This window comes from Phaenicophaeus curvirostris, chromosome 3, assembly GCF_032191515.1.
Source record: "Phaenicophaeus curvirostris isolate KB17595 chromosome 3, BPBGC_Pcur_1.0, whole genome shotgun sequence".
Classification (NCBI taxonomy): domain Eukaryota; kingdom Metazoa; phylum Chordata; class Aves; order Cuculiformes; family Cuculidae; genus Phaenicophaeus; species Phaenicophaeus curvirostris.
Genome location: NC_091394.1, coordinates 75,863,350 through 76,007,528, shown reverse-complemented (window position 1 = coordinate 76,007,528; position 144,179 = coordinate 75,863,350). Strand labels below are relative to the sequence as shown.

At 40.4% G+C, this 144,179-nt stretch overlaps 4 protein-coding genes, 1 long non-coding RNA gene and 1 other non-coding gene across 8 annotated transcripts; 3 read left to right on the top strand and 3 right to left on the bottom strand.

Annotated features, from left to right (window-relative positions):
* Positions 1–3,177: 3,177 nt before the first annotated feature.
* POP1 (POP1 homolog, ribonuclease P/MRP subunit) lies at positions 3,178–27,733 on the bottom strand. The gene is made up of 15 exons (XM_069854412.1): positions 27,559–27,733; positions 24,652–24,834; positions 22,967–23,142; positions 19,568–19,816; positions 18,946–19,033; positions 18,501–18,676; positions 17,637–17,884; positions 17,422–17,515; positions 16,536–16,647; positions 15,437–15,556; positions 9,481–9,596; positions 8,011–8,202; positions 6,974–7,128; positions 5,814–6,158; positions 3,178–5,005 (listed from the first exon to the last, which is right to left on the bottom strand). The coding sequence occupies exons 1-15, from the start codon at positions 27,677–27,679 to the stop codon at positions 4,345–4,347; spliced, it is 3,036 nt and encodes a 1,011-aa protein (XP_069710513.1). The 5' UTR covers positions 27,680–27,733; the 3' UTR covers positions 3,178–4,344.
* A 237-nt stretch (positions 27,734–27,970) lies between these two features.
* On the top strand, positions 27,971–36,825 carry RIDA (reactive intermediate imine deaminase A homolog). The gene is made up of 6 exons (XM_069854411.1): positions 27,971–28,078; positions 32,348–32,453; positions 33,005–33,059; positions 33,869–33,937; positions 35,509–35,564; positions 35,992–36,825. The coding sequence occupies exons 1-6, from the start codon at positions 28,014–28,016 to the stop codon at positions 36,058–36,060; spliced, it is 420 nt and encodes a 139-aa protein (XP_069710512.1). The 5' UTR covers positions 27,971–28,013; the 3' UTR covers positions 36,061–36,825.
* Positions 36,826–42,516: 5,691 nt separating this feature from the next.
* On the bottom strand, positions 42,517–47,857 carry LOC138719291 (uncharacterized). The gene is made up of 3 exons (XR_011337199.1): positions 47,719–47,857; positions 45,632–45,748; positions 42,517–42,678 (listed from the first exon to the last, which is right to left on the bottom strand). It is a non-coding gene; the product is annotated as an uncharacterized lncRNA (long non-coding RNA).
* Positions 47,858–63,671: 15,814 nt separating this feature from the next.
* RPL30 (ribosomal protein L30) lies at positions 63,672–67,626 on the top strand. Its single transcript, XM_069854423.1, has 5 exons — positions 63,672–63,771; positions 63,850–63,900; positions 64,881–65,026; positions 66,146–66,276; positions 67,463–67,626. The coding sequence occupies exons 2-5, from the start codon at positions 63,880–63,882 to the stop codon at positions 67,510–67,512; spliced, it is 348 nt and encodes a 115-aa protein (XP_069710524.1). The 5' UTR covers positions 63,672–63,771; positions 63,850–63,879; the 3' UTR covers positions 67,513–67,626.
* LOC138719475 (small nucleolar RNA SNORA72) lies at positions 67,096–67,230 on the top strand. The gene has a single exon (XR_011337220.1). It is a non-coding gene; the product is annotated as a small nucleolar RNA SNORA72 (small nucleolar RNA).
* Positions 67,627–69,338: 1,712 nt separating the features above from the next.
* Positions 69,339–143,682, bottom strand: MATN2 (matrilin 2). 3 transcript variants are annotated; one of them, XM_069854416.1, is made up of 26 exons: positions 143,616–143,682; positions 133,342–133,509; positions 118,963–119,532; positions 115,219–115,341; positions 110,707–110,829; positions 104,276–104,398; positions 96,547–96,669; positions 92,515–92,637; positions 90,252–90,374; positions 88,926–89,048; positions 88,643–88,765; positions 88,175–88,297; positions 87,637–87,759; positions 85,287–85,409; positions 85,070–85,192; positions 84,857–84,979; positions 84,040–84,162; positions 83,714–83,836; positions 83,450–83,572; positions 83,159–83,281; positions 80,025–80,438; positions 77,389–77,541; positions 73,236–73,307; positions 72,575–72,682; positions 72,244–72,339; positions 69,339–69,497 (listed from the first exon to the last, which is right to left on the bottom strand). In XM_069854416.1, exons 2-26 carry the CDS (start codon positions 133,493–133,495, stop codon positions 69,445–69,447), a joined length of 3,711 nt encoding a protein of 1,236 aa, XP_069710517.1. In that variant the 5' UTR covers positions 133,496–133,509; positions 143,616–143,682; the 3' UTR covers positions 69,339–69,444. The 3 variants fall into 3 exon arrangements, with proteins under 3 accessions (XP_069710517.1, XP_069710518.1, XP_069710519.1); XM_069854417.1 differs by lacking the exon at positions 72,575–72,682; XM_069854418.1 differs by lacking the exons at positions 72,575–72,682; positions 73,236–73,307.
* Between the last annotated feature and the right edge of the window lie 497 nt (positions 143,683–144,179).

Below are 144,179 nucleotides of genomic sequence, written 5' to 3'. Positions count from 1 at the left end.
CCAACCTGGTTATTCTATGATTCTATGATTCTATGTTCTCATGTTCTGGTCTAAGAAACAGAAGGCTGAGAGAAGGACCAACCTGAAACAAACAGTCTTTCTCATTCTGGCTATTTGATCTCCTTGAGATTAAATGAAATATTGAATTACACCATCCTTTCTAGAAATTACAGCAAATCCTCACATATTTGGTTCATGAAATTTGAGCTGCTCTCTTCCTTCAGACTGCTTTTTCATTCTCTGCTTTATTCTCGCTGTGTCCTAGATGTTTTTTTGATTTCTATTTCTTAAGAATTGGGCTGAGCTATGCGAGACTGTCAGATTAGCAGCATTGCTGTAAACCCATAACCAAAAGACAGCTAAAATCTGTCAAGTAAGATGATGCAGGTACATGCTATGCTGGTCCTGGAATGCCTAAAAAAATTAGTTTTTTGAATTATTCTGTGGAGACATTTTTCCTACCATGGAAGAAACTTTATTTATTTAATAGACCCAATGCAACAAATGAAAGCTGTGTTTCATCTTTGCTGCTCTTTTGCCACCCTGCCTTCTTGGCAAACTACCTTGAACTCATCAATTTTATTTTGTCCAGGGACAAGCAGGCTCTCACTTTCAAAGCTGCCACAATTTCAGCCCATCTCCTCTGTTCTTTCCCAGAGTTCTCATTATTCAGAACAAGTTCACGTGCTATTGCAGGGATCTGATGACCAGTGTTCATGAAGAATAGCTCGAGTACAGCTGAGCTGAATTTGCAAGAGGTAAACTATGGGTGCTCTTTAGATTGTTGACTTCTGGGAGAAGTATTTGGAAGCATGAACTTTGGGTGGGGTTTTTCTGCAGGTTGGATTTTTGGAAAATAAAACAATGCTGTTGCTTTTCTGCTTTTCTGTCTTAGCACTTCAGAAACCTGCCTTTGGTAGTTTAATCCCCCGAGCTCTGTTCCTACTACCTACCTCCCATCGACATGTGAATGGATCAGGTTTGACATATCTGGCTTTTCCAGATTTAGAGCACTGAAAGAAAACTGTCATGCTGATTTGACTAATCTCTGTCTGTGTGTGCCGTGATCCCCCAAGGCTTCCACCTCCATCGAGCAGTCTGTCACCCTGCCAATTATTTTCCCAGATTTCTTTCAACAACCCAAGCTGCCTTTCTGCCAGATATCTTCTTCCATCACTTACATACTGCTGTTTAACAAACACAACAACCTGGCCAGCGTCCCACCTCACCTCATTCCACAGAGTAATCACAACCCTCTTCTCCAACTTCATTTTCTGGATTTGCAATGGTAAAGAATGCACATTTCAAAGCCACAAGACCCTTAGCTTGGTAGGTCACTGTGCCTGTCTTAACATAGCAGGCAACTACCAGGTAAATCACAGTTGAGGCTTGGAAAAGACCTTTCACCATGCAAGTCTCAAGTATAGCATTTATCCAGCTGCTCTGAGACAGCCATAGGTAGAGCTACAGGAGCAGCACAGTAGCATTCGAGCTCTTCACAGTGCTATGGATAATGCCAGAATTGGCTTCTGTGCTTCACATCAGCTTCCAAATGCTCCTGCCAAGCAAGGAACAAGAGCTAAGGGTTTGTGCTGGCACCCATTTTAAGAAAGTTATCTGGAGAACATCATGGGAGCTGGAGAGCTTGTGAGACCTTCTCTCACTGAGTGAGAGCTTCTCGAGTTCCTGAAAATGCTCAGGTATCGGAGCCCATAGGAGCTGATCCAGATGCTCTGGGGTGGTTAACCAACAGGCAGTAACTGCAGTAAGATACAGCCTAAGAACAGATGTGTGCTGCAAACTACACCTGATTCAACATGATGAACACAGACATTCTGTCCTGCTGATGCACAGAGAACAGGTTTAACTATCCACAGTTTGATTATCCGGTGTTGACACAGTTTTTATAACTAAGTCACCCTTGAGAAGGTCAGAATCTGGAAATCCCAACCACAGATAAAAATTTCCTTGCAGCTACATAAAGTCACAGTATTTTCCTGACAAACTTTGGCTGAGTGTTTTTGAGCATTTTTAACTTATCAGGCTCACAGTCCATTTTACAAGGAGGAAGAAGTCTTAAAGCATAAATCATTGACTTAAAGGAAAACAACTGTGTAACAATATTACAAGATATACAGAACAGGATGCACTTGGACTCCAGTTTCTGTTCGTTGGCTTCACCGGAGAGAAGGATCATAAATCAGAAATAGAGAATGGAAATCAAAGAAAAGTAACAGGAAGTGTCAAAATGAAAACCTGGCAGAAATTACCAAGAGAAGGAAAAGAAAAAAGACTCCAGATGTCTCTTAAAGAAAAATAAAAACCTGGGAAAGATTCAGTGAACAAAAGATCTACAAGCAGGGGAAAAAAAAAAAAAAGATAGCTTGGGTGGGGGGCCTTATCCTCTTTCTTCATCACATCCAAGCCAAGTGTAGCAAGGAAGATAAGGGAAGCAAAAGGGGGAAAAAAGCCATATAAACATCACCTTTCTTGCTTTCTTCCCATGGAGCACAGCTCTGGAAATTCTGATCCTAGAAATATTTCAGTTGGGCTCACAATTCAAAAGGTTCATTAAATCTAGGCTTATTGCCACGAGAGAACTTGATCAGAGCAGCCAGGCTGTCATGTTTAAGGGATCCTTATTTGCACATACCTACAGGCTGCAGCGCTCAGACACACAGTGTCTGTGAATCCCAGCCCTGCGCAGCACCAAGCTTTTTCCTCTGGAGCCATCTACCGGCTTTCACACAGATGCTTTCTCAGGACCTTTCTGGGATGATGATTGCTTTATCAGGTGCACTGAAGGTGAGCAATACAGAACTATTAGGCATGGCTTCTCATGGAGCTGTAGCCCAAGCTATGCTGGAGACTGCATCTTTCTGTCCCACGTGTTGCCATTAACTTCATCTGGTGCTGGTTCTTAAACTGGTTTTCTGAAGACTTAAAACAAAATACAGCTCCACTTCCCATACTTCCCTCACCATCAGAGATGTTCTCCTCCCTTACCCATGTTTGTGTCATGTTTAATCTGACAATGGCCCTAAATTTTAATAATTGTGAAGGTCAGGTACTCTAAATGCTCCAACAAGCAACTCCAGCCAACATTATTCCATTCATATAAAACTTGTTCAAACAAAACTGTGAATGCGGGAATTAATTTGCAGACTGCTACTTAGATGAACTGATCCACATTTAATTTCTTAAAGAATCAAGCTTAGACAGTAGACTTCCGAATCAAGTACAGATTACACGATCATTTCAGGGTATTTGTACACGATCATTTCAGGGTAGCTTTACCAAGTGGCATATACATATGTATCATGTTGTTACTAAAATACAGTGTTTCATTGCAAACTTGTTTTCAAGCTGCTTAGCTCAAGAATGGCTAGAAGCTTACAGATACCATTAAAAAACCCCAAGAAAATAGCAAACCAATCAACCCACCCTGCCCCAGTCAAATCAAACACCTTTCTCCCCTCACCCTTCCAGCATGCTTTCCAAGTTTTATGGCTATTTGAACAATATTCATAAACCATATTGTAACATGAAGAAACGTTCAATCCTAGGACATTCCATACAAAAATAATCTTACGCTTTAAGGAAAAAAAATACCCTCCTATTATTAACATAAAATATATGCCAACCCACCAACAGCAATTTGCATCTGAAAGGCTTATTATCTTTCAAAACCAGAGTTTTATCTCTCAGATTAGAGAAAGAGACTTAATTGCTTTCCAATTTAAAAGTGACGGTTGCTATAATTCAAGATTATATAGCCAGGCTATATTTTATTTGCATTTCATTTAAACAAAGAGCTTTTCCACCAAAGCAAGCACCTTCTGCTTTCTGTGCTAGGTTTGCCTACTTAGCTCTGTTCCACTGCAGCCACATGTATTCAGACACAAGGAACTGGAAAAGCCACTTGCTATGTACACCAGTCCAGATTGCATGCAGTTACATGTGAAATTTCACTGCAAAGTTAAGACTCCATCTTAACAAAAGATTTCTAAAAGGAAAATAGTGATTTTCTATTTATTGTTATAGCATCCACTGCTCTAAGGTGAAAGTTAAACAATATGCTTCCTTAGAGATAGAGAAGATCATGACAATGGATGTGTTACTGTTAGAAATCCTTAGCAATGCAGACATCAAAGCAATACTATGTCAGTTTATGCACTAGTTATTTTCATTAATAATACTGCAAAGCTTTTTAATTATTTCATAATCCTCAAGACATTGTTGGGGCTCAGAATCACCTCAAAGTTGAGACATATCAGTAAGTCCACAGAAGACAAAACAGACATTCTTTGGTATTTTTGGCATTCTACTGCATTACAATGATACTTAAACCTCAATAGTAAGTCTTGCAAATCTATACTGTAAAGATGCTGGAGTTCTTAACAAAACAAGACCTTTTTTATCTGCTGGCTGATTGTGTAACACATAAAGTAGCCCTGTCAAGCTAACAAAACCCAGTGCTTCTCCACAGCCCACAGCCAATGAAAAATCCCCCCTAGTGACATATCCCAAGAGAGTTCTGGAGCAGTGGGAAGTAACATCTGGGAGAGCATCTGACCAAAGACCAAGAACGACATCTTCACACTCCTCAGTTGTTTCTTTATCTGGAAAGACAGAAGGGTCACTTTCTATAGCCTCTGTGTTATCCTTTTTTCTCTTCTTCTTCTCCTCTTTTAGTTTCTGTACCTTGTGCTTGAATATGTCACGATGTTTGGGTTCCTGAGGACCACAAAAGAGTTTGTCTTTGCTTAGACGCAGCAAGTCGTCTTCTGTTGGGATACAAATCATGGCATGTAATTCAGGGTTCCCCTTTCTCAAAAGAGACAAGTGAACCCACACAAGAGCCCTTGGATATCTCATCAGCATTGGCAAAAAGACATCTTCAGTCATTTCCTTCTGTCCCAGTCGAGAAATAAGACGGATTCGACGATCTTTTCCAGCAGTCGGGTAGCACCAGGCTGATAACTGCATTAGTACTTTTTCATTCCTATTAAAAATTTTTAAAAATGAACATCAAGGATAGTTGTATTAACAAGCAGTAGAACAGAAATCTAGCACCCTGTATATTTTCAAGAGCATAATTTAAAAAAGCCTTAGGGCTTTCTGTAACCTTCCAAGCTGGTATTTGTATCCAAATACAAAAAGAACATGGGTAAGTTGAATTCATGTGTGAGGCTATTTCTTCAGGAGATGCTTCCTGCCAAAACTCCCAAACTTGTTAAATCTTGAATGCTCTAAAACCTTCAGTGACAGTTAATGCAGTCCAGAACTACCAATGTGCTCTTCCCCTGAAAACTACATAAGAATGAAAGACCTGCATTCAGGCACTTTCCAAACACTGTTGCTGCCCTCATGCGTTGATTTGGAATGCAGGGAATTCTCTATTTTCTTTAAAGATCTTATTAAGTAGCACGAGAACCATCTGTGATGATTAGAAAAGAGAATGCAAGCTGATTTACACATCAAGTTTTAAAATCACATGTATAAGCCTCTAAAACCTTCACCCACCTGAAAGGAGAATATGCTAACTTCAAGAATGCACTAAACTCCAGAGTGTTAAATTAAAGACAATTTAAGAAATTTACTTCATCAGGTCACCAGGTTTTCAGGGGAAAAGCAGAGGAGCCTCCATTCAACATCAAGTTCTGATCCATGACATAACTATTAGATCTCCTTGCTATATTTGGATTAATTAATCCTGTCACCTTAATAATCAAGGTTGGTCTTCCTCTCCCCAATTCAGTAATTCCCAACAAACAAACAATGTCTCACAAACATGTATCATTCTGACATACCTGAGAACAATAAAGTCACTTGCTGTCGTAGTTCCATCACTCTCACTGATGTCTTGGGTGCCTGTAGTATCCTCTGTCTTTAGGACACCTTCAGAACTTGTTATTTCCATGGTTGTCTCTACCTCACCAGTCTCAGGGGAAGCTTCTTTGACCATTTCTGGTTTGGGATCACAAAAGCTGTGCCCTTCAGTTGCACAGTGCTCAGGATGTGGGGAAGCAAGATGTACAAATTCTCCTGAAGCTTTCATTCTTCCTTCCCAGTTCTTCGTCAGCTGACCCCAAGGACAGATGAAAGGGGACAGAGTGCCCAGCTTGACATAATTTGCCCTTTTTGCAGGTGGACGTCTAAATGATAAATTAAGTAGGTAATATTTGTTTCCTAGACTCTTATTCAGTCCTTAGCACTTGACAAAGCTAACTCTCTACTTTGTTCTTCTAGTCTAATAATGCTTTCAAAACCAAGTGTTTAGAACAGAAAGTTAACTGTTCATTCTCTCTGGAATCTCACTGAGTAAGAATTAGTTATACTTCTAGACAACACTGTTGTTTTCCTGACCACCATATCCTTTCAGCCATGCTGGATATTTTGTCTCCTGTGACCAACACCACCAGCTCTTCCTCTAAACATCTACTTCCACCCCCTAGCTGGAAGAGGAACCAACACCAGTAGATGCAGAGGACACTCGCAGCTACCCCACAATCATGGTAAAACGTCCATGTTTATTGTAGTGGAAACATAGGCAAACTTCAGAATACCTGGTATTTAAAAAGCGGGCACTGAAATATATCTGTTCATTCACTTTATTTGTCAGTACTCAGTATACAATTTGATATTCTGCCTTTGCCTCTTCTTCTCTCCTCCCTCATTTGCTGCTAAGAGAGACTGAAATAGTTTTGCTTATTTTATTGTTATGCAGCCTTGTTACAGCCACATAACTGAGCATATGTCTGGGAATAGAAGGTTTTAGTTTATTCATATGCGTTGTTTAGTAGAGCTTTTCTGTTAAATAAATCTAGTATTCCTTCCTTTTTTATAATACTAGGATTTAAAATGCTAGTGAAAGACCTTAATAAAGTCAAAGTCTAAATGAACGCAACAGATAATTAAGGGACTATTCATTTTCTTTCATTCTTGCAATTAATTTTGAAGTTAACATTACCGTTTGAATTTTTCAAGAAGACTGGTTTCCAGTTCTTTGGCAAACTGCATACCCGCCTGGCAGTCTGGAAAATCATTTGGCGTATGAGGTGTTCTTTGATATTCAGAATGCTTTAAAGCCTCTTGCAAGCCACCAACTCGTACACCTCGATATATCTGTTATAAAAACCAAAACCCAAAAAGAGCAATGTTTGTACTGCTTCTAGGTTCCTAACTGAAACAAAACATTAACGCTCCAGAAGCTACTGCCTTAGAAAATGGAAAGTCTATCACCTTAGATTTCAAAAACATAAACTTAAGTGGTTTTCACAGTCCTTGATGCTCATTTCAACAAAAATGTTAGTCATGCTCTTTAAATCTAATTCTGAAAACTATCAACAAAACTGAAGAGAATCTCACTGGTTCTGATCTTACATGTTGCCGGGAATGTTTTATTGCTTATAAAGTCACTGTCCAATTTACTTTAAAACTGTACAACAGGTATCACTGCAATTAATCCCTTGCACATTCAAAAGCATAATTTCAGCTGCAGAAAGACATCTGCTATCTAAACATTCAAAGCAGGATACTCCAAACAGCACCAGAGAAATATTCAAGTTTAAGTCAAACTTTGTGTTTCGATCTCTCTCCCAAATCAGAGGCAACCAATTTGTTGACAGAGTGGTGGAGATAGCCAAGCTGGAAACGGATTAGCAGCAGGCACAAAATGATTTCTTTTTACAGACATATGCCCTTAGGAGCACAAAACCAAACCATCAGCTTTCCCTCCTTACTCCTCACTCCGATTTCCTGCTTTAGACTGTCATGTGAGTACAGCTGTACAACAGAAGATACGGAAAGCTAATGTTTATTTTTACAGATTTTAAGAACAAGTCCCTGGCATCAACCAGTTCATACTCCGTCTTTTAAAGTGAGATTTTGATCCTGCATTTGTGAACTGGTTACAGAACGTAAAGTATACTCTCTAAAATCAACTATTTTGAACCAAATTATATAATTTGTCATATTTACTTGAAATTCACAATAGAAGTCACTTACAAAAGGAATCCAGAAAGCCATGCCCCAGCCCTTTGGGAGATAAATATCCCAGCCACTCCCCCATCCTGGTCGATCTTCTCCAGTCATTTTCCCTGGCTGCTGCACCAACAGTATGGGAATTTTAGATTCGCTAGGACCCAAATCAAGGTGTGATCCGGGTACCAGTAACTGAGCTCTCATATTGTTTAAATCCTGAAATGGAGGAGATATATTCCGTAAGTTAGTAACCATTTTCCCCTCTTCCAGATGCCCTTTGACAATACAGAGAGGAGGTAAGCTTATAACAAGGAAAAATACAGTAGCAATATGCTACATATTTGAAGTGACCTTCACTGAGTCATGAAAAATGTTTTACGAAAAAAAACATTAAGAACCCTTTTTCTTCCCCTCTTATTTCCATAGACCTTGATGGAGGGTAAGTACTGAAACTCAGAGCAAAAATGTACAGCATACATGTAGGAGGAAAAATAAGTATTGCAATTCGGTATTTATAGATTCATGCGCAAGACTAGACTGAACAGGTGCTTTCAGACAGTCTGTCAATATGTGGAGCAAATCTGACTACATCTGGGGAGACAGAAAAAACATTTGGTGAAAAAAGCAGTTTCACTTAAAGCACAATGGCACCAAGGCTTTTCAATCACCAGTTGTTTTATTTCATTGCAAAAGCAGACCATCAGACTGCCTCTTTATACGTCCCTCTGCATCAGCTGTGTTATAAGGTAAACATTACGTTTCATGACAGCATGGCCACCACCAGCATAAAAGAAGGCTATGCTGATACCTGATATGTGCTAGTGTAATAGTTACTCTGTTCTGGTTTTTTTTCACACTACGGCAGCCAGTCTGAAAGACCATAAAACTAACTTTCATAAAGAGGCATTTCTGCCATACAAATATTTTCTGGTTTTGATTACAACAGTGCCAAAATTCATCACCTCTTCTGATTAAGTCACCTCTTTACCCATGTATTTTATGGGTTGTTCCTCCATTGCCAACAGAAACCATCAAGAGATTTCAAACCTGTAACAGCACATTTAAAGCTGTCTACAAATCACAGGTATTGCCCAGTCTACTGCAGTCCAGCACCAGTGGGATTTATTTCCTTCCAACTTCTGTGATTTATTTTGTTGGGAGAACTGTCCTGTCTATGACACAGGAGTGAATGGCTAAAGCCACTCTGTGTCACTTCATCCCTTTTATCTGCTTCATGAGTCAAGGTGACGTAGGAAAAGCCAATTCAAATGCTTCTGATAAATAAACCTACAAGTATTTAGTCATTAGTAGAGCCTTCTTTTAACTGAATCATGAGCAAAACACAAAAGCTACAAAATAAATACTTCAGCAGCTGGATACCATGACATTAGAAAACTACTGCTCTTGGATGTATACAAGTTTCAGTAGCCTTGCTTTATGGACTCTATGGTCTATTAGCCATCTTTCTCCATGGCAATCCACCTTCTTAGTTACCTGCTCTGAGATTTTATTTTCAGTGACGTTCTTACAGATGTCCTGGTCCCAGATAAAGCTGTGAGCACAGTCTACAGGTACACCCTCCAGGTACAGCTGCCTAACTTTATCATTATCTACAAAAGAAGAGAATCTTAAAACAAAACTCAAGCAGTTTTTGTCGCTTAAGCATCAAATTACCAAAACCAATCCACTTTCATAAGTACAACAAACAGGCAACTAAGGAAACAGACTATGAAAAGCTTAACAAGCATCACTGCTTCTGGAATACTATCACGTGTTTTTCCAAATAAAAAATATGAAATAAACTGTTAGCTTTTTAGAACTGTTAACCTAGCATTCTCTTATAGACAGGCATTTCTTATTACAAATGACATCACCTTTGGCAACGTAAGTTACATCTTTAGCATGCCACCTTTAATATTCTGGAATGTGACCTTTCAGGCAGAGTGTGAAGCTCAACAGGTTTGGTAGAAATCAGAAAAAGCAACATTACAAAGCCTGAAGTAAGTCTGCCTAAGTAAACATGTAAGAGAAGCAAGGGTGACCTTTGAGAAATGTATACACAGAAATATTTTTGTGGATATGACTAGCATGCAACTACTTATTTAGCACTAGCTTCCCACTCTGGATCTTTTCAAGCTCAGCACCTCAAGGAAGGGACTCTTTTTTGCATCTGTACAGAAGACAAATAACGCATCTAGCTTTAACACTGATCATTGAGATAGTCAATAACCTATCCCTTCTTCAGCTCTGCCATCTAACCAAAGCAGAGAAAATTTATACCTACCTTTAATGATCTACGGATTCAAAGATTTCAGTGTACAGCCACGTAACGCCTGCTAATCCATACTTTAAGTAAAATTATTCTTACCAATAAAGAAATACAGTGAACCTATTCTGTGATTAAACTTACAGGGACTGCTGCCCATTCTGTAATCTCCTAGGTCTTATGTATTAAACGAACATAACGTGTTGGGTTTTCATTTTTAAATCATTTGGTCCTTTCAAAAGAAGATTCAGCTCATTTTTCTAGTTAATGTTCACGAAGACTTTGGGCACAGAAGATATGGATTATTCACTGATATTAACCATACAGTAGGTGCTTCCAAAAATAACTGCAAGAACTAATTATTTTAAATCTATAGTCTTTAGAATGTCCCCATTACTACGAGCTGCACAACCCTTCAAAAGAAATATTAAATGTAGTAGCAATCCTGGACAGTTTCATGGTGTTATTAAGCTGATACTTGCTATGCATTCCTGCTGACGAGTTACATTTATGTAAGAGGAAAAAATACATTCCTTCAAATTAACAGCAATACAAATAAAAAGGAAATCCTTGCCAATTCCCTGCCAGTTAAGCCAGAATAATTCCTTCTCAGAGCAAAAATTAAGGACAGGAAACTGAGCAGGAGCCTAAAAAAAGCTCAATACTCCTAAAGGTAAAGCACGTTCTGACTGGAGATATAGCAGATATCATTGTTTCAAAGACAGAAGAAAAAGACATCAAAAAGCGTGTAGAGTGGTAGAGGGGGATTCCTTACTGATTGTTACAGATAACCAAGGGGGAATGGCACGCAGTTACATGCAAACACAAGGCAAGGGAAGTGACTTTTCCATCTTCTGTACAAAAAGCATTCGTGAACATCAGAATGGCTTTATGTTCAATTATTTAAATATGTTCTAATTCCTTCATCTCTAAAATACTCCCTGTAAGTTTTTGATTTTTTTTTACCACTTCTTTCTATTACCAAAGTTTAGGCAGTCCATCCCTGTCATATTCTTGGAGTTCTTTACAATTCCTGTACGCTATAATAGCACGAGTACTTTTTTCCCACTTCAGAAAGCCCTTTAAAGTCAGTCTCTTTCCATCACCACAGTCCATCCAGTATCCCACTCCCTACCCTAAAACGTCCTTCTCTAACTTGGTACATTTTTTCTCCTTCATCCTCATCGAGCTTGGAGAATTTACTCTCTCTACTAAGTGTACTAGAACTCAAATAATAATACCAAATCCTTACACTTTTTATTTTTTTTATTTTTACACATTTTATTTCTTACCTCTCTCCTGTTTTCTTCAGTCCACATTTTAAGATTGCTGAGGATATAACCCTACTGATGAGTAAGTTGTTGGTGATAGTGGAATTAGGACGTTACAGCTAGCATAGGAAATAGGGAGTTGGATTACTAAGCACACAAAGCTCAGTGACAATCAGGACATTATCTACTTCTGCTGGTGTCAACTGTTGGTGCTTAGACAATACAGGCAGATAGAAGGTTTTGTTCCACTTCAGGCTATTCTGATTTGTGTAGCTGATTATCTTAACAGTCTTACAGGACAGGCTTAAGAGTAACGATTCTTCTATTTGAAATATTTCCTTCCCTCTGCGAGGAAATAGCAGAAAAATCAAAAATATAAGCACTGCTAGGGAGCAGTTTCAGCCATACATACACAGGGGTGCATGGTACCAGGACAACTGGTGCCAGATACCAAAACCTCTGCATGTGGTATGTTTATAGGCAAGGACTCAGGATCTGTGTCTGCAGAAGGGACTTTAGCCCACTTATCTTTCACGATGCATTTTCCTTCTATGCATCTCATTCACTGATATTGTTTATAAGTTCCACCATAATCCATGTTGAACAGTTTCAAAGCAGTGTAATTTGCACTCTCCCATAGAAGCCAGTAAAAGCATATCAAAATGTCCAAAGCATTATTTGAAACGGAGAAAAGAACAGCACTAATTTCCAGTAACGTAAGCACTGTCTGCTTACTGAGGGTCTTGACTTCCAGAAGATATAAACCTGATAAGAAGGCAGGGAAAAGTGACTTATTCAAACTTTTTATCACTCAGCCTGAAGAAATGAGGACAGTTCTTTGATTAAATCCCATCAGCATGTATCTACAGCACTCAGGTTGAACACGTGCATATGGACTAAGGAATGAAAGTAACTGCGAAAGACAGAAATTACCTCTGACTTGTTAGCACGTCACTCACAGGAGTAAAACTACACAGGCATATCACACATTTAACAGCATTTTGAAGAAAACAGGGATATGGACAGATGTGTATCATTTTCACAGACTGCAATCCACAAGCAAAGAAGATGGCTATAACTTACCTAAACTATTCACTCATTTGACAAACAATGCATCTTTAAATCAGAAAAGATGTCCTAAGAAAATCAGTCAGCTTTTATACAACATTAAAGAACAAGAGAGGTTAAAGCACATACAGAACCTACTAACATACACAGTGCCATTTCAATCTTACTAGCGCTAATCCTAACAGTATTTGAATGCCCAGGAAGCAAAAAATGCAAAAAAGTGTGGAATACTGCAAGGGTTCTTTTTTATTGCTCAATCAAAATGACATGCCATAAAGGCAAATGAATGACTACTAACATTTCTTAAATAAAAGTTAGCTCACTGTATTAACACCAAGGCTCAGAAAGTTTATGTAGTTCTAAGGCTCATAAAAAGATTTCTTTTTACAGAAAAAGGCAAATTAATACCACCCAAATGGAATGAGAGATCTTAGAGAAGTCTAACTTTACTGGGGGTGAGTGCTACTGTGGAAATGATGGTAATAGTATTCGTATAGTGATGTATACTATGTGCCATGGTTAAATTCCTTCCTTGTTTGAGTAAATAAATTCCCTTCAAAAAACTGAGGAGAATAGTCTCCATTCCTGGGTCACTTTTGGCAAAAGAACCAGTAGAATGAGAGGGCAGAAATGACTGGAATAACGCTGACAAAACACTAAATCAAATCAGAATAATCATTGGCTTCTCTGCTTAGCACTGAGCCTGAGATATAGCACAGGCTATACCTGTCACATAGCTAACTACAAAACTAGGTTAGGAACAACAGTCTTTGGAAAGTAACAATTGTCTCTTTCCAACTAACACCTGGGAATACTCAATGAGGGAGACAGGAGAGTGGCAGCTGGATGTCAGTCCCGAGTTTCTCAGGTAGATCAACTATAATGCCATAGCATTACTCCACTGCACTTGTACTAGGTAAGTGGGAGATTGTGAATGATCCTGTAAAATTTCCTACACAGCATTAGGAATTCAGTCAGGTGGTAAATGTAGAAATTAGCAGCACTTTCCCTTCTGAAGCACTGGTGCATCCTATTCTCTCCTTAACTGCTTCTTGTAGGAGGGCTGCCCTCTCCTTTTCTATTCCCTTACTAGGATGCTCTTTTGATTTTATACTAGAAGACAACTGTATTGTCTGTCTTCTTTGATCCTTCGGCATAATCAATTTATTTAGAAGTAATGTGCTTGTGTAACACCAAGTTCCTTAGCAGAACCTAACTTGGAAGGTTATCATGCAGTTTACCTTTCCTTGCTAGCTGATCAAGTACCTCCTCCCTCTCCTGAATAAAAGTCAGAGGGGGCAGATGTAGTTTTAAGTTCATAATGAAAAAAACCCCCTCAAAACAACAAAAAAACCCTCAGAAAGCAGCACCAGCTTTTCTGAATGTTAGTGGTTTAGATGACTTTTTGCAAGTGGATAGCCCCATGTAGAAAGATCTTAAGATGAAGTTTCTTGCCAGCCAAAATACATATTTTCTTCCTATTGACTCCCTAACTTATATCATCACCTCTTTATCATGGTCCTCCTTCCTGAGGAACAACCAGCTCTAGCAGTGGAAGAGAAACTACTATGAGACATTTCCAATGCCTAGATGCCTTCTGCTGATCTTGCCTTCTTGAACAGATCTTCACTGACATGACAAGCAGAATGAAAGGGTACAAATACTTCCAATAGTTGCTACATCCTTTACCAGCTCAAACCAGAATCTGTAAACAAGTGCACTATAGTTCACCTTACGTATCAGCAGGAAGGAACCAAAGTAAAGATCATGTATGCTGCAGCATTTCCAACAGAAACATTAATGATGAGAAAGTTAGCTGAGCAGAACTAATTAACAGGAGAAAGACTGTGCTAGATAGAGAGTAGAATAGGAGAACGTAAGAAAATCCAAATAGCAGAGAGCTAAAAGACAGTAACCAAAATAGGTCTTCAACCTGGTTTTAGTGAAAGGTAAGGCTAAATTTTCTAGCGTCTTGCAAACACACCACCAAACAAATGAAGTATATTCAAGTCTCTTGAACCTTCAAATTGTCCTATGTGCTACTGCTTGCTAGCTGGCTATCACGTCATGGTGGTGTTGGGCTGATGGTCAGACTGGATGATCTTGTAGGTATTTTCCAACCTTAATGATTCCATGATTCTGTTTTTCCTATTAGGTGAGGCAGCCTGTGTCCAGTCAACCTACTTGGAAATGCCTACACAGCACTGTACAACAACCCCACTGTACACTGTATATGCTTTTGCATATTTTTCAAGGACATTCAGCCCAATTGAATTTGCACTGAAATGTTGTGCAAGTCAGCACTGAAACGAAAGTTTCATAATTCACACGTGCCTCTTTGTTTTTTTAACAAGAACAGCATCTTGGCCATCTGAAATGCTAATCCTGCAATGTTAGGATTTCTTTTCTTCAATGGAATTGCAAATTTCATCATTCTAGCACCCTAAACCAGAAATAGAAGATATACTCTTGGAGGGAGAAACAGCATCAGGAAGACTAAATGCCAAACAAAAACTAAGTAGCTTTTAGCACCTGGTTGGCCTTGCCAGGATTCGAACCTGGATCATCTGTATGGTCAGACAGAGGCTTCCACTGAGCACAAGACCAGCTTTGGTGCATGTCCCTCCCTCAAAACTGCTGTTCTAAAGCCTATGCAACTTTCAAGCTGTTTCTGTTCTGCCAGGGGCTGTGGAAAGGTAAACGTTCTGAAATGGAAGGCTACAGGAAAATACCAAGAGACAATCAGCAGAATATGACAGTAAATGAAAACAGAAGTGTAGAGAGAAACTGAATCTCTGGAAGTTGGCAGTTCCAGGAGAAGCATAATATAAGCAAGGCATTTTACCTTGGAATTTTTTAAAGTCTGGCATGGCTTTTGTCTTCTTTTTTGGCAAATTGATGCGAGGATCTCCAACAGTGAGGCCCAGTATCGTACCTGGTGGCATTTCTGATGGTGAACTTAAGCCTTTAAAAATACACAGATGAATATTGCCATGAAAACACTGATTAAGTTGTAATAATTTTCTACACTACTATTTTGCGCATTTTTGCCTGCAGGGATGTGACACCACTGTAAGCCAGAGAAACAATCCAGAGTACTCAATTTACCATGTTTTGAAAGCTCATCAAACCTTATATAACCAATATAACCAATAACCAGTATCTCCAATAACCAAAGATAACAATAGCGAGGTAAGACTTAGTTTGCAATTACATTTACGTTTAGCACATAAGTAAGGTCAGTCTTACAACTTACTGACTCAATTCACCCTTTGCATTTGGCACATCTCCTAAAGAACAAATAACCTCAGTTTACATTTGTCTTACAGAGATAGGAAATCAAAAAAATTTATTTTGAAGTTTTACCTCATCCTGCTTAACCTCCTCGACACTGGATAGCTTGAGTATAGTATGAGATCTACCAAATCCAGTTCCTTACCTGCTTCAGTGCTAGAAAGTGAGGAGATGTTAACTTTATGATAGCTTACAAACCAGCCAAATATGCAACTGTTGATTAGAAATAAAAATATATAAAGCAAAGCATAATACTTCCCCTTCGTGTGGGATTTTATCTGTGGAGGTATTGTACAACTTATTGCCTTAATTTCATGCATACAGGGGGAGATAGTGAGAATATACCTCAGACCGTATATCCCATCAGCACTCTCAAATCTAAGTTTGTGAAGATAAAAAACAAGACTGAGTTTACCTATTAAGAGTTTGGACTACACAAAGGATTAAAATTCCCTTAAAACTTAATGCAACATTCATCAAATATTTGACATGTCATGGTATTACCTAAGCACACGCTCAATGGCATCATTCTCTTCATTGAGCAACAAATGAACATTTTCAAACTGAAGTCAACTTATTAGCATGCAAATATAGACCACAAGAGTTTAAGAGTTTCCCCTTCCTCCCACAGCACCCACATGTCGAAATACCTTCTAATAGCTCAAAGATAGCACTTTGACGCTCATGAAGAGATAATTTTGCAGGGTCCTTGCAGTTTTCTACCCACCAGTTATTCAGTTCTGTCTCTGAATCCGCCACCTCCTGGAAAACACCACATCTAATTAAACTCAAGTGGTTATTCAGTATTTCTGTCAATATTAATTCACTCTCAGTTTGCCTTGACCACTAGGGTTACTTTCTTCCTCTTCAAGTTTTAAACCAAAATATTTTTTTCCTCATGCAGTCTATTCCTATAGTCCACCTCAAAATAATCCTCAATAAGCTGCTCAGTTTAACCTGTATTCCAAAAATAAACAAAGAAACCCACAATGCTTCCTAATCCTGTTGTTAATTATTTCTTACAGAAAGCCAGTGATTTCAAGGCCTCATCATGTTTGCTGCAAGACAAAAAGACCCCACTAAAACCACAGTGATGTGATGCACCAAAAGCTTGACAAAATACTAAATCCTGGAGAAGCTGCATATTTGATTGAAAACAGTTTTCTATAGCTTATATGTCTTGTCCTTTAGCTCTATGTGCTCTAGCTCATTGCTTGAGAAACGCGACCTATGGTTTGTCAAAGAAAATATGAATTGTTCTGGATCACGGTGCAATACAGCAGAAACTACACAGACTGCTCAACACAACCACCGCTTCTATTTTCTTCCTACCCCCACTTAGAATCCAGATGGGAGTTTTTCCCAAGATCAGCATTAGTCAAATGGGTCAATATACAGGTTATCAGAGTAGAAATACATTTGTCAGCCTTTATAATAAGTAAAGCTAGATAGTTTATAATTCTAACAAAAAAAAGCTTGAAAATTCCAGAAACCTTATTAAAATTACAGTGATATCCAAACTGCTAATCTCCTTACTGTTTGAAGAGCAGCAGCTTTCAAGGTTTCTGTAAGGATGGAGTGCGATAATGGGCCAATCAGCCGGTATCTGAGAATCTCCATAGTTCTGTCACTGAAACAGAGGAAAATTGCACATAAACATGCAATTATACAACACAACTTTTTTCCCAGCACTGTTAAGCCAAAACTCAGTGGGTTAAGGGTCACAGTTTCTGACACTACTATAAACAAACCTGATTACAATGCCAGTAGCCTGCGAGACCCAAGAGTAAGACTGGCATGGATCCCTAGTGCCATCACCAATTACTTTTTTCACCGGCACAGCTTTTCCTCCTTCTTTATCTTCCTTCTTTCTTTTCTTGCCAAGGTTCAGAACAACATCCATTTGTTCTTCCTCTTGAATTGATGTAACAGGCTCAGGAATACAGATTTCTTCAGGCTCTGAACACTGAAAAATTGCTTGTAACTCTCTCAGTATGTCCTTAAGAAAAATGAAGTTTGGATTAGGATAATAAACAGTGCATTGCAAAGCTTAAGTATAGTTTAAAGAATTATACCCAACTAATTTATTTTCCTATGTGGATTTAAGAGAATAAACTTCATTCTGCTGAAGTCCAGGGCTTGCTATCAAAACTTAAAAACAATACTGTTGCTAAGAATTTATTCTCACCCAAATTAACACAAAAAACTGCTGGTGCATGAAATTTTACTTATTTTTATTTTTTTAAAGTTCACAGCTAAGGATCAGGTTATGATTACCTGTGATAAGACCGAATTTAGCCTGTTGGGGGCGCCAGTGAGAAGGCTGTGAGAAAATCAACTTCATATTGCAAATGCATCCTGAAGCAAGTGACACTAGAAAACTCTTAACAAGCTCAAACACTAAAAAAAACTCACAGGCATGCACTTTCTTTACAAGCTTCAGAAAAACAAGCTGCAGAACATAATATTGTTAGAACAGAAACAGTCTTCCAGCTTTTAATTGCTAAATCCATGTATTACATGCAGCTCTTCTAGACCTTCCAGCAGGTATCTACAGCATTAAAAATGTACAGTGGATAAAGATATCAAGAGTTCAACCGTAAAGAAAAAAATACTTGTTTGACAGCTGGATGCATCCAGATCCATAAATGTCTGTTTTCAGACCCATCCCTGGGTTTCCAAATAAATGTAACGGGACCAAGCATATCCTCAGGATAGCGATCTGCTCGGTAAAGATTCAGGGAACCCTCAAATCTTCCAGACAGACAACAAGCCTCTTCAAATGTTAATCCTAAAGAAGAAGATTATTTGTTTTTCAAAAAGTATCTCATTTAAACAAAATCCAAAAAATTGCAATTCAGTCTGGCTGCTGGGACAGCATCAAAGAAAGATTACCACAATTATTTTATTAATAAGCAACTGAAAACAAGAACATCTAGTCCAAGTAATTTTGATCATGTTTTTCAACCAAAATCACCACTTGGTATCAAGTCTGTTACTACTACTGATATTGGTAGGATATTAGAAAAGGAAAAGTATTTTGAACTACATAATTCTTACCTGTGTCAATGCTACATATTCGAGCAAGTTGCTTCAGAAGCTCATTCTCTTTACCAGTCAACTCCAGGCAACAATAATATGATAAGTCCTGAAATAACAGGACAGTGTTAGAGTGAGAACAACTTTTAAAAGCAAGCCTGGCAATGAAGACCAGAGCTTCACAATTTGCAATGAGAAGTATTTTTTCAATCACTAAAATCTGAGTCAAAGAGAAATAAGTTCTTTTTGAACTTAAAATTGTTAGTTATAGGAGAGCTGTCAGGCAATTCTCACTTGAGGGTCAATCTGCCTCACAAACCAACAGACCAAAAAGAACATGGAAAAATTGAATAGCACCCTGCTCAGGAAGATGATTCAGGATTCCACTGAATCTCTCAGCTCCTGAGAATACTGAAGATGTATTGCAGTCACAGTTAACATAATGACTTTTCTAAAGGTTCATCGTGTTCTCTCTGATATGCGCCACCCTTCGCTGCAATTATGAAATCACTCATTTCATACTTAGTAGTTACTAACAGCTGACACAACAATACTTCAAAGAGACAGAAATGTTCATTATAGCCGAACAGTTGATTATTTCACCTTGGCAAAATAACAAAGAAAATAGATGTAAACATGGTACCTGAAGAAGGCAGTGTTTTGTCATGGCTCGATAACAAGCCCTGTAGCACTTCTCCGTAGGGCTATCTCCTAAACAGTATCCCCATTTCTTTATCATGTGAAATCTCTTTGCATGCCAAACATGAGTTTCCAGCCAAATATTCTTTCTTTGTCTGCGATTAAACTCTGCTACCAAATTTATGTGGCGCCTTCTAGCTTTGCGGCATTTAGTCTTTGATTGTTCTTTTTTCTGATGTACAGCTTTCTCTGCCTGTTTTTAAAAGAGAAGAGACTGAAGTAAATCCGAAAAGGACAAACTTCTGTGGAAGAAAAAGACTGCAATGTAAGTATGCAAGAATCACTAGCATTTACTACATATTAACTACTAGTTAATACTCTATTCTGATTCTAGTTCTTTATATTTCTTGAGGCAAACTAACATTTTGAAACAAGCCAAATCCACACAAGTACATCAAGGTTTGACGGGAACTCATAGGAAAACCAAAATACTCACATTCAGGAACTTTCCACTGAACAGTAAGATCTGCTATTTCCTGTGTGAAGTTTTTGCCCAATGTCAATACACTTACATGAACAAGTAACTGTGATAGTAGGAACAGCCAGAGATTTCAGCTTGTACAGAAGCAGTACAGACTCTCAGACTGCCAGGTAAGACCCTAAGGATTGCACAATCATAGAATAACCATAGACTCATAGAATAACCAGGTTGGAAGAGACCCACCGGATCATCAAGTCCAACCATTCCTATCAAACACTAAACCATTCCCCTTAGCACCTCGTCCACCCGTGCCTTAAACACCTCCAGGGAAGGTCACTCAACCACCTCCCTGCGTAGCCTGTTCCAGTGCCCAATGACCCCTTCTGTGAAAAATTTTTCCTAATGTCCAGCCTAAACCTCCCCTGGCGGAGCTTGAGGCTATTCCCTCTTGTCCTGTCCCCTGTCACTTGAGAGAAGAGGCCAGCACCCTCCTCTCCACAACCTCCTTTCAGGTAGTTGTAGAGAGCAATGAGGTCTCCCCTCAGCCTCCTCTTCTCCAGGCTAAACAACCCCAGCTCCCTCAGCCGTTCCTCATAAGGCCTGTTCTCCAGCCCCTTCACCAGCTTCATTGCTCTTCTCTGGACTCGCTCCAGAGCCTCAGCATCCTTCTTGTGGTGAGGGGCCCAGAACTGAACACAGGATTCGAGGAGCGGTCTCACCAGTGCTGAGTACAGAGGGAGAATAACCTCCCTGGACCTGCTGGTCACACCGTTTCTGATACAAGCCAAGATGCCATTGGCCTTCTTGGCCACCTGGGCACACTGCTGGCTCATGTTCAGTCGCTGTCAACCAACATCCCCAGGTCCCTCTCCTCCAGGCAGCTTTCTAGACAGACTTCTCCCAGTCTGTAGCACTGCATAGGGTTGTTGTGCCCCAAGTGCAGGACCCGGCATTTGGCCTTGTTAAACCTCATGCCATTGGACTCAGCCCAGAGGTCCAGCCTGTTCAGATCCCTTTGCAGAGCCTCCCTACCCTCCAGCAGATCGACACTTCCACCCAGCTTAGTGTCATCCACAATCTTGCTAAGGGCGCACTCGATGCCTTCATCCAGGTCATTGATAAAGACATTGAACAGGGCTGGACCCAGCACTGAGCCCTGGGGAACCCCACTTGTCACTGGCCTCCAGCTGGAGTTAACTCCATTTCCCACCACTCTCTGGGCCCGGCCATCCAACCAGTTTTCCACCCAGGAGAGCGTGCGCCTGTCCAGGCCAGAGGCTGATAGTTTCCGAAGCAGGATGCCGTGAGAAACTGTGTCAAAGGCTTTACTGAAGTCCAGGAAGATACAGCCACAGCCTTTCAATGTGTAGAAAAGAAGAAGAAAGGATTGTAGTGATGCCTTGATCAAATTCTTGATAAATATGCAGTCAAGCTCTGAATTATTATGGGTAAATGCATGGACAGAGAGGAAGGCTTGACTCTCTCAAAGTTTGATTTGTCTTTTTTTGAAGATAAGTGGTAGAAAGAAACAGGGACTATGAGACACAAAAAAACTCTTAGGATGTCCTGTATAAGCTCAATAAGGAATAGCTGACAACAGACCACTGGTTATAAGAACAGCACAGTAATGAGAATGCTAAAAGATCACTGCCAAGAGTACAGAAAACAGTGAGGCAACCCATGACATCAAAATAGAAACGCAAAAAAAACCAAAAAATGCTCCCATCAAACTCATCATTTCATCACAAAGTAGGCAACATCAGAGTAGACAATATAAGCCACTGGATCATTGGTATGTGATGGATTGGTTCAGAAAGAGAATTAAAGAAAAGGGATGTTGTACTGTAGATAAAAACACATGTCTATAAGCTCATGAAGAGATAGTCTCTATAAAATGTTTGGATGAAAATGGTCATGATTAAGGATGGCAGAAGAAAATGCAGCAGAATCAGAACAGTCAGTTTTGAAGAAGCCAAGTTCAAATACTGAAAATTAATAGGAGAACCTTTACAAAAAGGAATAACTCAGGAAATATGACAAACTGCTAGAAAACAGGAAACAAAACACCTTGCACAAACACACAAAGCACACCAAAAAACCCGAGGAAAGTAAACGTAGCAGAAGAAATACAGCTGCATCAGCACCAATTAAACAATCTCAAATACCCATGCTTGTGGAAACAAGCATGAGAGACTAAGTGTGAACATGTACAGAGAAGTTAGAAAGGCTGTAATGTTAAAGGAGCTAAAAAAGCAGGACACAAAAGAACTAAGCATAAACATGAAAGAAATCTAGACATGTAATAAGGTCAAAGCATATAACTAACTATGCAAAATAGCCCATGTCTTCATCCTTCATTTCTCAGAAGACAGGCCACATTGCATCTCTTGTCATGACTAACAAAGCAAAAAGAATGCCAACCTGAGCAGTAAAAGAAGAGATACAGGTTATTAAGATCCAATACAACACACCCTGAGAAACATGAATAGAAGTACCTGAAGCAATTTCTGACTCATGAACAGTCTTCTTCATGAACTCAGGGTAGAGGGAGTAAGGTCTCAAAGAACTTAAAAAAGACAATGCCAGTGAAAAAAGGAATGCAAGAAATATGTTTATCAGTCAAACTTAATACACAGAAAACTTATCAAGCAAACTCACTTGATCACTTTAATGAACATCTAGAGATGATACAGTGATCAAAGCCAAACATTCATTTCACAATAAAAACCTGCTGAACCAACTTTTTAACATATTTTATAAAATCCACAGGAAGGCTACAGTGGGTCATACTTTGAGAATGTGCATACACAGGAAAGTTTTGCAGATAAGAGCTCAGGTCCAAACATTAATAAACAAGCTGAACACTGGGCATTAGCTATGCCCACTATATAGTTTATCAAATACTATAAAATACACTTATACCTCTTTCCTGGCAATCTCTTGGAGCCGCCTGGGCAGGCGTTTAATATTGTGACTCATAGCTCGCCTTCGCATGTGCCTAGGTAGAGTCTGGAAAACTAGAGAGTTTGAAGACTTCTGCGTAACTGCTTTCAACATGGCCTTGATCTCAGCAGCACGAGCTTGAGCAAAGGTAGACACTGGAATAAAAAGAAATGGATCAGAGTGTGATAAATGGCAAAAATCAAAGAAGGGGACACTGCATGTAAATTACTTAATTCCAGCAGAGTACTCCTAGTACATCAGTCTAATGACTTCTTGAGATATAAGTAAATACTGTACACTATTACAGAAGAAATTTCAATTCTTTAGATATTCTGAAGTTTACAGACAACCTAGTTAAGCAAATGCTTACACATGATCAAATCTGAAAGCTGTGGTATAACCAATAAATCCTACTTGCATTAAGTACTTCTTTATTAAATTAGAGTAGCAAAATTTTCAGATAGCATTCACAGAAATGAAAAACAAAACTTCCACATGGAAAAAAAAGTCAGAAGCAGTAAACATAGAATCACAGAATCATAGAATAACCAGGTTGGAAGAGACCCACCGGATCATCGAGTCCAACCATTCCTATCAAACACTAAACCATGCCCCTTAGCACCTCGTCCACCCGTGCCTTAAACACCTCCAGGGAAGGTCACTCAACCACCTCCCTGGGCAGCCTGTTCCAGTGCCCAATGACCCTTTCTGTGAAAATTTTTTTCCTAATGTCCAGCCTAAACCTTCCCTGGAGGAGCTTGAGCCCATTGCCCCTTGTCTTGTCCCCTGACACTTGGGAGAAGAGGCCAGCACCCTCCTCTCTACAACCTCCTTTCAGGTAGTTATAGAGAGCAAGGAGGTCTCCCCTCAGCCTCCTCTTCTCCAGGCTAAACAACCCCAGCTCTCTCAGCCGTTCCTCATAAGGCCTGTTCTCCAGCCCCTTCACCAGCTTTGTTGCTCTTCTCTGGACTCGCTCCAGAGCCTCAACATCCTTCTTGTGGTGAGGGGCCCAGAACTGAACACAGGATTCGAGGAGCGGTCTCACCAGTGCTGAGTACAGAGGGAGAACAACCTCCCTGGACTTGCTGGTCACGCCGTTTCTGATACAAGCCAAGATGCCATTGGCCTTCTTGGCCCCCTGGGCACACTGCTGGCTCACGTTCAGTCGGCTGTCAACCAACACCCCCAGGTCCCTCTCCATATTACAGACATTTTTAAAATGACCAAAGAAAAAGTCCAGATGTTGGTCTTGTTTTATGCTTATGGACGTGTATCTACTATCAGACCACCACCACATTATAAAAAGCTAATCTTCTCTCCTAAATAAAAGTTCTGTTAGATGAAAAGTTGTCTCAGCTTACATCATGGGCAAAACCAGCTTCACTGGCTACATCAAAAGCAGATGACTGTCAGTACTCATTTTACCGGCAAAGGAAACCAAAATGCATATCCCTCATTACAATTAAGTACAACTTTTCAGTTCAGAAGTCTGAAAGGAGTCATTGAACAACAGCTGGTCAATCATTTCTCTACACAACTACTTCTGTATTTTGGAGAAAATTAGGAAAACCAGAAGAACATAGCATCAGCTCGAAGTTTTGCTACTTAATCACTGGCAAGTTGCTCTGGACATATAAATCAGGACCCTTTTCTTATATACAAACCTGTTATGTATTTTGGCATTTCCTCAGAAACACTCTGGCGTCCTCCTTGCCATCCTCCTCTTCCTCTGCCTCTCTCTCCTCTATTTTGCCCTTTTGGAAAATACTGGTCTTTCCTGTAAGACGGCCCAGATGACTGATTTGAAAATTTCTGCTGCAGATACTGCTGCTCAGAACAAACATCTCCTGGGGGGTTTAGAGATGAATAAAGTTAACAGAAATGCAAAGCAGTCTGTGTAACTGATAACTACCCAGAGTCTTTGCTACAAAGACTGCACTGCATGTTCCTACTATTATATCTAATATAGGTATCTGAAAAAGACAACAGAAATCAAAAGAATTAAGTTCTTTTTTACAGGAAGGAATCAAAATTTTACACTACCCTGCAGAAGGCATGCAGTAGATGAAGCAATTTTGTACATTATGAAAGTGGTACCCAATCCAGACTTTGCCTCCAAAACTCTATCAGACCCAGTAGGAAAGACCTGATTAAAATTGGTCTGTGCAACATCAGTAATTATTTTTACTATTGTCTAGTTGGGGGTTTAGTACCAATCCAGCAAAGTTGACACCTTTCCCTCTTGCCCCTTGATTTTTCCTCATGGTCAAATGTATTCTTGTCATTCTTATATGTATTTCTGTTACAGCAGTAAATAAGACAAGCATGATATGTGTATGTTGGTGCAGCGAGTCATTTTTCTGGTACACGCATTTAAATCAATATTTAAATTAAATAACTTCAGTCTACAGTAAGCTTCCTAAGGTACAGAAATACCTCCAAAGAGTGAAAAGCACCTAACAGTACATCAAGTCAAAAAAGACCTTGATGTCCATTTTTAAGGTTAGATTATATTCAACCTATTCAATTAAGACTTCATTAGGATTTCTAGTACAATTTGAGATACGATTCTTGGGCAGCTCATACTGGAAAACTCTACCAAAAATGGCCCAGACAACGATTCCCACCACCTCACTCACTGCATCAAGAGGAGTGCTTAAGGGAACATGGGCCCATACAGTTCAGGGAGCTCCTCCAGTGAAAATCAACATCTGCATCAGGAAAAACGGGATGAAGATTAAAAAAATCACTTTTCAGGCTGATGGACAATGTGATAGGATTGCTTAAGAAGTCAAAGAAATGCTACAATGCTACTATTGGCAAGAGGAACAGCCAGGAGCAGCTTCACATCTGGTAGCCTCAACTTATGTGAGCTTAAAATTATAAGGAACCTCCTTTTTCCATTTCAAATAAGCATGAAGCTTAAGTTTTCTTTTCAGTAGCAATGCTGTTGCAGCCCTGCTGCAATCACACATCATGCAGAAATTCAGATGAAAAAATAATTTGGGGTAAAAACAAGTCTGTTTTCACATAGTATAATTGCCTGATTGGAGTTCTCCACATGGCTTAGAGCAGCACTTGAAGTGTTAGTAAGAAAGAAATAGCTGGGAGAGAGGGTGGATGCCGCCTCACTCAGCAAATCTGTGCAGATCTACAGCCCAAGTCAATCGTGAGAGGGCTGGACAGCAATTAACCCATATCACAAACACACACTTTCACTACTGAGTCAGCCTGAGTATGGAGGGACTAAATATTTTAATCAGAAGATGAAAAAGAGTTTCAAAAGATGATGAGTGACCTAACACCTAAAGAAAAATTAAATTATTTCAGGTACTATGCAGATACATAGTTTTATAACTCCTGTTTAGAAATTTTCTTCCTAGTGATTACAAAATAGCCTTATAAAACCAAGATACTCACTAACACTACAGAAGAATGTAATATGGGTGAAAATGCATGCTATTCAAGAGGATAGAAAACCATAACCACATAATCTTAGAAGTTCCCGGCTACAAATAGAAAAATGTGTTTAATCAGGCAGTACTCCTGAAATGATATTCAAAAATCTTCAGAAAGGGCTGACCATAATTTCCTATGTCATTCTGTCTGTCTAGGAACTCTTCAGTCACCGAAAATACAGAGTGACACTTAAGCATTTTTGTTCAACCACGAAGATGCAATTTGTCGACTTCTGAAGGCCTCACAGTAACAGGCCCTGCTCTTATAGGTGTTTTTTTTTTTTTTCCTGGAGAAATAATCCAGGTGACAAAAGAAAAACCTGAAATGAAGGAGGTGGGAGTGATGAGTGTGGAAATTGAAGTTTGACTGAAACATACAAAATTCAGGTTGAAACAGACCAAAAAAGCACTTGGGCATATAGGTTGTCAGGATCCTTCAGTGATCATCTGCAAAGGTCACCCGTGTACAAAATCCTCCAGCAATGACCTAGCAACACTGCCATTCTAGGGAAAGGCCTTGCTGCCTCCTGCCAATACTACTCCATAGATAAAGGAGCCACAAGCACTGAAAGGCAAATTGGCTGGGCATGCTGATCTGATGGAAAAGCAGTGCACTCATCATGAAGCCAGAAGGCTAAACCAGCTCCTCCTGCAGTTCCTAGGTCTCACAGGAAAAGAAGGGATGTCACTGGATGGGGTATACCATTCAAAATGATTTCAACACTAGAAACGACAGAAGGCAGATAGAGATTTCCTGTATAACCAACGGGAACACAGATGAGCGTCTGCTGCAGAGCCTGATGGCAAAACCAGGGTTAAGGAAGCCAACGGCAAGAGACGAAGCCCTGGGTGTTCCCATACTGGGCACACCTCGCTGGACGCTGGGGCTGAGGGAATGGGGACAGCCAGCCCAGATGGGGAGGGAGGAAGGGAGGGGAGCCCCTAGCTCTGAGGGGAGGGACGGAGAGAGAGGAGCTCCCAGCCCTAATGGGGAGGGAGGGGAGCCCCCAGCTCTGAGGGGTCGGAGGGAGGAAGGGGAAGCCCCCAGCCCTAAGGGGAGGGAGGGAGGGAGGTAGAGGATACCCAGCCCTCTCCCCGTTCACGCAGCCGTACCTGGGGCCGGACAGGCTCTGCTCCCGCCGCCGGAGAAGGGCCCCGGCTCTGCGGGAAGGGTGACGCTGGCCGGCTGGTTCCTCATCTTCTTGGCCCGTTTCTTCTCCCTCGCCCCTGACATCTCCGGCAGGACCTGGGGAGCGAGAGGCCCCGGCCCGTGAAACGCGCCACCCGCGGCGCGGCCTCCTGGGGCTACACGCGGCCGCCCAGAGCCGAGCACTGCGCATGCGCGCGGCGCCCTGCCTCCTACCCGCAAGGACTACATTTCCTAGAAGCCCCTGCGGGGAGGGCGCGCCAGGAGGGGGACTACAAAAGACTACATTTCCCAGAACACCCTGCGGGAAGGAGAGGCCAGTCGGCGGCGTGGTGCGACCACGCCCCCTCGCCAAGGACTACATTTCCTAGGGTGCCCCGCGCGAAGGCGCTGAGGAGAGATTGAAGTGGAGTTGGTGGCGATGGCTTCCCTCGTGAAGAAAATAATCAGCGGCGCTAAGACTCCCCCTGCGCTGGGCCCCTACAGGTATGCGTGACAGGGGCGGGGGTGCTGCTGGAAGAAGCAGGGCTGAGCGGGAGCTGGTTTTGCAGGTAGGGTTTCGAGGAGGTCTGTGGGGCCGCTCTGTGGGGCCGCTCTGTGGGGCCGCTCTGTGGGGCCGCTCTGTGGGGCCGCTCTGTGGGGCCGCTCTGTGGGGCCGCTCTGTGGGGCCGCTCTGTGGGTGCTGTGGCGAGGGGGGCAGAGCGGGGGCTTCTGCAGCACCAGCGCGTCTTCAGCCTGGCAAGCTTCAGCCTGGCAAGCTTCAGCCTGGCAAGCTTCAGCCTGGCCAGGAATCGTTAGACCTTTGAGATCATGAACTCCAACCGTACCTGCCCACTACTAAATCATGGCTCCAGGCACCTCAACTAGCCGGCTTTTAAATACCTCCAGGGATGATGACCCAACCACCTCCCTGAGCAGCCTCTGCCAGTGCTTGAGAACCCTTTCTGTGAAGAAGTTTTTCCTAATGTCCGATCTAAGTTGCCCCTGACACAGCTTGAGGCCGTTCCTTCTGGTCTATTGCCTATCACCTGAGAGAAGAGACCAGCATCCACCTCTCTGCAACCTCCTTTTAGGCAGTTGTAGAGAGCAATAAAGACTCCCCTCAGCCTCTTCTTCTCCAGGCCAAACAACCCCTGTTCCCTCAGCTGCTTCTCATGAGACTTATTTTCCAGCCTCTTCACCAGTCTCGTTGCTCTTCTCTGGACGTGCTCCAGAGCCTCAATGTCTTTCTTATAGTGAGGGGCCCAAAACGGAACACAGTACTCAAGTTGTGGCCTCACCAGTGCAGAATACAAGGGAGAATGACTTCCCTGGTCCTGCTGGCCACCCTGTTTTTTATACAAATCGAGGGGTGTCTGGATTATCATTGGTTAGGTTTTAAAATTTCTCTCAGAAAATCAGTTTGGGAAACTGATTCTGAAATTGGTAATAAGGAGTGAATGAAAACAAAACAAAAAAAAAACCAAGAGAGAGGCCAATTCCTCTTGAGGGAAAAAAAAGTATTGCCTAGAAAAAAGCACGTTGCAAAGGCAAGTTAGTAGTGAATTTGGACTCTGGAGGATGAACAGTGAAGGCAGAGCCCTACCCAGGATGTCCTTTGGCAGCCAAAGAGTTTCCTGCGTGGGAACTGCAAACGTTTAATTGTTTTGAATGTGACTGCCAGCAGGCTGTAAGTGCTTTCAGTCTAAAATCTAACTGCTATACAAATATAGAAGAGGATGTTCAACATTTTCCCAAGTAAGTTGTTAGTTGTGACAGTTTTGAATATAATTTTAAAACATCCTAATTTTAATTGGAGAAAGGCTTTTCCCTGCTCTGTGGATGTAGAAAAAATGTTTAATAATTATGCTAGATTCTTACAGCTAAGGTACTGAGGTATTTTTACTGGAGTGTTTTCTAAGAAGTTTTCATTCTGCATTCAGGCTTTGTTTTCCCGGTATAAACACCAACTCCTCTGGCTTAAACTTTTCCATTTGTTGTATCTTAGTGCCTTCCAGGTGTGTTTTTATCTCCATTACTTTGACACTCAGTTTTCCAAGATGGAGAAATACAAAGTGTAGAAGCAGAGGGGCATGACATGAAGGTTAACTTCTGTAAACAACAGACTGTTGATGGATTGCAGCCAGGAGTCTGGCATAGCTTGTATTAGGAGAACACGGGAAGACAAAGTTCTTCAGTGGCTCACCCCCTCCCCTAACCTGGCCTAGCCTTCAGCAGAGCTCTACCCTTTTGTTGTGGATTAATTGCTCTCCAGCATTTTGTGCTTATTGGTAGTTCTTGCTGAAATACTGTCTATTATGCAGCTTGTTAATTGTATAACTGATTTAACTTCAATAAGTTTATCAATAACTTGGTTTATCAGGTTTCAGTAAACTTGCCAAAGTCAATAGAGCAGAAGTTGCACAAGAAGTACCTGCTACATCGCTGGTGGGGAGTCTAAGCATGGTAACAGAAATGAGGGCTTAATGTGAAATGAAGAATTAGTTGTATGGGCTGCATTCCTGGTTTTGCTACACCCCTTCCATATGCTTTATAGTGACCTATTTTTAATGTATTTTTTTATTTCCTTAACTGCATCTCATTTCGAGTACCTTGAGATAGGTGGGTAGATACCTAAAAACACGAGTGTCTCTGTGTGTATGTATGTATCTATCTATATGATTAATGATGCTAAACCTTTTAAAAAGGCACAGCAGAGATATTTATCTTGTATTAATGATTATTTGTGTAAAGAAGTTCTCATTAACTCTGCAGTCCTTGTCTTTAAAGAGTGTGCTTCTCAACACCAGCTTCTCAACACTATCTCTCTGATGGATTGTGTTCTTTAAAGGTCTTAATGTCCATCCAGTTACATACTTAAGTATATTGAAACCTAAATGACTTTAGGCATTTGCTCAGATCTCTGCTGAAGCAGAGATTAATGAGTAGCTATGATTGACCCTAGTTAAAGGATACCTCTGCAGTTAAAGTGTGATTGGAGTTTGTACAGTCAGATTTCTCTAAGCTTTACTCATACGTTTGACTCCAGTAGAAGTACATCTTTCAGTTGGTAAATTGTTAATAATCTCAGTGAATGGAGGATTCTGTGGGTTAACATACTACGAAAAGGAAGTTAAACAGAGAAGGGGACTCAGTAAGACTGCTTGCAGATCTTGATCTGGCAGTAGTTTCAGAAGGGTTTGGCTTGTTTTTTTTCCCCAGTTATTCATTATTTAGGACTGTCCAAGCAACTTTGTTGGTATGAGTATTTTGTTGTCATTTGTTTTAGAATAAGCAGTGTAAGACAATCTTTATTTTTTGGAGAGCTCATGCCTTCTTGTTGCATGGTTCTCTGTGCTTCAAAGAAAAGCAGAAGTTTGTGGTTTCAGGGTCTGAGTCTTAAACGAAGCAGGATATGGCAGGAAATAAAATAAAATTGATGAAGCATGTATATTTGGTTCTATGTACATTTTCTATCATCAAGACTGAATTGGCTAGAAAACTATTTAAGTCACTGGTTTCTCTTCTTTCTCTTCTTTCTGATTTACTCAAGTTTTGTTAGTTGATGATAGTGAAAATAATCACCACATAAGATATTTTGCCGTATCAGTTATGTTACTGGCAATTTTTTTATTAAATTTCAGGAAAAGGTAGGATGGGGTAAAAGGAGAGATGAGAGGCAATCTGAACTGTGCTGACTGCAATTGTCTTACAGAGTCCATAAATTAGGTTGGTCCCTTGTGAAGTCAATGAATTGAGACCATGAAACTGAGTCAATTTCAGTTAAGAAATGTAATAAAAATGTTCTCTGAAAGGGTCCCTTTCTTTTTTCCATTGATATTAAAGGGAAGCTAACCTCCTAATTTAGGTTCCTAAGTCTGTGTAATGAAAGATGCTTGTTGAACTTTAAAAACAATGCATTTTCTTGTGGAATGAGGAGAAGAAAAAGACTGTGGTGGCACTCCACAACCACTTTCAAAAAAATCTTTCTCCAGTTTCTTGCAAAATGTTTTTAATTACAAGCTGAAAAGAAGTAAATTGTCTCTTGCGTAATGTTTGGTAGGTAGCTTAAATCTTTGTTTTAATCTTTTAATCTTTGTGGTAATTAGAGACATTAATAATTGCCAACTCTGCTTCAGCAAAAACACACCTGACACTTATATTAAAATGTTTTGCAAATAGCTTAAATTCTGCATTCTTGTGAGTTAACCAAGCCAACAGGTCACTCAAGCTGTTGTGCTGACTGGCCAAATTCGTGGCTCTGGAGCAATGCTGCCAGAAAACTAGCTGTAACTCATTATCATGGTGCCTGTTTGAGATGAAAAATGTTAAATTTTTCAAATCAGCCCTCTTAGGATTTTTTTTTTTCCTTTATTGCTCTGCAGCTGAGATGCAGATGAAAGATATTGTTTACTTTTCAAACTGGAATGGAATATTTATCTAGACAGGTGCAAAAAGTGTGTTTATTTACTCTGCTGCTCCTCCGCTATCTGTGATAGGGAAGCTGTGTAGTTTCGTTTAGTGCTGTGTTACTGCACTCATACCTTGTGCCTTTGAGAAACAGGGTTTATTTCCTCAAAAAACAGAGCTATGTGCTTCCATATGTGGTCTAATCCCAGCTCTTAAAAAAACATAAGCAGACTGTGTTTACATAACCTCAGTCATCTATCTTTTTGAGATATTATAAACTACTGAAGAAAATGTGAACTGTGCTTTCAGATATTTAAATGTTTTGATGGAGAAACATTAAACCTAAACCAAAACTTGTGTTTTCAGCCAAGCAGTGCTGGTAGACCGGACAATGTACATTGCAGGACAGATAGGCGTAGAACCTTCCACTGGGCAGCTTGTTTCTGGAGGGGCCAAGGAAGAAGCTAAGCAGGTAAGATGTCTTCTAGCGATGAACTCTTAATGGAATTGGCGTATGCTTAGTTAAAGATGGACATGAAAAATTGAAGGGACCTAGAGAGCATGTTTCCTGTCCTTGAAGGTGAAGGAAAGCAGGAGGAAGTAATTCCATCCTAACCCTGTCATTTTCCACTCAAACAACTTGGAGATCAGGGAGGAATCTGTATCTCATGTAGAAAAGCAGGAAAGAATCAGTGTTTGTAACGAAGTTCGGACCCCAATAAAAACCCTGGCTTAACCCAGGGAAAGAGTTGTTCCCCCAGCAGCAAAGAGGTTGTCTGAGGTAATAGGATGAGATGGAGCTGTATTATGCATTTACATCTCGTGAATTGATGGTTTAATATTTGTGGTTTAATAAAAGCTTCCTCTTATTAATTTCTGACTTTGTTTACCCACTTAGGACAGTTAGAGATTTGCTGGGTGAAATTATAGTATAAAATGTATGTAGCCAAGTTACAACCTGTATTTGTTACCTAAATAAATCCCAGCTGATAGGTAAAAGATTTTTGTCTCATTCTTCATTAGGCTCTAAAAAACATGGGAGAAATACTGAAAGCTGCAGGCTGTGACTATGGCAATGGTAAGCGCTGCTGTGATGGTGGCAAACAAGTGGTTGCTTTTACCTGGATTTGAAAAAAAAAAAAAAAAGTACTAAATGTTCAATTGTTTTAAATAACTGGGAGAAACAAAAGGAATCATGAATCTGGGTAAAAAAAAAAATAAAAAAAAGAAATCAATGGGGAAGCCTGTGATGGGTATCAATGGAACTCTGCCTTTCACCAGAAGTTTCTGCCTATGGTACTAATATTTTAACTCTTACTGGGGAAGCTCTGATATAGAGAGAGCTGCAACTGACTACAGGCATTGTAAGCATCTTGAGCTTTGATCTAGGTGAAAGCAATTTTGTATCTATAGTGTTAATATTCTAGGCACCTAGAGACCTCCTCCCCAAATAAGTAATCAAACAATGGAGCCAAACTAGGGTTAATTTTGGCTTAGGCAGCCATGAGTGAAAAAATTCCAGCATAGACTACATTTTCAGGCCCTTTTTTGACTTTAGTTGACCTGCTTATCAGTTCTGTGCTTCTTAGATGAATTTGGCTTAGAATGAAATTTAAAATGGATATTTTCAGAGCTGGTCAGGAATGTCTCATTTCTTAAGGTTTTATTATGTTTTAGGTATTCAGATTTTTTAGGTGGTTCTCCAGGTGGTAGCTGTAATGATCTGAGATCATTTACATCTTAAGATAAAGATCTGTTAGCAAAACTTCTCAATGTTTAGAATACTTGAGAGAATGTTATGAAATAAAGGTGAGGTGTTCACTAGAGATTTTCAATTTTTATGTATATGTCGGAGGTCTAAAATAACGGCAGTTATGTAATTTCTAGTTGTGAAGACCACAGTTTTGATGGCAGACATGAAGGACTTCAATGATATTAATGATGTTTACAAACAGTGTAAGTAGATCTTTATTGTCTCTGTTCAACCAGTATGCTTTGTGGAGCCAATTCTAGACACAGTAACTGAAGTGTTTTGAGGACTTGGATGATGCAGTTCCAGATTGTTTGAGGTTCCAGTAGAAATTTACATTTAAAAAAAACAACTTGCAAACACTAGATCAACCACAGCACAATTTCTTGTCCTACCACCACACTAACTCACTGTCATGTGAAGAACATCTCCTGTTATCCCTGCAGGTTGATCTTCCATGCCTCTTTATCTTGATAGATGCTCTGTGATTCTGCTCTACGCAGTCTTCAAATACTTTCGGATTTTGTATCGCCATTTCTTTAAAGTCTGTTTGTATTTTTGTAATGATTTGTGGCTTATTGTTACAGGACAGGGCTTTTTTTTTATGTAAGTATGAACCTCACGGTTCCTCTTAAGAATAAAAACATAGTAATGCTTGTTTAACTAAACAATAAAGACTGGAATGGGTGATTCCAATGAGCTGTATTATGCAGAAGAATTTGCGAGAGTATGTACATAAGTTCCTTATTTATAAAGGTTTGGGTTTTAATTAGATAGCAACATTTGGTCTTGAGTGAAGTTTTATTGATGAGCTATCAGTAGTGTTCAGCATGTCAAAGTGGAATTATGGGCATTTCAACAAGGTAAAAGTAGACCAGCTGGATACTTAGGTTACTTGTTGCCTCCAACCTGTAGTTCAACAAAGCAGTTCTTACTGTTCTTTGCTTGCGAGTTATTATCATGCGTGGTCAGTGCAGGACCCCGAGATCCACATTTCTGAGCGTAATGTTAACTCTCACTAGTAAAACTTGACTACTTCTAAAGAATTTGCATAATTAAAAGTTAGGTTGGACAGGGCTTTGATCAACCTGACCTTGTGAAAATTGTTATTGCCCATGGCAGGGGATGGGTTGGACGAGATAATGTTTAAAGGTCCCCTCCAACCTGAACTACTCTACAATTCTAGAAATGCAGCTCTTATATCTTGACTGATACTCTTTTCCCTGCCTCACCTTCCCCTCGCCTGCCCCCCTCGTTCTTTTAATATCCTTGAGCACCAGGCCTAGTTGGGAATGGATGATTGGGTCAAGGGCCTATTCTTCCTCTGCCTTCATTTGATACAATTAAGACTGGATCCCTCTTGACTTTATGCAAATCTGGGGGCTTTGCTCGTGACTCTTCTGACAGGAGCCTACTTTCCCACTTGCCCTTTCTGTGAAGGAGCCTTCTCCCTAGTCTTTGCACTTGGATAATCATTCTGATTTAATCTTTCAGCTGAGTTGACGTTAAGGCTATGCAGTGTCGGCAGAGTGCAAGATATCACTGGCCACTAGAGTACAACTGTAGCTGCCTTCTTGATCATGATTGATAATTGCTGAGATATTAGGTCAGTGACCAGAAAAAAACCACAAGGGGGAAACGATAGCTGTAAAAGAAAACTATCTTGTAGCCTTGAACCTGAAACCATTCCAATGACTGCATTTTATACAGATGACTTTGAGCTGTGTTTTATCAAGCAAAGTTAAGTTCTTGGTGGATGTTTCTGTTTAAATTACAGTTTTCAAGACAAATTTCCCAGCCAGAGCGGCCTATCAGGTTGCTGCTTTGCCAAAGGTAAGTGTCTTTTCTGCCTACAGAAAAAAATTAATTCTGAAACTCTTTACTTCTGAAGTATTATGACAGCTTTTCTTATTCTGTAATGGCTTCAATTGCAATTATTTTAATGAAGAATCCTAAGAATTTAGTTTTTGTTTCCAAGTACACTAGTCTTCCCACACACAAGAGATCTGAAAATAGGAGACACATATCTGTATGGTGGAATATATGGCTACAACACTAGAAATAAGAGGCTATGACACTGAAAGATGAGGAAAGTGAATTTTAAATATTATTTACCATTGCTAAATTAGTAATACAACTGTCAGAAGTATAATCTCCCTCAAATGGTACTCTGTTCTTTCAAGTTTGTGTTGCATGTCCAATTGTTTCATAAAACTTATACATTCAACTCCTAATACTTTCCTTCGTTGTTTTCTCACAGGGTGCCCGAGTTGAGATTGAAGCTATTGCCATTCAAGGACTCCTCCAAGATGTTTCAGCCTCGCTATAAGTAGAGACTGAATATCTTACAACAGCAGTTTTAGATTTAAACTTCTCCTTTACATCTAATTCCTACAGTTGACTATCAGAAGTCACATACAGTTGAAATCACTAAATTTACCAAGGAAAGGTGCCTTCTTCTGGATTGTGGCCTTGGATTCTCTAAAATACAAGCTTAATGAGTTTTCTGCAGGCCAACCCTGACTCTCCAGGAGTCCTGCTAACATCAGCTGAGCTTGGTTGCAGGACAGGGCCCTTACTTTGTGATGGATATTCAGGTATTGAAATATGAGTTTGGGTCAATGTATGACAGTTAGACTATGGGTGATTTGGACATGGAAAACTGTAATGATTTGTAATAGTAGCTTTTTGTAATGATTTTAAATAAGAACAAATGACAGAAATGGGAAAACGGAACACTTGAATTGCTTAGCAGGTGTCTTCACTTTTGTGTTTTGGGAGATTTTGCTGTATTTTTTCTGATCCATCTTGAACTTTCTTTACAGAATAGATTACTGTTGGGTTTTACTTTTTTTTTTTTTAATATGGAAACAGTGGCTTAAGAAAGATTATGTTAATTTCAGAAAGAAGAAAATCATGCTTTTCTGAATTAAAGTCTTGAATATACATTGCCTGTAAATTAATCTCTGCCTATAACCTTTTCCATAACCTTTTTCTTAGCAATTCGACTTTGGCTATCTTTTGATTTAAAACAAAACAAACCACTCAGAAAAAAATCTGTTTAAAGAGAATAAATTATAATTGCATCTGTAAAGCTGTGCTTGTCTATTCTGAGAACAAACTTTTCTTATCCTGATTATGTTTTGATACTCCATTACAAAACAGCCTCTGTCTTGCTTTTTCAGTAAGAAATAATTAAACCCAAAATAATAGGTTTATCATCTGTCTCCTAATAGCTAAGGATGAAAATAATCCTGCAAGACAGGAAGCTTTCAGCTACCATGGCATTACAGTTCTTGGCATTTTTCTCTCTGCCGTTAAGACCAGAAGCATCTGCTTTAATGGGGTGATTGGGCAATATTGAGAAGTCAGACTGGTGATTCTAATAAGTTATCATCCCTCTGCATTTAACTTCTAAACAAGTAGAAATGGATGTGGTGTTTTAAGGAACTATTTTGAAAATCAGCTATCTTGTGGTAGAGTTGATTCCCTGTCTTCCCCACAGCCATATGACTAAGCACAGTATTGGTTTATTTGGGGGGAAATGACCAGAAATACTTTTCTGTTGTCTGTCCGCCTCAATGTCTTTGTTTTGCTCTTTTCTGTGAAGATGGCAATCCAGGTGGGTATGGGATGCTACTGTTCCTGTATCTTCATTTTCTTTGTGTAGGACGTGAAAATAGCAACACACGGCAGCCTGGAGAATGCACTGCTTCAGTGGCAGAAACCTGTACCTGTTTTCTCAAGTATACGGTGAGAAGCTGCTGTTTGTATGCCAGTGTCATGACTGAGTGCTTCAGAAGCTAATTCTCATCCCATTTCATATGACCAAACTCACTCAATTTTGATAAGCCATAAAAGCAGCCATTATGCAAGGAGAGGCCGTAACACTGGTTTGCTACAGGTTGAGACATAGTACTGTGGGTTCACCTGCCCAACAACTCAAATCCAATCTTCAGTTCCTCTGTGTATCATTTGTCTTCTGTGTATAATTCCTACTCATGATCATCTCGCATACTTTTAATTGGTTCATGATTTTCATGTGGTAAGCACACAAGAAAAAAGTCAATCTGCCAGCACTCTGGCATCTGCCTTTGCATGGCACGTGCAGCTATTGCCTGTCTGAAAATCCCCCTGGATTCAATACCACAAACACTTTGTGCGAATAATCTTCCATTTTTGGATGAACTCTTAAGTGCCTCACTTGTGGTTTCTTACCTTCCTGCTTATCAGCTACACTTTCCAGCTCCTGTTACTTCAGTTGTCCTATTGTAGTAACTGTATTTTGTGTTTTTCATGCATTCCTGGTGTCACATTAGCATATACCAGAAGGGCAGTTGTATCACCCTATTTACCCCTTCTGGATATGTTGCAAAGTGGCCATTTCTCCTACTTTTTACTGAGCTTATAAATTGTATCTTTACAATGAGGATGTCACAGCAAGTATATACAGATGTAGGGTTATTTTTTTTACAGCATCATCTTGTTTTTGCTTGACAAAATGAGAGAGAGTTATTTTCATTAGAAACGAGATAATGCTTTTGGTGTTTTAAACAGTGAACATCCAGGCAGTAACCTTTAAAAACTACCAGACTCTGCATATAAGGTTCCTGCACACTTTATTAGTTTTGGCTTCTGCTGTTGTTCTGTCTCCTTGGCTATACTATTAATGTCTTTCATGTTTTACAGCTCTGATTCAAGAAGCAATCCCACCTAAGAAAACATCAGTCTTGTTACGAAGGAGCTAGTGATAACATGAATATGACTTTTAGGAAACACAGGGGAAACACTGCTTCATTTTGTCAGTTTAAAATAATTAAGAATAATGTAACTGAATGGAGTTATCTTAAAACAGATTCCTAATTACCACACGTTTCTCTGTTACAGCTTTTCTCACGTATGATTACTTTGTTGGAATATATTTCACTTATTTGTAGCAGATTTAGTTAAAGTTCACCTTCAGCAGATTTCAACAGTGTTGAACACAAGCTAAGTTCAGCCTTGTGTAATTGCGGTGGTTATACCTTCTTACCTCTCATGTGAGTCTCCGCTGCCTTATTTGTGCTGTGCTGCTTCTTGCCAACCTTGAACCTAACACTAGATGGCAGTTGTGATATCTTATTAATATTTTTTGTGTACTGACTTTGCTGATGCAAGTCCTTTATGGAATTCCTTTGGATAATTTCACTGGTACAAAGGAGTGTGAAAACCTTTTTGCTTTCTGCAGTAAGGTACAGTCTGAGACTGAAATGTAAGTGAAACACCTGGAGAAATATACATGGTGGATGCAGCTAACAAGAGTCAACACGTTACTTCATTAAAAATGTTTGTATCAGTAAGTAGCTGCCATTCTGCAAAAGGTCAGGAACCGAAATCCACTTTTAGCTCTCCAGTTCTTTAGCTTTTAGCTGGAGACCAGTTGAACAGTTTCTTGAATGGCTCAGATTTAAATGTGTGTTCTTCATGTACAGGGATTCTAGAGCAACTGAAACTCTTACTTAAAGCTATAATATAGCAGTTTTCAACATAAACAATCGGCCTTCCATAGATATGTTTAAAACTTTTATTTTTTTTTAACCAGACATATTTGATTCTGCTTTTTAAAACAAAAAGGCTAAGGCCCATAGTTTTCCTATATGAAAAGCATGTAGCATGGACATCTCTTAAGTCTTAGTTCAGTAAAGTACACAAACAGTTGATAAATCTTGTTTTAACTAAAGGTAAGTTAAACCTAGCTTTTGTTTGCTAGACCAAGCCACTAGCATGCAAAATATGAAGCTGTAATTCAGCTTGTAGGATTCGAATTTCACTGCTTAAAATTTGTTTTAATTACATGTAACTTTAAAAAAAACAAGGCCAAGAAAACAGGTTCTCTATTCTGTAAAGCAATACTTAATTTGCATAGCCTACCAGAAGTTTGTTCTCTGTGGATTAAGCTGTGCAAAAATACAGTTCAGCACCTACTTTATTAGTTCTCTGCTAAAGCACATAACCAAACTTGAACTGCCCTAATCTTCTGCCACAAGCACCTTGATCTTGCTGCAGTTTTTACCTGAGAGCAGTTCCTCACTGAGTAAAAGAGCCAATCCTAGTTGAACAGGTTGCCAAGCATCTCCTGGGATCTTATCACAGCTTCTGTATGTGTCTGCATAGAGCTGACAGGGTGCAAATTTAACCTCTTCTAGGGCTGTGTTTTTTGGTAATTGAAACAAAATTCCTAACCATAACATTCTTGTTGGCTTGGAACTTAAGTTTGCTCTTCAAGTGTTCTGTCCAGCGTTCCCTGTGGCATAGAATGATTACTTCCACCTAAGACTGCATAGCTTTTGATAAACATTTTTGAAGATTGTTTTGTGTTTTGATTATAGTTTTAAAAAAAAAAAGATGCTTAGGTGTATTGCACTACCTCTGGAGGTATATCTTGTGAACACAGATGTTGGAGCATATCCTTTTCTCAGCCTTTAACATGAAGCTTTTTGACGCACAGACCAGTTTCTGCCCCTGGCAACCTCTGTGATGTCTCAGGTTTGCAGACGCAAATAACTGCACATATTTTGGTCCTTTATGCCTAGTATATGCTTTGGTAGCTCACAGACATGAACAACACTAAACCCCAGTGTATTTCTGAAGGTAGGGATGTTCATCATACATCTAGCAGCTACATTGTGATCTTGTGGTAACTTAGGGGATTTAGTGCAGCATCAAGCATATTTTGTGTTTTAGGAAGGGAAAGGAAAATATAGCTTTCATCTGTTGTAATTATAGAATATGTATCGGCTAAAGACCAGTAAAGAGGGCTGATACTGTTGAGTCATTGACTGGCTTATATTCCTCTTGTTTCCACTCGCATTCCTTAATGACCTGAAAAAGTTGAACGGTAGGGAAAGGACGTATGTTGACCTGTCTCCCTTGTTAACAACAGTGGCAGAAAGAGTGACTCTGAGGTGCATAGTTTATCTTGACTCCCTTGTATCTTCACATTTTATTTCCAAGTGCAGCCCCCTCTGTTGCTATTAGTATTGCTGATCTGTCACAGAACTCCTGTTGGCTTATGCTTCAGAATTCTTTAAGATAGGTGGTCAACTGCAACTTGTGATCTAACACATAACTTGCGAGGAGTCAGTGTGTCTCCTCTGCTGATTTTTATTGCATGTACTTGGGGGCAGAGCTGTGCTGGCTCGCAAGAAGAAACCAGCCATGAGATGCAGCTGAAGGCGTAAGTTCTTGGGGCATCGTGGGCCCTGGCTGTGTGCCTGTCCTGGGCCTGTATCACCCTGGGGAGTACACATCCTGCAGTACCTGTCTGCTCTCTCCTCAGCCATCCAAAGTGCAGGGTATGTCATGGAATGATTTTTGTATGCAAACAAAACGTTAGAATTTTTAATTCCAACTTTAAATCCCACAGATTTTTAATAAACCAGCTGCATATTTTAACTTCTCTGTTATAGAAGGTAGGAAAAATAAACCCTAAAACTCTGCAACATCCACCTAGCAAAAAATCTCTTAAAAGAAATACTGCATTTTGATTCTAAAAGTTTATGGTGTTGCCTATAGGAAGTTGACATTAAATGAATCTGACAAGTTTGTAAGAGTGCTGATAAGCAGAAAACTTTAGATTTAGTGATATAGTCAAGGAATATCAGCTTGCACAAAAAGCTGATAGGCCAAGGATATCAGATTATTTAATAAAAACCAAAGTCAGCTGGAGTCAGATTTGCACGTGCAGCACAAAATTTAGCTCTTACAGGAGATTTGTATAACTTGCTGGTGACAGTAAGAATTTAACTAACCTTTTCTCCATATTCTTCCTTATGCCAGAAAATCCTGTAAAGAGAGTCCCCGATAATTTATATAGTCAATTTACAGCATTCACCATCAGAACAAATTTCTGCTATCTGATCCATAATATTAATTATATTCAGGGCATTTTGACAGGAAAATTGTTTGAAAGCTTTGCTAGTCAGCTTCAGCTCCAAAGTGATTATTTAGTATTTTAGAAAATAACCCAGACAGTCCCTGATAGTGCACCTCTCCTGGAGGAGAGCACTACAGGGAAATATAATAGATGAACTCTCCTTTGGGAACAAGCTTTTATGTGTCTCTGGTTAGCAGTCTCCTTTAGAAGTCACAAATGCATATGAAGAGCTACACAGTTAAGGACAGGTTATTAATCATGAATGTTAACAGCTATGAAGTTATTTTTATATTTGAAGTGTGTTAGGATTTATAAGACTAAAACATCCTACTGAAAGAGGACCTCATCTCCCTGTTCTTGCAGAAGTCATCATGTATATTGTACTACTAGCCTTTCAATAACTTTATGTTTAAAAATGGAGCAGCAGACACCCACTTGGGTCCTGGACATTGTACCTTCTACATCTTCCATTTTCTGAAAAGCTATATATATATAGATAGATAGATATCTGCATTTCGTTACAGCCTGGTAAACAAGCACTTAGCTCTTCCAGTCCTTGATGTGCTATGCACTAAAGCAGCTCCATACACTGTAGTCCAGGCACTTGGAGAAATTTCCTGCATACTGCCAAGAAAAAAAAGGAAAATACAGCTATATTCTTTATTCTATATAATGTTGGTTGAAGGTTTCAAAAGTTTGAATTTAGCTATGTAGACCTGGCAAAAGTCCTAATTGGAGATTGAATGGTTATACTGACATTGGAAAATGATCCCACTGTGCTGGATGTGTACAGAAAGCATTCTGTAGCAGGGAGGTTTAAGTTCAGGTACTTCAAACACTTGAAGTCTTGGCAGCTTGACTTCAAAAAAATATATAAAACTTTTTCTGATGCCTCTTGTTCCTGGCTCAATCCATAAAAGTTTTTCTATTTCCCAACCCAATAAAATTAAAAAATATTCATGTGGATAGAAGAGCAGGCCCAAGAAGAGGATGTTCATAGATAAAACTTCTATTCCTTGTTTTTAGCTGTCTCTGAAACACATGGAAAAAAAATAATTTAATAATTAGTTGAGGTTACAGTTTGATATTCAATAAGCCTCTCGGGAATTAAATAAGAAAGTTCCCTGGGAACATCACACCATGAAGGGGGCCTGTGCTCTTCTCCCACCTGTAAGGATGTTCTGTGTGGACCTGAAAGAGCCACAAGCATCCACTGACTCTGCTTTCTCTTCCCCCGTCCCATTAGTAGAGTTATCCTTTTACAGACATTAACATCACCTATGTGAAATCCAGTTACTCTGCAACAGTCTTGCACTCCTCCCCACACTGCTGCATTTTCTCTTTAACTTTTGAAATCACTGCATAATTTCAGTCACATTTGATACAGAGGCAAAGGTCTCATGTACATTAAATTTTGCAGTAATCTTAAATAAGAACAAGAGGCAAAGGGTGTGAATTCAAGTACAATACAAGTACAGGAAATTACATTTTAATATAAGAAAACGTTTTTTTTACTGTAAGGGCAATTGGTTGATTGGAATAGGCTGCCCACAGAGTTTGTGGAGTCTGTCCTTGGGGATGCTCAAAACCCAACTGGACAACTTGTTCCCACTGCCCTTGTGTTGAGTAGTGGGGCTGGACAAGATGATTTCTTGAGGTACCTGCCCACTTCAACTACTCCATCATAACGTATAATTGAGGAACTGCACCCAAGCCATAACACTGTATTTGTTGGCCATCAGCAGCTGAGAAGCTATGGGCCTTGCTGGCTTCTTTACAGCTAAAAGATGGTGCCCAGGGGAATGATTGGCAGAAATCACAGTGTTGGACTGCTCCAGCTCAAGGTGCGTCTTTCCCAGCCAGAAGACCCTGCAAGGATTGGTTTAGAACATGGGATTTTCTTGTAATGAATGGTGGTATTACTGTAAGGCTGGGACGGAATACAAGGAAAGTGGAAATTTTGCAGGGGAATACAGGTGATGGGAGAGAGAGAGATCCAACTACAGTGCCTCTCTGTGACAAGTTTGACAGTTAATTTGCATGAACTTTGCTAATATAATGTGGAAAAAAAATGCCCTTAAGTAGTTTTGAATTCAACACACTTGTGTTATGAGCATTCCCTTTTTCGTAGATGGACCTCAGCTACCTTTAGAGCGGTATTTATTTTGCCCAAGGATCAGCTCATATCCTCCTAGCCATACCCTGTCAGAGACGAGTCTCTGCATGTTTTTGATCTCTATCAAAATAAGAATTTTTCCATTCCCTTTAGCGATCTTGCTTCCCTGCCCAGAATCTTGTTTTAGTTCTTCAATATCCTTTCAAGATGGAAGAATTATTCCCTTATACAACAGCATCCCAGATTTAAATGGCCACTGTTCCATTCCTAACATTGTTTGCTTTCCTTGCCCACAACTGGTATCTGAGCTGTCTGCATCAGTACACTCTTTTCATCTGAAATGTATTATGGACATAGAAACAGGGCTCTTTCTGCTTCCTTACAAGACATTTTGCCACAATATTATCAAGGCAGGTAAGTGATGAAGTCTCTTCAGAAGCAGGATGCTGTCCTTTGAGGTTTCACAGAAGGAAATTAAGTGCTATGCAAAGCTTTATGGCATAAATTTAAAGATCTTGCAAAAGCACAGTTGCCATCAGCCAACAATAGCTTGTCTTCACAGGCCAGCTTAAAAAGTGGCAATATAAAGGTTATCAACTGTTAAATAGATGAAAATTAAAGGGAGGTGAGTGCTTTGTCTTTGATCACTGCTTATCTAACTCTGCTTGAGTAATCACAAGGTCGTAAAGGCAAATATGCCTTGACCATCACCCTGCTGGACTGGCAGGCTGCAGCACTCATGCTGCAAATAACTTTCCTTAATCCTGTAGCACAGGTAGGACATGCTGGCTTGCTGCTGTCAGCTCAAAGGCTGGAGCATGTACTGGCACTGGGAGGGAACCAAAAACCTCTCATCCAAGGTGCAAGTGGTTCATCTGGAAGTCAAGAAAGGTGCTGGTGTAAGACATCTCCCACCCCTCCTGCTGAAGCTGTCCTCTTCTGGATTATAGAAATATTCACTGAGCCCAGAGAGATTTTGAGCATGGCAACATAGGCCAGTAGTTAGGAGGGAGGGGAGAGGGGAAAAGTGGTTTCAGTCATTGCAGGAACATTCACTGGAGGAAGGGAGGAGGTGTCTTCATTGCCTGATCAACCTCTTCCACATTCCAGCAATACCACAGAGTAACCTCTGCCTTCTGGGGCGTGCAGATGCCTTATGTGATGGACTCAAAATATATGACTGGAGGAATCTTAGTGAATGTGGAGGAAGAAGAAATCTTTTTCAGAAAGACTATGATGACAAATTGTGAACATAATTTCTGAGTTTCCTACAGAGACAGTCCTGTCCCCTTGAATTCTCTTCAGTGGTGTGACAGATTTCCAACAGCACTTTATTTGGCCTGTGATCTTTCCTTCCTACCATGTGACTGCATTTGCTGTGCAATGTACTTTCATCCCAGCGCTACAGTGCTGATTTCAGCTGATAAGGAAAACAAGGGATCTGAAATGACTGTCTGGCATAGAATGGAAATCACAAAGCAGCATTAAGGCATTAATGCTTCTCAGGCTCATAAAAACAAGTCTGCAAACACTAATGAGCAAATTAATGACTTTAACATAGAGTTTTATTTTCTAAGACTGCATGTTACAGTCTAGCATTCTCTCCAAAGAGGGATAATTTATCACTGATAAGACTCGTGTATTATGTAAAGATAACCCATGTAAAAAGCATACTTCCAACTGATTGTTTCCAAAACTATCTCTTAACATAAAGAAAAAATATTTATGACTCTCTCTGTTGTGTTAAAATGCAGAAAGCAGCAGCTGTACACCGGCAGAGGATGACATGATGTAGTCATTAAGGACAGCACAGTCTTTCCTGTCTCCTAAACAATAACCCATTGGTCCTTCCCTCCTCTGTCAACATACCTATCTTTGTCACTTCTGCACCATCCACAGCTTCTCCTGTTTCTTCTTCTTTTGTTCCAGGCCCTCCACTTACTATCTCACTGAGCAGCTCAGTTTCCACCTGTTCTCCCGTCTCACCTGGGAACAGTAACCATGGAGATCAAATTAGGATCCATTGAGAAAGGCACCAAGTGCCCCAGCTCCTTTCTGTAAACCCAGCTTTGCTTTGTCAGCTCTCCAATGCCCCTTAACCAAGGTACCCCTGAATAAATCAATAGGGAATAAACAGGATGCTTCCAATCCCTTTTGATCATCCAGCTACATGCATGCCTCATGCCTCTAAAGTTCTCCTGATTCTTTCACAAAATCCCCTTGGTGCAATACACATTGTAAGTACTATTTCTGTCCAAATTCTTTTACCTGGATTATATTTTATATATGTGAAGTTTTAAATGCAATAGGAACAGAAAAGAAATAGAAAACACGGTAACACACCAGTCTGACTGAAATTGTGCTTTCCCTGGGAAGCTGCTACCTAATTAATTTACTTGTAGAGGCACTGGAGAATAAAGAAAAACAAAACAAGTGCTAAGTATCATATGCACCAAAGCATAAAAATGGAAGGTCCTTTCTTCAGCATATGCCTCATAGAAAGAAAATGCACACAAGCTATTAGTTTTAGCTTGAAATAAATAGATGCAAAATTCTTTTTCCCAAAAGCCTGGTTTTCTCCCCCTATAAGCAGCATGAATCACTTGATGGTCAAAGCCCCACAACTGATCATCAGACAAAAGATCAGTGGTAAATGTTTTCCCATGAACATGAAGTCGTCCTTCAGTGTTCAGGGCATTGTGCTCTGCCTTCAACAACATGCCCTAAATCTTAGAAAGGACAATTAATGAAACAAGTTTCAAGCTTGGCACGACTGTTTTACAGGTGAGCATCCGGTCATTTACTGCTTGAATGAAATGAGACTTTATTCCAAAGGATGGATGTGCATTTTATGTAGGAGAAACTTCATCATTCTTTTGTGAAGAGATTGAGGAGAGGACAAGCCAATTCCCATGCCTAGCTACTGGGATGCAAGGAGTCAGATTTATAGAGACACGCAGAGGAAAGCCACTGGGTTAGGGGTAGTGCATGCAGTTGGCTCTGGGCTTCACACAGATCAGTTTTTCCCCTGCATCTTGCACTTCTTTGAGGCAAATGTGGAGTGAGCAAGGGTGCTGCTACCACATTTCCGTGCAGAGAAATGTCTCACACGCTTCACCTGCCTATTCCCTGAAGAAATGCTCCCGTAGGAAGTATCGGATTCCTCTGTGAGCTGCTTTGTACCAATTAGGAGAAATCTAATTCCTCCTGTGAAGTGTTCAACTTCTGCATGTGCAGTCCATGGGAGATACACGTCCTCTGGACACTAACCCAAAGATGAGCATAGTCTGCAATCTCTGGTGATGAGCACGCCTCCCGGTGAAGGCCTCTCTCCCAGCACATGGAAATACCTGCCATCTCAAACACTACTGCTTTTTCATGCAGCCTTTCTCCCCAGCTAGTCAGCTTCAAAAATTTTTTGAAAGTCCAGCCCTCTGTCCCTTAACTGCTATTTCTGTTCTGCTTCTGTGGTAGCCAAGCTTCTAGGACATACTGGATATGCCAAGGGTGCATCAAAAAGATGCTTTTTCTTCTACATCTAGACATGAACCCTCCAAATTCATCTGCACAGGGACAGTTGCTTTAAAATTAATACATGTAACTAAGTAATAAAGCCTTGGTCTCTGTAAACGTTAAGGAATGTGTCTGAGCTACACAGAAACACTACATTTTAAATGAGGGGAATGGTGGGGCATTTTTCCTGCTAAGAACCAGAAGTACATGAAATGAAATAGCAGAGATAATGACTGGAAATGCTGATTAAATATATCACAGCTTGCACTTCTGAATCTGAGTCTTCCCTGGCCATGTGCTTCTATGCTCCACGTTGTACAGACTCCCCATACCAAATTCTGACCCCAGAAGCTCATGCGAGGCTCTCAGGAAAGTCGAGTCCCATGCACAAGCTTCTGAAGGCAGAATTTGGTCTTCTACATTTATGAAAGCACAAATATTACCCTCAATGAGGTGGTCCTCCTCAGTAGTATGTACTTTCTCGATGGCTTCCACCACAGAGCTGTCACTGCCCTCTACCTGCCCACTGTCCTCTGCTGGTCCTGGCGATGGTGACCCAGCATCTTCTGGCACTGGTGCTGAAGGCCCATTCCTCTCTTCTTGCCACACAGATGGCAGCTCAGAGCTCTCCTCCACTTCTGCAGGTAGGGGCTCGGTTCCCTCTGGCTCCTCTCTTTTAATGACTGAATTGATCTTGCCGTCTATGGCCAGCATCACAGCTTCCTCTCCTGGCAGATGCTTGCCTGGGTTTGTCTCCTCAGAAGCAAGTATCTCATCCTCCACTGGGTCCAACTGTGTTTGGTCAGCTATGGTTTCATGATCATCTGCAGTCGGGGTGTTTTCACCTGATGATGCTTTTAGTTAGAGCAGAGCAAGGAAACAAAAAAAGAGAATTGCAGATAGTTGATGAGTGGCCACGTAAGCTAGATCAGAACTAGACCCATGGGGGACCGTACAAGCACTACCTATAAAAAAGCTCCCACCTGGCTATGGACAATACTCCTTCACAGATCTGCTGCTCTTACACATATCCAGTAGAGGATGGTTCTGCTGTTAGATAACAGTTTGACTTGATGCATATCATATATATTTACATGAAGAGAGCTGACCTGTTTACAGGTTAATATCCTATTACATTTTGCCTTATGGATCTGAAGCATGCAGAGGGTTTGCCGGTGACAGGATGTTATGCAAGGAAGCACCTTTTCCTGCCCAAACCAGGCACAGAATCAACATGCCGAGTGGGAGGGAACTGCTGCCCTGGGCGGCACATGGAAAACCTCCAGAGGTACCTCCAGGTGGGCTGAACGAAGAGCACCAAAAACTTTCTCGTCCCAGAGGGTGAGCAGAGCCTGTTTCTTAAAGCAAAAAACAGTTTGTCTGTTTTTAAATACTAAACTACCATTCATAGTATGCTTTCTCTAATAAAACATTCAACAACAGGAAGCCTAAACTAATTGAAATTTCTACTTCTTTCGTCTGTCATCAACTTATTGGCTAAGTGAAGCAATGGGCCTTTTCGGCAGACAACATTTATGAATAAAGAAATGGCAAACTCACTCTGACAGGTATTTAAGGATAAATGTTGAAGACTCAAAATGAGCTATACCTACCTATTAGACTGACTTAAAAACTTTCTGATTAAATTCAGTTTGACAAGAGCTTGTACTTAACCTGCTCTGATGGAATGTCAAGATGAAAATCCTGGGGAATTCATGCATGAAATCTGTTTATAGAATAATCTGAACAAGTTGTATGTTATGAGAAAATGATGATTGCAGTATCATGTCAAAGCCAGTGAGCAAAATGATATGATACTTCATACACACATAGATGAACAGTGGAAAAAAATGTAATACATCCTGCTTTTAAAACAGCTGCTTGAATGCTGCTGCTCATAAGGTAACTTCACAGTTCTTTCAAGGCATTCAAGCAAAACACCTCCCCAGCAAGTGTCATCTAGTTAGCATGTGCCTACAGACACAAGGACGGCTAAGCCAGGAGAAGAGCAGGAACAGGTAATATGGAGTGTCAAGACAGACAGAAAGCAACTTTGACTACAGGACACAAAAACTCATTTGTCCTGGGAACTGAAACCATCAATGGTCCAATCAGCCCCTCCAAATCCACAGCCAGCACCCCTGGCAGGAACGGGGGCAGCAAACATACCAGTAGCAGCAGCTTCGCTCTGGACCTGGATATTTCCACCCTGCTCAAATTCACCATCTCCCAGCTCCTCCAGGAGATGGGATATCCCTTTCAGACCATTCTGCACCTGTAGTGGCAGTCAGAGGGGAGCAGGCACTTAAATGCTTTGCGGTCCTAGCTCTCCGTTACTGGCAGTTTAATTAATCAGTGCTCTGGCTGGATGCCAGCAAGGCTAGCAGTCACAGAGTAAAACAACTGGTCTTCAGTACGTTTGTTGGAAATGCTACCAGAGTACTGCCCTTAGTTGTGCTGTGTTCTGCTTATAATGCCACACTGGGACTACACGCTACAGCACCACAGCAGCCTGACAAGGTAATAGTGGTCTGCCAGCTTAACTTCTGACTTTTTCCACCTTATAATGTTTCAAGATGAAAATGTGGAAATTCTAAAAACCTGAGAATTTGAAGAAGGCGTTGGATAGCGTTTCCAGCAGCTATTTAATACATGAGAAGGAAAAACATTAAAGGAAAGGTCACCACTCAGATTTGTTAATATGGAGTACTGTAGCTATGCATAAAGAAACTCAAAAAAGGAGGTAAGCTGAGCTACCTCCCTGGGACCACAGACCCACCCAGGGCGGCACCCTGCCTCTGACAGCTGCGGAGGGGCAGTGGAAAGGGCAGAGGGACCCAGCCCACAAGGCTGGGTTTCAATTCATCACTGGACATTCCTCTGGGAACCTGCCCAAGACCCTTTTCAATCCATTTATGGACTTGGCCTCCACCATGACCAGTGGCAATGAGGTCTACGGCCCACTTAGAGCCCCTGTAATACATGTTTTCGCTGGTCTTAAGCCTGCTGCTTGTAATTTTTTCAGGTGATGTGTTTTTTGTGTTACAAGAAACAGTAAATAAATTTCCTTATCTGTCTTCTCTGGATCTCTATCACACCTTGTCTTCCAGGCACTCTTTTTACTAACATGAAGCTCAACATGAAACAGATACTCAATTAGAATAACAGCAAGTAAGCCTTAAACTTAAACTGCTTTAAGCAGTGATTAAAAGAACAGCAGTGGATGCTCAGAGATCAGAGACTTGATGTTTTCACATTCTGTTTTTTATCCCTTTAGATACTTCTCATGCCTTCACCTTGCTTGGTACCAGGTCGACAAGAAGCGCCTAAAACCTATAGATGGAAATAAATGAGTCATGAAAAACCATGTTACACAGAGTTTTCAGTTGATGTTACCACTAAAAGAAACAATTCAAGTCCATTACTGCTAGCAATCTCCAACATCAGCTCTGTAACTTCCAGTGAGCCCTCTAGTCATTAAGGTGTTTTATATAAATTGGATTATGAAATACTGCCATGCAACGCGAGGCCTGCACTGCTGGAAACCCTGGAAGCATTCCTCCACTCTCATCTGAAATGCAAAGAATTCTCTAATATGGAAAAAATAAATCCTCCCAGTAATCTGTTCAATACCTTTATCCCCAAGAAGAATGAACATCATGTGGCAGTCAACATTCCTAGGATGCCATCTAGTTTTGATTTATTTTTAAATTTATATCTTTTATTTTTCCCTGCTGTAGACAATTTCATCTGGAGAAACAGTGAGAACCACAGTGAATTTAAGTGGACCATGGCTAAAATATTTTTCTCCTTGACTTCTTTCTCTCCTTTTGGAAAAGCCTCACATTTTTGTGAATTAGACATCAACAGAATGAACACGTTCCTATTAACACATCCAGAGGAGTTTCTTTCAAACTACCCTCTCTCATGAAGCTAAATTAGAAAATAACTAACATATCTGGTTGCTAACTGCCCAGTAAATGGAGACCTTTCAGCTGTAATCACAAACTGCATTTCATCATTATCCTGATATCGGTTTATGTATTTAGTACATTTCACAGCATATCCTAACATGAACAAGCCTTTAGATGGAATTCCTAAAATACTCAGAATAAATCACTTCAGTTGTTGCCTTGAGCCCTTCAGTGTTCCTATGCAAATATCTTTCATCAGAGGATAAAAAGGCAGAGGAATTTGGTACATTAACCAGGTGAACAAGGCAGCACATACAAGACAGCAAGATTTCTGCCGATACTTTCAGCAAGGCTCCTCGCTTTGCATCTTTTGCAGATGAATGCTGGCTCTGTCATGGCACAGACAACACTCACCCTGTACAACTTGCTATCATCTCTGTGGCAACAAATTGCAAGACCGCAAGACAACAAATGGAAAATAAACCCATACAGAAAACAGATATGCTGCAGGCAGAATATAATAGCAACAGGTGATATTTATCACTCAGAATACAGGAAAGAAACGCAGTAACATGAAATGTGAATGGCTTTTATCTATCCTCAGATGTATCTTTCTGGAGAGGGAAGTATTTGTGACTGCAGCATTCAGGTTCTTATGAAAGTGTTTCTAAATCATCCTTGGAGCGAAGAACCAATATGATGAACATGGAAACAAGTTTTATTTGTCACTGTGTAGCAAAGAGGTTTTTATGGAATGTTCCACAAATACACCTTGCTCCTAAAATTAATCCTCTGTGCCTTGAGCCAAACTGAAGTCTCAAGAGTGTTTGCCGGTGCTGTACACTGTGTTGGGATGGATGTAGAGTTTGTAGGAAAAAGAGAAAGATAATGGGGTTGGGTATTCCTAGCTGACTGTTATTTTAAATAGGGAGAAAAGCCCATCTGATTTACAAGGTGCTGTGCAAAAGGACCTGCCTATAAAGTAAAAACCAAGCCTGTGAAGAGGAAGGGAAGCCTGTAACTCATTCACCCACGAGAAGCAGCAGTTTAAGACGTTCCTTTACAAGGCGCATCTCATAGAATCTTAAGATCATAGAATCGCAAAATCGTAGAATCACCAGGTTGTAAAAGGCCATCGAGTCCAACCATACCTATCTGCCACTAAACCATATCCTTAAGTACCTCATCTACCTGTCTTTTAAACACCTCCAGGGATGGTGACTCCACCACCTCCCTGAGCAGCCTCGGCCAGTGCCTGATGACCCTTTCGGTGAAGATTCTTTTCCTAATGTCCAACCTAAACTTCCCCTGACACAGCTCGAGGCCATTCCCGCTTGTCCCGCCACCTGTCGCTGGGGAGAAGAGACACCCGCCTCCCCGCAACCTCCTTTCAGGCAGTTGTAGAGAGCGATGGGGTCTCCCCTCAGCCTCCTTTTCGCCAGGCCAACCCGCTGCTCGCCAGCCCCGTTCTCCAGCCCCTCCGCCGGCTTTGCCCCTTCTCCGGACGCGCTCCCGCAGCCCCCTCGAAGCCTCCCCGGGGCTCGGATGCCGGAGGTCCCCACGGCCAGCGCAGCAGAAGCAGAAGCCGAGCGAAGTGCCGCGGCTCCCGCCGCCCTCGCCCCGCGGAGGCTCCCCCCGCTCTCACCGCGCGGCGCGGGCCCGGCGGCGGCTCCGGCGGGCGGCGGCTCCTGCGGGCGGCTGCGGGCGCTGCTGGAGCATCCCATGGCGGGGCGGCCGGGGCGGCAGCCGCGTCCCCAGGGCCCGGAGCGAGGTGAGGAGAGAGCGGAGGTGCCGCCGTGCGGAGACGGAGCCGGGGCGGGGGGAGCGCGGGGTGGCCGCAGCCACGGTGCCTTAAAACACGCCCCCGCCGCCGCTTGCCCCTCGCCACCCCTCGCGTTCGCTCCTGCCTCCGGGGCGTTCTGCTGGGCTGGGTGCGGGAGCCGCCAGGTCTGAAGGGCTGCGGGTCTGTGTGGCCGCGAATTTAATCCTGGGTGCGCGCAGGTCGGGGTGGAGCTGGCTGGGAAACGCTTCGAGCCAGGTCAGCGTCGAGCGGAGGGAGACCCGCGCCTCGGGGGAGAGGGTCGAGGCGCTGGGCAGGGATAACGGAGGCACGGGCTGGTGATTGGGGGTCCGTGAACGTGCTTCGGAACCTCAGACTCAGCGTGTGGGGGTTCTGTAGGGCACCCCAGTCCAGACGAGCCGGAGAAGAGCGGCAGGACTGGGCTGTCTGCACCTGCTGTGTCTGTAGAATAGGCGGGTGCTGCCAAGTGCAGTGCCCTGAGAGTCCCGAGTGCGTGTGTTGTACACACGCAGGGGGCTCAGACTCTCTGCAGACTGGAACAGCAGCGGGTACAAGTGTTGAACTGGGATGAGGAGACCTCGGGGGTGTCTCTGATCGCCTTCTATGACAAAGTGACTCAACTACTGGATGAGGGAAAGGCTGTGGATGTATCTTCCTGGACTTCAGTAAAGCCTTTGACACAGTTTCTCACAGCATTCTGCTTAGGAAACTGTCAGCCTCTGGCCTGGACAGGCGCACACTCTCCTGGGTGGAAAACTGGTTGGATGGCCGGGCCCAGAGAGTGGTGGGAAATGGTGTGAAATCCAGCTGGAGGCCAGTGACAAGTGGGGTTCCCCAGGGCTCAGTGCTGGGTCCAGCCCTGTTCAATGTCTTTATCAATGACCTGGATGAAGGCATCGAGTGCACTCTTAGCAAGTTTGTGGACGACACTAAGCTGGGTGGAAGTGTCGATCTGCTGGAGGATCGGGAGGCTCTGCAAAGGGATCTGAACAGGCTGGACCTCTGGGCTGAGTCCAATGGCATGAGGTTTAACAAGGCCAAATGCCGGGTCCTGCACTTGGGGCACAACAACCCTGTGCAGTGCTACAGACTAGAAGTCTGTCTAGAAAGCTGCCTGGAGGAGAGGGACCTGGGGGTGTTGGATGACAGCGACTGAACATGAGCCAGCAGTGTGCCCAGGTGGCCAAGAAGGCCAATGGCATCTTGGCTTGTATCAGAAACGGCGTGACCAGCAGGTCCAGGGAGGTTATTCTCCCTCTGTACTCAGCACTGGTGAGACCGCTCCTCGAATCCTGTGTTCAGTTCTGGGCCCCTCACCACAAGAAGGATGTTGAGGCTCTGGAGCGAGTCCAGAGAAGAGCAATGAAGCTGGTGAAGGGGCTGGAGAACAGGCCTTATGAGGAACGGCTGAGAGAGCTGGGGTTGTTTAGCCTGGAGAAGAGGGGGCTGAGGGGAGACCTCATTGCTCTCTATAACTACCTGAAAGGACGTTGTAGAGAGGAGGGTGCTGGCCTCTTCTCCCAAGTGACAGGGGACAGGACAAGAGGGAATGGCCTCAAGCTCCGCCAGGGGAGATTTAGGCTGGACATTAGGAAAAAATTTTTCACAGAAAGGGTCACTGGGCACTGGAACAGGCTGCCCAGGGAGGTGGTTGAGTGACCTTCCCTGGAGGTGTTTAAGGCACGGGTGGACGAGGTGCTAAGGGGCACAGTTTAGTGTTTGATAGGAATGGTTGGACTTGATGATCCGGTGGGTCTTTTCCAAGCTGATGATTCTATGATTCTATGATTCAGCAGCTGGCAGGCAGGGAGGAATCCCCGGGTTGCAGAGTCCTCTGGATTCAGCAGCTACCTGTAACTTCCTTACCATCAACCTTAAACATAAAATAAAGATAATATGATTTTTTATATTTGAATATAAGCCAAGAGAAGTCCAGGTGGCTTAGAAACTTTCCAGAGGGTAAAAATAAAGAATGTTTGCCATATATTTGCTTGCATAAGTGTGTTTTATTTATTGCACCCAAGACACGTTTCATTATGTCCTTCAAATTTAGAGCAATCACCCATTCTTCTAAGTAGACATTTTTTGTCCATCCAGAAACTTGTCCAGACAAGTCATATTGTCTTTGGACATTTGTCCAGGGTTTGTTGATGCCCTGCAGCCAAGGTGGAGCAGCAGTAATTACTCCAGCCAGGCTGCAGGACATATGGAATTCCAGGACGTGTGGTGTACTGTATGGTAATGTGCACTGCTATCCCCGGAGCACCAGTGTCAGCCTCTGGTGCACCTGACGGATATTGGTACAGATAAGGTGTGTATTGTGTGGATAGAAGGTGCACCCTGGAGCCGTCAGACTTGCTGCATGTGCAATGTGCACTGAGTGCACCTGTGTCATTCTGGAAAATCACCTGGCGAACATATGGGAAGCAACACAGGAGGGAATACACCACATAAGCCTAAACATAAGCTTTGGCTTCCTCAGCTTGAGTTCATTTTTAGGACACCTTTTAAAAATAATAAAAGAAACTATAGGCTGTATAGGTTTCTCTGTGGCTATAGATAAGATTTCTACCAGGCAATAGACGGTGAAGTGTTGGTAACTTTAGCATTAGCAAAGTGGGCTGCAATGAAGGGCATAGCAACTTAGAAGTTAATTTCAGAAACAGCTAGTGTTCGTGCTACTGGTGTGAAATCCTGACAGTGCTCTGGCAGGGGCTAGATTTGTTCCCTACACAGCACAGATGTGGGTGCCTCAGCATGAGAGGTGGACATCTGTGTGAAGACATCCAAACACTCGCCTGTTGCCTACCAACTGGAACAGGTTCTGCTGCTACGGGTACAAAAGTAGAAGCATCTGTGTTTGTGAAGGAGTTCCAACAGCTGACAGCTCATAGGCAAGGAAGGGATGGCAGACAAATCTAATATCCCACCTTTTTTCTATTATGTTCTTCCAGAGAACAGAGTAAGTAGGTCTGGCCACCAGGACAGACCCATTGAGCACTGGGCATTGAGGAAAATAAAAAAGGAAAAGCTACATTTGGCTCCTTCTCTTGCCTGCAGAGCTTTGTACCTGCTTCTCTCCATGTCCTAACCAAAGGATAGGCTGTGCAGAGTGTACCTACCATCCATCTTACTGAAACTGTGGAGAAAGGAATTTAAGATTTATGAGGCCAGAGAGAGGGAACATGCGTGGGCATGTATCAGCAGCCAAGGGCGCTCACTGAAGTGGGCAGGGCTGCTCTGTACTTCATGTTCTTTAAACAGGCCTTGAATAAGCTACAGAAATAGGAATGAGAACCCAAGGGCCATTTGGCAGATGACTCCCAGAATCAGTAGATAGTAATTTCATGGTCTTCTTCCCTCTTCCCATGAGTAAAGAAGTTGCATCTTTTCAGCAGGAAGACTGGACACTACCGACCCAGTGCTGGAGCTGGGCATAGGTAGGGCCATGGTAGGACAAGGCTGCACTGCAGCGTATCAGCTGTATTGCCAGGTCAGGCTTGGACAATGTGTGTTCTCTGTGCATTATTCAGCACAAACATGTTCCCATGGGATAGCATGCTGCTCCACAGCTGCCTCTCTGCTACTGTCCTGCCTTGTTGGGAGCACCAAGATGATGGGTCTACCATTAGGGCAGGTTACACGTGCTGATATAGATTTAGAGTTCACTGTGCCGTCACAAACTGGTGAATGCTCCCTTCTTCATGCCTCTGTATGTCCAGGCAAACACCACTGAGGCCAAGATAGGGCTGGGACTGATGCAAGTTAGGCTCAAACATTTTATTTCTGCTTTCTAGATAGTGTACATCAGTGTGTTAGCATGCTCACCCATCGATCAAGGTAAATGGTAGTGACATGCACTTTCCAATGAAGATGCGAGTGAGAAGCTTTGTAAAGGTCTCAAGGTTGGGGAAGCGAGACAGAAGTATGAGACTGAAAATGAGATGAAGTTCTTGCATGTGTGATGGGTGGTAGGAGAAGGTAGGGGCAGGGAGTGAGAGGGCATGGGAGCAGAGGTTCTGGCACCGTCACTCACAAGTTATGCCCCATGCTTGTACAGACTCCCAGAAAAATGACTGCAAGTGATCCAGCAGCTGCAACACAATGTTGGTGGATGAAAACAGGCTCCCTGCCTTCTCTAATCTCAACCACCCTGGCACTACTCTAAATGAAGGCAGTACAAAAGTAGCTAAAAATAACCTCTAACAGGAAACAAACTAAACAGTCATCTTCAATTATGTAATTTTATGAAGGAAAACTATTTTGTTCAGGACTGTAAATTGGGAAATTAAAATGAAATGTAAATTGGGAGTGTTCAGGGATAACTGTATCCTCAGAGGTAAAGGAACAAATATCTGTGTGCTCATATACATAAACAGAAATACACTTCCAAAAGCAAACTTTATAAAGATTTCTTTAAAGTCCCGGCAGTTTTTGAGTTTCCCAGGTGAGTACTACATGATCAAACTTGATTCACTTAGAGCTCACTATGTGATAATAATTCTGAATATTTTAGATATGATTCCTACTGCAGCTATTAAATTTATATCTGTTTTCTTATAGACCCAAATCCTGGGACTTTCAAAATCACAGTAGACTTTTAAACATTATAGTAGGTGTGAGCTTTCTTTTTTAAACTGTTACTTCTTTTCTGAAGTCTTTGGCTCTTCTGTACAGAAAGGCCAGGCAATAAAATATTCTGAATTGTTTATTGTGGCAGATAATTCAGGCCAAATGTTCCACTGATGCAAGTTTGTACAGCTCCACTGAAGGCTGCTCTGTGATGCTGATATATGAACTGCAGAGAACTTCTGAAACTGCTATTTTTGTTTTGCCTGGGATGGCAGGGACCTTGAAACTTGGCTCCTAAGGCATACCTTGCAATTTCCTGGAAAGGAGGGAATCTGAAGATCTTCTTATCAGACTAACTACTATCTTTAGAAGTCTGCACAATTCGGCTCTTACAAAATGCAAGTATTTTGTTGTACAGGCACTATGTTTAAGCTGGCTACATATACAGGGATCCAAACATAGATATTTATAGATATGCATACACACATGCTCCTTAGCATCCTTGTACTGTCTAAAAATACATCCAAGCCTTGCAGATATTCATGATAGTTGCTATTTAACCTCAAGATTTTTCCTGTTCCCTAATGAGATAACCTTTCTGTATTTGGCCTGTTTTCCTCTACAGCTCTTTTCTTTCATAGTAGAGCTGCTGGAAGGGTGGCTGAGGAGAGGTTTGCATCAAGATCCAGGGGACCTGTACACTACTGGGATTCCAGATTCCCAGCGATCTGAAACAAAGAGATGCATTTGTCTGCCTGACAACATGGGGATAGCTCAGTGCATGACCCTGTGAAAACTGGATGAACATGTTTGCATTTGCTGTAAATGCGATGATTATCAGAGAACACAGTCTGTCACTTTTAATAGCCCTGACAAGTACAAAAGGAGAAAATAATGGCTGCAGGTGTTCACACATTGTTGTTGTGTAATTGTGCAGAGATGTTGACAGGACTGAAAATGTAAGAACAGGATTGTATTTTTGCATATCTTCATCCTATCAAAATAGTATGTTTTAGTCGTATTGGTAAAAGACAGGTGAAGGCCCAGCTTTTCTAAAGATCATCTTTTTTTTGAATTGACTTTTATCTTTCAGGGTTAGTGTGGGACCTCTGGCATGTGAAGGATAACTAAAGATACACTGCCTGCTCTTTGCAGTGTGTTTCAGAGGCTATGACTCAAAAGTACCCCCCAGAATCACATCACACATTTCCTGGTTCGTTTCATGTGAGTGATCAGTACTCACGATCCTCTCAGTCACCCACAACTCTGGCAAGAAGCAAGCCCTGAGCTCTACCCATTACCTGCCAAGGCTCAGAGAAGGGAGATACAGCTTCAGATGTTCCACTGAGTCCCCAGCTGTCGGGATGATCCCCATTTTCTCTAACGGTCAGTAATGCTGCTGCTTCAGCTTTTAAAAGAACTCAGAAGTTCAAGGATTTAAACAGAACGATCCATCCATCTGCCACAGGTTGTCCATGTACCACTCATTTTTGAGACTTTTGTATTAGTTCTTGCTTTTTCTTATTTTCTCTTTTTTTTTTTTTGCTTTCCAGAGTTTTATCTCAGATAACTATACACCACCTACAACAGCACATGTAACGAGCACACATGCCTTTTTTCTTTGTGTTTCATATTACTGTCATCAGATTACATGTTGTTCTTCAATGAGCAACGAGAGAGATTATTAACAAACGGATGGTATTAGTACCATTGCATTTGAGGGGGCAATGTTCGGGGTTCCATAATATGCAGAAAAAGTTGCTTTGGGATTTCTCTGCAGAAATCATAGAATCATAGAATGACCAGGTTGGAAGAGACCCACCGGATCATTGAGTCCAACCATTCCTATCAAACACTAACCCATTCCCCTTAGCACCTCGTCCACCCATGCCTTAAACACCTCCAGGGAAGGTCACTCAACCGCCTCCCTGGGCAGCCTGTTCCAGTGCCCAATGACCCTTTCTGTGAAAATTTTTTTCCTAATGTCCAGCCTAAATCTCCCCTGGCGGAGCTTGAGGCCATTCCCTCTTGTCCTGTCCCCTGTCACTTGGGAGAAGAGGCCAGCACCCTCCTCTCTACAACCTCCTTTCAGGTAGTTGTAGAGAGCAAGGAGGTCTCCCCTCAGCCCCCTCTTCTCCAGGCTAAACAACCCCAGCTCTCTCAGCCGCTCCTCGTAAGGCCTGTTCTCCAGCCCCTTCACCAGCTTTGTTGCTCTTCTCTGGACTCACTCCAGAGCCTCAATATCCTTCTTGTGGTGAGGGGCCCAGAACTGAACACAGGATTCGAGGAGCGGTCTCACCAGTGCCGAGTACAGAGGGAGAATAACCTCCCTGGACCTGCTGGTCACGCCGTTTCTGATACAAGCCAAGATGCCATTGGCCTTCTTGGCCACCTGGGCACACTGCTGGCTCATGTTCAGTCAGCTAAATGTGCGTGGCTGTGCTGCATAGATGGCCCCGAATCTGCAGTATGCCCAGTGCTTACTCTTCGCAGCCAAATGCTGCAAGAGATACCATGGGTGATCCTAGCTAGCCCTGACTATGCAGGAAAACACATGAACTTGCTTGTCTGTCCTCAAGTATGAGTGTAACTGGCCACCATGGCTTGCACTGTTGTTTGCTGATATGCTGGCACTGGTGCCTGTGCTGCCATGGGCACTCCCTGCCTTGCCATTTCACATCCACCTTCCCAGTCACACATCCACAGAAGGACATCCTACCAACTCTCTCAGTACTGCTGTAGCAAAAGCACTGACTTGACTTAAAAAAATAAGGAGATAAAAAAAAATGGCCCAGGGTAGGAATTCTTTTGGCTGCCATCTCTGCTGAAGTCAATGTATTAGGAAATTACATCCCCAGCTAAAGGATGGCTATTAGACAGCTACTCCAGTCCTGACTTGGGAATCTGTAATCATGTGTCCAGATTCAAAGAAAACAAGGCTTCTTTCTTTATGATCTTGGGTATTTTCTATCTTCTAGATGACTTACAATTTCTCAGATACACCTAGTTTCTTCATTTCCTCCAGGCCCAAAATGATGAACTTGTTATTCCATTTTTTTGGGATAGGTTAATGATCTACGTGTGACTTTGCTCCCACTGCTTTCACTTTCCTAATTCATGTCTCTAACTGGCCCTTTCTTACCTAACCTTATCAGCATTTTGGAGGAGGGAAGGTGGTGAAAGACCTCCTTCAAGTCGACTGGTTTCCAGGGTTGAATTAAATTATCTCCCTCGCTGTTGGAAACCCTGCCCCTGTCCCTGCCCTCTCACTAGGCAGGTGCAGAGTAAGGACAGAATGGGAGAAACAGTAATGGAGGAGGAGCAGCCCTGCTTTCCCCATGTAGTCTCCATTCCCCGCATACTCATCTTCACAGCCAAACTGAACACGAGCCTGCGGAGCACCTGAGACAGAGTAATAACCAGGTTGTCCTGTGAAAGGGTTGATCTCCCTTGCTGCATGTGGCTGGCAGGGCAGGCAGAAAGGATGGATGTGGCCACAGTGGGTGCTGTTAGCATGTATTCCCACATCCACACACCTAAATCCCCAGATTTAGGGACAGAATTTGGGTTCCAATAACCAAAGCATCTGTCAGAAAGGTCTTTAGGAAATACAGAGGGTTTTTTTAAAAACACATCACTGGAAAGAACGAGTTTCATAAACTCTTAAGGAAAATATGGCATTCTCTCCTAATTTGAGCAGAGGTTGCAAGGGTATGGCTTGAAAACAGCTCCCTCTTCTGGAGCCCTTCACAGCTGCCACGTTTTGCAAGATAACCTAGAACGTGGTGTAGTTGGAAAGGAATTGCACCAGAGGACCTCACAAGGCCCACTGAGCTTTGTATTCTCTTGCCACTAATTTCAACAAGCAAGAAAAGGTGAATGTTTCACCTGGCTACAACCAGCCAGGTACAAGTTCAAAGAATTAAAAGCAAAGCCACAATTTTATGGTAGTAATAACAGAAATGCACCCAGGTGCTGGGACATGCAGAGGAAAAGGAACGAAAGAATGAGACGTAGGATGGATTTCACTTTTCAGCTGCCACGGAAAATAGAAGTTTGAGGTACACTTCAAAATTTATTTAATTATATTCTGTAAAGGGCTGAAAATTATTTTGAAATTGTACTCTGGGGACACAAAAAAATGTAACATTTTTATATTATTATTTATATAGTACATGCATTGTCTATTTATGCTTCATCCAGAAATTATGCTTGCATCCAGCAATATATGCTTGCAGCCCAGGAGGCAGTGGTATCCTGGGCTGCATCAAATGTGACCAGTGGGTTGAGGGAAGTGATTCTGCCCCTCTACTCTGCTATCGTGAGACCTCACCAGGAGTACTGTGTTCAGTTCTGGAGTCCTCAACACAGGAAAGACATAGATTTGTTACAGCAAGTCCAGGGAAGGGCCATGAAGATGATCAGAGGGCTGGAGCACCTTCCATATGAGGACTGAGGTTGTTTAGCATAGAGAAGAGAAGGCTCTGGGAAGACATTAAAGAAGCCTTCCCGTACTTAAAGGGGGCCTATAGGAAAGCTGGGGAGGGGCTCTTTATCAGGGAGTGCAGTGATAGGGTGAGGGGAAATGCTTTTAAGCTGAAAGGGAAGAAATCTAGATTAGATATTAGGAAGAAATGTTTTATGCGCAAGTGGTGAGGCAATGGAACAGGTTGCTCAGAGAAGTCATGTCTGCCTAATCCCTGGATGTGTTCAAGGCCAGATCGGATGGGGCTTTGAGCAAATTGATCCAGTAGGAGGTGTCCATGCCTGTGGCATGGGGGTTGAACTGGATAATCTTTAAGGTTCTTTCCAACACAAACCATTCTATGGTACTAAGATTCTGTGACAGTTTGTTCATGATCGCAGAGCAGAATCAGGGGCAGGTGGATACTGTGGGGCCTGGTGAAATGAAGGCTCTGCTGCTTTACAGAGAGCACTCAGCATCAATGGCAGGAAAATGTGTGGCCAGCCCAGGTGGTGTGTCTATGGCTTCTGATGCCGAAGACATTTGTTTCCTCTGATTCTGCCCTTCTATTTGTCTCTTGTGAGATCTCATGTAGAGTATTGTGTCCAGTTCTAGAATTCTCAACATAATAAGGATATGGAGCTGTTGGAATGGGTCCAGAGGAGGGCTACAAAGATGATCCGAGGGCTGGAGCACTTCCTGTGCGAGGACATACTGAGAGAGTTGGGGTTGTTCAGCCTGGAGAAGAGAAGGCTCTGAGGAGACCTTATAAGTGACCTGCCAGTACCTGAAAGGGGCTACAAGAGAGCTGGGGAGGGACTGTTTACAAAGGCTTGTAGCGACAGGATTGAGGGGGAATGGCATACTTTGGAGAGGGGAAGATTTAGACTGGATATATGGAGGAAACTCTTCACAATGAGCATGGTGAGGCACTGCACAGGTTGACCAGGGAAGCTGTGGCTGCCCCATCCCTGGAGGTTTTCAGAGCCAGGTTGGATGGGGCCTTGAACAGCCTGGTGGGATGTCCCCGCCCATGGCAGGGGGCTGGAACTGGACGCTCCTTAAGCTCCCATCCAACCCAAACCATTCTATGATCCTATGATACCTCAAACGGAAACCTCCCATATCAGCCCTGCGGCAGAACAGCCAGTCCCCGCAGGGACTCTCCACGACCAGCGCCTGAAGTCTCCCGCGAGCCTCTGACGGGAAAAAGGAGAATTTAAAATCCCTCTGTGGAACACGGGAGCCCGGCTGCCAGCGGAAGGGGAGAGCGCCGGCCCCGCTTCAGCCCCGCGCTCACACAGGCCACGCCCCCACCCGCACAGGCCACGCCCCCGCCTCATTAGCCAGTCACCGTCGCGCTCTCAGCAAGTCCCCGCCCCCTCCCCAAGCTCAGCCAATCCCTGTCGAGATCTCAGAGAAGCCCCGCCCCGCGCTATCACAGGCTCCGCATCTCGCTCCATTGGCCACGCCTACGCTCAGCCAATCCCCGTCGAGCTCTCAGCCAGGTCCCGCCCCGCGCTCCCCTGGTCACTTCTTCTCCCCCCCACTCCAGAACCGGCATCTCTCCCCACACCCCCCGGCCGCTTCCGCCCGGGCGGGCCGCTGGTGGTGGCGCGCAGGCGCATTGCGGCGGAGGGGCCCGGCGCGCGGCTCTCGCGAGAGCGGCGGGGCCGGGATCCGCGGCGCCTTGTGGGAGCTCGTTCCTTTCTGGCGGCCCGGCCATCTTGGCGGCGCGTCCGCGGTGAGTGGGGCTCGGCCGTGGCGGCGCGGGCGGGCGCGGGGGCCGCTGCCGGGCGCTAATCCCTCCCTTGTGTTCCAGTTACCGCCCGACCCGACGCCAGGCAGCACCATGGTGGCCGCGAAGAAGACGGTGAGTGCGAGCGGCCCGGGCTCACGTGGCGGCGGGGAGCGCGGCGTGGGGCCCTGGGCCTCAGCTCGGCCGTGTCCTCCGAGCTGCGGCTGCCGGGCGCGCCCCGCGGCCGCTTCTCGTCCTCCGATATTTGCCGGGCGCTTCCCGGGCGGCTCGCGGGGCTCTGTGAGCCGGAGGACGGGGGAGCTGGAACCGAGTTGCTAGGGCGGGCGGTGCTCAGGGTTTGCGTTTTCTGCTGTGTTCTTGCTTTTCTCGTAGAGCGACTCTGGCAGGTGTGTTTTCTGCTCACTGATAATACGCTGTTATCGTCTGCCTTGGGAGGTGTCTATTCTGGTGTGGTTTCATAGACTCATAGAATCATAGAATAACCAGGTTGGAAGAGACCCACTGGATCATCGAGTCCAACCATTCCTATCAAACACTAAACCATTCCCCTTAGCACCTTGTCCACCCGTCTCTTAAACACCTCCAGGGAAGGTGACTCAACCACCTCCCTGGGCAGCCTGTTCCAGTACCCAATGACCCTTTCTGTGAAAAATTTTTTCCTAATGTCCAGCCTAAACCTCCCCTGGCGGAGCTTGAGGCCATTCCCTCTTGTCCTGTCCCCTGTCACTTGGGAGAAGAGGCCAGCACCCTCCTCTCCACAACCTCCTTTCAGGTAGTTGTAGAGAGCAAGGAGGTCTCCCCTCAGCCTCCTCTTCTCCAGGCTAAACAACCCCAGCTCTCTCAGCCGCTCCTCGTAAGACTTGCTCTCCAGCCCGCTCACCAGCTGGATGACCAGTTTGGCATGACAGAAGTAGTATTTTCTTGGATTTGACTGCCAGAGCTTTAGTAAAGGCCCGTCAAATACAGTCAGGTGTTACAATTATGGGGAAATTATTGAAATGTTACTGTTATTTTGGATTCTGTTTTCTTATGTTCTCTGCCATTTTGCAAAATGTAAAGTAACATACAGTAATACTTTTCTATATCTTTTTCAGAAAAAGTCCCTAGAGTCCATAAACTCTAGGCTTCAGCTGGTTATGAAAAGTGGTAAATATGTGCTAGGGTACAAACAGACTCTGAAAATGATTCGGCAGGGCAAAGCCAAGTTGGTCATCCTAGCCAACAATTGTCCTGCTTTGAGGTAAGCAGAAGTATGAAAAAACACTTCCCTTTCCAATTAGGCTGTTTGTGCAAATCCAGCATGTGTGTCATGTTAATTGCTGCAGTGAATTAATAATGTAGAGTATTTTGCTGGCATGTTCCAGAGCCCTATGAAATAAAAGTGATGGTTTGTTTGGTGTATAATGATTTCAGGTCTGGATGTGTTGAAAATGCTGCCCAACGTTTTTCTGGCGTTTTTATTCAAAGAGTTTGCACTAGCAAAGTTAGTGGAAGCTTTTCACACTGTGATAGCATTCATTAAAAGTATTATGGTGCTGAATTCTGGTGTTTTTTCAGAGTAGTGTGTTGGAAGATAATTTTACAAGTAGCAAAACTGGTTATAGTTGTTTATTTAAACTATTTGAAGGACTCAAAACTTGCTGTCCAAGTTAGTTATAAATGTAGGTTCCTGGCTAGTGAAATTATCTTTATTGAGAATGAAATCTTTACTAGCTTTGTAACGTTTTCCTTACTGAATTCTGGGGCCCTTTTTGTCATCAAGGGGTATCGACAGATTCAAGAAACTGTAAATGCACTAAACCAAAATTAGATGCTTGAGAAATATCAGGACTGTTGAGAGTAGGCAGCATATTAGTAGCCATCCCCAAAGTGCTTGAGGAACAGTGCTGGCCACTAGACTCTCCTGGTGGAAGTAGAAGAGAAGGGAATATAGATTTTTATTATTTTTTTTAAGAAAAACACAGTTTCTTTTACGGCTAGCGGCAGCCCGATCTCTGTTCAGCACCTGGCCACTGGGATTAATTAATAGTCATCGTTTATGCAATTTGGCCTAGCTCCTACAACCTTTCATAGTCTGAAGTCCTGAATCTTCCTCTTTCCTGTAGAAATGAGTGTAGAGTCAGCCTTAGGGATCTGCACTCTAAAAGTGGGTTTGACATTGCATGTCTCTGTCATGCTTCTGGATAAAGGTTCCTGAGCCACAGTGCAGTAGCAATGTTGTCTGGGAAGGAACAGATGTGTTTTTCTGTGTGGGAAGGAAAACTGTAAGGTTTAAGTTTGATTGGAGTTAAGGCTGCTCTTGCTGTGTTTCGGTAAGAGTTGTGTGTCAGTACTGTAACACTTGGTTTTTGAATTTCAGAAAATCGGAGATTGAGTACTACGCTATGCTTGCCAAGACTGGTGTCCATCATTATAGTGGCAACAATATTGAATTGGGCACAGCATGTGGAAAATACTACAGAGTGTGCACACTTGCTATCATTGACCCAGGTATGTGTCTCTTGCTGTACAGGGACCAAATGTATATGTATCAGTTATTCTTCTGTTCACCTGTGAGGAGCAGCACTGAGCAAATAATGTGCAGGGAGGATTAGGTACTTTTCTGTCCTTTTCTATTGAGTTTAACTCTTAATTTCCTCTGACCAAGTTCCCGTTCTTTTGTGACTGCTAGGTTTTTTTAACCTGGTTACTGCTGCTTGTGTTTGCTTATAGTTCCTTTTACTACTAAAGACTGAGCGTGCATTTTATCTGCCTGTCGGTCTGTAATGATGTTTCAGTGGGTGATGGGCTGTTTGAGCCCATCAGCTAGAGTATGAGCTTGTGCAGCACGCTGTTTGCATCAGCCTTGTTTGACTGTTCACTTAAGACAAAGGAGTGCAAGTTTTCCTGCTTCCCAGAATGATACATACAAAAGTGACCCACATGCAGGTGGATATTAATCTGGAGTTGAAAATTGTCTATTAAATGTTTTATTTTAAGGCTGTAGATCTATGTGTAATGACAGTGGTTTGGTAGCAGTCCTCATATAGGCTGCAAATTTGATGACTTTCAAAAATTTTGTTAGAATGTAAGATTGATTATTCTCTACTTGTTGACCAAAATGCATACACATGGATTTAATGATTTCTGTAATAACTTTCATTGAATGCAATGTCAGTTTGAATTCGCTGTTTCTTCAGAAAGCTTTACTTAGCCTGCTTGTATTCAAATACCAGGTCTAAACATAATTTTCAAAATGTTGCTTTGGGGTTTGATTTTGGGGGAGGCCAGTGGTGTTAATTGTAAGCTATGGAACCACAAGTAAATGTGATGCGAATATTCTCGCTGTCCTGATATTTCTGTGATCAGGGGAGGCTAGACATTCGCTATATTAAAACTATGCATTGTGTCCTCCAGGACTAGATTGTTGCTCTAGTACTGGCTTTGTAAATGCTAGTGACAGGTAATTATCATAAAAAGATTGTGCCTGGATTGGGAAAATACAGTGGCAAGTATTTTTTTTTTAATCAAGCTGTGAAAATTACCATTTTTTTTTCTCTAAACGTATTGTCTTTGTTGTAGAAGCGGTGTGCTGTGTTGTTGGTTTTTAACTTTCTGATTTTTTCCTGAAAACAGATCATTCTGTGGGTCCTCTTGTAACAGGGTGGTGTGTTGTTTGTTTTTTTTTTTTCCACAGGTGACTCTGACATCATTAGAAGCATGCCAGAACAAACCAGCGAGAAGTAAAGCTGTAAAGGTGTTATTTCTACAATAAAACTGGTTACAGATCTGTTTTAAGAAAAATTTGGTTTATACATTTGCTGGTTTTAGGGAACAAAATATATAAATGATGTTTCATTACTGCTGCTGTGTTTCCCATTCTGTTAGAAACAACCTTGACAGGACAAAACTTGCCTCTTTATTTCTGTAGAAGTTGTGGATCTTGAGAGGTAAGTGGAGTAAGACTTCTTCATGGCAAGTATGATGCCAAATCCCAGCAGGCTAGGGCTTCCTTAGTTCTTGGTTTTGGTGTGCTAGTTCAAAACCAAGTGGTAGTGTGAGGTACAGTAGCGAATTTAGGATGTTGGTGGGTTAAACAAAAGGATGTACTTACACTAAAGAAGTTCACTATTTTTACCAAGTCAATCACAAAATACTAATGCAAATTATCTCCTCTATCTTTTCATTCCAAGAGAATATCTGTCATGTAGCAAACAGGATAGCTGCTTAGCTGCTGGGCATATGTAGAACATCATGTCTTCAATAAGGTACCAATTAGTTTTTGGGTTTTTTTGGGGGGGGTTTTTTTGTTTGTTTTTTTGAAGACATTATGTTAAGATGCAGATGAGTCGGAGTTCTCCAGTCACTGTTGCTGAGGACATTGGTATCTTACAGATTTGTGCCTGATTTGTGTGAGACTTCAGAATGTTCCTTAATACCACTAATTATTAATTGAGGTGCCAGCACTTTGCTGATGTGCAAAAAAACACATAAAGAAAATCAGTATGAACTGATATCCTTGCAGAGTTTACATTCTGTCTGCCAAAGTACGAAGTACCTTTTAAAGCTTTCTGTTACATAGCCATGTACGCTTATTAGCTTACCTGAGATCACTTAATCCGATCTTGTTGCAACTACTTCTGATACAGAGTAGATGAGGTTGTATATTTGGAGACAGTAAAGAGGCAAGCCAGTGAGTGTCAGAGCAAGGGACGAAGCGCTGGTGTCTCTACCTATTAAACCACAGATTTGAATTGGTTCAAGAGATAGTTTAGATACTGCTGTTAGTGTGAAAGTAGAGCTAGCAGAAGAGAGCCTGTGCTGTCAAGGGGAAGGAGTAGAACTTTAAAGCACTTCAGTTGGCCAAAATGGCTGGAACCAATTTGCAATTTTCATTTCTATCTTCATGTTTGACAAACAGGTGTGCAGCTAGTTGTATTGCCCAAAGAATGTTTTCATCATTAAAATACTAGTTGCATTCAGGGAAGTTAGAGAATCACTGAATGCTGCCAAGGAACAGAAAAGGAGAAGTTGCATGGTCTGGATGTGGAGAGGAGAAAATACTTGAGCCTTCGGATTGTGATACCTTGATAATGCAGCAGACTTTGCACTTTGTGCATTTACTTTCATTACAGTTTCAACACAAATGTATAAATTTGTATTTTTGCCTCCAGCTGATTTCAGTAGTCTACTCTTGTTTGAAGAACATTGGTTGAAATCTAATTGCTGTGAATGCTGTCCCACTTATGTGTGTGTATAGAGAACTGTATATGTCCACACAGATAGGGTGCTTCAAACACTGGCAGAGTGAGCGGAGGGAAATGCAAAAAAGCAAGCCAAATAAAATTGTACCCTAAAAGTACTTCAAAACATGGAGGTTTCACTTCAAAAAAATAACAGCATTTTATTATTTTGCATAGCTTATTTCAGTTTAGTTCTGCTTAATTAGAATTTTAGCTAGTTACTAAATTGTTTATATATATATATAAAATTTTCAACATTTCTTATCTTCAATCAATGCAAGACAGAACACATTGTATATGGATGCCAGGATCCAAAAATATTCTTCTCTACTCCAGGCACAAGGATTTGTTATTTTACTTTGAACCAGTTTAAGAAAATAGCTCTGACAAGTTTGTATGTATAAATATACAGTGTAATATACACTTCAAATTTTGGTCAGTATTTTAGCCGGTTTTCCAGTTCTTCCATTCTCTTCGTCATTTCTTCCAGTAGACAAAAGTTAAGGAAAGAGCTACTGATAGGATGCATTAATAGAAAAATGTCAGTTGCCTGATTGCTATGGTCCATGAACTTGCCTTTGTTTCTCCTCTTTATTACCCTCTTTAACTCTCAGTAATTTCTGATATAATGCTCTTCTGCATTTTCATGCTCTACTTTGATCAGCTGAGTTGAGAAAGCTGTGTGAAGCCCTGTCAGCAGGCATACCTCACCATGGAGTTCAGGCTGCAGCTTTTCAGGCTGGTGGTTCTGAAAACTGGCCATTTTCGTCTATTTTAAAGGGAAGCAAAATTATCCCGGCTAATGCTGTTTAAAAAATGCTTCACTTAGTCACATGGAAAACTTTATGTAAGCCAACAGTAGATCATAAAACTCTATGAGCTCCGTGACTGCAGTAAGAGTGTGTGATGGCGGTTGTGTATTTCTGCCCTGTGGTGATGGAGTGTAGGGTACCGTTTCCACAAAGCCAGTGGTTTTCTGATAGATGTGGAATAAAGCACAACAAGCTCCATGGATCTAGGGCTGGTTCCACTGAAAGTAGGAAGCTGTAGCAGTTTAAAGTGGTGTACAGCATCCATTTTCTGATAAGCAGCTCCAGCTCACAGGAATGCTGTGTCTGCTGCAAGAGGAGGCTGGTTACCTGCCCACCCCTCTGCAAGAGCCGTGTTAAGGCTGGAGCTCGGGGAAGCTGAGGAAAAGGAGCCCTAGCATCAAGAGAAAACAAAGCACTTAGGCTCACCTTAGAAGGATTAAGTTATTCCATCCCATTCATTGTGTGTTTGTCTAGTGTCTTTGATTTCAATGTTTTAATGTCTTGCATAAGGAAAAGTAGAGAACTGGGTATGTTTAAAAACAAAACAAAAACCTTTGGCTGGGGGCTGTTAGAAATTGGCACTAGCCTGCCCATGCATAGATAGGGTTTGTGTTTGAAAGTCCTCAACTGTCATGCAGGAGGGATGCACACTGGCATCCTTTGAGATCCTTCCTATGCAACATCAATGTTTCTCAGGCCTTGAGGGAGCAAAATTCAAGCAGTAGAAACTGTTCATCTGGTAATAGAAAAAGTTAAATATAGTTGGATACAAATGATCCATTTGGATTGGTCCCTCAAAATATATATACTGTAACTGTATCTAGTTTTCTCCCCCTCTGGATGGGGATTTGCCAGCAGTCTTCTGCAGTCACCAAGAAGTAGTCTATTGCTTAGTGCCTGAGCTGCCCTGCATTCAGATAAGGCAGAGAAATGGGGTTTGTGATGGCAGGGAAACTGGGTAGGTTGTTGTTCAAAGCAGTGGTTGCAGAGTGCGCTGGGGAAGTGCTTGGCACTCTTCCTATCAAAATGTGTATATCCAGCTCAGTGCCAGCAGCTTTTCCATTGTGTCGAGTCCTCAGACTCTTAAAAATCACAGGGTTGCCTTCTCGGATAGTAAAGCAAAAAGACTTTTTGAGGAAGCTCAGAGTTCCCTGTAGCCCAGCTCAGGAGATTAAAGAGGCTAAGGCTTCTGCCGAGGGGGGAAGGAGTGGTCTCCTTTCTTGTCAGCATCTGGGTTGGAACTACATGTGTCTGGATGACATGTTTGGAGACTGGTGAAGTCGCTTCAGAGAAGTATAAATGTTGATGAGAGCATTTGAAGCACCTTGCAATAACCTTGCAGTCCCCCACTTCGTGAAGTAATTTTACTTTATATGGCGTAATTTAAAATAAATGAGTGATCAGAACATTATTCCTTAAGCTACCTGCTGATTCACTTTGGAGGTGAGGGAGATAAGGTGGTTGCTGCAGCTCTACAAAATAGCTGGAGGTAAGGTCTGAACTGGTTGACAGAGCCCCTGGTAGCCTGACTCTGGGCAGACTGCACTCCACAGGTTCCTCAGCCTGAGGCTGTTCTGTCCAGGGAGCACAGGGTTACGAGCTGTTGGTATTGCTGCATTCTTCTCTGCAGAAGGTAAGTGCTTATTGATCTTGCACACAGCTAGGAAACTTAAATAGAAGATGTGATGTCTTACTATTTATTTGATTAGGCAGAAGCAGCTTTCATCAAGAAGACACAGGAATTTGCTGCATAAATACTGCATGATGCAAGATACTACAGAAAGTTGTGTTGCTGGTTTGCTGCTGTTATCCCCCGAGACATCTGGTGGATGTTACAGATAGTGTGAAGGCTACTCTACTAACAGCTCCCTTGAGAAGACACTGACTTGTGGGGAGGAAAAACGCTATTGAGCTGCACTTAGCTAATTTTTATTTGCATATTTTTTAATGCAAAATTAATCAGCCCTCAGTCCTTTGAATTCCTATTCATTTGGAGGAGAGTTTTAAGTGACTCACTGCCTCTGGCACTTCACCAAGCAGTTCAGAAGGGAAACATCTGATATTCTGACTCCAGTAGCCAGTAAATACTGTTTCAATACATCTGAAGAAATAACCTAAAGCAGAGAGTGTTAGTCTTGAATTTGACCAGTCATTTCATTGCTGTCCCTGAAGCGGTTAGGGATTATTAAAAGTTAAGATCCTTATTAATAATTCAGTCCCCTGTATGAGAGAGATGCAGATTTCAAGCCTTGAAAGCCTTGCTTCTTGGAGATTACCTTTATCTGTTAAGTAGTTCAGCTTTTCACTGCAGTAGATTGATTTGGGCTATGGAGACGGCTTAGACTTGATGTGTTACAATTACAGTTTCTTTTAACCTGCCCCCCTTCTCTTACATGCAAGAAGCAATTATTCTGAAAGGATATATCGCTGGGTGAGTTTTCTTACTTCATTGGTTGCGTAGTTCTGGAATGTCACAAGGTTTTCACACTTGCACTGGTCTTTATCTTTTGAAGCTTTTGCTGAAAAACAAGCAGGCAAGCATAGGCTAAATGCTGAATAGATGGAGTGGGAAGGGGGAGGAAATGACAAGGACTTAAAAATGCAGAGCAGCTTTTATACACTGAAAACAGGTCAACATCCAAAGGAATGCTCTGGGGCACACTTTGTAAATGCTGGAAAATAGCACGCACAACACTTAGGGCTGTATATTCGAAAAGCAGTCAGGATTATTCTAAACAAAGGCAACCTGATTACCTGTTGTTGCTGAGTGAGTGTGACTGTCTTCAAAGAGATACTTGTGGTGTATTGCAAGATTGGGACAGGCAATGACATCTGTGATGGCTATTGTGGTTGATTCAGGTCCTGCAGGAAACCCCCCAAAAGTCTAAAAATCAAACCCACTTAATTATACCGTATGTTTTTGCTACTCACATGCACAGAGTTCTCCTTAATTAGTGAATAATCTCACTGATTGCAGTGAGGATTGCTCATGGAGAGGACTATGGATACAAAGATGAGAAGGAATACAGCCTAGCAGCTTAGTTTGCTGTACACATGATTTAAGTTGTGGGTCGCAGAACTGAAAGGAAGTTGTGAAGGTCCCATTGAGAAACAGAAGTGACTGAAAGCTGGACATGCTTTAAAATATCAAGCACAATGTGGAAATAGAAGTTTCCCCATGAAGTATTTAATCTGGATGGTATAAGAAGCATGCGGCCATGCGTTTGTTACAGTGAATCTCAATTTTTTTTTTTTTGTACAAAGCAGATCTGAATCGCAGAAAGGAGGATAGCCTGAAGGCAGGTAGGAGGGGGAACAGGATGAACAATTGTTAGGGATATCTACAGGAGGCAGCATGAAGAGGCAACTTAGCAATGATCTGGGGAGGCAGAAGGACACAGTTAAAACAGCCAACCTGAAGGCTGTGAACCAGTCTTACGAAGCCTCCCAGATGATGGATTCTGCTGGTGAGCTGACTCTTTCAGAGCTGGTAAGAAAAAAATTGCCAAAAGAAATGAAATCACAAACCAAAGTGTTCACATTCTGTAGAAATTGAGATGTTTCATACCAGTAACTCGGTCCTTGTGTCTCATGACACATGAAGAATGCCTCATACCTGTGCAGTTTAGAAGAGGTCCAGTGTTGGTGGAAACTCCAGGAACCACCATTCAACTCAAGACTATCAAATCAACTATTCCAAAACCAGAGGTGCTTTATGAATAGATTAATAGTAGTGAAGCAATCTGACATGACAACAACCTACTTTGTGTCCTTTAGTGAAAATTCTTGCATGTTTCATTGTCATCCATCAACCCTTTAGGGTGAACTAAGTAAGAATAAAAACTTCTCACAGGAGGAAGAAATTTCTTTCTCCTTTAGTTTTCCTCTTTATAGTGGGGAACATTGATAGGGGAGTTGGAAGTGCTTCAATGAGAAGGATAGAGTTTAATTTTGCTTAGAACTTTAGCAAATCAAATACAAGTTCACTAATTCATGAAGCGCAGCCTTTTAAATGTAGGAATTTTAGACTGCGCATACCCGTCTCTTCAGTCAAAGGATATTTGGAGAGAGATGGATGCCTGGTTCACGTGTAGGTTTAACCCCCTCGTGAGTCACTGCGGTACCTCTTTCTTGCCGCAAGAGGGTAGTGTAGAGGGAGCTTTGGTTCCTTAAGAACGGGTTCTTTTCTAGAAAATAAATGCTTCACCTTCAATTAACTGTGGAGCCCTTAATGGCTCAGATGAACTGAAGAACACACATTTAACAACTACGTGACTTGATCAAGTATGTCAGGGGAGCAGACTGAGCATCTGGGACTCCCTCTCTGGCAATATATTCCGAGTTCCCTCACTGAATATGTGGACGTAAAAGGTGGTGTGGCAAACTATCTGGATGTGCCACGACGATGTTATAGGGAAGCGGGAGATGTTCTGGGCCCTGTGGGTTTGTTAGAACTGTTGGGATCTCTGTTTTTCTAGTGCATTGGTCTAGTGTTGGCCTAGTGATAGGAATGGTTGGACTCGATCCTGTGGGTCTTTTCCAACCTTGTGATTCTGTGAATTTTGACATGCATAATGATATGCAACTGTGTTAAGGTGAGACCTGGGTGGGAGTGACTGAGCATGAAGAACAGGGAATGAACAGAGATGACTCGTTCAGTAAGACCAGAGTTCAGTGGGCAGAACTACAATATTTATGCATATCAAAATGTCTGGAAACCAGCTGGTGGAAAAGAGTTCATGGCTGAGGGGTGTGGGATGTGATTGTGACATAAGGAATGAAACAAACAAGGTGAGGAGTCTAGTGGGTGAATGATCAGCTGGGAACAAGAATGGTGAGATTTCCAGTGTAGGAGGGAAGAAATGTAGTCAAACACTCAAGGTTCATCTTATCCAGATAATGACTTGTTCTAGAAGTCATTTAAGAGCTGTAGGCTAGCGAGGAGGCTGTCTAGGAAAGGCAGAGGAAAAGACTTGAAAAGTCTGAGATTTGGACACTGGGCTGGTATAGACAAGTAATTATGATTCAGATGTAAAGGACAGGAAAGAAGATTGATAGATACACTGTTAGAGGTGTGGCAGGCGTCCAGTTTGGTATGGGAACCAGACATTTCAGAAACTCCTCTTCAGAAAACTGGTTGGGGCCCAAGGATTTCTGATCTCATCACCTCTGTAAAGCTGTAAAATAATCAGACAAGTAGCTACAGAGGCTGTTAATCCTGACTGAGTCCCTTCGTGAAGTCAGTGCAGTGGAAGTAAATATTCAAACTTGTTGAGGTACAATGCTAAAATTAATGTTTTGTTTTAGTGTTCTCTTTTGTAATGAAACCTAAATATTTTGTTATGAAAAGCCTATGAAAAACTGTTTTCAAAAGCAGTGGCTGACTATTTGCAGCAGTGATAATGATCCACAGTTTGGAAGGAGAACAGAATGTTAAACCAGCGGACTGCTGGGCACTGTCATCTGATCAGGCTGAGTCTTGTGACATAAATAGTATGTGACCATGTAATGAAAAGCTCTCACTGCACATGCTCAGAACACGGGTGAAGAGGCAGTCATGATGAGTGCATATTAAGTATGATGTCAGTATAGCCTCGTTAGTGCTTCCAGTCAGATGAGAAATGAACATTAACGAAGGCAATGAATGGGAGCCTTCTGACTGAATTCCTCCTTATAAGAAGCAATAGAGAAAGCCACTTTTTCTTTTTTTTTTTTTGCTACTGGTTGTCAAGAATAATTAATAGCAATCAGCAGCTGTTCTACAAGGTTAATGCTTTCTTGCAGAATAAAAAGAAAAATCCTTACCCTAAAGGAGATTTGGGGGGTTCTACTTTACTTGGAAACGTGCGACCTATCCACAGCTGAGACTGGGGGTGTGAGGCTTTGTTAGTGGAGTCTGTGAGGTTCAGAGGGTCTCCCAGTGCTGGATCCTCAGCAGTCCTCAGCTAAGGACCAAGACTGGAGTAAAAATGAAATTACTGCTGCTGCAAAGGTGGAAAAAAATTTAGACTATAAACCAAAACAGAGGGGGCGGGGGGGAGCGTAGAACTTTTCAGCTTGTTTAACAAGCTTGGAGGCAGAATTTCTGGTGAAGTGAGTCAATGAGAAATAGGTAGTCCTGAAGTGTCCAGAAAAACAGTCCTGGATTTGCAGGTGTGAGGCATTGCCTGTGGGTGAGAGAGGAGGGCAGAAGCTGAGAGGCACCAGCTCTGCCCGGTTACTAGAGGTGTAGTCTAAAAACTGCCACAAAGGGGCAGGATTTGCTTATTTTTCATATGGTAAGTAATGTAGTTAAAAAAACCCCAAAATCGTGGTTGCTAGACACCACTTGAGGCATTTTCTGGGTACCTCAAGGATGCATTTCCATCACTGAGCTCTGGGGTTTGCTAATGAGTGAGAATTTTTATACCGGTTGCCAGATAGTTTTGGCTTTGGCGTCTCCCCAAGCTTTTAGGATGACATGCTGTCATCAGCAGATTATCTGCCTAATCAGAAACTTAATTGAATAGGCTTGGCTTCATATTAGCATAGTATTTTGTATTTCAGAAAGGTGGAACTAGGGCTTCTTAAGACTGAGAAAAAGATGAAAAATATATGAGCTAAGAAACATTTTCAGATTATTATTTTTCAGATTCTCCTTGACATCTGTATGAGGAAGAAATGCACTAGTGCTTGCCAGCCAATTTTACACTGTAACATTACAGAAGAAAATAAAAGATGTTTGCAGTTCATTCCAAGAAAAACAACCAAATAAAAGCTAGTGAAAATCAAACAATCTTGCACAATTTATGCCTGATTTTCTGAATTGTGTTTCAGGTATAAATTTGTATGTACTAATAATACTGTGTACCTGGGAATGTGTGAGTGGGAGGTATGTGCTGTCCTTTCTCTGGATGAACAGCTTTCATTCCTGTTCACTTTCCCCATTCCCATTGCAAAACTTAAACTGGGAATGTTTATATAGAGGCTGTTCATGCCAGAGTGAGGACAGTCACTTTCACGTTTGCAGAGCAAAACTGGGAGCTTATGCGTAACCCAGATCCACCCTTTGTGGCTGTGAATATATGTTCAATGAACTATTTTGAGTCTTCTATAAATATGCACAACAGCTCTCGATGGTTTGTTTTGCTGTGGTTTAGGTTTTTGCCACTGGTTAAGAGTAATTTTTTTTTTAGTTCTCATTAAGACACTACAAATCCCTGATTATTTTCCTATATTCCTAATCAAGTAGATCATGTGTCTTTGTCAGGGTGGGGTTCGGTGTATGGCTAACTTAACTGCAGGAAAATAAAGGGGAGGGAGCAATTGATTCTCTGCACAGAAGTGTACATTTTATGCAACCCTTATGAAAATGAAAGACAATTATTATATTCCTTGCTGGTAGATTAAGGGTATATGTTGTTCACATCTTAAAGGGCAGAAAAATTATCATGAGTGACTTATGCCTTGCAATGCCCGACACCAGTGATCTATGACCTGTACTATGACACTAGCTGTCCTTTTAGGCCTGCAAAAAATCTGTAAGTATTCATTCCTCTTCTATCTCAATAGAAATGGAATGCTGTTACCTTCACAGATTTGGGCTCTTAGCTCTTCACTTATGTCCTCCATAGCGGTGAAGTCCTCAGCATAAAAGAGATGTTTATATGATGGCTCAGAAGCGATTTCCAGCAGTTCTTCCTCAATTGCTTTTCCTATTCCAATGGCGTAGATAATTATACCTAAATCCCAAAGAAATTGCATTTAATTATTACATCACCAATTCTAAACCCTTCTTCCTCCATCAAAGTAAAACATGAGTATTAGTTGTTTTAGAGAGAGAGAAAGAGCACAAGAAGTGTATGTGCTGTGTAACTTTAAAATTGAACACACTTAATATGCTTTAATGAGAAATGTGTTTCGCTGCTTTGCTGTAATTAACAGATAGTTTTTAAGCTAAAGAGATAAGAAGTGTCTGGGCACCATTGATAGTAAATGAACCCAGAAAGGGTACTGCAAAACATCTGTAAGATTCACACAAGTCAGCCTCCCAGATCCTGGTTTGTATATGTCTGTGTATGTAAGGTGTGTGTAATGAAGCTAATTACTGGGTTGGTGGAAAGACCTGTCATATGCTGGGAAATGGGGCAGAATCCTGAAAGGTGGCCATAATGTTTTAGAAAAATCTAAATGGGTAATGTTTCATTGAAGTCCTCACAGCATGTTGAGGCTGGATTCTTGCACTGTAAGGGACAATAGTGGACATATGAAAGTAAGAACATGGGAAATAAATGATTTGTGGGCTAGCAGAGAAAAACCATTTTCCCTGCAGAGATTCTAGGGAGAAAGTAAATGAGGATTTGTGGTTTTCTTCACTGAGAGCAGGAAAGGAGGAAGTGGTTCACAGTTCTTTCACGGAACAGATTTTAGACAAGCAACAAATACAAATCAGTGATCTTCAATATCCCCCTTTTCAGCAGTTATATTTTTTATTCTTGTGAACATATGATCAGATAAAATGTTTCTTTTTACATCGTTTCTGGCTTAGAAAGTATCCACAACTAGTACTGATTTTGTGATTCATAATACAACTATTAGCTTCATAGTATTTCCAGCTCTTATTTATAAGATTTAAGAGCAGAAGCTGCCTTCCTTGTTGGTTTCAGATAAAACTTAGGTTCAGGAGATTGCTTTATTAGCATGGGTTATTAACAGCTACACACTCACTGAATTGCAGCTTTAACTTTTTTGTTGAAGAATGCTGGGTCTGATAACATCATAAAATATGCATTTTCCAACTCTTGAACATTTAACGTAAGCATCTCCTTACTTTTTGTCATGAATCTTCCTACCAGTGCAATGCACTTTAGCCAGGAAAGTAAAATATCCACCAGAAGCTGATTCAGTTTAATGAATGGACCAGTCAGCTGATGCCTGTTGCTTTTTAAAGACTTGGAGATATCAGTGATAAAGCATGCAAGGCGAATTTCATATTCAGCATTACTACACTGCCTACAATGCAATTACACAGGGGATAGATTTGGCTTGTAGCGTTATAAATATCTGGGGCTGAGGTTTCATTCAGCAAGTAAGCAAGGTTGGCTTCTACTTCTTTCTTTCTTCAGTCCTGTAAATCCCCTATGTACTTTTCCAGATCTCACTAGCTAGTGTATAAACTTGTAGGGATTTTTTAATATTTTAAAACCCACTTTGTTTAAATTTTATTGTAATGGCACCCTTGTTAGCACATGCTATTCTCATCCTTGGACATTTTTCCCTTTTCTCCATACAGAGAGGTATAATTTCTGACCAACACTATACTAATTATGTATCAGGTTATAAGTGATATATCAAGTCAATAAAACAAGAACAGAAAGAAGAGGTGAAGCATCTTCTAGTGTCTGGCTATTTTCTCTGTATTGTGGGCCATCAGCCATGGTTCTGAAAGCAGTTTCTCATAAAATATTTTATAAAGAAAAGAATTTATTGAAAAGCCTTGAAATTTTTCAGTTGACTCTGCTAAACAGTTGAAAAGTTTCTGATTTGTGGTACAGGAGTTCTAGAGGATGGATTTTTGCCCAGACATATTCTGAATTAAAAATCACCAGTTTTCAGTTGCATTTCAGCAAATCAGCTGCTGAGGCACGTAGAAACAGAAAGATACACAGCACTTCAGGTATATTCTTTTGTAAAGAGGACCCATCTACCTTCCAGAACACCATCAGCAGTACAAAATCAGTTAAAAATACAGAATACATGTAAATTAAAAGTAACATAACCAGTTATTACCATAGTATTTCTCAGGAGGATGGATTTCTGAATGTCAAAATGATAGGTTGGGGTTTTGTTGTTGTTTTCTTACGATTTTTTATTAAGTTCCCAGTGTTCTTGATTCTCTGTATCAAATATCTACCCTTAGGGGATATGTTCAGGGCACTGCATGGCATGCCCTGTGGGTTGTGTTACTATGTGTGGATGGCACAGAACCCCAGTGGTGAGATATTAATCATGGTCCTGCACTAGACATGACACACGTGCATCATAGCAAAGGCTTCTGTGAACATTAAGGACCTGATATTCTGCTGCAGTGGTCACTGTACCAGCCAGACTGCTATGGCAAATGCTGTCTTCATTAGCACATACTATAGCACATATATACTATTACTACATCTTATTGTTAACAATATTTGCCTCTTAGAATGAGTCAAAATACAACTCCACTTACCATTTCGTTTTGCTCTAGCAGCCCACTCAGACACTTCATCTTGGGCTCGTCCATCCGTAAACACTATGGAGATTCGAGGCACATTAGCTGAAAATGGCCTCGCTCCTTCTGTTTCTGTGAAGCTTCTCTCAAACATTTGCTTCAGAGCCAGTCCTGTCATGGACCCTCGCCCCATGTATTTCATTTGCGATACAGCTTTCTTCATATCTTTGGCTGAGCTGAACTGCCTTAATGTAAACTCTGTGCGAACTTCAGTGGAATACTGAAGCAAACCAACTCGAGCAGCTTTGGGTGATATCTCAAGTGTATCCAAGATTCCTGAGACAAATTGTTTTACAATTTCAAAATTTTCCTCTCCAAGACTTTTTGATCCATCAATCACAAACACCAGGTCGACTGGGCCTTCAGTGCATCCTATGAAATAAGCAGCAGAGTGTTAAGATCATGAAAAATCCCCCGAAAAGGTGGAAAAGGGAACTCGATACTCAAGGACTGCATAAACCCAGAGATCACATAGAATATCTTGTTCCTGGCTCATCCAGTCTTGCCAGTGGGTCTAAAGATGCTGTGTATGGTCTATATCAAAAGCTAAGGGTGTGCCTAGGACCAAGGATTTAACAAAAGTATAATCACAGTGAGTATTTACCAGGACATATTGCTTTGTAGAATTCTACAACTCCTAAAAATACAGCAACAATCAGCATTTTTTTTAAGAATGAATACTAAGTGGAGAGAACTGTATAACTGAAGAACTTAGCTAGGACACAGAGACTGAATTGCCATCATTTTCTTCCAAGGATTTTCTTCCAAGGATAGCCAGTGTGCTACTTCTACATTTGTGTAGCTGACCAGCAATGAAAGACATGGAGGAGAATCATTGAAACCATCTTTATGCTGCAAAACTAGCAGAAAGGTAAAGGTGGTAGAAAGGAATGAATCAGTGAAGCCACATTTATATACAAGGTGAAAATCTAGGAGTGGCAGGGAACAGTGAAGCAAAAGCCAAAGAGCCTGGGGAAGGCTGAGCAAGAGAAGAAGGGTTAGGTAGCTTGCCCTAGAGCATAGGTTGAGGTTCAAGGCTGGGGGCAAAATTCAGAAAATGCACATGGATCAGAATTGTTTATAAGTTTTTTTTCTTTTGATTGTAGCTCTCTAACAATCTTATAATTAGAAAGATTATGTATTGCTGAAATTAACCTTTTCTGGTTTACCCATTAAAGCTGGGAGAGAATCCAGGAGGCCAACAAATTTGGAGTTCTCATACTTCTTGGCAGGTGCACATGCAAAAACCAAAGCTGTTTGTAGGCACCCTGTATCCACGACAAGGTTAGGGAATTTTGGGCCTGGAAAATGTCTTCAAAGCTGCAGACTGGTTCTGCCAGGTGTATTTTTATTCTGGAAAGCAAATGCCTCTAGCAGACATAGACTAGTGTGCTTTTTACAATGGCTGCGGAGATGCTCAGCTCTAACGTACCTTCCAGGGAGAATTTGCCATACTAAGGAACGTTAGTTATGCATCTCAGTCTGGACCAAAGGAACTTTGACCTTGATGTTTGTACAGGAAAAATGATGTGAACACAATACAAGAGAGAATTGTGCAGCTGCATTCAGTAGTTTGCAAGTCTCAGATGAATACAGTGCTCAGCTCTGGGTATCGCCTTTAGAGACAAACTGGAGAGTCCTAAGTTTCACAGTGAGAGCAATGAGATATTTAGCAACTATGACATGTAAAGAACATTTGAAGGAGCAGAGATTGTTTGCTTAAGGAAAGATGAATATGAACATAATACCCTTCCAAACAAGACAATAAATCTGTTGTTTTCATGTGAATAGATAAGGTAGCAAATGGCTTCATCTGCTGTAAAGACAGGTGCTTGTTAGGGAAAAACATATTAAAAAGGTTATAGCAAGAAACCAGATTACTTGAAACGCTGAAATCGGTGACACTGTCATTAGAGAGTTTCAAAACATTACTGAAACATCCATCAGCTATTATATATATATATACTATGATTCTGCCTCAAGTGTATGCCATGAACTAGATCACTACTCAAAACTTCTACAAGTGCTCTTTGTCTCTGCCTTCTATCACGGAAAACAACGATATTTTTCATGTGTGTTAAGATTTCTAAATGTCTGTGCGTTGTACACGGTAACTGGAAAGGTCTGTGACATTTCTAATTATTTAAGCTGACTGCAGACTAGACTAACAGAGCCCGAAGGTATTGCCTGGCGGGCATTATGTGAGGATTTGGGATCTTTAAATACCTCGAGAGTGAAAGTTATCAGAGTAGATCTCTCACAAGAGAGAACTGTATGTACATTCTTTTCACATTTATTTCTGCTTTGACTGCAGAAGTTACTGAAGATATCTGTTAGCAAGTCAGTGTAGGATTAAGGAATTTTCAGCTTTAAAGCTTGGGCTTTTCTTCTTAGACAATAGTTCTATTTTAGAAATGCTGTTCAAGAATTCCTTTCTGCAGTCATCTGAGGAAAAGATGTGTCACATATTCTAAGGCAATGGAAGTGCAGTGAATATGAATATCAGAACCATCTCAATACCATTGTATAAGCCAAGATAGGGCAGCAGTGAATGGTTTCAGTTAGACTTGAGATCAGTCATGAACATGTTACCATTCTTTTGGTAATAATAGGATATTATAGCAAACTAAGACATCCATTTTTGTACAATAAATGTTTTCACTTAGTTCCAGTAGAAAAGGTCCTCCTCCACTATTACGGGTTTATGAGATAAAGCATGTCATACTCTAACCGTTTCATGTTAGAAGATAAGCAAACAGAATTAATAATATTTTAAAATGGAGTATATAAAGATAAAAGCTCTGCAGTATATGAATCTGATTAAAGTGCACATTCCTTGATAATTAGATTTCATGTTGGCTTCTTTCTAGATGTTTGGACAGAATTATTACTATTATACTTGATGCTATACCAAAACAACTGTTTCAATTTGTTTATCTTTTGCTTATCAGAGCATCAAGTTAATCATTCAAGACATTTTCCATCACACTTACGTATGCTTTGGGCTTTCAAGTATTTGATTTTTTTTGAAGTGAGGTCAAGTAATTTTAGAAATAAAAACCACATATGCTTTCTAAATAAAATGTACTTACTTCTGCATGTTTTCTGATCCTCTTTGAGTACATATCCCTCCTGGCATTTGCAGATGTATGAATCATCATTATTAACACAAATATGTTCACAACCATGGGCAACTGATTTGCAGACATCTTTATCTAGGAAAAATAAAAATATTAATATGTATACTATTTAACAGAGATATAAATGCAAAGACTCCAAACATGATATTTGAAGAATGTATGACGATAGAGTACAGCATTTTTATTTGTTTATGTGGCACTGCCAGAGAAGACTGGCATATTCAAGTGTATTCAGTTACTTACTTCGACATGTTTTCCCATCTTGTCGCAGGACAAAACCCTCATGGCATTGACAGCTGTATGAATTATTATTATTAATGCACACATGTTCACAGCCATGGTCGATGGATATACACAGGTCTTTATCTAAGAATTGTTAAGAAAATTTCCTTATTAGACAATTTCTTAAATGCAAAATTGGCGTGAATAAGCTTTGAGTGAAATTAAGTCTGTTATTTCTTTTATGATTGAAAAAATGTATTCCCCGTAAAAGTTTCAGCTACTCACTCCTACATGTTTTCCTGTCTCGCCTCAATACAAATCCCTTGTGACACTGACACATGTATGAATCGCCAGTTGGAACGCAGACATGTTCACAACCGTGGTTGACTGTTTTGCAGATATTTTTACCTTGGAATAATGAAAATATTCTTTAGCACAGTTAACAAGGTAAATAACTTCTACAAATTGTCAAAATTATAGCAATTGTCTTCCACGAAGATGCTTACTTCCATGAACTGATTCTGTATTAATGACAGAAATAACACGCTACCATTGCATAGTGTATCTCATTCACAGGTCACAAAGTGCAAACCAAAGATTAAATAACTTACTTCTGCAAGTTTTCCCATCTTCCCTCAGTATGAAGTCCTCATGACACTTGCAGATATAGGAATCATCAGTATTAACACAAGTATGTTCACAGCCATGATCAACTGAGTTGCAAATATCTTTATCTGAGAAGAGTGAAGTTTGTGAGGTTCATTAGGGAGAGATAATATCTTTTTTTAAGCAACTCAAATAGCTGGATATCACAAATGTACACGTAGAAATGCTCACAGCCACAATACTTAAAAGCCTCTGATATGGTTTAAACTCCGCTGACAACTGTGCACCACACAGCTGTCCCCCAATCCCCAGCAGTGGGACGGGGGAGAGAACTGGAAAAAAACCTCATGGATTGAGATAAAGATAGTTTAATAGCAAAGGAAGAGAAAATAATAATAATAATGATAAAAGAATATACTAAACAAGTGATGCACAATACCATTGCTTACCATCTGCTGACCAATACACAGCTCATACCCAACCAGCAATCCTGCCCCCTGCCAGCTCCCCAGCCAGCTTCCCCCAGTTTATATGCTGAGCATGACATCATGTGGTATGAAATATCCCTCTGGCCAGTTTCGGTCAGCTGTCCTGGCTGTGCCCCCTCCCAGCTTCTTGTGCACTTCCAGCCTCCCAGCTGGCTAGGCACAGAAACTTGAAAGTCCTTGACTCAGTAAAACATCAGGATGTTATCAACGTTATTGTCATTCTAAATCTAAACCACAGCACTATACCAGCTACTAGGAAGAAAATTAACTCCACCCCAGCCAAAACCAAGACAGCCTCAAATAGAAACATGCTTTTATAGCTCAGGCTACTCACATCTACATGTCTTTCCATCTTCACTTAGTACGAATTTTTCACTACATTTGCAGATGTAGGAATCTTCAGTATTCACACAAATTTGTTCACAGCCATGGCTGACTGAATTACAAACATCCTTGTCTGCAAACAGAAGAGTTGGTAGTCAACAGGCATCAGCAGAGACATTAATTATATGTGCAACTCACCAAACTGAGTTCTCATGCTACTTACTTCTGCAGGTTTTCCCATCTTCTCTCAGCAGGAATCCATCATGGCATTTACAGATATAGGAATCATCAGTATTAACACAAACATGTTCACAGCCATGGTTGACTGATTTGCAAAGGTCTTTATCTGAAAACAGATGATGGCTTTTGATGGTTAATGCACTTCTACACAAGCATGAGCTGCAGATAAAACGTACGCTGATAAATATCAGACTACTTACTTTTGCATGTTTTTCCATCTTCTCTTAGCAGGAATCCCTCCTGACACATACAAACAAATGAATCACCAGCATTAACACAAATATGTTCACAGCCGTGGCTGACTGATTTGCAAATATCCTTGCCTGGGAATAGTTAGATAATATTTAATGTCATTTATTAGTTAAACTTTTTTTTAATATAATAAATACAGAGACTTTGGGGGTAATCCTGTGAGCAAAGAGGGTGGAAGCCTGCAAACAGAAACCAAATCTCTACCTAGTTAAATGATAGACAGCTTAGCTTATGTGAAGCACGAGTTCTTTACCATATGAGCAGAAAGAATTGGATGGTTTGGATGGCCTCCCACTGGCAATAAATTATTTCAGGACTAGTCTGAATAGATTAAGGAGGAAGATTTTACATTAAGAGCAGTAAGGCTGAGAAGAGGGAATAATTCAGTACAGTCATTTAGCACAAATTCATGCTGGTTAAAACAAAATTAAGCAAAACACCAGAGGACATGAAGCAAAATAATTCTTCCTTACATCTATTGCCAAAAGTCTGCAGAAACAAACCCCAGAAGAATAGGAACTACTCATTTGAGAGGATGAACAAAATCTAACTGATACTGCTGAAAATTAATGTGAGGATTTGTATGACAGCAGTGTAAAAACCAGTTGGTTAAAACCTCTTCAAGAAGGACACATGGGGAGAAAATAATGAAGGAAATGGAGCCATCTATCAGCATTCCCTGTTTAATTTTCACTGCAACACAAAAGAAAGTATTCTCACTTGCTAGTGGAGAGCTACCTTTACATAGAATGTAGAACAGTACTGACAGTGAAGTTCAGACTGACTCTTCAGCAAAACACTTAGCTATAATGTGTAGGGAAGAAAAAATTATATTTTTACAAGAACTTCAATCTTAGCCAAATTACCTTGAGATCTCATGCTGCCAATACAAACCTTCCAAAAACTACTACAAAGGACAATAGGCATTACATTTAAGACATGGCAATCTAAACTAGATCCCATTATAGCAAATAAAAAGCAAGAAAAATTTAGCATCTGCTTATACACATCTGTGTGTAACTCAGAAAAATTTTTTTGTTTATAAGCAAAGTCAAATATAAATCAGCAGGCAGGAGGCATGCTACTTCTTCAAAAGAATGAATTTTATGTTTCTGAAAGAAAATATGAGCCACATTTTGGGATGGGAGAAGGGGGGGTAATTAAAATAAAGTGTATTATTTCCGCGTTCATACAATGGAGCATTCAGTAAGGCAGTAGTCTTTGTATTTATATTTATTAAGGAAACAGACTACAGAACCAACATTACATAGATTAACACTGGCTAGAGAGGTCTTCAAAATAAATTGTAAATGGGGGAGTAACAAGTGGCTTTCTTTCTAAGAATCTCACCTGCTCCTCTACTACATAACAATCCAAAAGAAAATACAAAATAATCACTGACAAAGTTTGTAGGTTACACCAGTTTTGAGAGAATGGTAAATAAAATTAGAGCAGCTGTCGATATATGGAGACATGATTTTTTTTGCAAGGTACGTAACAGCATATTATATGTATTTTAAAAGAGACAGTACTAAGCTTATACATTTAGAAACAAAGAATGAAGGCTGTACTTAAAGGATGCAGGACATGTATGTGACTGAGACTCTTAAACACTTTATGATCATGGTAGATAACTACCGGAATAAAAGTGCTAGCAGAATATTTTGGTCACAGACTGATGCTTTATTTGGCCATTAAAAAAGCCAGATTCTTTTTAAAAAGATAAAAAAAAGACAAAGATAGGTAGATTCAAATAATAATTGAGTTATAGTTCCTCTACCCTGGACCCTGCTGTGTTTCCTATTAGGAGGCTGTACCACTGCAGTGCCCCCACAAGGATGCTGATAAATAGCAGAGGTTTTAGGGGAGCAATAACAGACTTATGAAAAGATTAGGAAATGTCTAAAGAGCCTGAAGGAGTTTCATCTGCTTATCATTTACAAAAGAACATGCTAAGAGGTTAAGGAACAGGTTAAGTCATGATCTGCACAACTATACACAGAACAACACAGTGACAATTAGAACTCCAACCAATCAAAGTAAAACACAGCAACATCCTGTGCTTGAAATTAAAACTAACATACTCAATCTAGAAATGAACTTCACATTTTAAAAGCTACATTCAGACCTTGAAATTAGCTGATTTTCTGAAACATATCTGTAGTTCAATCAATAATTAATTCATAGAAGTTGTATAAGATATAAAGAACAATATTCCATTCTAACTACTATTAGTCAGTGGACAAGCACCTAATAAGAGGAAAATGAAATTTCTTCTTTTATTGATAAGCAACTTACTGCGGCATGTTTTCCCATCTTGCCTCAGTACAAATCCGTCATGGCATTGGCAAGTGTATGAATCATCATTATTAACACAAAGATGTTCACAGCCGTGACTGACTGATTTGCAGATGTCATTATCTAGGAATAATTTAAATTTTATTTACTACAGTTTGATGAATGAGGACACTTCCAAAACTTTAAAGACTAATAATAATAAGCTCCTAGTAAATAAAGAATTTATCCTCTTTTTTATTAGGCAAAATCTCCTACAAGAAGACCCACCTCTAACAAAATATGCTTCTTCAGTACACCCCTGAGAGCAAAAAAATACAGTAACATAAAATCACTTACTTCTACACATTTTCTTATCTTCCCTTAAAATAAAACCCTCATAGCACTGACAAATATATGAACTATCAGTATTCATGCAAACATGGTCAAGAGAGTTGCAAACATTTTTATCTCAAAAAAAAAAAGGTTGTCAGTATTTAAAACATGTCTTCAAATGCACAGATTATAAAGGAAATCCTTTATTAAAGATAAGGATACTTACTTCTACATGTTTTTCCATCTTTCCTAAGTGAAAATCCCTCATAACACTGGCAGATGTACGACTCATCAGCATTAACACAAACATGTTCACAGCCATGGTCAACTGCACTGCAAACGTCTTTATCTGAGAACAGTTGATAATATTTGGTTAAAGCACATCTACAGTGAACGTATTTTGCAGAGAGAAATAATTGCTTCTATTAGGCCTACTGATATCACTGGGAAAAAAAATGTGCAAAATTTAGGCAGCAAACTCTTCTAACTCTTATTACCTGAAAAACTGTGAATCTTTTTTGTCTCCAGTTCAGCTATTAAAATACACTATTTCTGTCCCGAGTCTCTTATAAGCTTCTGGGAGGTATAACGATACTACTGCTACATTATAACAATAAACGGTTGTATTTTTCAGCACACTTCCACAAATCTATATACTGTAGATAAAAGTCTGAGTAATTTTCAGAGTACTTACGTCTGCATGTTTTCCCATCTTCTCTCAGCAGAAAACCTTCATGACACTTGCAAACATAGGAGTCATCCTCAGTAACGCAAATATGCTCACAGCCATGGCTGACTGATTTGCAGATGTCCCGTCCTGGGAATGATTGATATAAATATAAGTTTTGAAAGAAAACATGTTAAAAAAATGTAGGTATCGAAAGAAAGGGTTTTATTTTCCCAGTAAGAAATGAAAACCTGTTTCTTTCCTTGCCTGATGCACATGCAAAAATGTTCCATAGATACTTGTCACTCACTTCTACACGTCTTGCCATCTTCTCTCAATATGAATCCCTCATGACACTTGCAGATGTAGGAATTGTCAGCACTAGCACAAATATGCTCACAGCCATGGTTGACTGATTTGCAGACATTTTTACCTAGGAATAATTTAATAGATAAAAAATTGTATTAGTTAAGGACAAGATGTTCAAAGTCTTACAGATCCCAGGTACTGAATGCTCTTGTCCTTGCTAGTATACTGGATTTAATCCTGCAAATCACTTAGAGCTCTTGCTGCCTTTTTTTTGTTGTAACAAAAAGGTACATCTTTGCCTTGCTAATTTTACACCTTTCCTACTAAGGAAAAGTGTACTGTTCCTGTTCTAGAATTTGTAAAATTTCACGTGTCCTGTCATGCAAATTAGCAACCCACAGGGATTTTCAAACGCATGTAAATCCATATCCACATTTCAAGTAAACTTTCTGGTGAGAAACGGATCTTTCTATCATCATCTTTTTATCTTCAGTAATGAACCTGCTCAGACTTGAAAAAGTTATGATTTTCTTTTTTCTCCGTGCTTAAGTTCAGAATGTGTTTGTCATTTTTCTGTAAAGTAAGATTACAGAAGTTCGGTGTATGCAGCATTTAAGGGTGGTGAGAAAGACAAATTATATGATCCCGCTGTGAAATTATGGAAAATTGTCAGCTTTAATTGGGCAAGCAGAAATTCCGTGGGGTTTTCTGATACAGAATTTCGATATAATTCATGTTTCAAAATAACTATCATAGTGATCAAAGATATAAAAATGGAGAAAAATTTGCAATTAATTTTTCCTTGATGTTTGCCATTCATCATAACTGCATAATGCAGTCAAATGTATAATGCAATTATGATATCTCTTTTGCAGTCATCCTTACCCCACCCTGGACAAAATGAACTTTCCATTAATCATATTTCAAGCTTCATGCTGTATACGAATTTAGAAACATTATATATTATTGCCTTAATTTGAGAAGAATATTACAATTGTCTCATGTAAAAATGGATGTCAGAATAAAATAGTTTTGGATCCACAACTGTCTAATTTCAGGGCTACTTGTTTAATGGCACCAACATTTAGGCTGTAATTCAAGTGCCTAAAACTATGCAGCCAGTGCCCTTTTAGATGCCTTAACATATCCAGTATATTGACATACTGCTGCCAACTGTGACACCAAAGGGGAAACTACGAACTCTGGGAATTGTCAAGCATTTAAAATGACACCGGTTAACAACATTTAGGCAATCAAATCCTATCTTACAGATATCTCTTACGCGTGTAATAAAAAGCTGGCTCAGATTTGCTGAATAATAACTTACGTTTACATGTTTTCCCATCGTTACGAAGCCTGTATCCTTCAAAACACTGACAAGTATAAGATCTGTCACCATTTACACACAAATGTTCACATCCATGATCACTCAGAGCACAATAGTCAACTCCTGCAGGAGCAATTGAAGTTATTAAAAAACCTAAGCCAATAATGAATCAATTCTTTTTCATTTCTAGTATTTGCATGGCAAGTAAATACAAATACACCAAATAGCTTAAAAAACAATCAATTTCCTTATCTGATAATATAAATATAGCTTCAATAAAATGTAAGAGGGCCTTGTGGTGTAGTTTCCATTGGTTGCTTTAAGCAGAGCTGAGAAATCATACTTTTCTATGCTTAACATAGCTCAACAGAGTCCATGTTTCAGTATGTACAAATTGAATTAAAAAAAAAACCAAACCAAAACAATTTAGCAATTATTTTATATAAGACAATAGTAAAAATATAAAAACTACCTTGTGAACTTTGTTAAAATACAGTCTCTAAATGGCCCTGTGTGAAGGTGTCGGTTCCCTGCTATGGCAGCAAGAAGAAAACCCCTCAGGGACCTCAGTGAGCTTTGCTTAGACTGTACATGGTTTTGCAAATAATTGCAAATGATATATACTATCAAATATTGTCTATTTTTCACCTCATTTTTTCCTAAGTGTTTCTTCTCTATAATACAAAATCACAGGACCCATGGGACCCTGCAGGCAGCACTTGATACTGTCTAATGGCTTACACACACCGTGTCACTCTTCTGTAACTATTTGTCAGAATACAAAACTGTTTACCATTTAGGTGATCTACAGCTGTCTAAATTATACTTGCATCTGTGTATATGACAACAGAATTGCAATTCCCAGATGTTTTCCCATTAGGAGTGGTATATGTTAAATGTTAATCTCTCTCTTTCAGCTGCTCATTTAGGAAATCTCTGTTATATCTCTTTCCATGGGTTGGACAGCTGGACTCTATAATCTTAAAGATCTTTTTCAACCTAAACAATTCTATGATTCATGATAGCCTAAAACCATCCACAAAGTTTCAACAACTCATCTAGAGCTTGGGAATAGGACAAATCTCGTTTCTAATATCTAAGGAGAGGGCTATGCTGGCAAGAAGAGAAGCTATTCACAAAGACTCAGTTTCATTGCACAGGGGGGTTCTAGAAGCCACAGGACTGTTTTGATGCTGCTGATAGGTGTCTAAGTACAGCCTGGAGGAAAATAAGAGTGAAAACCTTACCTTTTTTTACTACAAAGGCAAATAGATTTTTTTATTTACTAGTTGATAAGATGCCATAGTTTGGCTGTTTCTAAATCCCCAGTGGTTCTTCTACATAAATAACTAGGTAATTTTTTTTCTAGGAGACCCTATCACTGCTACACATACAATAATTCTGCTTTTGCATTACTGTCTGCCTCTTTCAAGAGAGTTGCAGTGGCAGACAGAAGCAAAGTTTGTCAAGGTATTGAATGGGGGTAAAAAGGTTCGTATAGAGGCAAAGAGGAGGTTGAAGACAAAGACAAATTGCCTTTTCTGGTTTGCCACAGTTCTTCCTAGATAAATTTTGTGACTGAGCACTTGACTTCTTTTAAAACTGTTTTGCCTGAGTGCAAGAAAAGGAACAAACTCTGGAGCTGCTCCAACACTCACCAAGCTTGGAAAATAACATACCTCCAAAATCTGCAGAAAAGGTGGCCAAAACCCTCTCATCAAGGAGGTCCAGGAAAACTTTTTTTTGCCAACAGGCAAAATTCATTGACATTCCTGTTTTCCTGGCCCTTTATGCACATTAGTTTTCCGGTGAAGGAGGCAATTCAGCTATTTGTGAAACTGCAATGTTTCTCAATGATAGTATAAAGAGTGGAGAGCTGTCAGGAAAACTTTTGTTCACTTATGAAGGATTCCCATGCAAAATGTAAATCTCAGTGTGGGACTTTCACTTCTCTTGCCCCATGTAAACTGATGCAGTTTGCCTGGGGGGAACTGCTGTCAAGATGACATGTCATGTGGCTGAAAAACTGTCCTCAGCACCTGAGGATGAACAGATCTTCCAAAAATGAATGTATGAGGATTTAGTTATCTTGACAAGCATCCTTTATTAAGTCCTTTTTCTGTCTGTTTCTGCTTTCAAGTCATTAATAAAGTATTACTAAAATGCAGACTAAGAATAAATTAAGGGTGTGTCTTCTTCCCTTTATGAAAACAGAAACCTTTCCCAGGTGAACTCAGATCAAGGAGGTTCTCACAAGACTTACGAGTGCAGGTTTTTAGGTCCTCATTGATGACAAATCCTTCAGAGCACTGACAAACATAGGAGACACCAGTATTTAGACACAATTGCTCACATCCATGATTGCTTTCAGCACAGTGGTCCACTCCTGTAGATATGTGATAATAATTGAAGAAACGACATTGGAGTCTTAGATATGTACACTATGACACTGCAGTCAGTACACAATGTCTTTGCAGAGCAAGGGAAAAAGACCAGTACAGTTATTTATCTATGTAATATCCCCACCTATTTGAGTAACCTGAGTTTATTAATAAGACCTAAGTGAAATGAGTACAACACCACCACTTGGCAGATAACAAACTTGATGAAGTGCAGATCTCCCTTGCCAAAAATCACAAAGGGAAACTAACATGAAGTGGAGTGTAGGAAGAACCTTGAAATCCAGCCTGGTCTTACCCACAGAATCATGCTTTCTTTGTTTAAAAAGCAAGACTCTCTCTTTTGTTCACCACAAAATTTTCTCAGAAAGAAAGTATGAATATTAGTTACTCCTGAAGTAGGAGTGATGGCTTTCAGTTTATTTAATAAAGAGTAAATTCTTTTTCAACAGGATGTGGAATCACCAATTTAAAACTTTAACCTGCCAACAGGTCCAGGCAGTTAAAGCTTTGTGGGGGACAGATACAAGTTATGAATGTGAGAGTGTCTCAATATGTTCCTTTTCTTTGATTTTCCTATTCCTGTTCCAAGTAAGATGAATGGAATTTTTTTAGTCTTGTGTGCAACTGGTTGTGTAAAAGATGAAGGGTAGAGGAAGAGAGAGAGAGAGATGTGAATTTGCTTTAAAAATTACACTGCCTCATAGAATGGACAGCAAAGCAGTAGGGTGAGATCTGTGCATTTGCAGATGTACTGTGTCATCTGCTGTCTCCATCAGTATAGGAAAAAACTTTATACTGGACTTCCTCGTAATATTCTATTGCTGACTTGTTAACGGATATTTTTAGTTGTACAGTCCCAAATCACTTTAGCTTAACTTTATTAAAAGTAGTGGAGTTCTCAGACACAAACAATCTCATGTGTCTATTTGCAAATCATTCACAGATGGAAACAGGCACTTTGGCAGCTATTTGTTTACATTAAAAAAATTCTGTACTTCATGTGAAATTACTTAGTTCTAAATATTGTTCTTTATTAGTTTATTAAAGTAAGCAATAGTTATATTAGTAATATTGCAATGTGTTTGCAATAATTGGTCTAGGTTTACCATTATATATAGACAGAGATAACGTTGGCTTGAACAAGTGAAGCTGAGGCATCAATTTTTGCTAGCTAGAGCAAGTTCCAGCTGGAACATTCCCCTTTTTCCAAGAGTTTACATCATCATGAAGAGGCTTGTGTAAATTCTCTGTGCGCACAAAAAATGTGGGAGAAAAAAAAATACTCCCCCCCAATTTTATGTGAAAAATTGCATCTGTTTGGCACCATCTCTTACAATACAAACACCCACACAAACTTGAATGATAACATTTAAATATTTTGGGTTCTCACGTGGAATCTTTTACCACATTCTTTCAGAGTGGAGTAATCACAGAGTTGTTAATTACCAGCCTACAGAAATCAGTATAACTGTAAATTTGGTCATTATGTGTGCTTCCTCACATGTATAAAAATAAAGTAAGAAAGTGAAGGGACAGAGGAAGGTTCAGAATTTTTAAAAACAATGAGTGTAGTGGGATACATTAATTTTTAGATATTCAAATTGACGTAGCCTAGTCCCATAATTGTTAAATATTTCTGAGCTCTTGCAACACATCTAAGTTTCCTTAAATATGGCTCTATCACACACAATTTATTTTAAAATTTACTCCCTGACCAATCAACTATTTTTTAAAATTTCAGTGACTGAGTGTTCCTTTGGAAACTTATGTCCTAAGTATATTAGGGAAAAATGCTGCCAGCATTTTAGATGCTGTGAAAAATGGTTTTCTGCAGTAAAAATGTCTTCTAAAAACTGTGTTACATCGAGTGGGCAATTTTATTGGGTTCTTCTGATGCAACACTGATCCTTCGTTTAGTAACATTCTTATTAAAAGCGGATATTTTATGGAACAGATCTCTTAAAGTGTAAACATGTTAAAGGGGGATCCTCTACATACCTCCACAAAGCAGTATACATCAGTATTAGGTTTGCTAGCCTATAGCATTGACACAGATGTGCAACAGGAAGCACTGCCTTTATGTCAGACACCTTGGCTGAACACATTTTCTCGGTTCTTTGGATTGCAGAAGATGATACTGTAGTTCTCTATTGGATCAGGGATCTCACTAGAGCATTACTTCACTAGGCCTGTCTCGTGGTGAACTTTACGCTTACATAGGTTTGTATAGCTCAGAAAGATCTCAAAAAGATCCCAAGAGCGTTTTCTCATCCTGTTCACACCTCGCCCCACTGCAGTAACTACTCGCAGCAGTTCGTGAGACATGCTCATTTCTGCACGTATTGCCATCGTGTTGTTGGGTGTATCCAGGATGACATTTGCACACAAATGACTCTTCCATGTTAACACATTCATGTTCACAGTCACGCTGACCTAAGGCACAGAAGTTTACTTCTGTGGAAAAAAAACAGTGAAGAATTCAAGCCAGCCATGAGGGTTCCTGAAGTAAAATAGCTTAGGAAACCTCACTTTTCTTAAATGACACTGGATTCTGTGCTTTGGACACCTGTTAAAGCTGATAGTGATCTGAGGATCTGAGAATGGACTGTAAATACTTGGCTATGCAAGACTTCATTTTGACTCCCATAGACCTGCTCCGGTAGTAATCGGAAGTCACGCATCATGGTGAAGGAGGAATAGCTGGTGCTAGTCACCAGTGATGCACTCTCCCTGATTTATAAAGAGGGCACATCTGCTAATGTTCTGCGTTATTTTATAAGCTTATCATCTAACATGAGCCTTGTTATAACAAGATTTGGAATAGGAGCTTAAACCTGGAAACGTCACCAGGTTTACGGCCATATCCAAGGCCCCCTAAAGTTAAGGTAAAATATCCCAAACTGGAATTACAATTGCCCTTAATTCACAATTAGATCTTTGGCAATAAACATTCTATACAAAGCTGTTCTTTTGCACCTATGCTCATCAAGGCACGTCCAATCTATAAAATTCTGGATAGATTAAAATACCATATAGATAATAAAAACCAGAATAGCATGGATTGGTGTAAAAATGGCAGTGCTTCATGAGAATGCATCTTTAAGGCTGAAAGGAAATGCAGTTCCAAAACCAGATAAATTTTATAAGCATCTAGAAATGTAATTACGTTGCTCCAGGCAACCTTCTTATTCGTAAAATATCAGCAGTGCAATTCTCCCCTCAAGAACTGAGTCACCAGATCAGGCTTGTTCATTTTGCTGAATTTATTCTCCTCAAGCTTTAACAATATTACATTGAAAACCTGCTGCAATTCCAGGCCTCCACTCAAGAAGGACTGTAACACAAAAGTCATTTTAAAGTAAATAGAATGTGTGATTGGTTTAGAAATCTGACACTGCTGAGGTTGTTTTTACAATTTATTTTTTTTTGGAAACTGTGATGTCTTGTGCGTGTATTAAAGCTGATTTTAACAGCTGCATTATCTAGCTAATATTTCCCCAAGTTAATGAAATATGTATCTGTCCTTGGCTAAACCAACTGGGTAAAGCAAGGTAAATTTTTTTTTTAAAAGCTGCTTGTGTCACTACAAGGTGAGGTCAGAAGGTTTCAAATAAGTAATATACTTATTGATTTTGAGCCACTTTTGTTCCTATATTACTCCTTGGGTTTCCATAAATCTCTTCAGAAAACATCTAATGTGCAATCTAGTCTACAAAACAGCAAACTGTATTTTTCCAGCATGACTGGCCCAGTTAAAATTCAAGTTTACAAAGAAACATTTGTTTCAACCTTAATTATACTGAAAACTTTCATCCTTTCAGAAGGGAAACTATTCACAGCAGGTTTAAGAAATAAAAGCAGATGAACTTTATTATGTCCAAAGGATTACTCACTTCTGCATGTTTTCTTATCTGGATTAAGTCTAAACCCTTCTTGGCATCGACAAAAATAGGAATCGTCTGTATTAACACATTCCTGTTCACAGCCATGGTCCTGAAGAGCACAATAGTCTGGTCCTAAATGGGAAAAAAATCGCTTCAGTGAGTCACATAGATTCCTCAGAAATAAGCTAGATAAAGCCAGTTATTTTGTTTTCTTTTCTTTAGCTTTTCTTTTTCCAGGCACTATTTTGAATTTTTACTATATTGTTACAAACTACGAGAATAACATATTTCTGTTTTCCAAATATCTGCTGTACTTAGCCATGCCCGATATGTATACTCCAATGAATTTTTTGAGAACACATGTACTACATGCAGTAGAGAAGTTAGAATTTTAAATATTTAACATTTTGCACCGAAGCCTTATACGTTGCCACATCAAAATTGTCTCTGTTTTACTCAGAGCAAGTCAGATATGAACTGTAATAAATAAATAAATGTGCTTTTGAATGCTGTTCACTGTATCAAAGCAGGACAATCAGGTTAGCAGCAGCACTGGTGTTTTAACAGCTCTGAGTGTTTGCTATGCAACTTTTCCATTTAAAATGCTCGTGAAATGGAAAAGCAAATTCTAGAAACAGATACTACTAGCATACAAAGTACCTTAAAAGGAAAGTAATTGTGCAACAAGTACAAGGATATTTATCACACAATGTTCGCCACTACTAATGAAGTCAAAGAACCTGATATTCACTTAGAGGCAGTGTCTGATCATCACTTAGTTTTGTATCAGTGGAGTTAATTAATTTATGCTAGTGAAAGAGTGGTCTTACCCCCTCAGCGCTGCTAGAAATAGATTAACAAGTCACAAATCAAGTACATCACATTTTGAAAGACATACAGGCACTTTGGAGCATAAGAACTGAGATTCAGAGATTGTCATTCCCAGAGGTAATTGGTTTCCTGAGGCAGGAACTGTTTTTACCTTGTATGTGTGGCGGGATAATGCAACCGAGCCTTTATATACAATGAAAGCTCTTAGCAATAACAATCCACCTATATTTTCAGGACAAACAAAGCGGAATGGGACTATCTAAGCAAAACTCCAGAGGAGTATTTTGCCATTTATGAATTCTGTATATTTATAGGACATTTCTTTTACCAAAACCTTTTATGACAGCATATGCACATACACATAATACAGGCATATCTTATCTGTTTACCAAAAAAATAAGTAGGAAATATGATTTGTTCAAGAGTGCACCGAAGAGTCAAAAATCATAAAGCCACTTGTGTGCACCAGAGGAATACAGCTGTATGCCTTCTGGACCTACTCAGTGCTGTGTTGCAATTACCAGTTCAAATCCTCATTGCTGTGTTGCAATTACCAGTTCAAATCCTTGCTAATTTAAGTGTTTAGTACAGTCTTTTCCTGAGTAACTGGCTCTGAAGATTACTACAAAATTTGAAAAGCATTTATTATTATCTTTGTTGGATCCTTGAGGCTGTTGTGTCTGGAACACCAACAACACATTTCACGGGGCTTCGTTAACACAGCCCAGATTAAGGATGCTAACAGAAGGCCTCTACCAAGTGCAGCTCATGTGAACCTAGCCACAACTCAAACAGGGGCCTTTCCTAACGAACAATAGCTGGTGCACAAGAAGAAGCTGCCATCTGTCCTCTTGAGAGGAGCAGCAAGAGTTGCAAAAGTCCCCTGCAGAGTTAACTTCTTAACTAAGAATCACCTCTACCTGTCTTACTGGTAATCTGAATTTGCTGCTTTCTTCCAGCCACATATAGAGTACTCTGCTCATTTGGCAGGGTTGCTCTCATGAGCTGTGTTCCTTGTGTGTCATTTTAAGAAGTCTGGAGCAATTCCCAGAGAAAACATGTGTCAGATATGCATGACCTTACTGAAAACATTTAGATTTTCAAGCTTTCCTTTGTAGCCATGAGCATGAAAGCTTACTTTTTGTTTTTGAAAGGAAAGCCAGGATTCTGAGATAATCACGAGACCTCAGGAGCTGGCACCCCAGGCTCAAGCCTGCTTGCTGATGCAGAGATCTGGTCTGGCGTGAATGTAAATCTTGGCTGGTTGGAGATCATCCCCGAGATTCAGCACATAAGCCAAACATGTAGAAATGTATGTTAAAGGTTTTAAATTCGCAGACATTTTAAATCCAGCGATCTGACGTTTGTTTCTTCCTGTTGTTTATGCTGAATCAAAGGCATAGTGATTCATAACATATGGGAGCTGGGGGATAGTTTTGCTCTGAAGAGTTCTGAAGTGTTCTCATGCTGTCTTGACTTCCATAGCATTAAGAGCTACGTAGTTCTTCATGCTTTATTTTATTAGCAAGTCGCAGAATGTATCAACTACAAGGAAAATGGCTTAGTAAGTTTTATTTTTGCCTAGACTAAGGACATACACCTTGAAACAGAATGATTTGACATAGCATTTTCTCATTCCTCCTTGACAACTCCTTCTGAATCAATCTCTATGGCCTACCATGTCCAGCCACTTTGATTTCTCCCTAGTTACAAACCAATGGATTTGTCCCTTGATTTCAAACTAATTTAAAACATTATCAACAAACCAGAATATAGTTAACATGGCAGAGAAGCACATAGCTGTGAGAAGTCTTGTCTGTGGTCTCTCCCCCTTGGCTTGGGAGCTGCATTTAATGTCAGGCTCTCACCCTTGGTTCTTGCCTGATCTTTGTTATAGGTACACCTGTGTGTAGCCTTCTGTTTTGCAGATCCTGACCTGCTGACTGGCTGACTCAGATTCCTGAATTGACCTCGCACCTTTCTTGACACAACCTGGTGGTCACTGGACTGTTGACTGAACCTGAGTAACTGTCATAAGACCTACTCTGTTCTTCTTCTTGGGGTACTGTGGGACCTTGTCAGAGAGATTACTGACCCTCCTTGCCTTGTAGCCATCCTCGGTTCCCAGCTTGCACTCCCTTGAGGAGCAGTGTAGTTTTGTGTTAGATGTTAAAGATCTCTCCCATTCAACAGAGGTCCAACGTGAAATCATAGATGCACCTGCTGAGTGTTTCTGGTCAAGATCAGAGGGGAAATGGCACTGGGAGTGTGGTGGTGGAGTTTATCACCAAAAGGATGCAGTGAATAAGGCTTTCTATAAACAGATAGCAGAAGTCTCTGACTCATAGGATTTTGTTCACATTGGAAATTGCAGCCAGCCAAACACCTTCAGGCAGGGTAAGACATCATTGTGCAGGCAACTCACGAGGTTTCTGCACAGACGTGGTGACAAATCCCTAACACAAATTCTTGAGAGCTGATGTTCTACTTGACTTGCTGCTGTGATCATGAGATGTCCGAGTTCACAATCCAGATGTCTGGAGGGGAAATAGGAGAATTTGGACTCCATATTTAACAGGCGCAGATATCAGCTTATTCAGGGAATTGCCAGGAAGAATCCCCTGGGAAAGAGCCACAAAGAGAAAGGATACCCAGGAAAGCTAGATGATATTTAAAGAAAACTTGGTAAGATCTCAGGAACAAATAATCCCATTGACTGGAAAATCTGCTTAGAAGATCAAAGAACTTCTTAGTGAACTAAAACACAAAGAGGAAAAATAGTAGAGAGAGAAAGAAGGACCAAGAAAAGAAGAGGAGTATAAAAGCATTGCTTAGGCACTTTGAGACAGCTGGACCTATCACTACTGAGGTACACTAAGGGTAATAAGAGTCTAAAAATATGCTGGTAGCAAAAAGAAAGAGAAAATGTGAGTCTTTTGGTTGGGGGAACAACCTAGTGATGAACAATATAGAATCAGCTGAAAAAATTATGCCCTTTATGTTATCTTATTATTTTTATTATTTTTTTGCCTGCTCCCAGATTTCCATGTGTACCAGCAGAATTTGGGAAAGAGAGGAGCTAGCAACATCAGTTAGAGGCTATTTAGAGAAACTGTATATATACAGGTCCATGTATACTGGTATTTGCCTGTGGGTGCTGAAAGAGGTGGTTGACACCACTGTCTATCACGTATGAAAACTCATGACGACTGAAAGAGGTCCCTGATAACTGAAAAATGCTAATGTTAAAGTCATCTTTTAAAAAAAAAGGCAAGAAGAAAGACCCAGGAAACTGCAGACCAATCTGTATCATTTCAGTCCCAAGATCATGGGGCACACCCTCTCAGAAACAATTTCCGAGTATATGAAGGACAAGAAGATTGCTGGGAATAGCAGGGATTTACCAAGGGCAAATCATCCTGGCCAACCCTTTCACTATCAATGATGAAATGACTGCATCTGTGGACAAGGGAATATTGGTGTAATACACCTTGGCACTAAAAGGCTCTTCAGGCTGCCTCCCAGAGCATTCCCATTTGGAAGCTGAGGAAGTAGAGGCTAGAAGAAAGAACTGTTAAGTGAGGCAAAAATTTGCCAGGTCACCAGCCCTAAAGGATAGTGACCAATAGCTAAACCCTTCTTGGCAGCGCCAGATAATGTAACAAGGCACAATGGTCACAACCTGTGGGTTGGGTGATTTGTGTTGGACATGAGGAAAATGTTTTTCACTACAGTGATAGCGCAGCAGTGGAACAGGCTGCCCAGAGAGGTTGTGGACTCTCCACTGGAGTTTTTTGAGACTCAACGAGATAAAACCATAGCTAACTAGATCCATAGTGTGTGGTGGTTCCACTTTGAAGAGGAGTCTAGAATAGGGGACTTCCAGAGATCCTGTCCAACCAGCATTTGAAAGCATCAGTGTTTGGTACATAATGACAGCAGCACATGTTCAGACTGGCAGTCTAGACAGCCCAATGTGCTGTCTCAAGCAATAGATACCAAAGTCAGAGGATAAAGACAGGACAAGCCTGAAATACTACTTTCCCAGAACAGTATCTCAGCTTCCAGCATTCTGTGGATCATCAATTTAAACGGCTTAAAGAAATTCATACAGTTAGACCATAAGCTAAAAAACACTTGAGACATATGAAATGTTTATGCATTTTAGAGGTCTTTGCTCAGTTCAAACTGGAGGAGAAAACACTGCTTAAAATCCACATTCTTAAATTGAAGGAACTGACAAGAATTTTTGCCTAGGCAATGGAAAGCACTTACACTAGAGTAAAATTTTTTAAATATACGGATGTAGAAGTATATATGGATGTATGAGAGAATTTAGCCAGCCCTCAGCTGACAAAGACTTGACAAAGGGGCGAGTACATACTGTCTATAAGCAACATGAACCAGTACAAACTGTACTGTGGCCCATGGGGAGGCAGGAAATTTATGTCCCCTAACTCTGACCATCTAAAATTTAGATGTCTAGTCTGTCAAGTCATCCAGGCTCCCTGCATAGTCATGGAAAATACAGGCACCTTCATAGATTTGTGTCAGAGCTGTGAGCAATAGCTGTCTAGAAACATGTGTCTCTTTCCCTTGATCATAAAGTCAGCTGTACAGTCTGGATTAGATGTTTTCCTTCCAAATATTAAATTTAAATCTAAATCAAATAGATCATAGAATCCCAAGTGACAGGGGACAGGACAAGCGGAAATGGCCTCAAGCTCCGCCAGGGGAGGTTTAGGCTGGACATTAGGAAAAAAAAAATTCACAGAAAGGGTCATTAGGCACTGGAACAGGCTGCCCAAGGAGGTGGTTGAGTGACCTTCCCTGGAGGTGTTTTAGGCATGGGTGGACAAGGTGCTAAGGGGCATGGTTTAGTGTTTGATAGGAATGGTTGGACTCGATGATCTGGTGCGTCTCTTCCAACCTGGTTATTCTATGATTCTATGATTCTATGATAGAATGATTTGGGTTGGAATGGACCTTAAAGATCATCCAGTTCCAACCCCTTGCCATGGGCAAGGACATCCCACCAGACCAGGCTGCTCAAAGTCCCATTCAACCTGGCCTTGAACACCTCCACGGATGGGGCATCAACAAATTCCCTGGACAACATGTGCCAGTGCCTCATCACCCTCATCATGAAAATCTTCTTCCTAATCTCTAGTCTAAATCTTCCCCCTTCCAACTTAAAGCCATTCCCCCTCATCCTATCACTATACATCATTGTAAAGTATCCCTCCCCAGCTTTCTTGTAGGCCCCCTTCAGGTACTGGAAGGCAGCTATAAAGTCTCCCTGGAGCCTTCTCTTCTCCAGGCTGAACAATCCTAACTGTCTCAGCCTGTCATCATAGCAGAGGTTCTCCAGCCCTCTGATTATTTTCATAGCCCTCCTCTGGACCCATTCCAACAGTTCCATATCCTTCTTATGTTGGGAATTCCAGAACCGGACACAGTACTCCAGGTGGGGTTTCACGAGAGCAGAGGGGGAGAATCACCTCCTTCAACATGCTGGCCACACTTCTTTTTATGCAGCCCAGGTTATGATTGGCCTTCTGGACTGCGAGTGCACATTGCCAATTCATGCTGAGCTTCTCATGAATCAGCAACCCCAAGTCCTTCTCCGCAGGGCTGCTCTAAATCACATTGTCCTTCATCCTGTATTGAAACCTTTGATTGCCTCGACCCAGGTGTAGGACCTTGCACTTGGCCTTGTTGAACCTCATGAGGTTAACACATGCCCACTTCTCCAGGTCCCTGTGAACGGCAGTCTGTCCTTCTGGTGTGACAACTGCATCACTCAGGTTGGTGTCATAGATACCAAGAATAATACACAATATAGTCTACAGGTTAACATAGTCTCATCATAAAGACTGAAATGTCCCCAAGGCTGTATAATGCACAGAAATTCAGTGCTATATTGATGTGTTCTCTTGAGAAATAATGTTTGAATACATTACTCAATAATAATATGGCCTAAATTCACCACTGGCATCAACATTTCTGCTCACCTAATGCAGTTTGTCTGCTTACAGACATAATCGTAACATTTCTTTATCAAGGCCCACGCTCATGAAGAAAGGTAACTAGGAATGTCTATTAAAGTTTTCTCTTCACATTTGCTGAAAGGGAGTTAAGACAGTAAACACTGTGGAGGTTTTAGCTTGTTTTCCCAATTACAGGAAGTCATGGCAAGAGTACTTTCTGGTCTGTCAGTTCCCCTCCACTTTATATCCACTCCTAACTCTGGTAATTTTTGAGCTTGTTGGCCTGGTATCAATCAAATTTGTCCAACAAAAACCAAGCAAAGCCATGAAGTTTTTATAACCTAGTGGAAACATGGAAGCTTGGTAAAAGATATTGATGTTGCCAGAGCTTGGGCACACCATCAATGAACTCAGTTTTGAGAAAAATCCATAGGAAAACAGGCTGCAATGTTTCCTCTGATTGTGGAATTATTCTATTTAATTTCAGCTTGTCTTACAAACCAAGCTGATCATATGTTATCTTGTTTACCCAGTTAGGGAGATGATATTCTAACTGAAAAAATCTGAATAATCAAAGAGACTATGGAAGACAAAGCTTTGAGCTTTTCCTATTGAAAAGGAGCCCGCTTTCATGTTAAAAGCTTCCTGTTTGTAGGAGGGACTCTTGCTCTTAGATCTTCCCTTCAAAAGCCAAACTGCTTCCTAAAACAACTTGCTTTGCTTTCAGCACCTTTGCTTCCGGGGCACTTCTAACTTATTTTATATCTCATGCATTATTCAGTGTTCTCAGGACCAGTGGGAGTATTACAAACTTTTTATAATAATTAGAAATTTATAATAATTTATAAAGTTTATAATATAAACTATCTATAACTTGAAGTACAAACTATTTATAATTAAACCTTATCACAACTTACTTCTGCAAGTTCTTTTGTCTGGATTTAAAATGAACCCTTGGTGGCATCTACAGTAATAGGAGTCCTCAGTGTTAACACATTCATGCTGGCAACCTTGGTTATCCAAAGCACAGTAGTCTACAACTGAAAAAGAACAAGACCAACATTAGAAAAACAAAATTGCAACTATTATGCATAGATGTTATGATACTAATTACACACAGGATCTAAAAAAATGGAAAAGCTGACATAATTTCTGTCCTGAAGAGTCTTTCTGCAAAAGGTAGGGCATTTTCAATACGAGCAGGTAAATAAGAATTGATATGGGTTCTGGATGATTTCTCCTACACTTTAAATATTTAACAGCTTGCGGATTGTCAGGAGCCTTCTCAAGACGTCTTCTCAGATCTGGAATTCATGCCTCAGTCAGTAAGTCTGTCCAGATGTTCACACTGTAGACCAGGGCGTAGCAAAGTTTGTTTGATTTAGTTCTGTCTTCTGTCTCTCCAGTCCCAAGCCTGGAATTGCTCTACTTTTCCTTAGTTCCCTCCCAGCTGTATTAGTTTTCAAGAGCTGTTCCCATAGCCTGAGTATACAGGAGACCCATGGCAGTATCTTCTACACCAAAGACTGCCACTTTTCATTCGTTCCCTCTAATATGCTCCAGATTTATCCTGTACAAAGCAGCTGCAGCTATGAAGCCTGAGAGTATAGTTGCAGCTATTCACCACTGATAATTTGGTTATGTAATGCCTTTTGTATGAGGGAAATAAAATATCATAGCTAGTCCAGTCACTTATTTCATGAATCTGGTCATTTATTACACAAAACTCGATTTACAAGATAGAATGCCAAAGGATAATAACATAATGTTTTAAAGTTTACTCAAGCCCATTTGAAAGTGCAAAACAAGTTAAATGATTGGGGTGGCTTTTTTTCACTTCTTTGCAGGTTAAGCTGTTCCTTTATAAAAAACAACCTTAGAAGAAATTAAAGATAAGTCTCAAAACAGGTGTTCTGTCCCGAGGCCCACATTAGGCAAGTTTACCTGATTCTTTCTGCAGAAGACAGTTATGTGCTCAGCTTCACATAAACATTTAATGAGACAGGATTCTGTTCTTTGCCAACTGAGTAATTTTTTTCATTACTTTATTCTGCTGAGCCTCCTGAACTGCTTGAAGATGCAGTAATTTGTTTTAACAAAACCAGTTCCTTCTTCAATAGCCCTGCCTTTGCAAATCACATGATACTCAGGTGTGCTAAGATATTTGGTCTAGGTCATCTAATTAGGAAAACGTATAATCCATTTAGAAACTTTGAAAGAGCTTCTTTTAACCCTTCAGAATATTCATGTGGAATTAATTAAATTAGACAATTTACTGGCTACTGTGTGAGATCATTTTCCTGGCAAGTGCCTTAGTGTTTCCAGACTGAATAGCTTCATATAAAAACATATTTACTGAATATATCTTTCAAGGATATAATGTGTCATACAATTAGTCAGCTTTCCTCTTAAATTAATTCTAACTACATACACATTTTCAAATGTTTTAAAATACACATTAATAAATAAGTAGGGCAAAGAGTATATAATTTTTTTGTACCTAGCATCATACCTGGGAAATAGCCCATATGGATTCCTCCATAAAGTCACCTCCTCTTCTGCCTTTAAACACTAATGAAACGTATTTATACCACAATACACATAACTGCCCGACTAATGAATATAAGGTTGAGATTGGAATGGAACGGAACGGAATGGGATGGGATAGAATTGTTCCAGTTGGAAGGGACGCGCAATGATCATCTAGTCCAACTGCCTGACCAGTTCAAGGCTGACCAAAAGATAAAGCATATTGTTAAGGGCACTGCCCAAATGCTTTGTGAATACTGACAGGCTTGTCGCATCGACCACTTCTATAGGAAGCTTGTTCCAATGTTTGAATCACTTTCTTAGTAAAGATCTCCTTCCTAATGTCCAGTCTAAGCCTCCTCTGGCACAGCTTTGAACTATTCCCGTGCATCCTATTCCTGGATACCAGGGAGAAAAGATCAGCACCTCCCTCTCTGCTTCCCATCTTCAGGAAGCTGAAGACAGCCATAAGATTGCCTCTCAGCCTCCTTTTCTCCAAACTAGACAAAATTGCTCCTTTTCTCCAAACTGCTCCTCAGGACATTCCTTCCAGCTCTTTCATCAGCCTTATTGTTTGAGAGACAACTAAACAGGTCTTAGAATGTTTTATTATCAACAACTGAGCAACTATGACTCTAAGCATTTTCAGGTTACAGTCTCTTGTGGTAGAAACTGTGCCTTCTAATGACTGTGCTGCTGATAAGGTACTGTGGACAGAAAGGAAATAAACCCAAGGAAATAAATAACTAATTTTTTTCCAGGCATGCTCTGCTCCATTTATAGCCTTCTGGAGACCTCTTACTCACAGACGTAGGTCTGTTGGCCTAGAAGAATAATGAACATATCCATTTAAATAACGCCTTTCCACTAACATAATTAAGAAGTGAGAATGTTCTCTTCACAGTTGCTTTTGGAGAGAAGTATTATTCCCTTTTCTCAACAATTTTTCATATACAAATTGTCCTAGTTCCAGGTAGGCTTAGCCCTGCAAATTGACACTAATAATTGACCCACAAAATAATTTCACTTTTAGCTTTCTATTTGATTTCAGTAGTTCTTGCTTAGAAGGGAAACTTGTCAAGAGCACCCCATTCAGCAAGTTGGTAAATTATCCATGGAGTTAAATCTTCCTGAAAAGACTGAGAAAAGTTATTACCCTATTTTTTATATTGAAGTACTGTAATCCTTTAGTTGGTGTGCAGAAAACATACACAGTTTGTGTAAAAGCAAAGTAGAATAATATTTTCCTAGATTCTTTAAGTTTTATTATTTTCATATTTCTGTATTGAGTCATGAGACGTACAGTGGGATATGAGCACTTCGAGATTGCACAGTTTTTAATGTTAGGGCATGCCAATTTGAATAAGAAACATTTTTAAAGGATAAATTAATGACTTGTTTAGTGAGTAAGCAATTAATACAGTTGTCATCTCCCCATCTTTGTTCCACTCTTTTTCTTGCTAGGAATTAGTTGGTAAGTAATGAGAGCCATCTTTTACTTCCAGTTAACAGTTCTGTACTCTGAGTGCTTGCATTGCCCTCTGTGAACTGTGGACAGCATGGGTCACCTTACTCTTGTAATGTTGGTTTAATCCTATGAGTTTTTTAATAGGTTATTCAGGCTTAGGGGAATGAAGTAAGTTTAGGATGGAAGGTAGAAGAAAAGGGTAGGAAGAAAAGGTGACAGAATAAGTAAAGGCATAAGGAGCATGAAAAATAACATGGGGGAAAAGCAGAGCAGACTCACAGAAGATTCATAAAAACCTAGAAAGCAGTCCAAAAAATCTAGCAGTGCCAGGACTGCAGAGAGGTGCCAGCAGCCAAAAGAATGCCAGAAGAAGAGGTCCCAAGCCCAACAGCTGCAGCAATTCAGACACAGTCTAGCACCAGTGCCAGGAAAGAGAGGACAGCATGTCCAGCAACACCAAAAAGGTGGAGAGACTGAGTGCCCAGAAGCATGATGAAGAAAAAATGGCTCACTACCACCAAGCTTTAACTGACAGGATTTTGTTCATGTGAAAGGAAAGCAGTTATCATGAAAAGCTGTTCAAAAAGGCAAAGTGATAATGCTTGGCCAGCCATGGTTAACACTGAGCAGACAGCTTCAAATACAGTTTATTCTGCAAATTTCTTCATAAACTGTGTTGCAAACACTTTGAGTGTTTGGCTCTTTGAATGGATACATTGTGAGCTGCTGGATATGAAATTTTATTTAATTATTGCCATTTAGGTAACTGGCCAACATAGGCATCAATAAAGCAGTTAGTATTGCCTCTGATCCTTAACCAGAGAAGTTAGCCCATCAGAAAGGAGGAAGAGAACTTAATAAATCTGCCTATGAAAGGAGTTTTCTGCACATTCTCATTTACTTTTGCTGGAGTTAAAATTTTAGAAGTCTTAGAGAGAAACTTTTGGCTCTTTAAGAGAACCATTATATCCATGTACTGCTGAAATGCTCTCTTCATTCTCTGGATGAAGAGAGCAAACTTAATGAAGTCACTGCTTTTTGCAAAATTGTCGTCATACTCAGTGGTCCAATACACAAAAAAATGAGACTAACCTATAGCTCAGGAGCAAAGAATGGTAGGGGAGAGACAAAGAGACAGTTATAGAACATGTTCTAACCTGTCACAAGTGAGGTTATTGGATGAATTTCTGTGGAGTATTAGCTGTAGAAATTTGAGCCACACCTAACAGCCCTCCTTGCCTAAATTGTCATCATTAGCTGCATTTTCAAAACAATTAAACTCCAGAAAGCAGGTTCTTAAAATGGTATTAACGGCCAAATTATGTTGAGGATTAACTGTGTTGATAAATTCAAACACTCATACTGAGATCGTGAAGCTACAAGTAAGGGAAACTTCTTGGAAGTTTCTGAAGAATAAGTACAGAGTGAATGTTCTTCACAACTACATTTTATTCTAGGTCTAAAGTAACTCAGGCCCTCATTTGTGTGTCCCATGTGAAACTACATGCAGAAAGTTCAATTCCATGTCATCTATCTCCTCAAAATATGATTATCAAGAAGTTCAACAAGGCCAAGTGCAAGGTCCTGCACCTGGGTCAGGGCAACCTCAAACACAAATACAGGCTGGGCAGGGAAGGGATTGAGAATAGCCTTGAACAGACGGACTCCAGGGTGCTGGTTGATGAAAAGCTTGACATGAGCTAGCAATGTGTACATGCAGCCCAGAAGATCAACCGTATCCTGAGCTGCATCAATAGAAGTGTAACAGTAGTTCGAGGGAGGTGACTTTGCTTCTCTACTCCACTCTTGCAAGACCTCACCTGGAGTACTGTGGTCAGTTCTGGGGCCATCCACATAAGAAAGACACAGAACCATTGGAGTGAGTCCAGAGGAGGGCCACAAAGGCAGTAAGAGAGCTGTAGCAGCTCTCCTACAAAGACAAACTGAGAGAGTTGGGGTTGTACGGCCTGGAGAAGACTCCTGGTAGACCTTTTAGCTGCCTTCCAGTACCTAAAGAGGGCCTACAAGAAAGTTAGAGAGCAAATTTTTACAAGGGCGTGTAGTGATAGGATGAGGCGGGATGGCTTTAAAATGAAAAGGGTAGATTTAGATTAGATATAAAGAAGAAATTCTTCACCTTGAGAGTGATGAGGCACTGGAACAGATTGTCCAGAGAATTTATGGATGTCCCATCCCTGGAAGCATTCAAGGCCAGGTTGGATGAGACTTTGAGCAACCTGGTCTAGGGGAAGGTGTCCCTGTCCATGGCAGAGGGGTTTGAACTAGATAATCTTTAAGATCCCTTCCAACACAAACCATTCTATGATTCTATGATCCTGCAAAGTAACAGCTCTTTGATGGTAATAAGAGACAAATTATATTATGTTAGAATTGTTTAAAATAATATGAGATAATAAGCTGTTGAACAAAACCTTGTGGTGGCCTGTTGCATATTTACCAAGGGGCCAAGGAATCACTTGGATTCACTTCCACAGACTTCAGCATGTGTTTGAAATTAACCATGCATTTAAGTACTTGCCTGAACAAAATACCTATACAAATAAGGTGAATTTTTCCTTAAGGACTCACTAGGGTTTTTTTGTGGTAGATACCAGAAGACAATATTTTCCCAAAATGTAGCATGGGATGAAAAGTTTATAAGAAGGCTAACAGGCTTGTGAAGAAGATTATCCTAAATGCATTTACTGTGCAAAGAGGGAAGAAGAGTGAGATATTTAAATGGTAAGAGAGAGGGAAGTATGTTTTGTGTTAAAAAATTACAATACTCTATTTCCACATTCACTCTTTACAGTCATAATCCTTAGAGCTGACATTTGCTTCTTTATGGCCCATAGTGAAAATTAAAGACACTTAGTGGTTCTTAGGGTGGGCTAAATTTTCCTTAAAGTCATCTTCCCAAAGAGTGTTTGAAATCCCTCCTAGCATGAGCATAAAACCAAGTGAGAAATGCCAGGAAATTGTCTACTTTCAAATTTTTCCTTCTGTATAACTTCTGTCTGAAGAGGAGCTACCAAGTTTGTCTGGCTTTGTTTGTTTTTTCATGGCCACATATATTATGAGAGTACATTGCTGGCCACCTACATGGATCTAGAATAAAACATGTGGTGTGTTGTTTCACAATGCAAAATTAGCGGGAACAAGTTTCCCAAGTCACTACTCATTACCAGTAAACACCTATGAACATGCCAATATGAGTTCTTCCTTGTCTACTCTTCATACAGGAAAAGAGAGCTTCCCATTATTGTCTGGCTAAACCGGATATTAATTTACATTGAATGTCCCTTTGGTTTGTGTCAATAGATAAATGAGAATTGTTAAACTGATACTCACCAATGCAATTCTTTCCATTTGCATCAAGCTCATATCCTTCATAACACTGACAGACGTAAGACCCAGGAGTGTTCACACAAATCTGCTCACAGGCATGTTTCTCCACAGCACAAAGGTCCTGAGCTACAAAAGATAATTGTATGAATATGAAATTCTTTGACCTTCTATAATGCATAGGTAAGCTACAGATCAAAAATAAATTTCAGGAAGCTGTGAACAGGTCTTTAGAGATCAGCTCACTTAAACATAAATCATGTGTTCAGCCAAACAGTGAAAGTCTTATGCCAGCAGGAACAATCTCTCAAATCTGAGGAGTTCATTCCTTCAGCTGAAGGCAACGACTATTGATGGGCCTATGGCGCCTGGTAGAGTTGCTTGACTGTATGTTTCTCTAAAAAGTTTGAAGGGCATTTTTCGATTATTTTTAGAAAAAAAGGTGTGTTTATTTATGTACTTTTTTTTTCTTTTGTGCACAACCCTCCTAGAAAAATGATAATGAGGCCAGAAAGGGAAAGAAAACACACCAAAAGACCTGGAGAGATCAAATTTCTGACTTTCATAATTTTTCACTTCTGTGAAAAACACCATAAACCTTCCCAAGCAAAAGAACTCATTAGAAAAATTACTACCACAAGTGAGGTCAGTTGAGCACGTGGCCAAATGAAGCACATCAGGCTTTCTTTTCAGAAGACTAAAGCATTATGAGAACCTGAAGTTTACCTCATGAAATCTCTGGAAAGCAGAGTACTTTGTGTTGCTCAGGATCAAGCCCAAATACTGCTCAACACATAATAATTGTTTACAGCCACAAAAAAAATGCTTTAGGAACATGTTTGAGGAAATTAGCCAAGCAAATACAAACTTTCTTTTATAGCTGTCTGCTTCATATCAATGGCATGATGAATAGCATAAACAGTTGTTTAACTCCAGTATAAACACCCACAAATAGATAATTTTCCAACTTATTTCAGCTACATTTCCACTTCTGTACTATTTTGTATATTAATGCAAGATTTGAACATCTCTAGAGAAGAATAGAAGAGATGAAGTTAAACAAATACATTGTCAAGAGTGAAGAACAGACATTATCTGACACAACCCGTACTCTCTAGAAAATTAAGACTAGAGTGCATAAAAAGAGAATACTTTACAAGGATGCAAAACCCTCTTAATGAAAGAAATGTAAGAATATTTCAAGTTAAACAATAGAACATTTTCCCCCTGTTTTGTTCTGTAAGAGAGCAGAGTTGCTGCCCTCCCCTTGGAAAACAACAAATCTCAGCTATGGTAGGTTTTTCTTCCTTCAGTGTAAGGAAATAATTCTTTATCCAAACCTTAGATAAATACAATTGGTTTATGCTGCTCACATATTGCATTAAACATAAACACGATGAAGATTTATTTACTTAGAGGTCAAGTGAGAAACATTTTATCTCTGTGCACTTGTGGACAATCAGCAGCCAATGAAGGTAACTAACATGGTCATAGACTGTGGGTTTTTCTATTGACATGCTTCCCCTTACCCCAAGAAACAAGCTGTCCAGTTTGTCCAGGCTTGCTCTGCCTTCCTCGTGAATTCTGTTACTTCTCTGAGGAGTTTTTAAACATAATGGTCTGACCTCATCTAGACTGCTACAGCAACATCTCTCTCATTCACCAATGATTTGCACCATCCTACCACATTTAAAGCCAGTTTGATAGCAATCAATATTAGATTTCACACACTAATTGCTAAAACTAGATTATAGTTTGGTGATGTAGAAAAAAAATCAATTAGAAGTAGGCTTCAAACACATTGAAAGACTTATCTCCCTTTCACATTTAGCTAACTGCAACCTAGTACCATCTGATTGATGATCAAAGCAAGTACACAGTCAAGCAAATCATGTGAGACATGCAAGCGGGAAAAACTAATATAAGACTGAGTCATAGCTAAAAAAAAGTAAAGCAATGCAGCAATGGGCTTTGAAAAATGGTAGATAAGGAATACACTGAGGGATACTGTGCATGGGTCACCAGTAGGAAAACTGCACAATCCCAAAACTCTCTTGCAATTTAATCTGTAATTTGAAGCAGTGCAATGCCCAGAAGCTGAGCTTCTGGCTGATAAAAACTATGGAAAGGTGACACAATAAAAATGAAGACACAGTAATGAAACAATTTTTCTAACTTGTAATGAAATTGTTTTTTAATTGAGTCAAAAAAATTCCAGTTGTCAAAATTGAAGTTAGGAGTGAGGATGGAGGAAATGTGTGAGAGGACAGAGAAAAAAAAGATAAAATTTTAATTTAATATAATTTGCAGAAAATTGAAAGCAAAGGGATCTTTCTTAAACATGAGGAGGGTTTAAAAGAAAGGTTTAAAGGATACAAAAGTTTTAAATAAAAATAAATTCAAGAGGAACACAATGAAAATAATAGGTTAGAAAATATTATTGAAATGTGACTACATAGTTGGAGACATAATTTGGGATTCTAAGTACCCTCTTTCTGAAAAGCTATAGCAAATATGCAAAATGAAGAAAACAGGCTGTGTAAAAACTGTTCTTGTCACTATTCTTGTCTTGTCTCAGCTGCTAATCCACATAATAATTAGGAAATATTCTAGATTGCATTGAATTTTTTTGCATCTTATTGACTGAACAAAAACGTGAATGAAGCGTTAAATTTGTTCCATTTAACACAAAACATTCCCCTATAATTCACACACACGCATATGACATATGTCTACATTGAGCGAAGGATGCTGGTGAGAAGGACTAGAAAACAGATTCCTAAAAGTAACTCATCCCATAGCCCGACAGCCTAGAAGGAGGCCAGCTCAAAAGCAGTTTCCTGCTGTAGCCCGAAGGGCCTGAAGACGCTTCCATGCAGCAGCAAGAATGCTCAAATCACTCCAGTGCTCACATTCTTTTGTTCCCATTCCTATTTACTGAGGTTCTGACTGAAACCATGTGTTCAACTTCACATGTAAGGACTCTTAATTCCCAAGCTGCAGAGTCGTTTCAGATACTGACATACTCTTGCTGTTTCAGCAGTCATTAAGGATATTTGATCTAAAATACAACACTAAGCAAGAGAAATTAAGAACTCTCTAACCCCAAGCTACCTGATTGTTTTACAGCTCTCTCCAGAGATGTGGAACATATGAATTCAAACACAAGAATAGGATTTTAGCCTGCGTCCTTCACCTTAGTTCTAAATCATTAGATTAGCCTGGAGAAGAGGAGGCTGAGGGGAGACCTCATTGCTCTCTATAACGACCTCAAAGGAGGTTGTAGAGAGGAGGGTGCTGGCCTCTTCTCCCAAGTGACAGGGGACAGGACAAGAGGGAATGGCCTCAAGCTCCGCCAGGGGAGGTTTAGGCTGGACATTAGGAAAAAATTCTTCACAGAAAGGGTCATTGGGCACTGGAACAGGCTGCCCAGGGAGGTGGTTGAGTGACCTTCCCTGGAGGTGTTTAAGGCACGGGTGGACGAGGTGCTAAGGGGCATGGTTTAGTGTTTGATAGGAATGGTTGGACTCGATGATCCGGTGGGTCTCTTCCAACCTGGTGATTCTATGATTCTATGATTCTATGATTCATTGATTGTGAGGAGTACATCCTATGCTCTTACCATCACTGTCTCCTACAGCTTTTTGAAAAGACGTTTATCAACGTTTTTCTTCTGGCTAAAATCAGCTTGGCAAGTTTCAGCTGAATCCATGCACTGCCATGGGATAAGAAGCTGCATTTTTAGCAAGTACATTTTCCACAAATAATTAAAAATATTATTACATGTTTTCTTTAAAATAATGGTGGATACAGAAACAAATTTGGCACACCCATCTAATGTAGTCTGCTGTTAATTACTAGGAAGTATGTTAAAATGGACAAAGGAAATACTGTTTTAAAAGATCATAATTCAAGTGAAATACAGTTTGTAATTATAAATTATAAGCTAATTACTTAAAGCTGAAAAAAATCAACCCTTTTAAAGAAGGAAATGAGAGCATAAGTAAGAATTTTGAAACAACTCTTCGAACAATTGCAAACCTTTAGACTTCAAGCAGCAGTTAGGAAGAGCTTTTGAGAATGGCAAATTATTTCATAGTTCTCTACTATAGGGTTTATTGCCCCTTTCTGTACTATTTAGTACTGGTTGCTATCTCGACAAGTTACTAAAGTACTTGGATTCACTTAATGTGAGACGATAATACAGTTCTTTCTTTGATTGTTGCTCCATTGTTGAACTAATTACACCAATAAAATTCAAATGCTTTTGTAGTTGTAGTGTACATCTGCAGAGCTGTGTATAAAAATTAGCTTGATGTATTCCAGAAAGGTTTGTAAGAACTTCATTTAGACAAAAAAAGAAAAAGAACTACAACTTCATCTTTTCAGATTCCTTTGAGTGATTACTGTTAATTATATACTAATCTCAGTCCTTCTTTAAGAGCCCAAGAAAAATTGTATGTGATGTCAAGCACTTTTTGGGAGCATGAAAGAGAAAACTTAAGAAAGACGACATACTGCTGCACGTCTTCTGGTCAGCATTCAGAATGTATCCTTGTTTACATCTGCATTCATAGGAGCCAGGGGTGTTTATGCAGAAGTGATCACAGCGATGCTCAACTGTACTGCACACATGGGGCACTGAAACAAAAAAATGGTAAGAAGTTATTAACTGTTGGTCTTACTTGTAGTCACAATTTAAAAAAAAATTGTAAGAAGTTTTACTGATGTAATTAGTTTTTGTTGATAATGAAGACAAAAGTGGAAACTTAAGCCTGTAAGACTGTAAAAAACCCTTAACGAACAGTACTATGTATTTAATCATAAAAAAGTAGGAATTTTCTGTCTAGTTCATACTAGTGGCATGCTTTTGAACACAAAATTACATGTAGAATGGAGATACGAAGAAAATAGAAATACACAATAGAATATCTGGAAACTAATTATTTGGTGGTTGCAAGAAGACAACGAAGCAAAGCTGTTCAAATTGAGAAAATAAATGGACTGCAAGTACAAACTGTTCTAGAGGACATTCAATTCCTTGAAAGAAAAAAATCACCACATAGCACAGTACTAAAGAATGACTTGATGAAGACTCCTGCTCGCTTAGTTATTAATGTTGAGGAATGTACAAGCAATACATAGAATCATAGAATCACAGAATCACAGAATAACTAGGTTGGAAGAGACCCACTGGATCATCAAGTCCAACCATTCCTAATTCCTATCCTATCCTAATTCCTATCCTATCCTAATTCCTATCCCAATTCCTAATTCCTATCCTATCCTAATTCCTATCCACTAAACCATGCCCCTTAGCACCTCGTCCACCCATGCCTTAAACACCTCCAGGGAATTTCATTAAACAGAAATTTTCAGAGACAGAAACATTGCTCATAATATGTTCATTAACATAACCTCCCTGATAAAATAAAAAAGCCTGAAGCATAGAGTCAGGTCTCTAAAATAAGCAGCTTCCTCCTTCAACTAACTGTACTTTATCCTCATTAATGTTGGAACCATGCTTATACTCATCATGCCCCTCCTCATGAAACTGAGGCCACGCATCTCCACAATTGAGTAAGGAGGAGCTGAGATGAGCAACACACCAGAGTATAAATCCTTCTGAGTCTATTTTTAATCTGTTTGTGTTTTATGTCTGTAATATCTTCAAGCAGTAAAATGCAACAGACTGTGCAAGGAAAAAAGAAAATGAACAACCTGCCCATTCTGTTAAATTCATTGTTGAATTATTTTTCTCCAGACCACTATTTGGAAATTGAGAAATCTACTCCTTGATGTTTTCTTAGCACCACAGCATTGCTTGTATGTAATTTCTATAATATATATGTGAACTACTTCTTAAAGAACATTGTGTGGAAAATAATCTAATTTGCTCAACAACAATTAGGGACAGATTGTGCTAGGCTGATAAAACTCAAAATTGGAAAAGTCAAAAATGGAATAGATATTAACAGTAATCTTCTTCTAGCAGCCACAACAGAAGCCTGTAAAAATAACACGTGGTATGTGTGGTACTTGTGGGAAAAAAAAATGTGGGTTTGAGATACATACTATGTATCTAGTGTTTGGAATGCTTACCAGAGTTACGCATTTATTACCAATATATAAACCACCACAATTCCCAAGCCTCTTAATCAGCTTTTCAGATCTCATAATTTTTATCCATAATAAAACTTCTCGAGTACTTCTATTTATGTGAATACAGAACTGCTTGGTCTTCTTGTCTTTGTCATTCTGAAAATGAAATTTATGACCTTTGACACTTTTGAAACAGATTTTTCCTCCTGGCTATATTTCACTAGCTTTCAATGTCAGATAGAGTTTGTTATGACCAAAGAACCACTTTCAAATATGAAAAATGAAAAACATTCATTTCAGTAGTTGTATCAGAAAATCTTACCATATCCTAATGCTATAGAATGTGAATCAATTAAACATTACTTCAAAACCAGTCAGTCCTCCCATATCAAAAGAACATAAGGTTGTAAGACAGAGCACTAAAATTGAAAAAAAAAAGAAAAAAGAAAAAAGAAAAAAAGCAGTATTCAATGACAGGTGTCCCAATAACTAAGTCCCTTCTACAAATACATTGTTACCACCTGTTACCACTCTTCCTATGTAGCTGCATGTATAATTTTTTTGAAAGTGTCTCCATCTCAACCTGTCCCAGCCATTTCAAAGACAGTGGCATTCTAGTCATCAGTCGGATTTCTGTGGTGAAGGAGGCTGCTGTCTGTATGATTTCTCCAATGTCATTTGTTGCAGGAGGTTTTTTGTTGATGCAGCCAGAGGCTGAAGTAGTAGAAAGGGTGTTTTCATAGCTAAGGAATATAAATGTGAGCCTTTTAAATTAGATATTACCTCTATGTCATGGAGTCCTTATTTGACTTTAGGCAAGCCAGTAATATCAGTATTTTCAAGCATCAACCTTCACACTGCATGTGTTCAGCTAGAGACACCTGAATCTGGATTTGCAAGAACGCAGGGGTCTCTCAGCGGCAAGTGAAGGCTGTAGAGCTATGACCAGTTTGTTATATTAGTCTAAAAATGCTGAATGCTGAGAAAAGGAGGCAGCAGCAGTCCTTGTCACCTCAATACTCCAACTGCACGAGGGGTGGTTTCATTGAGGATCACACGTATTTGGATTAAAAGTAAGTTATGAAACTCTAATACATTTACTGGACACTGTCTGGTCAGAAAAAAAAATGAGTAAGTGGTATTTGTACTGGATTTGTTTCTAAATTGCAATTAAAAATCCAGTAAGATTAAGTTTTGAAGTGTTTGCTGTTAATTTCACTTAAACTCTCAATCTATGTTTAGTTTACTCTTTCTTGGTTTTTAAATGCATGTTACTACGCCAGCTAGTAATACAGCAAGGAAGAAAGAGAGAAAAATTATTATCTGATGAATGTCTGTGATGGTGTTTTATGCTGATGCAGTTCAGCTGGAGCCCTGTTGCTCTTTGAAACAATTTTGGTAAACTCCAAGTAAGGAAAATTCTCCAGACTATCCTGACAATAAGCCTCTGTTCTTTTCTGGCAAAATCATCTTTTGAGATAAGTGAGCATTCAATCTCACCACGCATTTTTTTCTGGACTCTGCTGAAAATGTCTTGGCTTAATGCCAAATCTGTATGAAAATCTTTTAGATTTACCTCAGCAAAAACTAAAAAAGGAAATTATATTAAGTACACAGATTAGTATAAGATGATTTATGTATGCCGTGATATCTTTAAAAGGAAATTTCTTATCAGAGAATTACAGATGGAAGTGACTTCTCTGTTATAAATTAATACCTATTAAAATATTATTTATTTTATTGTATGAAAGAACAATGCCATCATAATGGTTTTTCTTAACTTTCTGTATTTAAAATGGATGGAATAGAAACACTGCCATGTCCCTGCATCTCACTTCCAGTCACAAGGCATCTGTATATATAATTGGTTGCATAGAATTAACACATAAGATTTGGAAGAGGAATCCATGAACTCGACAGAATTATTTAAATAACCAAAAGACCGTTTATCACTTTGAAGTTTCCATACTAAGGGAGATCACTTTTAAAATCAATGGATCAAACAATTTGTCTAATATTCAAATAGCAGAAGGTTGTCAATTTATTGTCAATTTATTTATTTATTATTATATACCCAAAACATATAATGTTAATGTCTAATGTTTTTTTGTGTGCTTTGTTTTCATTTATGTATTCAAATCTATAGATAAAAAATCTTACCACAAAGTTTAGTCTGGAAGGCAGAGGTCAATGTTTCAATCTGACTGAAATTAGCAACCAGAAACACATGCTCTTCGTGTGGTTCACTCCCAATAGTCTTCAGTGTGTTCATATCTACTCTTCCCACTCCAATGGCAAAAATCAGGATACCCGAGTTACGAGCTTTAGCAGCAATCTCTGCTACTGGATCCTGAGGTCTCCCATCTGTCACTATCATGATAATTCGGGGTACATTTTGCTTCAGAGGTCGAGCTCCTTCTGACTCTGAAAATGCGATGTTTACTGCATACTGAAGAGCCAGTCCAGTCATGGTGCCGGTTGCCAGGTGCATCATCCTCTTCACTGCTCTTTCAATATCCTGCTTCCTCCTAAATGTCTGCAGTGAGAACTCATGTTTGACTGTGCTACCATACTGAATCAAACCTACTCGGGTGGCATCAGGACTAATGTCCAGAAACTGCAAGATGGTTAAAATGAACTCCTTCACTTTTTCAAAGTCGTAAGGACGTACGCTGCGAGAGCTGTCAATGATGAAGACAAGGTCCAGACGTGTGTTGTTGCAAGTGTTTTCTGAAAGGAAAAATGCAAACAAAAATACTTGAGAATTTCAAAATGCAAATTGGTTTAGGTTGACCTGACATCTCAAACATGCTGTATAAACAAACACCCTGAGAAGTGCTGGGAAAATACAGGAAAAATAGGAGGTGCCAGAACTGAAGTTAGTTAAGCAACATAAATTTGGCCTCCAGTAAATAACAGATGCTGACTGTTACGTGATCAGGGTTTTTTTTGTGTGTGTGTGTGTATGTGTGTGTGTCTGATATCTGTGCCCAAAATGGCTAATAGCAGAGGAATGGGTAGGCACTTACACTGTACCCTGTTTTGTCTTTGTTGTTGAGATTTTGACCTCATAACCTATGCAGGATTTAAACCCACTCTGAATCGCATTGTCACTATTTGAGTGGGGGGCACTGGGATACTTTCTGTGATGGTGTCTGAGAATTTAGAAATCTAATACTCTGATTGGGCAGGGTGATATCTGTTAATTGCAGTGACCATTACGAGATGTGAAAGGACTGATTTTTCAGGGAACTTGGCATTAAACAACACTTCACATGTAAAAAGTACAGCTCCCAATGACATCAACTGCAGCTGTGACTGCTCAGCACTTCTGCAAATCAAACATCATGATTTCAAATGCACAACTAATGGCCATCTGGAAAACATCTCATCTATTGGACTAGCTCTGCATCACATGGAAATTCCGTGGCTGCATCAGAGAGAAAATCCTGGTGACTACAGTGGCACCCACCCTGGCCAAAAGACCACTCGCTGTCTTCCTTAGATCTTCCATTTCAGCTATCGAACAGTCTTTTTTCCAAGAGCCACTGGGCAGAAATATTACAGGGTATGTCTAAATCTGACAATTGCACAGGCAGGCAGGCTGGCCAAGCTATCATGGATAACAGCAGAAGTGAAGGCTGGCTGCTTTCTGGGCATGCTACAAGCTTTCTGGGATTCTGAGTATACATCCTCTGGCTTCTGTTCAGCATCCGTCTTTTTTGAAAGAATATGAGACATATGCATGAGTTGCATGATAAGAATGGATAGGACTGACTATTCACAGAAAGCCAGCACATGGCAAGTTTAGGGTGAGTAGGAAGTGAGACATGAGCTTTGCCACAGAAGGCAGCACACTGTGAAAGATTAAAAGGACTTTGAAGGGCTTAATGGGATGCTGCTGAAGAGAAATCAACTGAGGTTTCATATTTACGTTAAAGAGCCCAACAGATGAGAAAATCCCTGAGCTACAAAAGCATGGCAGTTGGGGCAACACCTGCAGGCAGCATTGTCTTGTTCTTAAACTTTCTCCTGCATGCCCACTCTCAGAGACACGACACTGGGTTGGACAGGCCCATGGCTTCAATCAGTGTGTCTGCTCACATTCTTAAATTCTCATGGCTATGAATAAAACTGTGAGGTGAGCTGCCGCTCATTTTGTCTGTCTGAGTTGAAAGAGTAAAGGTGGCAAGAATGCTCATTAAATTGCAGTGGTGTCCTCATCTTACTAAGCTGAGATACCCTTAAACAGTTATCTCCCTTATTGCCCAGTTCTATTAAATTCAATTCCCAGTGCACTCTCATCCATCTTGTGCACTGAATGAGGCAAATGCTCAGGGGAAAAGTTGCATTTGACAGTAAAATTAAAGGTCATTTCATACTGCACAAGGAAAAGTGGGCCAACCAAAGACTCAACTGGAAAAACCTCTGTCTATAGACAAGCCTTTACACGAGTTCACTTGTGATTGCTGATGAATACTAACCATGTACTTCTGCCAAGGCAAGTGGTGAAAAAGTTGCCTATTTTCACTTGTTAACTCAGAGGCCTCTTTCATAGATTACCAAGAACATTTGTGGGCATAGAATAAAAATGCTCTTTGATGACAATAGAAGAAACTGCCTGGATTTATTCATGTGCAGTCTACAGCATGGCTTTATTCATAAGCGTAGGAATATGCTCAAGTTGCTAATTCTTTCAAAATCGGAGGATGTTGAATGCAAGCCAAACTGAGCAGAAACAAAAATGCAGTTCTAATGGGACACAGATATCCTGACGTATTAAGTTGTTTCTATCTTATTACCTTAGTGGGATATCTAATTATTAATTGCTTTTACTAATATAACATGAAATATACCAACATGCTTGTAATACAAAGATAACAGTAAGATGTGATTTGTGGAAGCAGAGCAAGGGGAAATAAAGACAATTACAGAAAAAAAATGCTAGGAATATTTGTGTCTATATGAGGGGAAGGAGGGTAAAATTACTTCCCTTAAAACAAGTCAAAACTAGAGCCACGGTGTTGAATCATTTTAATCTGAATACAAAGATTTGGACCTCAGTATGAAGAGACTCAGTTACGTATTTTGAAGTCAGGCATGAATTTGGGGGTGGGGGGAAACCTGGACAGCATCAGTGGATAGCAACACCAGAAATACACCCCATTGTGCTACATTAGTTAAGAAAAAATCTATCAGCCTGAATGCAGTACCGTGTATTTCAAAACTACTTTCACTAGCAAAACTCTATCTATGGAAATATCAAACATTTCTGAATTAAAATGTATTTAAAATATTTTTCTTCTGACTTGGTGGGGATTTTTAATAACCATGTTATTACTAGAGTTAATTTAGCTGAGATGGGCTCCATGAAATATAAAATGGAACTCTTTTACTAAGCAAAACTCCAGCTGGGCAGCATTTTGAGGAGTGGCAATCAGTAATGACTAACAGATCAAACAGATAGCTCATCTCCTCAGATAAACCTTCAGTTATACCTTTTTAGAAGCTGCATGCTTTTGCACTTCCCTTGTAAACTATAATCTCTTCCTCTTACCAGCTCTCATTTTACAACGGGGAACTTTCTCACAACTTTGGCAAACATTCTTGTACCAGAAAGTAATTCCATTCCATACTTCTCATGAGAAGTGACACATTCATTGAATAGAGCTACTCATCCATAAACCTGCTTTTAAGTCAGCAGAGGTCTTGTGTTGCCAACACAAAAGTTAAAAAAACTCTTGGTGTGAGTTCTATTATCTAAAGGCAGGGCACAGACAGGGCAGGCAAGACAAGGACAGACACGGCAAGGGAAGGTCAAGTCCTTAGTAAATAGGTTCTCCTTCTCCACTCAACATCCAATTTGTCTGCAAATGACAATTACAGCAATGCCACCTTGCAAAAGTAACAATGCAAGGAAATTTCAGGTCTCCCTGGGGGAACCTAGCTGCGATCCAATTCATGAGAGATACATGAAACAAAGCTTGGAAGAATATTTCACATTGAGCATCTTAATGTCCTCTAAAGCTGAGAATTCTTTAAATTATGGCCTGTACCCACAGCATTAAACTCACCTTTCCACTACAACAGAGTGGCTGCGTGCAAACTGCCTACTGGGAATAATTCCTGTCCCAGTGTAGCCTCAGAGCCACACACAAGAATTGTTTGGGGATAGCTAGTAACTGCGGGCCAGAGACAGTTACAGCAATTTAACAGCAACAATAATGGTTGAATCTCAATGCCCAAGAAGGTCCCCTGGCACTATTTAATTTTCAAGACATTTCTATTTTGGTGTATTCAAATCGAATGCACTCAAAGGACCCAAGTTCTAGCTGGTGATTCTTCAAAAGTCTTTGCAAGTTAGCTTCCTTGAAAAGACTGATTGTTTTAAAATGAGTTATTTATTTTCTATTATTGTCCCACATCATTGCAACCTCTTAATACTTATTGTTCATCTAGGTATTACTCATTTGGTTATGGAGGTCTTCATCCTAATAAATGACAGTGGATAAGTGTTTATGGAGGTCTTCATCCTAATAAATGACAGTGGATAAGTGTTAAAGGCAGCTATTGCTGTATGCAAAGCAAAAGGAGATTTGCTCAATTTGGTAAGTACTACAGCAAAGGTAAGGTATTGAACAACTAATTTATAACAAGTGAACATTAGTTCCATGAAGATTTTTCTTATAGAGTAAGACAATTTAAGCACAAAGGAAGGAGGAGATTACTTTAGAAAAAAATGAGATCATAGAGAAATTATTGCCTGAGGTAGTAATGCTTTAATAGCAATTTTAAGACTCAATATATTGTGTTTCTTAGTTCATCTCACAATAATGTATATACACAAATTACATGTCCTGTGACACTGCCAGCAATAACACAAAGTTTATTTTTAGATTTTATATATGAGTAACAGAACAAAAGTCTTCATATAGAATTAAGTAAAAGAGGAAAAAACTATTCTCCCAGAAGGCACATTATAAAACTTCTTCCTGAATTTATCTTCCTTATTTGCTATTTTATCATTACTCTGTCTTACTTGCCTCTCTTTTCTTTATGTCTTTCTTTATAAATCTTGATATAGCTCCCACCAAATTTACCTCAAAACTTGCTGGGTGTCAAATATTTGTTCTCAAAGTCCAGAATTCTGGTTTTCTCTAGCTAAGTTTCCAGCCAGAAAGGTTGGGTTTGACGGGTTCTCAGATATTTCCAAAAGATTTCCGTTCATCAGGATGGTTTAATCTTCTTGCCATATAATCATACAAGTAAATACTCAAATTTGAATTAATTCATAAACATATCAAGAGCAAAATACACTGATGAGAAGAAAGACATACTGATGTACTACCTACATACACCTTCTAGGAAACTGCAGTAGCATAATTTGTGAAGAGTAAGTACATAGCAGTTGATGTAACATTGTTCCTGCTTGGAAAACACATTTTTGTCCTTGTTGCCGAGAGTAAATAAAGAATAGCAGTAATTTCAAGCACTTTGTGTCTCTAGTAAGACGTTTTGTGAAAGTTAATTTCCACCCCTTTTCTTTTTTCTCCATTTAATTCAAAGAAGAGCAAAGGGTGGTATGATGCATTTCAGATATAATCATTACTTCTTGAAGTAAATTTCAGAAACTGCTCAGTGTCCCTGTCCTAGTGTGCATATGTTATGCACTGAGTTCTGCAGATGACTCCACCTCTTACCAGCACTGGTACAGACTTTGGGTCCAAGGCTTGTCCCCATACTCCCTGATTCCATCCTTACTCTGAGCCTTTTCTCAGACTCGCAGGCCTCTGGCCCTATCCCAAAGACTCCTTGTGAGTTTGGCAGCTCACTCAATCCTCCTTACAAATTTCTTCATCTGGGAACACTCTGTAAATGCAACACAGCTTCCAGACATTGCCTCTGACAAAATCTTTTCTGAATGTCCAAAATATCTGGGAGAACTGTACAGCAGGAGGCTCTTGCTCACAGGTTTCCATTTCCTTCTACATGCATCTGCTTCATTATTGGTCACTGCAGGAGGGTCCATTACCTTGTTCTCATTTCATCTTACTGTTTCTATTCCTTCCTTGTCATCCTTCCCAAAGTAACAAGGTCATTGTTAATACAAAGTCTATCTAATTTCAGAGTCTCAAAACTGACTCCGAGTATCTCTCCATTTCTTTAATGAGACTGGTGCTGTCTCTGGCACGAAGCCTAATTACAGTGTAGGGATACGCTTAGGTTTCTTAGTTCTTTTTGCATATTTCAGCTTTTCTGAGATGGAGAATGTTTGGTTTTCTGCCAGGAGGCAAACACTCTTTCATGGTTAGGAGAACCAGAGAGTGGGTTCCTTTCTCTTGCAGGCAGGGAAACACCTGGAATGAGGGATGAAGTACCCTGATATCCCCACATCAGTCCCAGCAGCATCGACCATCTACCCACCACTTCCTAACAGAAACAAACGTTACGTGTTCTCAGCTGAGCTCAAGTCGCACCCCTGAGAGGAAAGGAATTCATTTTCTGAGCCATAATGGAGAAGCCTCCTAGTACACACAGTTAATGCTACTTTGAATCCAATTCCCACAGTCATCCTGGAGGCATTTACTCTGCCTTTTCCTGAACACATCTGTAAAACAACAAATCACATCCAACTGAAAAAAAAAATGGTGGTTGCATGGGAGAAGATGATCTTCATGTCTTTTTCTTAGAAGATCTGAAACTGCCACCTTGGAAGGACACAGAAATTATTACAGAAGGAACAGAGAGAAAAAAGTAAGTAGCTGTTAGGAGTAGTGAAAAAGAGCTAGTGAAAAAACGTGACCTTAATGAGTTTGTGCTGTCCTCCTTTCAGGATATTAGCTTAATATTTTAAAAACTTCCATCCATACTTTTTTTTAAAGCCACCCATGTCTTTGTTTACGAGGAGAGCTGTTAGCAACCTCAACATTACTCATTGATCAGCTGACCTGAAACCACATATTTCTACCCATTGGTAACAGTCTAAGTATCAGGTTCTTTTCCAGAATAGCTGCAGAAGCAGCGCCATGGGACAGTGCAGTGTACATTTTCGCCTTGCCCCTAGAAACATGGGACATCGTACCCACTGGCAAACTATTAGTCCTACCCCTTCAGCAGTACTTAAATAAGTAGGCAGTCTCTTCTAGCTTTCAAAGCAATTTAAAAAGCATGTTCCTCTTAATTCACAATAGCATCCGATTACCCACTCACACCTATGAAATGAGCTGTTCCTTAAGTAATGCAAATGCTGTTTCCAGGATTTTCAAGTTCACTTTGAACATATGTGCTTTTTTTAATTAATAAAGTACTCGCAATGAAAGCAAAACCACCACACTTTTGAAAATTCCGTGTTCTTTCTTTTGGCCTGATCCATCTTCAAGACAAAACACACAGAGGAGGCTTTGAGCTCTTTGAGATTATACACATAAAAATGGAATTTGTAGTAATACTCAGTGAATTATTGTCAAGCCTAACTCTTTTTCAAATAGAAATAGTATTTCCCAGTAATTTGTGGGGGTTGCAACAAACAATTTCAGAAAGATAAAGAGCATTTGCAGTTTACTACATGACTCATTATTTTTTCTGTAGCAGCAGATATTCTTTCCTCTTTGTGGAAACCTTCCAAATCACATATTTCTACCCATTGGTAACAGTCTAAGTATCAGAGAAGGAAGGAAAGGAAAATGGAAAAGAAAAAAAAAAAGGAAGAAAAAGATAAAAGAATAGGAAAACAGCACAGAGAAGAGAGAAAGGAGAAAATGAAAAGGATTTGTCAGAGAGACTTACATATTAAAGAAATACAAGAAAACTTCTTGTCTTCCTAGAAATAGAATTATATCCCCTATAACATTAATTCCTAAATTGCCCTTTAAGCAGCATAAAAGTGAATGCTATTTTAATACTTGACTTGAAAATTAATAATGAATGCTAAATACAACAGTTGGCAGGCATAATGTTGTTGTGTGGTTAACATTTGCTAACATGGGCCCAAATCCAAACTTTCTGATATCCATGATAATTGGCTGCATATGAGCATATTCAGAATAGGACACAAATCCCTGGGGTCTGTCACAGTCCCAGCTAGCCCTTAGGACTCATTAGCTGGGCCAGCTTAAGGGATAACAGCTTCTGCAGGGAACAACTGGCTGGGCAGGGATACAATTGCCATTCAGATCTCGCCTTCCCAGGTTCCAGGACCCCTGTTAGGGGCTGGAGAGGCACAGCCTCAGCACAAGCCAGGCTACCAAGCCTTAGAGCCACAGAGAGAGGGTCTCCCATTGCAAACAAACTCCAGAAACCTGAAAGAGTGGGGTAGCCTAAAAAAGTGTAACCTTCCTGCTACTGTTTTAGACCCCATCCAGGTAGGTAATGGGCAACAGCTTTTGCAAGGGAGAGGCTGACAGCTGAGAGATTAAGGTGAAAGCTGCAGTTTCAAGACTTTGCATAAAGGCCACTGGACACCTCTCAGCTATTGAAATAATCACTACTTGGAAGAAAAGCACCCATAGCTAATATTGACTTGAGGCACATTGGTTGTAAGATGTATGTATACACCTCAGATGGAAGAAACAGGTGATTTCACAGACTGTACAATGCTTTGCTCTCTCTCTTTCCAAGTATAACAAACCTCTATTTATCTGGCAATTATACCTTTTGATTAGAGAGAGTCTAAATTGATACATATTTGATAACTTTGTATCCTTATAAGAGTTTGGTTAGGATTTTGCATCTATTTTAACTAATAATGTGATAATACAGCTGGAGGCCAGTGACAAGTGGGGTTCCCCAGGGCTCAGTGCTGGGTCCAGCCCTGTTCAATGTCTTTATCAATGACCTGGATGAAGGTATCGAGTGCACCCTTAGCAAGTTTGCGGACGACACTAAGCTGGGTGGAAGTGTGGATCTGCTGGAGGGTAGGGAGGCTCTGCAAAGGGATCTGAACAGGCTGGACCGCTGGGCTGAGTCCAATGGGATGAGGTTTAACAAGGCCAAATGCCGGGTCCTTCAACTGCGGCACAACAACCCTGTGCAGAGCTACAGACTAGGAGAAGTCTGTCTAGAAAGCTGCCTGGAGGAGAGGGACCTGGGGGTGTTGGTTGACAGTGACTGAACATAAGCCAGCAGTGTGCCCAGGTGGCCAAGAAGGCCAGTGGTGTCTTGGCTTCTATCAGAAACGGCATGACCAGCAGGTCCAGGGAGGTTATTCTCCCTCTGTACTCAGCACTGGTGATACCGCTCCTTGAATCCTGTGTTCAGTTCTGGGCCCCTCACCACAAGAAGGATGTTGAGGCTCTGGAGCGAGTCCAGAGAAGAGCAATGAAGCTGGTGAAGGGGCTGGAGAACAGGTCTTACGAGGAGCGGCTGAGAGAGCTGGGGTTGTTTAGCCTGGAGAAGAGGAGGCTGAGGGGAGACCTCATTGCTCTCTACAACTACCTGAAAGGAGGTTGTAGAGAGGAGGGTGCTGGCCTCTTCTCCCAAGTGACAGGGGACAGGGCAAGAGGGAATGGCCTCAAGCTCCTCCAGGGGAGATTTAGGCTGGACATTAGGAAAAAATTCTTCACAGAAAGAGTCATTGGGCACTGGAACAGGCTGCCCAGGGAGGTGGTTGAGTCACCTTCCCTGGAGGTGTTTAAGGCGCGGGTGGATGAGGTGCTAAGGGGCATGGTTTAGTGTTTGATAGGAATGGTTGGACTCGATGATCCGGTGGGTCTCTTCCAACCTGGTTATTCTATGATTCTATGATTCTATGAATTCAAAAGATATAATTTGCAATCTCTTCCTGTCTTTACTGCCTGGAATAGTTTTGATGTCCCCAAATACTATACCAGCACAGGATGTCAAACACATGATGTAGTTATCGTGACAAAATTCTGACTTCCATTGCAATGCAGACTTTGGTTACAATGAGTCTACTTAACATGTTTGAGGACAAAAAGCTTGGCAGGTTTGGATTTATGTGTAAAAATAACACATACACACATATGCTGAAGCCATGACTGAGTTTCTTACAGCCATGGTGGTTCAGATGTCCACATTAACATGATTTGAAGGTCCCTGGTCAGCTCTTAGTGTATAAATTAACAATGAATTCAACCAAAACTAAACAGAAATCTTATCTGCACTCCACAGAAGCATCATGGACTGGACTCACTTTTGTCACATATTTCCTCCTCTGATTTGCAGCTAAATTTTAACCCAGAATGGTTAAGCTGATCATGTTCTTGAGACCTAAAGTTACGTGCACACAATATTAAGAACTGGTTTGGAGATAGTAATGTTTGGAATAATTTAAACTGACTGTAAGCAGTGATTCATAAATTTAGTGAGCACTCTGTGTACTTCACATTAATTCCCTTCATAATATTGGTGGAATCGTTTATATATATACACACACAATTAAGAGATATTTTTATTTTCCAAAATATACTTTAACATAGACAGGGACATATGTGTTCAGCAGCCGTTTCTATTGAAAAAGGGCCAAGTGCATTTCCTTTTTGGCCTCCTTTCCTATCTCTGTTTCAATTCTGTGCAGTATCTGTTAATCTGTTGTAGTTTCTTTCTTCTGGTAGCACGTAGTATCTAAAAAAATGCCCCCTAAATTAGCTTTTCTGCTCACATAAACAGATACTTTCAAAAAGAGGTAGGTGCATGTTTTATATTCCTAAGGAAAAGAAGAGATTTTATTGCTTAGAATATTATTCTACAGTCTATTCTGTTATTCCTATGCACTCACATCAAAGATCTCCCAAGAAATATGCCCATGTAACATGAAATACGTGACCAGTGTACAAGAACAGAAGTCTCAAAAAACCCCAAAACAATAAAAAAGCTTGCATTTTTTCCACAATGTTGAAATTTTGCTTTACTTTGTTTTATAATAAATATTTAAGATGCAGTAACATAAGTTACTGCAAAAAAAAATCCAAATCAAACAACAAAAAAAGCTACATCTTGCAAGGACTGAGCACATGGGGCTTCTGAACATGGAACCTGCTGAAAGGTGCTGTGGATCCCTGACTACGACCTTGAAATCACAGGGTGGGAATCACCACCCTGGACAAATGACACAGCTGTTCATCAGTGTGTTTAGGTGCAGAAGTCTTTTTCAGTTACATCTGAAGGGAATTAGGTTACGTAACAGACATAATTTAATCTTTATAACCACTTAGCCAAGTATATTTCCATTACTGCTTTTGTTTAGGATCCAAAAAGCAATGCTAAGCTGGCAAAATATGCCTTTAGTGATCGGTGTGTAATCTATTATAACAAAGCATCTGTTCTCAACAGGAACAAAGTTTTTGTAGGAACGCTGCATTAAAACACTTCAGAGCTCTGATAAAAGCTTCTCTTCAATGGATAAGTTTCTAAAACAAAAGATTAAGTTCCTTTAAGGAATCAGAATAAGGCCAAGGATCCAATACTCAGGATATTACTGGTGAGGGGAAAGCAAAGGCAAAATTTAGTTCAAATGTCCCATAAGAGGAGAAGTGACCACCCTTTGCTACAGGAAAGACAAATGGATCATCCTATTTCTTTCTGTTATTTCACATGATCTTGCAGGACTATGGAAACAATCCTTTAAAACATAAATACACCTACACTAAAACAATGTTTTCCAGCAATCCAAATAATAATTCCATCATTATGAGAAATGGATGTATATTTTCTATCTCTAAAGAAACTATAAATGTCTTACAACTAAACTGCTGCAAGAAAGACTTAAGAAAATGTTAATAAATTTAATTAAATTGGCACAATTGAAAAGTTTTAAGTACTTTTAAAGAAAGAAAATCCTGCAAAGCAGTTTGTCTTTTAAGAGCTACATCAAGAAAGAGTCCTAAAAACTTATAGTGTAGTTGATCCCTGCACAAAGTTTCCAGATCTTTAATGGAAATTATTAGTGATAGCAAAAATAATTGTAAACAACAAAAAATTATGTACAAATCCTCCAAGTTAAAATAACAGACATTGAGGGTTACCAGTAATACTGAGGATAAGAAAAACATAGAAAAGACATAGCTCATTCCTTCTGAAACAAGACAATTAAGAAATCTATGAAATACTAGTGCATGGCTGATGAAAAATTAAATCCTCCTAAAGCTCAAAGTACTTTTCTCCCTATGTGAACAATCCCACAGGATTTATCATCTGTTTCATTTTGCTTATTATAGTTGTTAGTTTCCTACAGCAAGGACTTTTACTTCTGCACGTCACTGTGAGTATTTTACCAGCCAATAGTTATTACAGTAGCATTTTTTTTGTTTTAAAAACTGGTAAAATGAAGAAAAGTGGAATAAAATTGTTTTAATTATACTAATATTAATATAACATAATCTTTCATTTCAGTCTCAAAATCACAGAGACATCCACTCAAAATAAAAGAAAAAGTTCAGGTTTGGTTTTTTATTACTTTTCCAGGTATCTGTTAGTTCTTTGCAGCTATATCGCTCACTTTCCCCTACCAACCAAGTCTTTCCATAACAGCAGCAGTTGTCATCACCACCACTATTTATAACATATATAGTATATAGAATGGGAAATCTTCTAATCCATGTTAAATTGCCATGATTCTGGAGTGATTTTGTTAAGTTCTTTCTCATGTCACTTAAGGACCACTACAGCTTTCCAGCAGGGTGGCACACATTTTACACATTCTGTTCTTTACAGAGAGGCACGTTTTAACCATGCCACTGTTTATACGTGTTGCTGAACTTGAAACAGGTGACGTAATTTCTTTTAACAGAATGCAAGGCCCAAGAGACTGACTCCAAACTGCCACGTACTTTTATGGGCTGGACCAGAGAATGTCCCAAGTTTCTTGCATTATTCAATGTCTTGTAAAGGTTCTTTCAGCCAGAGACGCCAGGACTGTTTGCATCCTGCACATCCCAAACTGAACAGGGATCCAGAATTTTCCAAATGCAAGGACCACAAATCACTTGGCTTTTGAAAGAAGAAATAATTTAGTCTATACATATTGACTTACATTGAGTGCTAATTATTTTAATATATTTTCCACTATTTAAAATAAGAAAAAGAGGCTATGAAAGCTACTTAAAAAATCACCGGGAAAAAAAGCAAGCTGAGAAATGTGATACCTTTTAGTTTCTCCACATAACGCCTTGCTATTGCTTTCATTTTCCAGAGAGACAGGCAGTTTATAATAAGCTCACTTTGAGTATTTGCTGGGGATCCTAACATATTCTGAAGCTACTGTTTAATCACATCCTAGAATTCAGGATTTTAGAATGTTTGAGAGTCTTGTTGAGTAAGGTGCAAATTTGGGTATTCCTCTTTGCTGTTCCACATCCATAATTTTTGATGGACTAGATCTCCAGAGCTGTGATTTTCAGCTTTCAATTGCAGAACCCTGAGTGTCTCAAAACCGCATGTATCAGTTCTGAGAAATATGAATAAGAAAGAGAACTCTGTTGTCATTTGGCTTAAAACCATTCTATAGGAACTGAAAACTAGTGGGTTTAAGGTAACAAAGGACAGATTGTGAATGGTGCTTCATGGAATTTTACATATTTAAAGGATTACATTTTGTCTGGAGAAGAGCTTCACTTATGAAATTCAGTCTTCCTCTCTCTGTCATCCACTCTCCCATGTTCTGGCTTTGTTTCTTCTTCTTACTTCCCAACATATCTTTCTGCAGGACAATCCCCATGCTCACCTAGGTTAGCTCATCTTTATGGGGAGGAAGGCCACTTAACACGACCCAGTGGCTGGAGAGAGATATCTGATTAGATATACTAATGATGTGCTTCATGAATCCCTAGTGATGGGCTGTGTCCAAAGCCCCATCCATGCTAAGTTTACATAAGCTGACAATTGCTTTAAACAAATGAGCAAAATAAAACTATTCTAACTCACAAACTGTTAGCAGATGAAAAAGTTGACCAGCAAACTGCTTGATGATGTACAGGCAATGATCAACAAGAAAGAGATGAACCTTATGTTTTAAAATGCAACAGCCATAAGCTAAAACTGCTAGATCTTGTCCTTGGATTTTTGGCAAAAGAGGAAAAAAAAGCTACTTATTATAAATAAAATTAACCTGACAAAATTAAGGGATTGACATCAAGTAATGTAATGACAAGCCTAATTTCAATTAGGTCATTGATTTCAAGTCAATCATCTTATGCACATCTTATACATATAGAGAGCTAAAACTTGCTGGCAAGGTAAAAGGCAGCTTTGACAAAACCTCCATGAACCAACATGTACTTTCTCCATACAATGAAAATGAGCTTTTTTACCAAGACAACAATGCTGTAGCAAATATTTATTTCATACCACTTACATAAAGTCGATCTAACATTCCGAAAGTAAACACCTTCTTTCAACAGCTGCTAAATGTTCAACAAAATTCCCCATATTACTGCTTGCAAACAACCACCTCTTTTTTTTTTTTTTCATAAAGCAATTCAGCCAGGGCTTAGCCAGTGGCTTATGGCTCATGCTTTTTATCATAGGTATTTGAGATGCCCTTTGGTGACAGGGTTTGGGGAGCGCAGTTTCTTTGTGACTTACCTAGCAGAGATTGAGAGTTCACATCCCTTCTTCGGGTGAAACGTCCTCCAGGGAGATCTTTGGCCATGACAGAGACAGTGGGAAGCAGAGTATGTCCAAATAGCAGAAAGAAGCATGCAATCATTTTCTTCATCTTCAAGCAGCAGAGGGACATTCAAGGATGTGAAACTGCAATAAGGGACAGAAGCGAGATGAGCTCTTAATTACACAAAAAGATACACTATAACCATGTCAGCCCCCCACCTGCACTGCTTTCCTCCCATCAATAACAAACATGCAGCTATACTGACACAGAATAATACCTACCCCTTCAAGAAAGAAGATCTACATAGTAATAAACCAGCAGTTAGCACACCCAGCACAGAATTTTTACATATTGTTAGTTGAAATTCACAGTTAACATTTAAAATGTATCGACTTTTACGACCATCCTAATAATCAAGCCTCTCTGAAGCAAGAAAAGGAACTTTGTTTCAATCAGCCTGTCAGCATAAACAGGTTTGAAAAGAAAACAGATATATTTTCATTATTCTACACAGCACTCTGTTGCATTTTTTTCAGAAGTTCTTGCAGTCCGAGGAGTACTTTCTTCAGAAAATCTTGGAGAATTAAAACAAGAGAAGGGAATACATCCCAGAACCAGCAACTATAAACAGGAATTGGCAACAGCTCATGGTTCCTTTTCAGCAAGCTGTGGTTGCTAGTATGAAGATAAGAGTGAAGAAGGAATCTTGTTTACTCAAGGAGACTTTTGAGGAGTGGCAAGGAGCTTGCCAAAGGTTACTGAGAAGTTTTGTCATACAGAACAAATCAACAGGCAAAATTCCTACAGTAGGAGTTGATTCGTGACCAGAGTTTAATGCACCATCAAAAGCCATGGCTGCCTCTGCCTGCAAACAGAATGCTAAGACCAACATGCTCAAGGCTCGTCTTCTGGCTATGTTCCCTGTTGGTGGGCTGCCTCAGAATGCAATTCTAGCTGTCTTCTCCCCAAATTGTATTTCTGTGAAGAGAGCGCCTCCCAGGAGCTAGATTCAGCCTTGTAACTGGTGAGTCTTAGTCAAGAGCTCCCATAGGTGCACAAGAGATGGATAAAGCTACCCACTTTCCAACACAGAACTGTTCTACCTGAAACCGAGTGGAGGTTTTACAAGCAGTGCAAATTTTAACAGTAATTCTTGGTTAAATAACAAAGTTGTTGAAAACAATTCTAATAGTGTCTTGATAGAGCCACAGATCTGTAACACAAGGCAACTAAGTGACCCAGTCAGAAAGAGAATCAATTTTTTTTTTCTCCACCATGAGGTGGTCACTGGCAGAATATAAAATTCTAAGTGAATATTTTCTCTGTAATAAGGAGAATTTATTCATTATTGTTCAGCCTGTCCCATACAACCATTACATACTGATCTGTTTTTCTATATATCAACCTAATTTTCTTCTTGTGTATCATACTCAGCAATCCCAAATAAAAAACCAATGTCCTGATGTATGTGCCAGAGAACAACATCAACTGAATTTTTTGCACTCAAGATGCCCAACCTTGCTTAGACATTTCATATTATTTACTAACAGGCAAAACATGATTTAATGACATTAAAACTAGGAAAGAGATGTATGTAAATAGTTGACACTTATAATAGTGACAACAAAAAATTAAATGTTTGGAGCCCCAGCAGCATGAACACCTGTATGGCGTTATTCGTAGAGTACTTCCAGTGCTTTAATCAGAAACAGATGGACACCGCAAACAGCACACAACATTGAAAATGGGAAAAAATCTGCTGGAAGCAACAGTTGTTACTGCTGGAAATTACCAACCTAAGCTTCTCCCAGGTTGTCTCCTCTCTTCTCAGGATATCGGCTGCAACCATGGGGCTCTGCAAGAGGGCTTCTCTTCTCTCTGGTCGGTTCCTTCAGCACACAAGGCAAAAGAACCTCTAGGGTACATGCCAGTTCTACATCAATGTTTTAGAAATGTAGAGGCCATGCTCAGAGGGCTAATGAATGTAGACAAGTATTTTTTTTACTTATTTGCAAGGAATCGGGCATGACCAGGTTGTTCAAAAGGGCTATCTGCTGTTACTGGGTTATCATTGGCCTAACTCACTCCTCCCTCCTATCCATCCTAAACAGTCATGGAGACTAGGCTAAAGCCACTTCACCCGTTCCTGAGGGCGCATTAATGGAGAACCAACGCTGCCAGTGCAAAGCACCTTCATGTGTCCTGAACCACCCACTAAGCATACAATGCCAAAGGAAACAAAGACAAAAAAGTGACTCAGGATGTCCTCCCAGCAAAATACCCTAAACTAAACCCTTTTACATCCTGGCACTTAACATATTTTATACCTTTGAAGCTATTCTTGATTTTTGGTTACAATTTCAAATTCACTACGCTCGCAATTGTCCCCAGGCAACTTCAGAAATAAGAAAAAAAAAGGTGTTTGTTTGCTATGATTTTAAGTATTTGAATTCTTTCAGGAAAATGTTTACCTGGCATGTAAATAGTATACGATTACCTGATCATATAAGCTAAAATGCCTGCATAAGCATTTATCAGCCAACACCAAATTCTGAAACATTTAAAGCAGTAAATTTTCAATCTTGTATGATTTTACCAATCCCTCTGAAAAGTAATGAGAGGGGTACTAAAGAGACAGAAAAATTGAATAACAGTGCATACATAGGTTTTAAGGATACTTTTATTCAAACTGAATATATTGTTCAGTAGTGTTTCATTTTGATCCTTAGATCTCAATAAGCCCTCAACAAAATCAATAAGATCTCAATACAGTTCCACCAAAAAAGATAAAATTCTCATTAAAAAAATAAAAAGATCTAATATCAGCAGTGTCCTACCCTCACAAACAGTGCTTTAAAATACTGCTTCAAAAGTTAGCAGTGCTTGATAGAAGAGACCTTTAGTTGCCTTACCTCATAAATTTTGATAGATAAGATAATTTAAACTATGAATTAAACTGAAATTGCATCCATTTTCAATGAGAAAAAAACCCCAAGATCCCAAAGCCAAAGGCTGTGTGTCTGATTACGGATGCCACTGATCCAAGCCTGTTGCAACCCTTTCATCCACACTGAAAGCTTCTGTTTTGCTTTCTTGAGGTGATGACCATCGGGACTTGTGTGCTTTGCTGTAGTTCCAGATACATATTTGTATCCACTGCTGCTTGCTTTTTTACATCACCAGTGCATAGTGATTGCACGGCTTCTTTGCATACAGTTCTCCCATGGTTCTCTTTTTATTTTCTGGGTCTTCTGCAACATCCCCTGTCTTCACTCTAGAAGCTGGATGGTGTTTATTGCACCACATTGGTATTTAACACCTCATTTTCCCAGCAGGCTAAGCCACACTGCTGGCTAACTGTTGCTCTACCAGCTGAGAACACACTCCCAAAGAACCAAACTTACAAACATGTATTTTTGTGACTACTAGGAAAATATGTTTCAAGAACTTTACTCCAGTTGTCCCAACAGGATTCAGCATTATACGATCAGGAGCCAACTCCCCTGGGCAGACTCAAAACCAAGTCACTGTATGACAAACATTCTGAACATCTCAAAAGCAAAAGATACCATGAGGAGCTGCGGCAATCCATGAGGCTCAATCAGGTTAAGCACCAAATGCGCCACCTTCCACTGTTCTATTCTTCTGCCCATGGAGAGAGAAAGAAGGTGGTCATATGCAGGGCTTTCACAGCAATCTTGGAGCAGTCAGTGCACATGACAGATCACTAGACATGCCCCTTCCATTAACCAAACCAGCAGCAGTATAGCTCAGGCTCCAAAGGAGGTAAAGACCCACACTACAACCCAGTCAAGAATTCCTGCAGAAAACCCACAGGGAGCAGAGCAACACAGCAAACACTGATCAACTGTGGGAATAAGGAGCCTCATGCATACCTCTCCTACTCTGTGCAATTTGACAACAAGCCAACCATTTTATCCCATAAATAGGGCAGCCTAAGTGAGCCTTCTTTGAACTCTCCCTGGCAAGCAGTGTTGCTGCATGGCAATGACCTCCCCTCATGTTAGGATGCCTCTCAAGGGTGCTTCTTGAAGCAATGAGATCCTTTACCAGGAACAGATCATCAGTGAACCCATTGTCATCCTTCCTGGACAGCAGCAGGACTTCATGCCAGGCACTACCCCTCTTTAGCAGGGATTAGTTGCTTAGCTTAAATAAGTTAGAATTTAAAGAAACTTAATCACTTAGAGTTATAATATTGTTTGATTTATTATGTTGTTTGCTTAGCTTTCTTAGCACAAGTATCCTGACTTGCTGAAGCATTGAGCCTTGAGCTGTAAATATCTACTTAAAACTTTCTCAACTCGCTTAGTCAAAACAGGGCCTCAAGAGCCAACAAAAAGCAAAAGATGCAGAGGCTTCAAGGATACAGACCATCAACATCAGCTCTACCTAGACAAGGCAATGACTTGTCTGAAAGATAATGAAGGAATCCAGTGAGGAAGAGTTGAGACCCAAATGTTACTGCTGGGCTGAATCATCATGTGAGGGGTGGGTAAACAGTCTGTAAGGGTATAATTACCAAGGATTTCTTTGATTTTTTTGGCCCCTCTCTCCAGAGCCAACCACCTGCTGTACTTCTCTATTAAGTTATTCATTTTATAAAATCTGATGACTAAGAGCCAGCTTTGCAAAACCTCAGATTAGAACTTCAGAATGAATTGATGCCCGATGCTCAGACACAAGGTAAGTAAATTGGGGATAAGCATGATGAATCTTTGAAATCTTAGCTAAGTGACAAAGAGGATCAGGTGTGCGCATATAATCCTTTAGCTATGAACACATATAATCCTTTAGATATAAACACATATAACCTCATTTTCCCTCTGCATGATTCCTCCATGTAGTAACTCCATGTCGAGTGATTGCTATTGAACTCTGGCAATTGGCACTTTTGTCTAAATATGGATTTTGTCTAAAATACTCATTCACAACAGTGCAGCACACTGCTCTGCTGGGCGTGTGAAGAAGCTCTATTAGGAGCTCCAAAGTTCAAATCCAATGTTTGGTGAAACAGACTCTCAGGCATCAGATTTCATAAAATAAATAATTTAATAGAGTGGTACAGCAACTGCTGCTTACAGAGGTACAATCTGGTGAGGGCTGCTTGAGTATCTGCAGCTGTCTTGAAGAAGTTTGGTATAAAGGAAGAGATTTTCCTACAAGATGACAAGTCAATGCACAGGCTCTCTTGTTCTTTTCAGGCTTCCCTTGCTACCCAACTAGCTGCCAGGCAAGAGCTAAATATTTCCATGGCATTTTCTCATCAATTTTGCCTGTGCTTGCTTAGTCATACACCCACGGAACAGAATAATTTTTCTGATGCATTGTTACAGATTTTCAATTTTCATGGGCTACACTGTAAAAAGACTAGAAAACTAAATTGGGACTTCATATTTAAAAAACCTATTTACTTTGTAGTACAGCAGTCAAACAATACAAGTCTGTTTCTACCCTTTCAAGTATCTTTCCATGGAAGCGTCTTCATAAGGGATGGATGGATGTTTTGGACAGAGAAACTACTGAACATTCGGAGTCAGTGGTGATAAATCAATGACCTTCTCCACTGCATGGTGCATGTTATTAAGACTTGTCCTTATTGCTGTGATAAATCTTAAATATCAAGGGAGAGGAGATGCTCTGTGGCTAACGTCAGTGTCCTTCCATCTCTTCCCTCCTTCAGGGAAATTTCTCTTGCACAGAATTGGGAAATCCTTCCAATGGCCTGGAAGGGTATCCTTTTTCATTCAGATTCCTTAAAAATATACCAGTCTTTGCTAGGTAGATCATGCTGTAAAAGAAACTGGAAAACCAGGTTAGTAATATGTTTCAGCTTGTGCCTCCTGCTCCTCTGTGTGGTTTCCTTCCTCACCTTGCAGTACAAGTTCCCTTCCAAAGCTAAATCAGAAACATGGACTCCACAAACCTCTACCTCTCCACCTACTTCAGCTGCCATCAAAACTGGCACAATGCACAAACAGGGAAATTATCAGAATTACCTTGAACACCAACATCTTCAGTAACTGCAGATAATATCCCTTCTCTCAAACCCTATATAGTTTCTCCTCACAGATGGGAAGGAAAGGGAAGACAAAAAAAGCACCAGAAGCAGCAGTTACTACCACTGCAGAGGCTGCCTTCAGCTTTCCTTGTTTGATAGTTAAAAGAGACAGCCATTTACTTTTGTTCATCCGTCAGTAGATCTAAACAGTATTTTTAAGTTATAAAGAATGCACATGCATAAAAGGGAAAACATTCTAAAGTTCTTTCAGCAGTCCTTATTTTCTACCCATTTTAAGATAACAGGAAACTGTGATCATAATAAAACCTTTTGCTGAAGTTAAAGGAACTGCAAGTGGTCTATGTAAGCCAATAAAATCAGGGTGTGTGTCCCCAAGTTAGCAAGCACAGTGAGTTACTTGGAAAACCAACAAGCTCCTATTACATGAAAGCCACAAAATATTACATTCTCAATCCCATCACCTCAGAAATTAAGGACAGCAAGCACTGTAAAGCCCTGTTAACTACCAGTTACAACATGCTCCAAGGCACTTCACTATCCCCAAGTCAGAATATGCATAACTAGTCCATTACTCATTACAATCACTGTGTGTGACTTGTGTATCAGGACATAGAGTATTAATAATTTCCTCCATCTTTCTGGACTAGTTGCTGACACAGGCATTTTCCAGTTTTGAAAAATAGCTACGGAGTCCTTTATATAAAGTCCAACATCATAAAATATTCTGTCACTGCCTATGCAGGTGTTGTGTGGGGGCAGCTGGACACAATCAGGAAGATGGTATTTAGCACACTGACAATACATTAGCACCATCTTGCCTTCATCCTTACAAAGGAGCACTCTGCTGTCATCCTACTCCACTAAATGATGCACTGGATTTTGTGTGACTCCTTGCTGCACAAGAAGGGCTTCACTTGTACTATCAGTAGTGTCAGGTGAATCTGCAAAACTAGCTAAAAGTCAATTAGCAGTTCAGGTGTATTCTGAGACAAAAAAACCCCAAACCCAAACGCAAACAGCTTTCTTATTGGCACATCAAGTCACCAAAATAGCAAAGATAACTGTTGACTTGGCAACATCAGTCTTATATCAATATAAAACAATGAGTGTCTAAACAGTAAGAGTAACCCAAATCAGCAGTGTGTTTAGGACCAGAAGCTGTGTACTCCAGCACAAGAAGACTGGGACAAATCCTTCACAGGTGTCCATGAAGGCCTGGTTCCTGACAGCAAGTTTTACAGCCACGTGTTGCCTTGCATCTGCAGAAGGGCAGGATCCTGGCACACGACGGCAATTTGCCTGTTCCAGGAACGTCTTGCACAGCAATGGGGACAGGATGACAACCACAGGCTCACAAAGTCTTCCAGCTTTGTTTCCTATGCTCTTATATGGTCCTTCCCTTTTAGCACATATCCTTACCTTGACAGCTGAAAGGATATTCCAGTGCTCTCTATACTGAGATCCCCCTGCCTTGTATGGCAATTAGGCTGCAGCTGAAAGAAACTCCATCAGTACCTAATTATTCTGACGGCTCTCACAAATGCCCACAGCTGAGTTGTATCCTGAACTAATAAAATCAAATGTGACAGTAGACTAAACTAACTTAGATTTTGAAATAGTAAAGGGAGGACCCATAAATGCTTTCTAGAGCAGTTCCTAGAAGGGAAGTGAATGTCATTTGGTTGTCAGCCAAATATTCCCACATACCCAACCCTGTACATGAACACCCGTATACAGAGTATAGCTGAAGGTGCTACAGGATACAGGAAGGCAACCACATTCTGGAAGCTGTCAGGAGAGCTTTGGGGATGGGGGAAGAGCATCTTGTTTATCCAAGCACAGAGGTCAGATAAGCACATGCACACACATCTTGAGTATACGCACCAAAACACACAGTGTATTAGAAAGAGCAAAAATCATCATTAAATTTTATTGTGAGGTTTAAGTATCATGGACTCAGTTATCTAAATGGCTTGGAATATATGTGTAACGTGTGATTTAATTTTCTACAACACTAATGAAATAAAGAGCATTAAGGGATATATTGACTCTTTTTAAGTCATTCATCTGAATCCCATATAGACTACCTGATAACACTGTTGTAAAACTATTAACTACTAAATCATAGAACCATTGAATAATTTAGGTCAGAAAGAACCTCTGTAGGTCATCAGGTCCAGTTCCTGCTCAGAGCTGAAGCCGACAACCATTACAATAATTTCAGAAACTTGCCGTATAACAGTTAACAAATGATGCTGTAGAACAGTGCATCCATAGTATGGTTTACGCTGCATAGTTTCCAGTGGCCAGACTACAAGCTTTAGCAGTGGGAATTCTTATTTTATGACAGCATCAATCTCCATTTTATGATTTTCTTCAGTTGCCACTTGGACAATAGACCTTTTCATTATCTTGTTCTTTTGGGGAAGACTCATCTGTGCTTTCTGGTTCTGAATCTGATCTAGACATCAGAGTTTCCACAATGTTCCCTGGAGAGCAGCATGGGAAAAATGAGAAACTTCATTTTTACCATGAAGAGTAAGTATTTATATGAAAGCATATATTATTTGACATAAAATACATATGTAGGCAGCTTAGTTTTGTCTCTGTGAGGTAGTCACAAACCATAACAGACAGCTAGTTGCACACAGAAAGGCTTTTCTTTCTTTTTTTTAAAAAAGGATACAGTAGTTTTGAAACTTTTTTGCAAACCCACACTAACCACAGTACCAGCACCAGCATAAACCAATCATCTGGGGATTAAAACCACTCCATTCTAAATGCTGCTTTCTCATAATGAGAACACAATCTAACAATGGGTACACTACATAAAAGGAGCTTATTAATGATGTTCAGATTATAATTAAATAGCAATGTTTAGTGTTTTACCCTCCCATGGAGATAGTTTGTAAGTCATGGGAGAGTACTTAGATCTGATTAGTCTTTCCCTAGTTTTCCTGGACTGATTAAACCATCTTTTACTATTATAGATGAGTCCCAGGGTCCCAGCTCATAAACACCAGTGTGCATTAGTTTGTTCACGAGAAATCTCAGTGAGCTCAATGGAAAGAGTCGTGTAAAGTAGTGTCATGTAAAGTAATTAGGTGTGGATACTGAGTGCATGATTGAGGATCTTAGCTGAATCTTTGTGTAACTGAGTGCTATATTTGTTAGCATATAAAATAAATCAAATTTAATTTGATGCATGTTGTTATAAGCATAGCAATACACAGTATGTGAGCAAAAGTTTTAAAAATCTATTGCTTAAAACTGAAAAGTGTATAGTTCAAGAATTATTTCATAAGATTTTATGGAAAAGCCATAGGTGTTAAGCTCTTGATTTCAGGAGAATTTATGATGGGATTCAGCATGACCACTTCTTCTGAAGCAGCCAGTTATACCTGACACTAGCACAGGTACAACACACAACGCAGCATGTCTCTCTTCCAGATCTCAGTTGGGATCATTCACCCCTTGAATGAGGGCCCCGAAAGAAAACCCAAGCATTTAGGAAGTTTAACATAAATCAGTAGGTTGAATTCTTCCCTCTCAATTAAGACAAACCCGTGGCTAAGCAGTGACAGCGGCCAGTCTGGAATGGAAAGACCTGTCCTCTGAAACAGCAATATGAGGTCATTAAAGGTGCTGCAGAAATTTTTATAAGATTAAAAAGCATCATCCAGGCTGGGTTTCTAGGTTAAGTATATTCCACGCAGCAACCCCTCGCTCTCTCCAGCTGCTCCCACGCTGTGTGTCAGAGGTACCAGCTCCAGCGCTGAGCTACCTGCAGGTATGTGGAGCTGGGGGACGTGTCCCTGCCCATCGCAGGGGGGTTGGAACTGGATGATCTTTAAGGTCCCTTCCAACCCAGATTATTCTATGATTCTATGTACCTGCCACACAACGATAACCCGCGTCCCGTCCTGCTGGAATCTTTGCACCTGCAGGCTACTCACTAACAAATATTTCCAGGTAAAGTTTGGTTCTGATTCTGCACTGATTTTAAGAATACAGTGGGGTTTCCCTGAGAGGAAAAATAAACTAGTTTCTGAAGCGCGCACAGGGAAAAGGGTACACGGGGAGTTTGCTCAGACCCCTGCAGTCCGAAGGAAAGGCAAACGTGTCTCCTGCGGCTGAAACGCGAGCAGCAAACACACACACACACACACTCACGAAAAAACTACCCCCCCAACCCCCCGGCTTTACCTGCGGGGCCGCTCGGCGGGCGGCGGCGCTGCCGGGAGCGAGAGCGGCGCCTCCTCCTCTTTCTCCTCCTCTCCCTCCTCCTCCTCGTCCCGGGCGCTGCCCCTCCCGCCCCCGGGAGCTCCCCCAGCCCCGGCCCCGCGCGGCTCGGGAAGGGGCGTCCCGCTGGGTAGGAACGGGCCCCGCCGCCCAGCCTGAGAGACACGGATCTTCCTCCCCGGGCGAGGGATGCGGTCCCGCACCCTCCCGTCTGCCTCCTGTGGAAGCGACGCCGTGCCGGGCCGTCCCGCCTGCCCCACGAACGAGAAGCGGGACCGCTCCTCCTTCCCTTCTCGGGGAAGAGAAGCGGTCCCACTCTTTCCTTCCATCCCGTGGAAGAGAAGCGGTCCTGCTCCTTCCTCCCTCCTCGGGAAAGAGATGCGGTCGTGGTCTCGCTCCTTCTTCCCTCCCCGTGGAAGAGAAGCACTCCTGCTCCTTCCTCCCTCCTCGGGGAAGACATGTAGTCATGGTCCCGCTCTTTCTTCCCTCCCTATGGAAGATAACGGGTCCCACTCCTTCCTCCCTCCC

Bases quoted from the DNA above. Each gene is read 5' to 3' on its own strand.
- RPL30 (XM_069854423.1), top strand. From the start codon at position 63,880: ATGGTGGCCGCGAAGAAGACG. The intron at 63,901-64,880 runs GTGAGTGCGAGC...TATCTTTTTCAG, and splicing joins TGGTGGCCGCGAAGAAGACG to AAAAAGTCCCTAGAGTCCAT. The intron at 65,027-66,145 runs GTAAGCAGAAGT...TTTGAATTTCAG, and splicing joins AACAATTGTCCTGCTTTGAG to AAAATCGGAGATTGAGTACT.
- RIDA (XM_069854411.1), top strand. From the start codon at position 28,014: ATGGCTTCCCTCGTGAAGAAAATAATCAGCGGCGCTAAGACTCCCCCT. The intron at 33,060-33,868 runs GTAAGCGCTGCT...TGTAATTTCTAG, and splicing joins AGGCTGTGACTATGGCAATG to TTGTGAAGACCACAGTTTTG. The intron at 35,565-35,991 runs GTAAGTGTCTTT...GTTTTCTCACAG, and splicing joins AGGTTGCTGCTTTGCCAAAG to GGTGCCCGAGTTGAGATTGA.
- POP1 (XM_069854412.1), bottom strand. From the start codon at position 27,679: ATGTCAGGGGCGAGGGAGAAGAAACGGGCCAAGAAGATGAGGAACCAG. The intron at 17,885-18,500 runs GTATTTTTTTCT...ATTTTTCTTAAG, and splicing joins TGCATCCAGCTGTCAAACAA to GACATACTGAGAGAGTTACA. The intron at 5,006-5,813 runs GTATGTCAGAAT...AATTTTTAATAG, and splicing joins AGTGACTTTATTGTTCTCAG to GAATGAAAAAGTACTAATGC.
- MATN2 (XM_069854416.1), bottom strand. From the start codon at position 133,495: ATGTCCCTCTGCTGCTTGAAGATGAAGAAAATGATTGCATGCTTCTTT. The intron at 90,375-92,514 runs GTAAGTCTTGTG...TTGCTCCTGCAG, and splicing joins GGACCTAAAAACCTGCACTC to GAGTTGACTATTGTGCTCTG. The intron at 88,766-88,925 runs GTGAGTGACAAG...AATCATTCCCAG, and splicing joins AGATGGCAAGACGTGTAGAA to GACGGGACATCTGCAAATCA.